General features: G+C 42.0%; 4 protein-coding genes and 5 pseudogenes across 14 annotated transcripts; 4 read left to right on the forward strand and 5 right to left on the reverse strand.

Annotated features, from left to right (window-relative positions):
• Nucleotides 1–13783: 13783 nt before the first annotated feature.
• Nucleotides 13784–15017, forward strand: LOC308418713 (glyceraldehyde-3-phosphate dehydrogenase-like). Its single transcript, XM_080914185.1, has one exon. The coding sequence runs from the start codon at nt 13847–13849 to the stop codon at nt 14852–14854; it is 1008 nt and encodes a 335-aa protein (XP_080770311.1). The 5' UTR covers nt 13784–13846; the 3' UTR covers nt 14855–15017.
• Nucleotides 15018–55972: 40955 nt separating this feature from the next.
• AMN1 (antagonist of mitotic exit network 1 homolog) lies at nt 55973–84306 on the forward strand. Its single transcript, XM_080913802.1, has 7 exons — nt 55973–56074; nt 60753–60885; nt 62727–62871; nt 73856–74073; nt 74872–74928; nt 76683–76794; nt 83862–84306. The coding sequence occupies exons 1-7, from the start codon at nt 56037–56039 to the stop codon at nt 83933–83935; spliced, it is 777 nt and encodes a 258-aa protein (XP_080769928.1). The 5' UTR covers nt 55973–56036; the 3' UTR covers nt 83936–84306.
• A 4145-nt stretch (nt 84307–88451) lies between these two features.
• LOC308418338 (bleomycin hydrolase-like) lies at nt 88452–89772 on the forward strand (annotated as a pseudogene). Its single transcript has one exon. The product of its transcript is annotated as a bleomycin hydrolase-like (transcript).
• A 1464-nt stretch (nt 89773–91236) lies between these two features.
• LOC308418285 (cyclin-dependent kinases regulatory subunit 1-like) lies at nt 91237–91463 on the forward strand (annotated as a pseudogene). The gene has a single exon. The product of its transcript is annotated as a cyclin-dependent kinases regulatory subunit 1-like (transcript).
• A 3457-nt stretch (nt 91464–94920) lies between these two features.
• On the reverse strand, nt 94921–103402 carry ETFBKMT (electron transfer flavoprotein subunit beta lysine methyltransferase). 6 transcript variants are annotated; one of them, XM_080914857.1, is made up of 5 exons: nt 103292–103402; nt 100737–101143; nt 98220–98350; nt 95917–96006; nt 95637–95839 (listed from the first exon to the last, which is right to left on the reverse strand). In XM_080914857.1, exons 2-5 carry the CDS (start codon nt 101027–101029, stop codon nt 95769–95771), a joined length of 585 nt encoding a protein of 194 aa, XP_080770983.1. In that variant the 5' UTR covers nt 101030–101143; nt 103292–103402; the 3' UTR covers nt 95637–95768. The 6 variants fall into 6 exon arrangements, with proteins under 6 accessions (XP_080770985.1, XP_080770984.1, XP_080770981.1 ...); XM_080914859.1 differs by having other exon boundaries at nt 94921–96006; nt 101046–101143; XM_080914858.1 differs by having other exon boundaries at nt 94921–96006; nt 100998–101143.
• Nucleotides 94941–95376, reverse strand: LOC308419218 (ribosomal protein uL24-like; annotated as a pseudogene). Its single transcript has one exon. The product of its transcript is annotated as a ribosomal protein uL24-like (transcript).
• Nucleotides 103403–111872: 8470 nt separating the features above from the next.
• On the reverse strand, nt 111873–112166 carry LOC308418283 (death-associated protein 1-like; annotated as a pseudogene). Its single transcript has one exon. The product of its transcript is annotated as a death-associated protein 1-like (transcript).
• A 12128-nt stretch (nt 112167–124294) lies between these two features.
• LOC308418339 (iron-sulfur cluster assembly 1 homolog, mitochondrial-like) lies at nt 124295–124676 on the reverse strand (annotated as a pseudogene). The gene has a single exon. The product of its transcript is annotated as an iron-sulfur cluster assembly 1 homolog, mitochondrial-like (transcript).
• Nucleotides 124677–128155: 3479 nt separating this feature from the next.
• On the reverse strand, nt 128156–128995 carry LOC308418811 (uncharacterized protein; the record flags this gene model as incomplete). The annotated part of the gene is made up of 1 exon (XM_080914344.1): nt 128156–128995. The coding sequence occupies one exon, from the start codon at nt 128993–128995 to the stop codon at nt 128156–128158; it is 840 nt and encodes a 279-aa protein (XP_080770470.1).
• Nucleotides 128996–144179: the final 15184 nt, after the last annotated feature.

Here is a 144179-nt window from a genome sequence, read left to right on the forward strand (position 1 = left end):
TTGCTGCCCCAGGTACCTGTGTATCTGAAATAAGCCTCTTGCTGTTTGCATCCGAACTGCGTGGTCTCGCTGCTCCTTGGGAGGGGTCTTCTCAGGCAGAAGATACCCTCTGGGGGTCTTTCATTGGGGGCTCATCCGGGATTTGGAGACCCCCTACCCAAGGACCACCGACCCACTATCGGGAGGTAAGCTGGCCAGCCCTTGTTTGTGTCTGATCGTTTGTCTAACTGTCTGCCGCACAGCGAACTCTGTATTTTCGGTACTTGGCCAAGTAGTCTGTATCTGGCGGACTTGAGAAGGAGCTGATGAGCTCGTACTTCTCCTCCGCAGCCCTGGAAGACGTTCCATGGACGTCAGGAGCCCGATTCTTTGGGACTCATTTGTCTTGGTCCACTACCAGAGTCGGACTTTTTGGGCCCCCCCCCGCCCGAAGGGTACGTAGAAATTCTGGGAGACAAGGGATCTGGACCCTCATCTGTATCGTCTCCGTCTGATTCTTTACTTTCGGTTTGGCACCGAAGCCGCGCGGCATGCTCTGTGTTGATTTGTCTTTGTCTTTTATTCGTTTGTTCTGTGTTTGCCGTTGCCTTGTTTAAAGCCATGGGAGCCTTTTGTCTCTCCCAAACCTGCTCCTTCCCCGTCTGCCCCAATTCTACCCTCTCCCCTCCAACCGGTTCCCGCCCCTGCCTTACCTCCCTTACCCTCCCAGTCCTCCCTTTATCCCGCTGTAACCCAAGGTCCCCAAACAGAAACAAAAGAGAAGCCGACGGTGCTGCCACCTGGAGATAATTTCTTGATAGACCTCCTGACAGAGGAACCCCCGCCCTATCCAGACGTGGAGGCACCCGGGGAGGCTGACCCAGCACCTGTGGCACCTCCGCCGGCGGCCTCGGCCGAACCGGCTCTGTCCCCAGTGGCTGGACGCCTCCGCGGAAGACGGGAGCCAGCCCCAGACCCTACGTCTCAGGCTTTCCCCTTACGTACGGAGCCAAACGGTCGCCTGCAATACTGGCCCTTCTCGGCTTCTGATCTGTACAACTGGAAAAACAACAACCCCCCTTTCTCTAAAGACCCCTCTATGCTAACCCCTTTGATTGAGTCTATTCTAGTTACCCATCAGCCCACCTGGGACAATTGCCAGCAGCTGCTGCAGGCACTCCTAACCTCTGATGAGAGTCTACCTAGAAGCCTGGAAAAACGTTCCTAGAAAAGATGGGCGCCCCACTCATCTACCCAATAAAATTGATGCTGCCTTTCCCCTCACCAGACCAGACTGGGACTTCACCACGGTTAGAGGGCTGTGAAGGCCGTTGTCTTACAGGAAAGACCGGGATCGCACCCCGGAAGAGTTCATGAGAAGGAGGAGGCTTACACGCAGAGCAGAGGCTGCACGGAGAGGGAATGAGTGCAGGGAGAGTGCAGGGAGCGGTAAGACCCGCCTGGGGCCTCAACAGAGCCCAAAAAGGTTGGTGGCTGTAGCAAAAATGGCGCAGTGAGACGGTGGGGAGTCTCTGCCTGCAGTTGCTAAGCTGAAGTGACCATGTACGTGGTGAGGGTATAGCTGGGCCTGCAGGCAGGGGAGGAGGCCAGCACGGCCCATGCCTCCAGAGCAGCTCAGTGCTGCGGCTCACAGAGGGGGCGTCACCACTGGCCCCCAGCACCCCAAGAGGCCACTCCCACCATGGCAGCCTGAGTAGTGCTGGATGAGTTCAGGGCGCCCACCGAGAAGGTGGCGCTGCTGGAGCAGAGCCTCGGGTACATTGAGGAGCTGGAGCTGAAGGCAAAAGAGCGACTGCCCGTTATGCCAGAAAACTTTGACCCTGGGAACACCAGAGACTCCTCGGAATGCAGGCTGGGGTGCACGGAGGTGGCAATGGTAGTGGGGGAGGGCTACGTGGCTGGCAGGCTTGGGGCTGGTCCAATTGAGTCCGCTTGGAGGCAGGAGGAAGAGAGTGACTGACAGTCTATTGCTGGGGCTCTCTGGTGGCAGGTCTTAAAGGGGCCGCAATTTGGCTTAGATAAGAAAAACTGGGAGAAAAAAAAATACGTGTCTGGTCATGGAGATAGAAAAAGACACTGAATGTACAAAAAAAATAGACAAATAAGAGGGGCAGAGAAAGTGATTAGACAGCAGCAGTCAGGTAGGGAGAGGGACTAAAAAAAGTGACATAAGCAAAAGAGAGAGAGAGAGACAGAGACAGAAAAAGAAAAAAAAAGCAAGAAGCAGAGGAAAGAAAAGATAGAGAGATCATAGACAAGAGAGAAATTTGACTGAGATTCTGGGCACAGTGGTGAAAATTAAGTCTGGCACTAAGAGGGAGCCTCTTGACAGAGATCATTATGCATACTGTGCTAAAAAAAAAAAAAAAAAAAAAAAAAGGCCACTGAGACAAAAATTGTCCCAACAAGAAAAAAAGGGGACACCAGCAACAGGAGCCCTGGACATGTGGCTCCAAAGTTTTAAATATTTATGGACTACCCGAAGATCTGTGGATCTCGGAGTGGGCCGGGTATCCCACTTATTCATAGTAATGCCAGACTGTCCCTGCCCCCTGTTGAGGAGAGACCTCCTGACTAAGATGGGGCACAAATTCACTTCCATTCTGATAGACCACAGGTTAGAGGGCCAGAAGGGGAGCCTGTGCAGGTTCTAACCATCCGGTTGGAGGACAAGTACCAACTCTAAACAGCCTGCCTCAGATCAGACGGACTGGTGGCTGCAGGCATATCCACAGGCCTGGTCAGAGACTGCAGGAATGAGAGAGGCTGAGAACCAGCCCCTGCCCATATGGAGCTAAAAGTCCAGGCCAGCAGTGCGTCAGTACCCCATGTCAAAGGAGGCACGAGACGAGATCAAGACACTCATCATTCGGTTACTCCAACAACTTCGTAAGTGTCCATCAGCCTAAAGTGTGCCTCTCCTACTGGTGCGGAAACATGGAACTAATGACTGCTAGACAGTTCAAGATCTCTGAGAGGTAAACAAATTGGTGGCAGAACTCCACCTCACGATACTTAACCCTATAACCTGTTGAGCTCATTGCCCCATCCAGAACCTGGTGTACAATACTGGACTTAAAAAAAAATGCATCAATGGACTCATCTAGAGGTAGACAAACAAAAGACTGTCTTGAGGTCAAATTCTTTTGTGCCAGACTTAAATAAATGTGTGCCATGCCAGAAAACAAATGTATGTAGAAGGCCGGGGGGGGGGGGGGGGAGATAGAACTGAGGTTTACTAGAAAGTAGATTTTACAGAAACTGAGCCAGAAAGATATAGATATAAATATCTATTAGTCTTTATAGATACCTTTTCTGGGCGGGTAAAAGCCTCCCCACAAAGAAAAACAGCAGCGGTCATAGCTAAGAAGATTCCAGCAAAAATCTTCCTTAGGTTTGGCACCCCTAAGATAATTAGATCAGATGATGGGCCATCTGTGTTGCCCAGGTAAGTTAGATATTAGCTTATTTATTGGAGACCAATTAAAAATTACATTGTGCTTACCCTAAAATAGACCAAAATTGGCCTTAGAGACCGGCAAGAGTAATTAGACAGCCCTCTTTATCCCCCACTGTCTTCAATCATAAAAAGGTTCAAGAAAAAACTGGTTTCTTTAACTCTAGCCCTACTTCTTAGAGAGATAACCATGGGAGACATTGCTGCCAGGGTAGGCACAGGAACCACTGCCCTAATCAATCTAAATCACACAGGGCAACTATAGGCACCCATGCATAATGATATTAAAGCTCTAAAAAAAAAAAAAAATCAGTGACAGCACTAGAACAGAGTCTTACTTCCTTGTCAGAAGTAGTCTTGCAGAATAAAAGAGGACTAGAGATATTTTGTTCCTCCAAGAGGGAGGTTCGTATGCCACTCTAAAGAAAAATGTTGTTTCTATGCAGACAAGACAGGATTGGTCTGAGATAGCATGGCCAAACTCAGGGAACGACTAGCCCAGAGGCAAAAACTATTTGAGAGCAATCAGGGGTGGTTCAAAAGTTGGTTTTCTAATTCCCCCTGGTTGACCACCCTGCTCTCCTCCCTGATGGGACTCACAGAGATCTTACTCATGATTCTGACATTTGGGCCCTGCATCATCAACAGACTCCTGCAATTTGTCAGGAAAAGAATTTCTGTTGTCCAGGCACTGGCCCTGGTTGAGCAGCATTACCAAAGATTACAACAGCAGGATACAGAGGTACCCTGATGCAAAATAAGTGAAAGATTTCCCTTAATGCAGAAGAGAAAATGGGGGAATGAAAGACCCCTCGTCCGCCTTAGCTGCAGTAACGCCATTTTGTGCAAGGCTTAAATTAGACAGGGATGGAAAAATACTAAACTAAGAGTCAGCCAAGAAATAGCACAGTCCTTGCCAAACAGGATATCTGTGGTTGACCACCTGGACCGGGGTAAAGACACAATAGTTTGCCATACATGCTGAGGCAAGGACAAAAACAACACCCTGTCCCAAAGGAGGGGCCAAGGCCGCCCTTTCCGAAAACTTGGGGCTTGTCCCCAGTTCACCCTGGCCACATTTAAACTAACCAATTAGAACCCTGTTGCTATGCTTCTGCTTCTGTACCTTGCTTCTGCCCCCCAATCCCTATAAAAAGGGGACTGCCCCTTTGTCCGGCGTGCAAGTCTTCCGAGAGACTTTGCTGCCCCAGGTACCTGTGTATCTGAAATAAGCCTCTTGCTGTTTGCATCCGAACTGCGTGGTCTCGCTGCTCCTTGGGAGGGGTCTCCTCAGGCGGAAGATACCCTCCGGGGGTCTTTCAATAGCAGATCCACAGGTACTATTTTAGAGCACTTATTCTAAACAACTAGAAGACATGGTTCCCAAGTGGCCATCCTCATCACTGTGGCTGAAATAAACCCCTTATTTTTGGTCAGTAGGCTTCAAATTGCCTTTTAAGTTGAGTTGCCATTTAAATCCTTACCCTTTTGTTTGGGTTCAATAGCAACAGCCATAAGGAGCCAACATCTCTGCAATATCAATATTCAACCTCGTGGTTGATGATGCCATTCAAATGCAAATAATACTAGACTGGCTTTTTTAAAAACAATATTTCCCTCCCTTTCACAAACTTTACACATTGCAAAGACATGCTAGACCCCACTCACACTCCTTGACACAAAGATCCAGTTGAGATTTGTGCCCTCTTTCCTACTGAGAGGTCCCATAAATTCTACCTAGAGCACGAAGACAGTCTGGTCCATATGCTTATTGATAGGTTGTATTAACAAACTATCTTTTGCTATTTAAGCTCACCGAGAAGCTGGGTCTGGAGATGGGATTTAGCTGACCAAGCCTGCTCAGTCAGTCAACAGAGTCTCGAAGAAGGGAGTGAGGATGAAAGAAAGAAAAGATAATTAGACAATACTATAGTAAGATTCCAGCAAGGGCTGAAGCTGGTTTAATTTTTTTCCTGTCTGCTTTTATATTATTCTAGGTACATTCAAGGAATATGGTCAGTTATAAGGCATAAACAGAGTAATCAAGAAACAAAGAAGGCATAAATAAAGGTGCCATGATATTCAGAGACTTATCAAGCCTACTTTCTTGTCCCATGTCAAATTCTTGCCAATATCCTTGAAGTGGCAACAAGAACTCTCCACATTTAGTTATCTTACTTTAAATTCAAGTATAATTGTCTTGAAATGTCTCCAGAATCCCTGTCCTGGGTCAGGCTGGCCTCCTGATTCTGGCAGGAAAAAACAAAACAGAAAAAACCAAAACAAAACAAAACAAAAAACCAAGCAGCTCAGTAAGTAAAAGCAAAGTGCCCTTACAAACAGTTAATAAGCAAACTATTCCAGCAGAGGTTACTATTATTTGTAGAGAGGTATCTATCATAAAAACTACCGCAAAAGGATACAAAAAGTAAAAGCTAGTTCTCTTCCCCTCCCACACACACACCCTCCAACTCTATGACAGAGAAAGCAGACAGTGACTGTTAAGCTGCTGGACACCTTCGCCCATTCTGCAACTGAACTGGTAATATTCCTTAGGGAAATTTGGGGAGCTATTCATTATCTGAAGACAAACGGAGTTTTGAGTTATTTTTGTGGGTTGCTGTTTTTAAAAGTACCTTTGTCTCACTGATAAGTGGATACTAGCCCCAGAAAGCTCTGAATACCCTAATACCCAAGAAACAATTCACAGACATTATGAAGCCCAAAAAGAAGGAAGGCCAAAATGGGGATGCCTCAGTCCTTCTTAGAAAAAAAGAACAAAACTCTCATGGGAGGAAATGCAACGTCAAATAGAGGAACAGGGATTGAAGAAAAGATCACTCAGAAGCTGCCTCACCTGGGGATCCATCACATATGCAGGCACCAAATCCAAGCACTATAGCTGATCCCAAATAGTACTTACTGGCAGAAACCAGACAGAGATGCTCCCTCAGGGACTATGCTAGAGTCATATAGATACAGCTGAACATGCTTGCGGCTAACTATCAGTCTGAACTCAGGGATCCCAATGAGGTTGGTAAAGAAAGGACCTAAGGGGCTGAAAGGGGTTGCAACTGAAAGGAAATTAAATTCAAGGTCTAAAAACTCATGTAAGTTGGGGCAAAAAGGATAGTTTATAAGCTTACGGCCTAGGACTGAGAACGTTGTAAAACAAGTCCAGGCATGCCCAGCTAAGCCCATTGTTAAAACATTCCTGAGGCTAGGTTAACTGACCATAAACGATACAATAGGAATGCAGAAGCTTGTCCAGGCTGTCTTTTACAACTGAGTCACCGGTCAAATGAGCCCCTCCTGAGTCTCTTTAAAAGTTATATGTTAACCACACATCTTTCTGACTTAGATAAGCATCTGCTCCACCAGTCTCCTGACTTCCTGACTGCACATACTGTTCTGCTAACGCATAGTCACCCTGTGGGTGTTGGGTGAATTTTCTACTCGAGCTAATTCTTCCCAGCCCCCAACCCTCTACCTATAAAACCCCTAGCTTTCGAGTCTCAGGGTCGATACCTCTGTCTCCTGTGTGACATACGTATCAGCCCAGAGCTCCACCATTAAACTACCTCATGCTTTTGCAACAAGAAGGTCTCTCGAATTTCATTGGGTGACCCCGTGTCCCGAGACTCGAGTGAGGGTACCCTAAAGGGGGTCCTACACAACCTCATGGGAAGATAACAACACTATCAACCAACCAAACCCTCCAAAACTCCCATGGAGTAAAACACCAACCTTTGTGCACACTTTGAGAGACCTATTGATCCAGTTGCTTATGTAGCTGAAGATAGCAGTGTCTGATATCAATGTGAAAAGAGGCTTGTGTTCCAGAGAGGGGGCATTTTCCCAATGTAAGGGAATGACAAGGCAATGGGGTGAAGAGGGGGATCAGAAGGAAGTGCACCTTTGTGAAGGCAACTGGAGGGAGAGGGGGGATGGGAGTGGGGTAAAGAGATAAGATCTCAAATGTAAATACAGAGTATCTAATTTGAAAAGAGGGGAGGAAAGTACCTTTGTCTCTTACTCCTTCTCTTATCTCTTCTATAACTCTGAGAGAAACTTCAAGCTATAGCACTAGTTAGCTACCTACAGATTTTGGTTTCCTTGAGATGAAACCAAGAAATTCTTTCCTCTGTTTATTTTGTTACTTTGGGTTTACCTTCCTAACTTATAGGCAGAATCTCCTTCTATACTACTCACTATACTCCTAGTGGCTAATGATCCTAAATCCTTTTATGAACAATGAACATAAGTGTTTAAATTTTACATCTAATTTTAAAATCAACACATGTATAGTCATACAAATCTGCTCAAAATGTCATCTCCTTGATCCTTATTCCAATTCTAGTTCTACGGCATGGTCCCTATTGCTTGAGGCTGTAAATTAACTTTAAAAGATGATTACTCCTATGTCAGGACAACTTTCTCCTATTGTACAATTGTTCTCCTTTTGAATAATAATAACTTATATGTATGCTATTAAATATGCTTTATAAATAAATACATGTATATATAAATACAAACATCTTAAAGACTTTTTTTGATAGTACAGCCTCTTTAAAAATGAACAAATGACACCTGAAAGGAGACAGCATAGCCTTCTCAGGTTATCTCAAGTTTATAGTAATTCCATCAGAAAGGGTAAGTCACAAGGTAAAAGAACATGAATTTAAAAGCAGTAGTCTTTATCTCCAAATGGCTGGAAAGTTGGGTGCTGATATGGAGGAGAGGCACTCACATTGGTTATCTTTTTGGATTGTTTACTACTGTGCAGTCTTGTATCGTCATCAATGACATTCATTTTGTATCTACTACTTTTTAAGAAATCTCTTTTAACCACTTCAGGTGCTGACCTTCACAATGTGGGTGTTCATGTAAGTAAACTCTATGATGAACAAAATCACTTAATGATGCATTTGTAGAAACATTCTCTTTATTAAGCACAATTGCTGCCTGTGCCATAGACTGCTATCTTCCCGACCCTATCTGCCCTTGGGAGATGGAAGTGAAGTGGCTAAAAATCAACAACACAGACTCTGGGAGCAGGTGAGAAATGCTGCAATGAGCACCTTTAATACCCTCCACCTGTGTCCCATTGGTCCCAAGAAAGCATCTTTACTAACCAGCAGTTCCCAATTGGTTGGCATTGTCTGCATCAACAATCCTTGGATGCTCAGGCAATCTTCAGTATGTCCTCCTGCAGGAGATGCCTTTGTGGCTGCATGACCCCCTGGCATTTAAGTAGAGGAGTTCCACCATTCTTCCAACATTTCCACTTTTGTTTTTAGATTTTGACAGCCTAGTGGGAGCAGGGTGCCATTGCCTTGACGTTGTTAATCATACCTCAGAGGCACTGTACTGTGCCTATCTTAAGTAGTCCTGTCTTCCAGGATCTTACCACATCATTGATTACCGGCCCTCAAAAAGATATCACTAAGGAGGCATGTCACAAAAGGGGGAGATGAGGAACAGCCTACATAGTGGTCTCAAGATCTCTGCCATCCAAGATTTAATCACTTCCTTAAGTAGGGGGCAAATTGGGATTTTCAAGAGCCATCAGCACCTGGAGGGTCACCTTATTTATGGAGTGCTACCTGGTGATATGCTTTGTGATTTATGTGGTCTAGTTAGTCATGTTGTATAACTTCATCAAAAAAGGCACGATTGTCTTTAGTAAGGACAACACTCATGTCTTCAAGAATATCTCTTCCCCAACAGTAGCAGGAACATCAGCCACAACAGGTGTAAAAGATCCCTGATTGGCATCCAAATCCTGCCAATGGACAACAGGTCAGGGTAGTCATTTTTGTGGCTTGTTGGCCTCCAAATCCTGTAATGGATGAACCAGACCAGAATCTCCAATGGGGAACCTCAATGATTCATTTTTTTGTAGTTATAGTGACATCTGCCCCTATGTCAACCAATCCTTTAATGAGTATACCATCTAAATGTATAGTCACCATCGGAAAGTGAGGAAACACAGGCGAGGTCCAGAAGATTCTTGGTCAAGCAGGTGTCCCTCTTACTGGTGGGACAGAGGGGTGTCCCTTTTGGAGTTTAAACTGTCTTCTTGCTTTGAAAACCTTTGTTACAATAAGGACATCTGATCTTGGGCCTAGCTGAGAAACAGCCCCATCTGAGGTGCTTAGGCTTGCAGCAGTCCCAACAGGTACAATGAGGTGGCCCTTCAGGGGGAGGGTGTGTCCTCTGTACACATTCCATGAGGAAGTGTCAATGGGGGCCGTCTGAACTACAATGGGACCAGGTAACAACCCATTTATGAATAACTGCCCTCAAGGCCTGCACCCCTGGAGACCTCTCTGTTTACTTTTGAAATCTCTTGGAGATTTAGATTAATTGCTTTTAAAAAGGAAGTCTCAAAACAGCCTGGTGTAAATTCTGTTGTGTGGTTACTAAAGCTCACCCTTATGAAGAGCACTTTAATGAAAAGGAGAAAGTTGAGAAAGGAAAGATACAAAATAAATGGTTTGAGTATTAAAGGGACACAAAGAAGTGAAATGGAGCTAAATCCTACTTTCAAGAATTTTAAACTGAATTAGGAAAGTAAGGACCTTGGAGAAAGACCCCACCCAGCTAAATTAGCTCCAGGCAATTTAGTACAAACCTTTAATCCCAGGAGGCAAAAGCAAGCAGATCTCTGAGGTTGAGGCCAGACTAGAATAGAGCAAGTTCTAGGTGAAGAAAGCTTAAATCCAGATGTAGTGGTATACACCTTTAATCCCAGCAGACTGGCATACAGATCTCTAAATTCAAGGTCAACCTATCGAGAAAGATCTAGGAGAGCCAAGTTTAGGTAGTAAAGGAGTTAGAAAAGAGGAATCTGGTGATAATGTACTAGAACAAGGGGGCATGTTCTTTTAGATCCTCAGAGTGAGGACCCCCACGCTCCGTCCTAGGAAAGGTGACACACCAAATCACTCACGAAAATCGGTCTTGATGCAAACTGCAAGAGGATTTTTATTCCAAGCGTACAGCCATACACCTTGCAGGAGTAGAGGACTGAGGACCCCAAGTGCAGGATTGGGACAGCTTTTATAGGGTTCACAAGGCCCGAAGATCACAAACCAATCATGGCAAAGCTCTCGAATCCCAAACCAATCAATTTAAATTATCTAAGCCCGCGCTCCATGAACCAATCAGTTCCCTAGTGTATATTTGCATGGTCTCCTGGGTGGGGGTGACAATGGCACTCAGGATAAGTCACTAGGGTGGGGGGTTTCTGCTTGCAGAAGTCAAATAACTGGTTAAGTCAGCTTATCTCCTGTTAACTTACTAGGCCCAGCTTGCATATCCAAGGGCCTGTCCTATGCCCTTTCACCCAGTTTTATACAGAAAACAGTCTCCAGAACAGCAAGGTATGACCTTATATCTACTTACTGGCAGAGAGCAGGGTCTGGAATTTGAGTTATTTAGGGGTTCTTAGGCATGGGGGTTAAGGCTCCTTTAGCTTGGGGTCCTTGGAGAGGTTAGGCTATATTTTTTATTCTTTCAGTTCCAGCTCCTGCAAGCAGCAGAACTTGGCAGCTTCGGTCATGTGGTTCTGGCCTTATATTTTAGAGGAGGAGACTACTGGGACAATTGATGCTGATTAGCTAAAGCTAAGAAATTAGTGATGATTAAGAAGAGACCAGCATCAATGAGGTGAAATTTTCTGGGAAGTGTTTTCTGAGAAGACAAAAACTGTGTTCCAGAGATAGCCAAGGTTGTACTCCATGCGGCAGCTGTACTTGGTAATGTGTAAGAATCACCCAGGTGGTACTAGTTTTGAAGGCATGAAGACGACATGAAGAACAGCTGAAGCTTGGGACTGTGAGAGGCCATGGAAGGCCATTGGTGAAAGTGCAGCCTCAGTTGTAGTTGATAATCCAGGATTGAAGGGGTCCTGCAAATGATTTAAGGCTTGACACCATGAAAGGAGCCTATGAGAGGCTATTGGTGAAGCCTAGTTGCAACAGAAGACCCCAGTATATTAGAGAAGCCAGTACCATGGGATGATCACCAAGAACAACAGCAAAGGTGTAGTAGATTAACCTGAGCTTGAAGTGCTATGGAGGGCAGAGCTGGACAAGTGAAGCCAGCCCTTGGAGAAGCCCAAAAGATCATGTGTGGATCCCAGACATTGAAACGAGAAGCTGTAACATTGAAATTGCCTCAGAGACCCAAAGATGTTAAAGATGCCAGAGCAGCAGGGTATATACCAAGGAAAGCTGCTAACAGGGAGTGGAACCAGCCCCGGAGAAACAAGTTTGTTGTCATCAACAAAGATGAAAAGGGAGTTGAAAATCCGAAGACTGCTTTGACATCAGGCACAGAGATGGCAGAATTTGGAGTTTGCCCATTGGTTGCCTGACTTAATTCAAGGATTATAGTTAAGTGATTGGATGGATATCAGAAGAGACTTTGAACTTTAGACTTTTAACATTGTTGTTACTGCTACAGACTATGGGGACTTTGGAAGTTACACTAAATGTACTTTTTATTATGCTATGTATAGGTATGGCCCCAATAGACTTATGTGTTTGAACAAGCCTATGGGGACCAAGAAGTGGAATGTGATGGTTTGCATATGCTTGGCCCAGGGAGTGGCACTAGTAAAAGGTGTGGCCTTGTTGGAGGAAGTGTGTCACTCTGGGGATGGGCTTGGAGACACTCCTCCAAGCTGCCTGGGGATGTTCAGTCTGTTCCTGGCTTCCTTTGGATGAAGATTTATAACTCTCAGTTCCTCCTGCACCATTCCTGCCTGGATGCTGCCATGGTTCTGCCTTGATACTGGACTAAACCTCTGAACCTGTAAGCTAGCCTCAATTAAATGTTTTTATTTATAAGACTTGCCTTGGTCATGGTGTCTGTTCATAGCAATAAAGCCCTAACTAAGACAGAAGGGAACCCATAATAACGAGAGCAAAGAAAACAAATGACAAACAGATATAATAAGTATGACAAAGCAGGTGACAAAAGTCATGTCCTAAGCTTACTCAAAGGCCCTATGACTACACAGTGTCATAATATAGAAAAGGCATTGGGGAGCCGATCTCTGGTACCACCACCTGGGAAACCAGCCCCTATATCAAGTACTGGGATGAATCCAAACAAAAAGTGAAACTGAGCAGACAAGACAGAAAAGAAGTTCACACTCTCACCTTCCCACAGAGACCAAAAGTGAAAGTAGAAAGGTCACTGAGATAAAAGACAAAAAAGACAAAAATGAAGTCCAAGTGATTTGATGTGGCCTTATAAGGTTGAGTGGGAGAAATATTGTCTACTTCTACTTTCAGTAACATATTTGAAAGATGTTACATATGAAAAGTCTTTGGTGAGCCCAAAGTGTGCTTTAGATATTTCCAATACCAGCAGTCTAGGTAAGGGTGAGGTGCTATGATTGAAGGATCTCAAATTTCAGACTAGTGTGAAATACATATCAAAACCCTGTCTCAAGCACACCAAGTGCTGCAGATACAGCTCAATGATACAGTGCTTATATACTATATTCAAGGACATGAATTTGATTCTCTAGCACTCGATAAGAGGACGAAGAAAAAGAGAAGTATGATCTGAGTTTTGGGATCCAGTTGTGTTCCATTTCCTTCTTCCTTCTCAGGGTGTCCAGACTCTACTTCACACCAAGCTGAAAGGATAAAGCAGAGTCCAGAATGGATGGAGTTCTGCAGGATTCTGGCCCTGCTGTAAGAGAGTACCAGGAGAAAGAGGGTGGTAGGGAGAAGGCCTTCCCAGAGGATCTTCGTGTTTCAAGGATCTTAATGTTACAGCTGTAGACAAAGGACTTCTCTGACAATCTTCAATGAAATAGCTCTCTGTCCTATCCTTATGGCTGCTGCACGGCTGCCACCCACTCCCCTTCCCCCCGAAAAGTGAAAAAAAGAAGTGGTTGAGGGAAAATAAAAAGAAAATAAAAAGAGTAAAGAGAAGAGAACACATTAGTGTTGTAACCCACCATTGGAGCCTGGCCTTATTTTCCCTTCCCGAGCTTGTTTTGCTAAGAACTCCTTCCTTGTATCCATTGTGGTTTTTAACCAGGCCCAGAACATTCCTTCCGAGCTATCTTTACCCTGACAACATCCAGTTTTGTATACTCTTAACTGCACCTGTTCTCCCTAGACTTCCTTGTTCACCCCTTATAAAAACAGTCCCGATTAAAGCCTGGGTGGCATTCACCCATTACTGAATGACCCATGTGTATGTTTCTTCTTTAATCCCCCAAGCCTCTGTCTGAGGCTCGGTGACAGTGGCAGAGCAGGAACCATCACATTAGAAAAGTGAGAGAAGGCTCTCTGCTCCTCCCTGTTCTACAGACAGCCGCATCTTCTCGTGCAGTGCCAGCCCCGTCCCTTAGACAAGATGGTGAAGGTCGGTGTGAACGGATTTGGCCGCATTGGGCGCCTGGTTACCAGGGCTGCCTTCTGCTCAGGATCTAGCAAGGTGGAGATTGTCACCATCAACGACCCCTTCATTGACCTCGACTACATGGTCTACATGTTCCAGTATGACTCTACCCATGGCAAATTCAATGGCACAGTCAAGGCTGAGAATGGGAAGCTTGTCATCAATGGGAAGCCCATCACCATCTTCCAGGAGCGGGATCCCGCTAACATCAAATGGGCTGATGCTGGTGCTGAGTATGTTGTGGAATCTACTGGTGTCTTCACCACCATGGAGAAGGCCGGGGCCCACTTGAAGGGTGGGGCCAAAAGGGTCATCATCTCTGCCCCTTCGGCCGATGCCCCCATGTTTGTGATGGGTGTGAACCATGAGAAATATGACAACTCCCTCAAGATTGTCAGCAATGCATCCTGCACCACCAACTGCTTAGCCCCCCTGGCTAAGGTCATCCATGACAACTTTGGCATCGTGGAAGGGCTCATGACCACAGTTCATGCCATCACTGCCACTCAGAAGACTGTGGATGGCCCCTCTGGAAAGCTGTGGCGTGATGGCCATGGGGCAGCCCAGAACATTATCCCTGCATCCACCGGTGCTGCCAAAGCTGTGGGCAAGGTCATCCCAGAGCTGAATGGGAAACTCACTGGCATGGCTTTCCGTGTTCCTACCCCTAATGTATCTGTTGTGGATCTGACATGCCGCCTGGAGAAGCCTGCCAAGTATGATGACATCAAGAAGGTGGTGAAGCAGGCAGCTGAGGGCCCACTAAAGGGCATTCTGGGCTACACTGAGGACCAGGTTGTCTCCTGTGACTTCAACAGCAACTCCCACTCTTCCACTTTTGATGCTGGAGCTGGCATTGCTCTCAATGACAACTTTGTGAAGCTCATTTCTTGGTATGACAATGAATACGGCTACAGCAACAGGGTGGTGGACCTCATGGCCTACATGGCCTCTAAGGAGTAAGAAACCCTGGACCACCCACCCCCCAGCAAGGACACTGAGAGCAAGAGAGAGGCCCTCAGTTGCTGAGGAGTCCCATCCCAACTCAGCCCCCAACACTGAGCATCTCCCTCACAATTTCCATCCCAGACCCCCATAATAATAGGGGCCTAGGGAGCCCTCCCTACTCTCTTGAATACCATCAATAAAGTTCCTCTGCACCCACAAAAAAAAAAGTGAGAGAAGAAGAATAAATAAGATGAAGAATAGGGTAGAGAGAAGAGGCAACAGAAAACTAAATAAAGAGAAATTAAGGAGAAAGAGGGGAATTCATAGAGGAAGAAAATGAGAAGTGAAGAAAGATGAGGAAATATGTGTAATGGATCAAAAAACTGAGAGACAATAGAAGTGAAGAGAAAGCAAAAGGAACAGGAAGCTAGAGAGCTCAAGAAAGACAAGAGACAACGAAAAGAATTCACAGAGGATCCTGGTCACAGTAGTGAGAAACATTGAATTAAAAACCAAATCTGGCACTAGAAAGGAGCCCCTCAACAAGAATCAGTATGTATACTGCAAAGAAAAAAGACACTGGGCAAGAGATTGTCCATAGAAAATGAAAATGGGGAGCTTGTGACCCTGAAAAAGAACCCCTGAGTCCTAAGATATTGGCTATGCAGGAAGACAGCAATTAAGGGAGACAGGGCTTGCCCCCCCTTCCCAAACCCAGGATAACCCTTAAAGTGGAGGGGAAACCCACCCAGTTCCTTGTGGGTACTGGAGCTCAACATTTGGTGCTCTTACAGTCTAATGGACCAATTTTCAATAAAAAAAAAATCCTGGGTCTAGGGCTGGAGTGATGACTCAGCAGTTAAGAGCACCGACTGCTCTTTCAGAGGTCCTGAGTTCAATTACCAGCAACCACATGGTGGCTCAAAACCAGCTGTACTAGGATCTGATGCCCTCTTCTGGTGTATCTGAAGACAGCCACGTGTACTCATAAAATTAAATGAATCTTTTATAAAATAAAATCCTGGGTCTAGGGGCCAGCAGGCAATAAACAATATTCATGGACTACACGAAGAACAGTAGATCTCAGTGTGGGCCAGGTATACCACTTGTTCACTGTCATTCCTGAATGCCCCTATCCTCTATTAGGAAGAGACCTCCTCAAGATACAGTCCCAAATTCACTTCCTCCTTGAAGGCCACAAGTAAAAAATTGGCAAGGAGAGCCCATCCAGGTATTGACCATCAAAATTAGAAGATGAATATCAATTGTTTAAAAATAAAGATTAAAGGGTTCAAGATATGGACTGGTGGCTATAGGCATATCCACAAACCTGGGTGGAAATTACAGGAATGAGAGAGGCTAGAAACTAGCCCCCCCCCCATTCATATAGAACTGCAAAGCCCAGGCTAGCATGATAGTGGTGCATCAGTACCCATGTCAAAGGAGACACGAGACAGGATCAAGTCACACATCATCTGGCCACTCCAACTCGGCGTTCTGTTTAAGTGCCAATCAGCCTGAAACACTTCTCTCCTACTGGTGTGGAAACCTGGAATCAATGACTGCCAGCCAGTTTAAGATCTCTGAGAGGTAAACAGATAGGTGGCTGATCTCCAACTTATGATACTTAACCCCTATAACCTGTTGAACTCAATGCCCCAATCTAGAACTTGGTATACAGTACTGGACTTAAAACAAATATATCAAGACTCATCAAGAGGTGGACAAATTTGTGAGGATCATCTTGTGGTCAAATTCTTTTGTGCCAGAATTAAGGTGTCTAGTGGGACAAGTAGTAGATGATTGTGTGCCATGCCAGAAGGTGACTGCATGTAGAACGTAGGTAGAAAAAGAAAAAAGGCCAAGGGAGAGGAAGACCTGAGGTTTACTGGGAAGTAGACTTTACAGAGATTAAGCCAGGAAGATATAGATATAAAATTTATTAGTCTTCATAGATACCTTTTCTGGGTGGGTGAAAGCCTTCCTAACAAAGAGAGAAACAGCGGCCGTGGTAGCTAAGAAGATTCTAGAAGAGCTTTTCCCTAGGTTTGGCACCTCTAAGATAATTAGATCAGACAATGGGCCAGCTTTGGTTGCCCAGGTAAGTCAGATATTAGCTTGTTTCTTGGTGACCAATTGGAAACTTCACTGTGCTTACCATCCACAAAGTTCAGGATAGGTAAAAAAAAATTGGCCTTGGAGACTGGGTTTTGCTCCTCCCCCTTGCCCTGTTTAGAGCTAAAAACGCCCTATCCCACTTCAGCCTGACTCCTTTGAAGTTTTGTATGGGACTCCAGCACCCCTGACTGTTAAAGTAGATACTCTAGAACCTACCTGTAATAATAATAATAATGATTTATATGTTAGGCTAAAAGGTCTACAGGTGAGAAGTATAGTCACAGCTGGCAGCTGCCTATTAGACGGGGACTCACTCCTAAGACATCCCATCAGTTCCAGGTTAGAGACTCAATCTACATATGGCGATACCATGCCCAGACACTAGAGCCCTGCTGGAAAGGACACTACCTAGTCCTGCTGACAAACCTGAGCTGTCTGACATCTTCAGTTGAAAAAAATCGAAAAAACCAACAACACCCTAAACACTATGATCTGACTACTAGTTTGTGACTGACTGAGGACATATCAAGAACTGTGAGCAACCCCATAACCCTGCTAGACTTACATGGGCAGGTCCTATCACCTACAGGTATGGGCCATGTCTAAAAAAATCACCCCCTTACACCTGGTGGCCCACTTTAACCCCTGATTTGTGTAAATTAGCTGCTGGGTTAGACACGTGGGATATTCCCACTCAGAAACTGGGAAAAAAAACTATGCATAGGCACTGTCCTCCCAGAGAAAAAGTTTCTTTGTAACTCTACTCATGACTATGGTAGACCAGATGGGTATTTGATTCCCCCTGAGGATAGCTGGTAGACTTGCTCTTCAAGATTGACCCCTTGTGTACATCTTAAGGTCCTGAATCCAAGGTGTTTTGTGTCTTAGTTCAGCTAATGCCTCAGCTCCTATATCACGAGGCCTTCAAGGTCTTTAAGATACTAAAGAAGGGACTGGGTCTAAGCTGGAAAAAAATCAATTAAAGCCTTAACCCTGAGTGTGTTTCTGGGAGCCATCCAGGGAGAGTTAAAAATAAAAATTGCCTCCCTGGCAACCACTACTCCAGTTTGCGTGCAGCATAGACCTTGATATCCAGAAGATAAAAGATTCTGTCTCCCATCTTCAAGAGTTGCTCACCTCCCTGGCAGAGGTAGTCCTATAGAGCAGGAGAGAGCTAGACCTCCTCTTGTTTTTACAGCAAGGGGGATCACTTCAGTTTCACTCTGATAAGACCTTTGATCTTCTGTTGTTGCTTTTGACCTTCAGGCCTTGGATCTTAAATCGATTGCTAGCTTTTATCAGAGAACACATAAGTACAGTCCATGTTATGATACTCAGACAAGAATATCAAAAATCACACTAGTATAACCTATAGTTTCAAGATTAAAATAAAATCTCCAAAGAAATGGGAGAAATGTATGGCTCTTGGCCAGGTCACCTAGGGACAAGTTGCAGTTGCCCCCCTCCCTGGGACTCTCCAAAACACCCAAGAATGTTATGAGGCTCTTAGCCAGGTTAAGTTGCCCCAGCTCTGAGATTTTTTTCAAAACACCAAGTTCTGAAAAACAAAACAGGGACAAAATTTACTGGCTGACAGCCACAAGGTCTCATAGTAAAGGCTCAAATATGCATTATCATCAGCCTAAATCCCCTTACCCATTGAATCCAAGGGTCACTGTAACCCACCAATGAGATGCCACCACCCCATGCTATTGCTGAAATCTGCCCTCAGAACTATATAAAAATTGTGTACTTTAAAACCTCGGGCCGTCTCTGTCCCACTTGCATAACAACACCAGTATACTGGCCTTATCAATTAAACCTCTTGCCTATTGCATCGTTCTCATTCTCTGTGTCTCTGTGGGAGTGGATACCCTGATCATTGGGCCATGGGGGTCCAACAAATACACTTTAGTTGGGGTGAACCAGGTATAGATGGACCTTGGAGAGTGGAAAGAAGTTTTCAGGGTAAATAAAAATTGTTGTCTAAAATAAAGTTCTATGAATGCCTCATTTTCATGGAGAGGCATTCCAGAAATCTCAGGCACTTCCTGGACAAGTTCTTATCAGAAGAAAGGAAGCTGAACCTGTAATCTTGTCTAAAATCTTAAAGTTCTGTGAATGCCTCATTTTCATGGAGAGGCATTCCAGAAATCTCAGGCACTTCCTGGACAAGTTCTTATCAGAAGAAAGGAAGCTGAACCTGTAATCTCACCAAGGCTACATGACATTTTGCAGATAGAGGGTATAGGGGTTTTGGGCTCCCTAGACAAGGTCAGAGAAGGAGAAATCCTGCTGGTAAAGGGAATCCCCCAGTTTGGTTTGAGTTCAGAAGGCTATCTGAACAATGGTCAAAACATTAATTAGCAAGGCTAAAAAAGGAGGATATGAAAAGGGAAAAATTGATTTTGTGTGCATGTGTTAGCTTGGAAAACCATTTTATTATTTAATCTTCTGACCTATATAATGATTCTAAAACTAATTGTCTTGGATGTGGTGTCAAACACCTCTAATTTCAGCCGAAGAGAAGCAGAAATTATGTTATTCTCAGTTACACAATGAGTGGAAATGAGGACTTGACCACCTCAAGGTATGGTTAAGGGAAAGATTTTTGTTGAAGATATTAGAGAGTACGGCCACAGGCATCTGGAAGAGTCCAGAGCAGGAGAAAAAAATAGTAGACTGAACAGGGCCATTAGAGAAAAGGGGACTATCAAGAGAGGAAGAAAAGAGGGAGAAGGACCAAGAGCGGTTGGCTAAAATGGCAGATTTTTCTAGGAAAGAGAACCTTGAAGAAAAACAAAGCCTCTGTGTAATTTTAATTTTTTTCAAAACCTATTTTTACAGGTTTATTTATTTCTTATGTATACAGCATTCTGGCTACATGTATGTCTGCAGGCCAGAAAATTATTATAGATGTTATTAGATATTTCACTATAGGTGGTTATGAGTCACACAGGGTTGCTGGGAATTGAACTCAGAACCTCTGAAAGAACAGCCAGTGCTCTTAACCTCTCAGCCATCTCTCCAGCCCTTTAAAACCTATTTTTAATGATGGCTCTTAAACAATTTAACCTCCCTTGTAGCCCACCACCAGAGGTAGTGGAAAAGAAAGGATGGATGAAGATGACTTGTTTAGAAAGGTTCTTTGGAGCAACTCTTATCTGTTTTGTCTGGAAACTGGTAGTTCAGTTCTTAGCAGTAGCAACTTGATCTACTAACAATCACTTCATGAATACACCAACAGTCCAGTTCAGTAGAGTCAGGATAGCAAACAGGAATCAGCAGTGGTGGCACAACCTAGCAGAGACAGCAGGCCTCAGCCTCTGTACGAGTCAGCAGGAGGGACCTGGGGAATTCCAGAAGTTCTTGGCTGTACCTCTCTCAGAGAAGTAAAGATCAGCAAGATTCAGGACCTACAAGTTTCACACAATACCAGCAAGTCTAGCTGTCATTGTCCCCTCGAGTCCTTTTATACTCTCTCCAAGCAATACAAGTCTTCCACCAGTCTTGCTTCATCATGTGTCTTGTCTTGGCTGACATCTGCCAATCAGCCTGAGTTCTCACACCATTAGAAATTTTTTGTTGCATTTCTCTCTATGGAGTCCTAACAAATGCAGCTGAACTAAAGAATGTAAGGTAGACCGATACACACATGTCGTTAGCAAAGAATCTTTCATCACATGTCCTTTCATGTGCTTGTGTGGCACCCTAAGGGACAAAGAGCATCTGGTGAGTCATGCTTGAAATTACTGTGAGAAAGGAAGAAGCAGAGCCAAATGCAGACATGCCTGAAGACTTCACAATGCTAGGAATTTTCTTCCATAAAGAATAGTCAGCAGCCCCCGAATGGGTGTTGCTAGATAACTACGTAATGGCTGAGGTAACTGTTTTCCAGGGGACTCCAATTGTGTGAAAGGTCAATACTGACAGCCAATGGGAAGTAGCCAACTCATGCTGTTACCTAAGCCTACCTCACAAACAATGTATAAAAGGTGTGTGTTTGGGAACTCAGGGCCATCACTGTCCTGATTACAGGATGTCCCCAGTATACTGGAATCAATTAAACCTCTTGCCTATTGCATCACTCTCCGTCTCTGTGTCTCTGTGGGTGAGAACATCTTGGACGTAGAATCCATTGCGCACAACACTTGGTTTAGCAGAACATCCTTTCTTCTGTGTTTGCTTCAATGAAACTTTCCTGTCTGCCTTAATGTTTCACACCTTTGTCTGTTTTAATGAAATGTCCCTTCACACGTTTTCCCCAGCAAAACACCATCCAAATAACTTCCCAAAGAACCGTTCAGTTTTCACTTCACCTCTGGGTTGGAGAGGTTTAGGGTACTGGGCAGAGTGATAAATTCTGAAGAGCCAGGATACTGGCAGCATAGATAATGAAACCAGTACTTGTGACTCTGAGAGAGCTTAAGGTCATCATGCTCTTTGTATGCTTATAGGCACTACAGTTCTCCAGAATTGACATATAGGAAGTTCAAAGCCAGTCTGAGATACATAATACATTATTTTTAAAACACAAGTAAAATAAAATAATATATAGATAATTTGGGCCAAGCTTGACAGTTTCCATCTATAGTATGACTGTTTGAGAAATCAGTATAATTTATTGGAAATATGTCAGGAAAGGGCTGGACAATGATCCAAGTGAAATCTTAAGTGAATGGTGTTAACATTCTAATAATTTATTAAAATTTTTTCTTTCTTTTTTATTTTATTTATTTGTTTGTTTGTTTTTGTCTTTGGAGACAAGGTTTCTTTGCTTAGCCCTTGCTGTCCTAGAATGCACTCTCTAGATCAGGCTGGCCTCAAACTCATAGAGATCTGCCTGCCTCTGTCTCCTGAGTGCTGGGATTACAGTTGTGTACTACAACTACTGGGTATTTAAATTGTGTTTCTAATGAGAGGTCTATGCTAGACTGACTCCATGACAGGCGGTTTCCTGAATCTGGATAAATCAATTCCAGGAAAACTACCTCTCAAGGGCGGGCAATCAGGAGCTACCAGAAGCTGCCCTGACAATTGGTCTGAGCCAAGTCTGAGCCAAGAATAGTTAATCAGCAATGGTTTAAGAAAGTCCCCAAAATTTACCAGAACCTTGACTAATACCCAGAGACACCCATACCCTGGAAATAGAGCTAACCAATCATAATAAAAGTCACCTATTTCTCCCTGGAATCCCTCTAACAGGCTTTAAAATTGAACTTGTAAGCTCACTCAACATCTCTAGTTTGGTAGACAGAGATTCCTGCATGCTAGTAATTTCTGAAGAATTTTTGCCTTTGTATACTATCTGAGTCTGAGGTATCCTTCTTCGGTAAATAACAGACTCTTAAACTTAAAAGATTTATTAAAGCCAGGCAGTGGAGACCAGAAGAGGGCAACAGATTTTCTGGAACTAGAGGTATAGGCAGTTGTAAACTTCCCAACATATTTGCTGGGACTTGGGAACTAAACTCAGGAAATTTATAAGAGCAATTTAAATGTTCTTAAGAACTCTTGGATGCTCCACCCTCTGTATTCATTTATTTGTTATTTTATTTATTTTTATGTGTATGGGTATTTTGCCTGCATGTATTGTAAAATACAAAGTTAAAAAAATGTAAAGGGAAATGTAAAAATAAAGTTTTTAAGGGCTCTGAGACTTTTCCAAAACACCCATTCTTGGGAAAGTGAACAAGGACAGAATTTACTGGCTGTGAAAAACCACCGGAGTGGGGAGACCCACATTCAAGTCTCGGAATAACACGATCCCCCAAGAACTCACAAGAGACCATCCTTGCTGTAATCACACGAGGTTTATTTGGAGCCAGCGCGCTGGGGCCGAGACTCATATCCCATGCAGGGCTAGAGGAGTTTGATCCAGAGTAGCTGGGAGAAGGGGTATTTAAAGGACGAAACCACAAGCCAAAGGGGGTAGGAAGAGCGTCATTGGAAAGTACCAAAAATACCAGTGGAAAGTCCCAAGGAAAATCACAAGGGGAAACTCCTTGTTTCTCAAGATTGTTTACAAGAGTTTTATTTAAATTCTTTATGGTCAACCAGTTCCTGGAATAGAATTGCTGAACTGGCTATAACTTTTATGGTCAGCCAGTTCTTGGAACAAAGTCACTCTAACCTTATGGTCAGCCAGTTCCTGGAACAAAATCACTGAACTGGCTAACCTATATTCTGGGCTCTACTTTGTTGCTAGGGGGTGGGGTCTGGATTTATCCTGGTCCTTCAGCTGACAGCCACAAGGTCTCATAGAAAAGTCCAAATATACATTACCAGCAACCTAAAACTCTCAAAGTTTTTGAAAATGTATAAACAAGGTTCTAAAAATGTAAAAACAAAGTTTTAGTGGACAGGTCAAGCTATGCTGACCAAGCTGAGTTAAGACAAAACAAAAATGACTGCTTTAGGAATAGCTTCCTTACCCCTCCCTGTACTGAATTCCAAAGAGAACTACAAATTGTCAACAACCTTACTGCCAAAAATTTCTCCCCCTTTTCCTCCCTGTTTCATCTCCTCTTTCTGAAAATTATACTGCTGACCAATGGTAAAATAGTAGTTCACCCACCTCACAGAAAAAGTATAAAAGATGTATGCTTTTTGAGTTCGGGTTTACTCTCCCTGTGAGGCTGAGCAACCCCACTTGTGTCAGATCAATAAACCTCTTGCCATTGCAGCAATCTGTCGTCAAGTTGTGTTCTCTGGGGGCAGTGCTACTAGGCTGAGACCTTGGAACAGTTTGCCTGTATACCACATGCAGGCTTGATGCCCACAGAAGAGAAAAAGAGGACATCCAATCTGGGACTGAAGTTACAGACATTGTGAATCATTGCCTGTGTGCTGGGAATTGAATATGGGTTCTCTTTTAACCACCAAGCCTTCTCTCTAGCTGCCAGTATTTATTTTGGAGGCAAAGCATCACATATGGCCTTGAACTCTTCAAGTTGCTGAAAAGGATCTTGAATTACTGACTGTGGGTGCTGCATTGCACCCACATTGTAAAGCATGCACCATTATTCCTTTACTGTTGTTGCTTTTAGACAGTCCTACTTTGAATTCTTGGCAGGTCTAGAATTTGAGATCCCCTTGCTCTTATTTCTGAATGTTGGGATTCAGAAATATAGCCAGCCTGCACCGCCATTCCATTTTCTTGTGTGTGTGCTAGATCTTAAACCCAGGACCTTGTGTGCATTTAGCAAGTATTGTAACAACTGAGGTACATCTCCAGCCTAGTGCATGAGTTTTGTAAAGTTTTGGAGGGGAAGGAGTTAGTCAACAGATACTTTTAGGATGGGAGTTATTAAGGAGGGACAGGAAGGAGAAAGTTATCAAGTTATTTTCAGAGACACAGGAAGGAAGGATGAGGTTGGGAAAGAAAAGAGTCAGAATTTGCCAAATTGGGGCTCTAACTTCCTTAGTAGGCAACACATCCTTTTGGGGTGTTGTTGTTGTTGGTTTTTTTTGTTTTTGTTTTTTTTTTTTTGTTGTTGTTGTTGTTTTTTGTCTTTTAAGCTTGTGATTTTATCTTTCTGGAACACAAGGGTATGATTAGAACTGTTGCTAAAAGACATCCTGTTTTACAAATTAATGTTTTCCATTTTTCAGTGCTGAGGGAGATAAAAGAAGACATTGTGTTTATAACAGAAGAAACTGTGTTTATAAAAGAAGAAATTGTGTTCTTAAAAGAATGGGAAATTGAATAAAAAGATAAACATCCAAAACAAACAAACAAAAAGAAAAATATAAACAACCAGAAATGTTCATTTTTGCTGTTTTTGTTTTGTTTTCAGATGGATATATCTATGTATCCCTGGCTGGCCTCAAACATATACCACTGCTGCATTTCTACTCCTCCATAATCCTGCTGTCTCTAAGAACAGAGTGCCTGAAGCTCAGAAGGTCTTCTTTATGTATACCAGTTAAAATTGGTTAGTTATAAAATGTCTTCCAGAGTGATGCTACATACTCTAACTATATTCTATAATGAATCATTTGTGCATGCTAAATGATGCGTCAGTGCCATTACAGTTGACAGTAGCCATAATGGCAACTAGAAAGAAATGAAAAGAAGGGGTACTTGAATCCCCATAAAATACCTAAAATACCTTCTTATTCTCCTAGTCTCCACAAAAAAAAAAAAAAAAAAAAAAAAAAAAAAAAAAAAAATTAAAAAAAACAAGAAGAAGAAAATCCATGCATAGTCTCCATATACCAGCCACTTGGTTTCATTTCTTTTATTAGTTGTCTATAATCTTTGGGGCTCCAGGGGGTTAAGAAGCTGATTCATGAGACCGGTTGGTTCCCTCTTCTATTATTAGCTAAAAATAAACTCCTATACTGCACAATTAGTACTCCATTTTGTTACTTTTTCTACCAATCAGAGAAAGTAAAGCACCTAGTTTGAGGTTAGAGCATAACATAAAGTTCTTAAGAGTAGAGATTATGAATTATTCAAACTTTGAACTCTAAAGGCGCCTTTCTACACAGTAAATATTTGATGAACTTTGGATAAATGAGTAATGAGTGAGACATCCTCTTGAATTGACAACTACCTTCTGGGTTATTTGGGTCTAGGACCTCAGCTCTGTTTGAAAATCTAGGTATCAAGCTTTGCAGAGTAGAATCATACAGGATAAACTGTCCAAGTATCCTATAGTCCAGAATGCAATCTATTGAGGAATTATTATAAATCTGTATTTTTATTAATTACCCTTCTGTCCCTATGATAAAAAAATAAAACAATATGACCAAGTATCTTAGTCAGGGTTTCTATTCCTGAACAAAATGTCATGACCAAGAAGCAAGCTGAGGAGGAAAGGGTTTATTCAGCTTACACCTCCACACTGCTGTTCATCACCAAAGGAAGTCAGGACTGGAATTCAAGCAGATCAGGAAACAGGAGCTGATGCAGAGGACATGGAGTGAAGTTACTTTCTGGCTTGTTTCCCCTGGCTTGCTCAGCTTGCTTTCTTATAGAACCCAGGTCTATGAGGCCAGGGATGGTACCACCCACAATGAACTGGGCCCTCCCCCCTTGATCATTAGTTGAGAAAATGCCTTATAGTTGGATCTCATGAAGGCATTTTCTCAACTGAGGCTCCTTTCACTGTGATAACTCCAGCTTGTGTCAGCTTGACACAAAACCAACCAGTACACCAAGGTATGGCATTAAGAGCAAGAGGTGGAGTACTCACATCTTTTCTTTCTTTCTTTCTTTCTTTCTTTCTTTCTTTCTTTCTTTCTTTCTCCCTTTCTCTCTCTCTCTCTCTCTCTCTCTCTCTCTCTCTCTCTCTCTCTCTCTCTCTCTCTCTTTTTCTTTTCTTCTTATTTCTATTAGAGTCATGGTTTCACTATATTACCTAGCTAACCTAGAACTGACTATGTAGACCCCCAAGATTAGTCTACTCCCTCCCCGGATTCTAAAATGGGTCATGCAGCCGCCTCGAGCTCGGCGCAGCGAGCAGTCCAAAATGAAAATAAAATGGCCCGAAGTGAAGGTAGATGAGCCCGTAATTTCTCAGCCCTGTCAAGTCGTCCTTTTGCCACCCAAAGACTAGTTAAAAGACTACCGCAAGATTTACCCCTCTCTTGTAGAAGCTAAAAAGAGACACCATTACTGTGATCCAGAGCCACCTCTCGATCCTTCCTCCGAGGCTGAGTTAGAGGAAGAAGCGCCTCATTACCAGTCAGAGAGGTAAGGACTAGGACCTGGGAGACAAGTTTTCCTGTCTCAACAAACTAGTATGCGAGAACCTAGCGCTCCCCCCTATTGGCAGGTCCCACCTCTGGCGCCCGTTGCCCCCCTTGTGTGGGCCACTGGCTTCTCCCCATCCTTAGCCACTGAAATGTCCCAAAACTTTCAGCTAATCAGAGCCGCACTTAAGACCCATCTGGAGGGCTTAAAGAGAGACAAATGAACCAAGAGCTTCGTCAACTAACTCATGAGATTCAGGCTCTTGATTCTGATGCCCATTGGCTGACTCTCAGAGATAAAACCCCCAAAAGTAAAACTATTAGGTCTGTCCCACAAAAATTCACCTTCCCCATCATGACCCAAGCAAAAACTAGACGGGTGACGGATGAACAGACAGAGGGAGAAGTAGAAGAAGTAACCACAGAACCTAATACCACAGGGACAGATCACCCCAGCCACACCACTGAGGGCGAGGGAGAAGAGGGAGACCACGACTATGATGAGGCAGCTAGTGAGTCGGGAGGAGAAGGAGCAGATGGCGATGCTGAGGCCCTTAATCCTCTCTTTAAAGACTTAAAATTAAACAAATAAAATAACTTCACTCATCTGTTTAAAATTATGGCATTAATGCACCCTTCACATTAACAGTACTAGAAGGGTTGGCCGGATCAGGGTATCTAATTCCAGGAGAAAGGAAAAGAGTGATACAATCAGTCCTCTCCAAAGGACAGTTCCTTACCTGGAAGGCTGAGTTTTTTGACAGGGCAGAACGGGCAGCTGGCCACAATCGAAAGGACTCACGAGGTGAAACGGCCTCATGGACATCAGATAAAATCTGTGGCAGAGGAGTTTATGAGCCTGAAAATAAACAACTAAAATTACCCCCAGGCTTACTGTCTCAGACAGAACAGGCTGCCTTAGCCGCTTGGTGGGCAGTTCCTGCTGCTGGGGCCCTAACAACCCCCTTGACTAAAATTCTGCAAGGACCCCAAGAACCATACTCTCAGTTTATAGGCCATCTGCTAGATGCAGCCGAAAAAATTATGGGGTCAGAAGAAACTGAGAGCCCAATTCTAAGACAATTGGCCATAGAAAACGCCAACTCGGCGTGTAAAGCAGCCCTCAGAGGAAAGACCAGAGATTTAGATATATCAGGCATGATCTGGCTGTGTAATGATGTTGACCCCATAGACCATAAAATTACCAAAATGATTGGAGCTGTTTTTCAGCACAACTCCAGCTCGCCCAGGCAGCCTCAACAAGGCCAAAGAGGGGTCTGTTGTAATTGTGGCTTAGTGGGACATTATGCCAGGGAATGCCCAGAGCCAAAAAAGACACCACCACAGAGTGCTGAAAAGGTTACTCCTGGCGTTTGTCCCAGATGCAAAAGAGGACGACACTGGGCCCGTGACTGTCACTCTAAAACAGATGCGGGGGGGGGGGGGTCCTATACCTGAGGTCCCGGGAAACGGGTTGGGGGAGGCCCTACCGGGGCCCCTATCAGTTCAGTTCACAAACCCAAAAATACAATCCCTTCCTTCAGCAACCCAGTTGTCCCAAGCCACAGCAGGGAGCGCAGGATTGGACCTATGTTCCTCCACCTCCAGGACTATAATGCCTGAAGAAGATTCCGTTGTTGTACAGAGTTAGTGGCCCCCCATCCCCTGGTATGTTTTTCCTAATTATTGGCAGAGCCTCCAGCTCCCCGCAAGGTCTGGTTGTTATTCCCTCCATAGTAGATTCAGACTATACAGGTGAGATACAGGCCTTAGTTGTTTCCTCACGAGGCCCAATAACTCTGTGGGCTGGGCAGAGGTTTGCCCAAGCCCAACCATTGCCTATAGTTGGAAATTTTTCAGACATGTCACAACAAAGAGGACAGGGCTCATCATCCCCTGGCTCCTCAGATATTTACTGGATTCGAAAATTAACTGATGAGAGACCAATGATGACTCTTTTACTTGATGGAAAAAAATTCCAAGGGCTAATAGACACCGGAGCAGACGCCACAGTTCTCTCCCTTAATCATTGTCCCGCATCCTGGCCATTAGAGCCATCTGTTACTCACTTAAAGGGAATTGGGCAGACCCAAAACACTGAAGAGTGCTAAATTGCTAACATGGAAAGATGAGGAAGGCAACTCAGGAACGATTCGCCCATTTGTGATCCCAGGGCTCCCTGTAAACCTTTGGGGAAGGGATATCTTGGCCCGGATGCAAGTAATGATTCGCAGCCCTAATGAAGCCATTACTCAACAAATGTTAAAAATGGGGTTTCTCCCAGGGAAAAGACTGGGAAAAAACGAGCAAGGACAGACAGAACCCATAAAAGTAGTTCCAAAGATAGACAGAAGAGGTTTAGGCACAGACCTTTTTTTCATAGAGACCACTGCTCCTCCTGCACTCCAGGCTGACAAAATTTCTTGGAAATCAGATACCCCTGTCTGGATCGACCAGTGGTCATTGCCCCAAGAAAAGGTGGAAGCAGCTCTACAGTTGGTGCAGGAACAGCTGTCGCTAGCACATTTAGAGCGTTCCACCTCCCCTTGGAATACTCTTATATTTGTGATCAAAAAGAAAAACGGTTCCTGGAGATTGCTACAAGATCTCAGGGCCGTCAATAAGATCAATGATTCCCATGGGGGCATTACAACCAGGATTGCCCTCCCCCATAGCTATCCCCAAAGATTCTTGTAAGATAGTAATTGATATAAAAGATTGTTTCTTTTCAATCCCCTTACATCCCGAAGACTGCCCTAAATTTGCTTTCTCTATCCCTGTGGTTAATCATGTGGGCCCCAATCCTCGCTTTCAATGGCGAGTGCTACCGCAAGGAATGGCAAATAGTCCAACACTATGCCAAAAATATGTAGCCCAGACAGTTGATCCAATTCAATTATGTTTCCCTTTCGCTTATATTATTCACTATATGGATGATTTGATGATTTCCTCCCCTTCTGCCGCTGAGACCATGCATATCGCCCAGGAGATAGTTGAGGCACTTCATGAGAGAGGCTTTACAATATCTCCAGAAAAAGTCCAGACAATATACCCCTTTCTGTTCCTTGGGTTTGAACTAACTCACTCCTATAATCACAATCAAAAAATAAAAATAGATGTGTCCCGGTGTGAGACGCTAAATGATTGTCAAAAACTTTTGGGAGACATCAATTGGCTTCGACCCTATCTCAAGTTGACAACGGGCGATTTAAAGCCTCTTTTTGATACCCTTAAGGGTGACCCCGATCCCATGTCACCCAGAGCCCTCTCCCCAGAAGCAAAACAAGCATTGACAAAAGGAGGCCATAGACCATCAGTTTATTGGGTACTCCAATCCCACCCAAATATTAAAATTAATAATTTTTAAAACCTGTTTCTCTCCCACTGGCTTACTCTGGCAGGACTCTCGACCCCTAGTGTGGACCCATCTACCTGCTTCACCCTCTAAGGTTTTGCCAACCCTCCCCTCCTTAGTCTGTCAAATTATTCTATTAGGATTAAGATTGGCTGGAAGACACTTTGGAAGAGACCTGGATGAAGTTATTCTACCCTATTCCTCAGAGCAGGTTCAATGGCTCCAAAACAAAAGCGATGAATGGGCGGTCCTATTGTCCCTCTATCAAGGTTCTTTCTCTAATCATTTTCCCAGCAATAGGCTTATACAGTTTCTACAGACTACGTCTTTCATTTCCCCCCCCCCAAAAAAAACAAAAGTCAACCCATCCCTGGGGGCTGTTACCATCTTCACAGATGGCTCTAAAAATGGCCTGGCTGCTTATGTAGTTGACGGTCAGGCCTTCCACTTAAAAACAAAGTTCACTTTCGCTCAGCTGGTAGAGTTGCAAGCAGTAACTACAGTTTTTTCAAATTTCCCCCAGCCCTTCAATTTTTATTCTGATAGCCACTATGTGGTCCACTCATTACAGGTACTGGAGACGGTACCTGCCATCCAGCCATGGACACCGACCTTTTATCTTTTCTCCCAACTTCAATTACTTATCAAAAAATGTTCTTCCCCCTTTTTCATTGGACATATTCGAGCACATACTGATTTGCCTGGCCCCTTAACGCTGGGAAATCAGTTGGCTGATGAGGCCACCAAATTAACAGCTATGGCCCTCAAAGATCCCATCCAAGAAGCCCAGGCAGCTCACGCCCTCCATCATCTTAATGCACAATCACTCCGCCTGAGATACAAAATTACCAGAGAGCAGGCGAGACAGATTGTCAAAAGCTGCAAGAATTGTGTGACCCTCCTCCCTGAACCTTATCTTGGTGTTAACCCTAGGGGTCTTGTTTCACTAGAACTCTGGCAGATGGACGTCACACACATCCCTTCTTTCGGGCATTTAAAGTTTGTCCATGTATCCATAGATACCTTTAGTGGATTTATTTTTGCCTCCACACACCTTGGAGAAGCCACTAAAGATGTTATTGCTCATCTATTTCAAGCTTTTTCTGTTATGGGGTCCCCAAAGATTATTAAAACAGATAATGGGCCTGCATATGTTAGTCGAAGATTTAAAACCTTTTGTAGCCAGCTTAATATTCGACATGTTACTCGCATTCCCTACAATCCCCAGGGACAGGAAATTGTTGAAAGGGCTCATAATACCCTAAAAAATACTGTCTTCAAGCTTAATGCTCAAGAAACACTTTACTCATTCAAAGGTAATTCCAAACTCTTGCTCTCCCATGCTCTTTTTGTCATTAATTTTCTGACCCTTGATACTGATGGCAAGTCAGCAGTGGACTTCCTCTGGCATCCTCAGACTCACAATTCCTATGATGCTACAACCCTTTGGAAGGACCCCTTGACAGGGCATTGGAATGGCCCAGACCCTGTCATCATTTGGGGAAGAGGATCTACTTGCATTTATAATACTAAAGAAGGAGGAGCTAGATGGCTCCCCAAAAGGCTCATAAAGCCGTTTAATGCCACCAGGGATAAAAAGCCCTGAGGGTTGCCTTATATGTGCTTCCTTACAGAAAAACCACCATGGCAACACAAACAGCACATGTGGTAAGCCTGCTGATTCTTCTGATAGCCCTCAATACGAGCGGCGCAGGATTTCAAGAGAGACCAATTAGCAAAGAAGAATTCCTTCAAACATTGTACAGTAAACCCTGTGATTGTAAAGGAGGCTATAGTAGAATTAATACAGAACCTGTGGCATCGGTAGACTGTGGAGATTCGGTCGCCAGGTTCATAGCCAGTCAGGGGGCTATATTCAAAAATGGTTCTGTCAACAAAAGCCTAAACCCATACCCCTGCCTGAAGCCCCTAATGGCCAATGTCCATCAGATTGTCATTATGTAGAAGAAATGCACTCTATGTGCTATACAGAGTTCAGGATTTGCTCTCATGATGGCACACCTTATTTTTATGCTGTAGCCTTATTCCAGGTAGAATGGGGAAACAAATGGATAGGAGGAGACTGGTCAAGTAATACAGCAGGTGGTTGGACCAGAGGCATATGATTACAAATATTATAGAGCGTCATGCAGAGCTACCCCCAAATCGGTGGCCTGCTGGCCCCAGGTTGCACCTGTATTAGCCTCAGATGGAGGGGGGCCAACTGACCAAGTGCAGGAAGTGCTTGTAGAACAAGCCATTGAGGCCCAAACGGGAATACTTATTCCGGGGGCCAAATTTCATTATCACCCCCTTTTGTTAACCAAAGCTCAAGGTATAAGCCTGGATCCTCAAACTACTGATGTCCTAGAGGCCACCTTTAGGGCCTTAAATACTTCAAACCCTGATTTACCCCAAGATTGCTGGCTATATTTGGTCTTGGGGGCTTCCTGGCCTTTGACCACCCCTCTTTTGCTTGATAGTCCTGTTATACCCTCTTCTAATAATTGTACATTTACAAAGCCCTTTAAAGCCCTTCCTGTCAATTTTCAAAACTCCACATGCTTACAAAACCCTTCACGTAATGACTCTGGTGAGGTACCAGTTGGGGCAGCTGCATTTACCACCTGCAGCCAAACGTACAACACCACAGAATTCAGCTGCCTGGGAAAGGGTAGAGTCTTCCTTTGTGGAGAAAATATGGCCTACTCATATTTCCCTCAAAATTGGATGGGCCGATGCGCCCCTGCTTGGAGTCTCCCTGACATAGAGATACTTTCAGGAGATTGTCCAATACCTATCCCCAGCTTGGATACCTGGTCCCCATGGCATAAAAGAGCCGTACAGTTTATTCCCCTTCTGGTGAGACTGGGAATAACTTCAGCACTAGCCACTGGATCTGCCGGGGTGGGAGTCTCCTTACATACTTACAACAAGTTGTCACAACAATTAATTAATGATGTCTCAATGGTTTATCAATCGCTTCAGGACCTACAAGACCAAGTAGATAGTTTAGCAGAAGTAGTTCTACAGAATCGGTGAGGACTTGATCTCCTCACCGCAGATAAAGTCCGCATCTGCCTGACATTACAGGAGAGAGATTGCTTTTATGCTAATAAGTCAGGCATAGTGAAGGACAGAATCCACAAACATCAGGAAGAGTTAGAACGTAGACACAAAGAATTGTTTAGCAATCCCATGTGGAACCTGTGGAATGGAGCCTTGCCATATCTCCTCCCTTTCTTGGGGCCTGTGGTCGGCTTCCTTCTAATAATTTCCTTTGGACCTTGGATTTTTCAAAGACTAACTCGATTGATGCAGCCCTTTCCAAACCCACAGTCACAGTCCATTACCATCGCCTCACCATGGCAGATGCATAAGAATTTCCAGGCAGTGGCCCATTAGAAAATGGTGTTGTCCTGGAGGGCGGGCTCCAAAGGCTCAATTTCAGGTGATTGGCGATTTAATTCAGCCTCCATTCACCCCCCAATTGCCTGGCCACAACCATAGCTGCCGTTATACCCGATGACGGGCACCTTCCCCATCTGACCCAGCCAACCTAAGCCATGGGGCTCGGAGGGTGACCGAGTTAGCCGACGACAGGTAAGAGCTGTGGTCATGGGATGACCTCAAGCCAGGATTAATGGCCCTCCGCTCCAGAGAAACGGTTATTTGTCAGAAGTTTGGTCTCCCCTGAGAGAAGGACCCCGACTCCTTAAATAAAAAGAAAGGGGTAGACGTGGGGACCCATGGCTAAGAAAATAGCCAAACTACATCCATCTTGACACAGCAGCCTGTGAGCAGCTGCACCCCTGCCTGTGGGAACCTGACCTTTTGCCCGAGCCTTCTGGGAAGCACCACAATGGGCCCTGACAAGAATAATTGCCAGGTGACAAAGCAGGATGTTCCAGGAAAAGCAGGAGACCATTGGTGCTAGACTGCAGCACCACCCTCTTCCCTGTTCTGAAGATTTTGTAAAATTCCACTGCATCCTGCCTTCCCCCTGCTTAAGCCTATATAAGCTGTAAGCATTCTATCCTTAATGAAGCCTTGACACCATCCAGACTGACTCTGTGTCATTCTTTACGTGCTTGGCTTCCTTTCTCTCTCAGCCCCATGACTTTCAGGACGAAGGCCTCTTTGGGACCCTGAATAACCTGACCTGCTGGATGGATCAAACTATAACTTTGCTCCTGTAATCTGTGGTCCTATAAAGTATAAAAACTGCTTGGAATAGCCATTTGGGGTCACCTTCTAGTCACTCACAATGAGGGGTTGATTGAGGGAGCACCCTGATGCACCTAAAAGTAGATCTCTTTTGTTTGCCTTGAACTCCATTCTCTTGTTTCACTTGGGGGGGGGGTCTCTCAGTAATTAAGATTCACTTACAGATTAATAGCAAACTGGTAAAAAAGGTGTTTCAGTCTCAGCACTAGCTGGAGTCATGTTACAAAGTTGTCTGATTGTCTTTTTCTTTTCAATCCTCACTCCCTAACTTTTGACCCTGTTGACTGACTGAACTGGCTTGGTCATGCTGGGAAATTAAGAGTTGATGTAAAAAACAAAAGTTTTTGGGGGCTCTGAGACTTTTCCAAAATATCCCATTCTTAGAATGTGAGTTCCTAAAGACACAGAAATGGTTAAAATCAGACTCAGAGACTTTCCAGTCATCCCAAGGCTATGAGATCCTGCCTGTGCCTGACAAATAAAAACAATGGCCCAGAGTAATTCTCAGTTTAAAAAAAAAAATATATACTGACTGATAGCCACCTGGCCCTCTAGAAAGCCCTAGATAGGGTCCATATGCATGTCATAGTTAGCTCATGCTCTTTTTGAAAAACAAAACAAGGACAAAACCCCACAAAGTTTTGAAATATATAAACAAGGTTCTGAAAAATGTAAAAACAAAGTTTTAATGGACAGGTCAGACTATGCTAACTAAGCTGAATTAAGACAAAACAAAATGACTGCTTTAGGAACAGCTCCCTTACCCCTCCCTGTACTGAATTCCAAGGAAAATTCAAATTGTCAACAACCTTACTGACAAAGTTTCTCCCCCCTTTCTTCCCCCCTTTATCTTCTCTTTCTGAAAATTATACTGCTATAAAGTATAGGGTAAAATAGTAGTTCACCCCCTCACAAAAAAGTATAGAAGATGTGTGCTTTTTGAGTTTGGGGTTGACTCTCACTGTGAGGATAAGCAACCCCATGTACATGGAATAAAAACCTCTTGTTATTACAGTGGTGTATCGTCTAATTGTGTTCTGTGGATCGAGCTCCTGAGCTAATACTCCTCGGTGTCCTACAACAGAGTAAAGCAGTCATCACCCCTACTATTAAAGAACTCTCAGAGGCTATGCACTGGTGGTGCATACCTTTGATCCCAGCATTGAAGGAAATTGAGGCAAATGAAGGAATATCTCTGAGTTAGAGGTTAGCCTGGTCTACAAGACAGCCATACTACTGTATGGTTCTTGGCCAGGTCACCTAGGAACAAGTTGCAGTTGCCCCCCTCCCTGGGACTTTCCAAAACATCCAAGAATGTTGTGAGTCTCTTAGTCAGGTTAAGTTGCCCCTGCTCTTACACTTTTTCAAAACACCCAGATTTGAGAAAGTAAACAAGAACAAAATTTACTGGCTGTCAGCCACAAGGTCTCATAGAAAAGTCCAAATATACATCATCATCATCAACCTATACCCCCTTATCTAACGAATCCAAGAGTCACTGTAAACCACCAATGAGATGCTACTGAAGGACCCTAGGGGCTTTCACCAGACTCAAACCTACCACCTCAGGTCAAGGCTAGGCAAGTTCTCCACACACCATTCTTGGGAGAAGCAGGGACATTCTTGAAAAACCACAGAATGTGCTGACTGATAGCCATCTGACCCTCTAAAGAGTCCCAGTTAGTGTCCTGACACATATACTCACTAACCAATAGGTTCTGGTTTTGCAGTCACTTGCATCTCAGGTAGAAACAGAGGCTCAGGTCTCTGGTAGAGGTGGGGAGTGTGAGTATTGGTAGACGTGCCAGGGGCTTACCAACTGTGTTGCCTTGGGAGACGTCCCAAGAGGTCTTAAGAAACCCGGGGATGCCTGGAAGATTCCTGTCTGGGTGCCAGTGAGGGTACAGTAGTTCTCCTGGATTGGAGAAGTTGTATGCCCTCAATGCCATCTGTATTTCTGGAGTGGTTTTGTCTGTCTAGGTGGAGACGGGCATCTGTTAGTCTTTGTCTGTGTGTCTTAGGTTTCTGTTTTGTGTTACTTGTGACTGACAGTGAGACAGACTGACAGCAGAACACACAATTTGTCAGTTAAGATTAAAAAAGGTCTATGGCAGACTTTTTGCTCCTCGGAGTGGCTGACGTTTGGCTTCCAGAGAACACCTTTGACTTACATTATTGTCTGGCAAGATTTAGTTCAGAATCCCTACCTTGGGTCCAGCCCTGGGTGCACAAACGGAAGCCAGGCTCCCGAGCCCTGGCTCTCTGAGTCAGAGCACAAATCAAAACCTGAAGCTCTGAAGCCTGAGAGTTCGCCTGAGAACTAGCCTTTGGCTCCTCCTAAAATCTATCCCGAGATTGAGGAGCCTTCGAAATGGCCAAGCCCTCCACCACACCAGGGGAGGATTAACCGCTGGGCCCAGAAGACAAAGAGTGCAGAGTCCAAGGGAACCTGACTCGACTGTGGCACTGCCACTACATGCCATTGGGCCCCCAGTAGACCCACCCTACCTTCAGCCTCTTCAGCCCCTTCAGTATTGGCCATTTTTCTCTTCATAATTGGAAAACTAATCACCCTTATTTTCAGAAAACCCCGCCAGCCTGATGGTGGAGTCTTTGATGTTTTCCCACCAACCCACCTGAAATGATTGTCAGTAGCCTTTGCAGGTCCTCTTCACTACCGAAAGAAAAGAGAGGACCCTATAGGAGGCCCGAAAAAACGTCCTCAGAGCAAATGGGGCACCAACCAACCTTCCGAATGAAATAGATGCTGGGTTCCCCCTTAACCGACCTGATTGGGCTTCAATATGGCAGCAGGTAAGGAGCAGCTGACAGACCATTGCCGGGCAGGTCTCAGAGGGGCCGCTAGGCGCCCCACTAATTTGGCTAAGGTAAGAGAGGTTCTTCAGGGACCTGTTGAACAACCGTCTAAGTGTTTCTTGAACGTTTAATGGAGGCTTACAGGCATTACACTCCCTTTGACCCAACCTCTGAGGGTCAGCAGGCAGTGGTGCCTATGGACTTTATAGGACAGTAAGCATCAGATATAAAGAAAAAGTTACAAAGGCTAGAGGGGTTGCAAAACTATACCTTGCAGGATTTGGTGAAGGAATCAGAGAAAGTGTTTCATAAGAAGGAGACTGAGAAAGAGAAGTGAGAGAGAAGCATAAGGCAGAGGAAAGAGAGGACAAGAAAGGAATTTGTAGGATTTTGGCCACAGTAGTGAAGGGCCAGGGAGTTAGGAAATAAGTCTGGCACTAGGAGGGAGCCTCTCGACAAGGATCAGTGTGCTTACTGTAAAGAAAAAGGCCACTGGGACAATTGCCCCAACAAGAAGAAAAGGACCCTAGCAACCCAGCAACAGGACCCCCGGACCCGTGGCCCCAAAGTTTTGACCATAAAAGTCTCAGGTTCAAGGGGCTACCAGCACCAGAGAATATTTATGGACTACCCAAAGATCTGTGGATCTCAGAGTGGGCCGGGTATCCCACTTATTCATAGTAATGCCAGACTGTCCCTGCCCCCTGTTGGGGAGAGACCTCCTGACAAAGATGAGGCACAGATTCACTTCTACTCTAATGGACCACAGGTTAGAAGGCCAGAGGGTAGCCTGTGCAGGTGCCAACCATCCAGTTGGAGGACGAGTACCAACTCTATAAACAGCCTGCCTCGGATCAGATGAACTGGTAGCTGCAGGCATATCCACAGGCATGGGCGGAGACTGCAGAAATGAGGGGGGTTAAGAACCAGCCCCTGACCATATGGAGCTGAAAGTCCAGGCTAGCAGTGCCTCAGTACCCCATGTCAAAGGAGGCACGAGACAGGATCAAGACATACATCATCCGGTTACTCCAATTTGGGGTTCTGTGTAAGTGTCGATCAGCCTGAAGCATGCTTCTCCCACTGGTGTGGAAACATGGAACCAATGACTATCAGACAGTTCAAGATCTCTGAGAGGTAAACAAATGGGTGGCCGAACTCCACCTCACGGTACTTAACCCCTATAACATGTTGAGCTCATTGCCTCCATCCAGAACCTGGTATACAGTACTGGACTTGAAGAAAATGCATCAATGGACTCATATAGAGGTAGACAAACTTGTAAAGACTATCTTGAGGTCAAATTCTTTTGTGCTAGATTTGTGTAGGTAACTGTGTGCCATGCCAGAAAGCAAATGTATGTAGGAGGCCAGGAAGAGAGAAGATAGACCTGAGGGTTACTGAGAAGTGGATTTTACAGAAATTAAGCCAGGAAGATATAGATATAAGTATCTGTTAGTCTTTAAAGATACCTTTTCTGGGCAGGTGAAAGCTTCCCCACAAAGAGAGAAACAGCGGCAGTGGTCATAGCTGAAAAGATTCCAGAAGAAATCTTCCCTAGGTTTGGCACCCCTAAGGTAATTGGATCAGACAATGGACCATCTTGTGTTGCCCAGGTAAGTCAGATATTAGCTTGTTTATTGGAGAACAATTGGAAATTACATTGTGCTTACAACCTCAGAGCTCAGGTCAGGTAGAAAGGATAAATAGAACCCTAAAAGAGACTCTAACAAAATTGGCCTTAGAGACCTGTGGGAAAGAATGGACAGCCCTAGTTCCCTTTGCCCTATTCTGAGTACAGAACACCCCTGGATGATTTAAACTCACCCTTAACGAAATTCTGTGGAGGGGGGGGCCACAGCTCACTGAGTCAGGAGAAGTGCATGATCCTGATGCTGTTCTTTCTAAATCCTTGTTTGCCCACCTAAAAGCCCTAGAGGTAGTGAGACATGAAACCTGAAAACAGCTGAAGGAGGCCTATGAAACTGGGAGTTCAGAAGTACCCCACCAGTTCGAGGTTGGAGATGCTGTCCTGGCCCGACGTTATCAAGTGGGAAACATAGAACCTTGCTGGAAGGGGCCGTATCTGGTGCTCTTGAAAACTCCCACAGCAGTTAAAGTTAAAGATATTTCAGCTTGGATCCACACATCCCATGTCAAGAAAGCACTCACTGGAGCCATCCCAAGATGAATGGAAATTGGAAAAGACTGCTGACCCTCTTAAGCTGTGCCTGTGTTGTAGGCGTAACTCAGGTGAAGGGTAAAAATCCCCATGCCCCTCAAAAACTGACTTGGCAAGTCTCTACACAGACTGGAGAGGTGATTTTGTCCACCTCCAAAGTGGCCCCACCATACACATAGTGGCCTAACCTTACTCCTGACTTATGTCAGTTGGTAGCTGGGCTGGACTCCTGGGACATTCCTGACACAGATCCTCAGAATATGCCCCTAGAAGTCCCTAAAAGATTTTCACCCAGAGGCAAGTTTGGGTGTGGGAATCCAGAGACAAGGTGCCACTTGGGGAGACTAGGATTTTACATTTGCCCCTGAGATGGCCAAGACTGGAGCACCGCTCGATGTTACGGAGGCTTAGAAAGTTTACTGAATCCTTTTGGCTTTGCCTCTCCTCAGGACCCCCTTATTATGAAGGCATTGCGGTGTCTGAGACCTTTAATAACACCACCAACCATGACACCTGTGTGTGGAACAGTAAGAACAAGTTAACCCCTACAGAGGTCTCAGGAAAAGGGACCTGTATAGGGAACCCACCAGCTGCCCATAGACATCTTTGTAATGAGACCCTTAAGAACCCACAGACATCTACTAATAGATTCTTGGTACCCATGCTTGATAAATGGTGGGCATATGGTTTGGAATTAACTCCTTGTATATTCACTTCTGGCTTTGATGATACCAAAGACTATTGTATACTCATCCAGCTGGTCCCTCAGGTTTATTATCACCCTGCTGTAACTCTTCAAAATGAATTTGATAAGCACCTGAGATGTTCCCATAGGGAACCCATTTCGTTGATGTTAGCAGTCATATTGGGACCTGGAGTAGCTGCAGGTGTGGGAACAGGCACAGCAGCACTAATACAGACTCCTCGATATTTTCACTCATTGAGATGCGCAATAGATAAAGATTTGTGAGCCCTAGAACAATCCATATCTAAGCTTGAAGAATCACTGACCTCCCTCTCAAAGGTGGTCTTGCAAAACAGAAAGGGACAAGACTTGTTGTTCCTTAGAGATGGAGGGCTATGTGCTGCCTTAAGAGAAGAATGTTGCTTTTAAATAGATCATTCAGGAGTCTATAAGTAAGCTGAGAGAAAGACTAGACAAAAGAAAAAGAAACAGAGAAGAACAACAAGGATGGTTTGAGAGATGGTTTAACAGATTCCCATGGCTGACCACTTTAATCTCCTCATTAGTGGAGCCTCTATTAATTTTGCTTTAGCTTCTTACATTTGAACCATGCATCTTTAATGTTAGTAGCTTTTGTTAGAGAAAGAGTAATGCTGTGCAGATTTTGATGTTGCACCAGCAATATTGCGCTTTACAAAGTCAAGAAAATCAATATTATGAAGATACTGAGATCTAGTTCTATGATTAGAACTAGGCACTAGAAAAAGTGGGGAATGAAAGACCAGAATAAAGCCTGACCCCCTAACAGGTAAAGTAGAAGACCCCTAGTAGGTAGAATAGAGCTAAAAATGCAGGCTAGCCAGTTCTGCAATACTATCCTTCTATTCTAGGAACTGGCTGAACTTAAAGAATTTATGGCCTTAAGGTCAGGGTGACTCTTTCAGAAACTGACTGACCATAAAAACATAAAGGTTAAATAACACATCATAAACAATCTTGAGAAACCAGGTGTTTCCCTTGCAATTCTTCATTGGTATTTTTGGTATTCTCCAATAATGTACTCCCCCCCCATTCCTGTGTGGGATATGAGTCTACAGTGCACTGGTCCATTAAAAAACCTCATGTAATTGCAACAAGGATGGTCTCTCATGAGTTCTTGGGGGTCGTGTTATCCCGAGACTAGACTGAGGGTCTCTCCTCTGTGGGGGTCTTTCAAGCCAATGAATTTAAATTATAACTTTGCTGATGTGACCTGCACCCCTAAAAAGTATAAAAACTGCTTGTAACAGCCTTTTGAGGTTGCCTCTCCTCTGAACGTAGGCCACCCCAGTGCACTGGACGAATAAACCTCTTGCTTTTGCATTGATCCCTGATCTCTCATCTCATTCATGGGAGTCTCAAAGAGATAAGACTCAGTTTGGGTCTTACACTACCACCCCATGGTATTGCTGAAATCTGCCCTCAAAAGTGTATAAAACTTGTGTACTTTGAAACCTTGGGGTCATGTCTGTTCTGCTTGCAGAGTGACCCCAGTATACTGGACTTACCAATTACTTATCAATTAAACCTCTTGCCTATTGCATCAGTCTATTTGTGTCTCTGTGGGAGTGGACACCCTGATCATTGGGTCATGTGGGTCCAACACTACATAAAAAACAAAAGCGGGGCTGGAGAGATGACTCCGGTTAAGGGCACTGATGGCTCTTCAAGAGGTCCTGAGTTCAATTCCCCAGCCGACACATGGTGGCTCACAACCATCTGTAATGGGAACTGATGCCCTTTTCTGGTGTGTACAGTGTGCTTACTTAAAACAAATAAACAAATCTTAAAAAACAAAAACAACAGCAACAAAAAAGAAAACCAACCAAATAGAAAAAGAACTCTCAGAGAGGAACATAGGCCTGTTGCACATAATAGGAAAAGGATAGCTAATTAGCTGTGTAAAAGAAAAACCCCTGGTACCAGAATTTCCTCTAACCTCTTGAAATTTCTACCTCACATAAGATAATCCTTGAGTAATTAATGCCAATGTCATCAGACACTACCTTAGAAAATTCTCTATCTTTATAAGCCTTTGTTTGTCTGCTTTTTGAGACAGGTTCTCTTGCAGTAGTTTCAGCTGGCCTGGAAGTCACTTTGTAGACTAGAATGGCCTTGAAATTAAAGGTATGTGTCACCACACCCAGTTGTCCCAAAACTCTTTATAATGTTTGTGCCTCAGTCTCCTGAGAGCAGGAATTATAGGAGTGACCCACCATGTCTATTTTAATTTATGTTGTTTTCATTGCATGATATGGTACCCCTTAAGACAGTACTCCGCCTGTGGGTTTCTACCCCTTTGGGGCTCAAAGGACCCTTTCACTGGGGTCTCCTAAGAACATTGGGAAACAGATATTTGCATTACAGTTAGAATCATAACAATATCAAAATTATAGTTATGAAGTAGCAACAAAAATAACCTTATGGTTAGGGGTCGCTACAACATGAGAAACTCTATTAAAAGGTGGCAGTTTTAGAGAGGTTGAGAATCAATGCCTTGAAGATAAAGAGGTTAACAGAATAACAGAAACCAGACCATGGATAATTGTCTATATTATGTAGCTTGATGTTTCTCCAACCTTTGGCATAGAATCTTAGACATTTGTGATGGCTTGTATTCAATTCAGGGTACAGCACAATGATATGATGGCAAGAGCAAAAGCCGTAGTAGTATTGTTTCTATTATAGTTTATTGTCATAGTTGTTCTATTTTATTAATTATTTTGTCATCTTATTATACCTAATTTATGAGCAAAACTTTATCTTAGTATATATACATAGGGACACAAAGCAGATAGAGTACATATTCCTTTCACAGTTTCTAGTACTTATTGAAAAACTTGGGATGTAGCATAATTTAATTACAAAAATTCTGCATGTGTTTAAACTGAGATTCTCATGCTTTTGCAGGAAGAGCTTTTACTCTCTGAGCATCTTCCTGGTCTAGGAGGTTACTCCATGTCAAATTGTGGTTCCTCCTTGATTAATGTTGTTTTCTATTGTTATTAACCATTCATATAAATTCAGGGTGTATTCTGTAATTTGAGTATGACTTAGTTGTATTTCCCTGAGAGTTTATGTGCTAAAAGCTTTGTTCTCAATCAATGTAGTATTATGGAAGTATCAAAACCTTTGATATGTGAAGCCTAATTTGGAGTATTGGGATACTAGAAGTGCTTTTCTTCTAGTACTTGGGAAATGGAAGCAAGAAGAGCATGTATAAGTTCAAGGTTATACTTACCTACATAGTGAGTTTCTGGACAACTTGGGTTACATGAAACCCTGTCTCAACAAGGTAGTAAGTGGAATGGAGAGATGGCTCAGTGATTAAGAGCCCTGATCCAATTCCCAGCATCTGCATAATGGTTCACAACTATCTGTAGTTTCAATCCTAGGAAATCCAGTACCCTCTTCTGTCTTCTGTGGGCACTAAATACAACTAGTGCAGAGACATACATTCAAGAAAAACACCCAGAAACATAAACTTTAATTAATTAAAAGACAAGGCAAAAAGTAAGCAAACAGTGATCCTAGCTAGGGGTTGAGATCCTAACACTTTTAATCCCAACACTTGGGGGACCAAGGCCGGAGGATTATGTGTTCCAGATCATCCTGAACTAAATAAGGAAAACCTTGTCTCAGAGAGAAAACTTCAATGAAAACAAATATCCTAGATCTTCAATCTGGCTTCTTCCTACCATGTGACCCATCCTTATTCTGCCTATCTACCATGATGCTATACCATGTTCTAGCCCAGTTGAGAGAGGCTCACCAAAGGACAGCTTGGTAAGACTGCCCAGTTGTGAATATCAGGCTTTAAAATTGAACTAGCAGGTGAAGGCTCTTGCTGTCATCCTAAATTCAGTCCCTGGGTCCCACATGGTAGAAGGGAAAACCAATTTTTACTGTCTTCTGTACTTCATATGTACCCCAGAGTTTTTATGTATACATACATATCCCATTCATAAAGTATACAAATAAATGTAAAACAAACAAGCATAATAAAACAAAATAAATCTAAACATTTTTTATTCCCCAGTTTTTAATATTTTGTTAAAGGAAAAAATGTAACTAAGAAAAATATTGAATCATTTTCTCCTTGGATTTTTTTTTTTTTTTTGACAGTTATTCTTTCAAAGTAACTCCTCATTTTAGTGTGGATTCATTTAGCTATTTTTCTGAGTTGTAATGTTAGTATTTGTTTGTTTGTTGTTGTTGTTGTTGTTGTTTTGAGATAGTGTCTCATGTATTCCAAACTTCAAACTCATTATATAGCTGAGGATGAAATTGAATTCAAGGTGATCTTATTGTTGGTGCCAAGATTACAGGCCTGTGTTTCCATGAACTATTTGGTTTTATGACATTTTAAATTTCCTTGTGTTCTTTATTGGATCATCCATTAGATACTGTGGGGTACCCAGGAGAGAAGAGTAGTGAGCCATGGATCTAAGACAATAGACTATTTGGGAGCTCAGTGTAGTGCTGAGCCATTCTCAGGGTTTTGTTGTTGTTGTTGTTGTTGTTGTTGTTTTGGTTTGGTTTGGTTTGGTTTGGTTTTGGGTTTTTTTGTTTGTTTGTTTGTTTGTCTTGTTTTGTTTTGTTTTTCAAGCACAAAGAAGATCCTGTGCTGACATACTTCAGTTAACAAGAACAGTTAGTTAACAGACTCAGAACTATAGAAATCACAAAGCAAGTTTAGAATATTCAAAGACTTTACTAGAACTATGGACTTTGTTTTTATTTTGGGAGCTGGTGCTGTCTATGTGCTGAATTTTATGTTCTGAATGGTATTTCCATTACTGAATCGGTTCTGCTTAGGTCTGGAGGTCTGTTACATATGATGTCCTTAATTGGAAACACACACACAGACACACACACACACACACACACACACACACACACACACACACACACACACACACACTGCTAGGATATATACCAAGACCAGCTATCCATAATCTTCGTAACCAAAATGTAAGGCTTGTGATTTCCTTGAAACACTCATCCAAATCATGACACTTAAGCTGCTTCTCCTTGGCACTACTTGGTGGCAGACACCATGCAAGCTGCAGTGGGCAAGTGAGCTCCCTGGAGACTGCCCACCATCCTGCTCAGCTGTGATGGGTAAGCTCTGGTGCAGCACAACCCCAGAGACTTCATCTCTTGGCATGGTGTGAATGGACACTGGAAGACCCTCACTGCCTATATAGCCTGGTGTGATTATTCCCTGGGTGACAGGCCATTTTTTTAAGCAAGCTTTTGGAAGATCAATATGAAGACAAAAATTCTTGAGATAATGCTGCCTAGATGAATTGATGATTTTATTGAATTTCTAATTTAATTTTAAAAAGGTTAGTTTGAGTTAAGTAATTTGGAGAAGGTAGGATAGTTTATAAAAAATATAAAGTTAGGAAATTAGGACAGTTGATAGAAAGTTTTAGGTTTGAATTAAGAGCAAAGTGTGCCCTTTCCTGATAGAATGGAAAAAGCTGCTTGAGTTAGAGAAAGGAGTAGAGAGCATTCAAGCATTACAAGCATTGTAGAGGTGAGAAGAATAGGCTTGGGACAAGCTAATGATCAAAGTAAGGCATGCTAAGTTGGGCCTGAGTTTTTGGATCTTGTGATCTATGGATGAAGTAACAGACTTTTTTGTGTACCAGGAAATAATAAGGATATAATAAAGAGCAAATAATTCTATTATAAATATAAGAACAGAAAATAAATGATTAGTCAGTTTAAGTGAGCAAAACTTCAAAAATAATATGTAAGAAAGATGATTTGCTCCTTAGTTAGTATAGGTTGTTGTCAACCAAACATAGGGAAAAGCTTGTTCCTATAGACGTGGCTTGTTTAAACTTCATTAATCAATGACTAAAAATTACTGCTTTGAGGTTACTATGAGCTTTTGAAAAGGAAGATGAGAATTGTTTAGTTAGATATAAGTTTCCTATAAGAGATACAAATCAATATCCTGTTATAATTTTCTTTTATGTAATGATTTTGATCTGTTTTGAAAAATGTTTTTTATGGTGCTTATCTCTGGAAAATGTGTAACTTGTGGCTACGAGGTAATTTTCTTTCTAATAGAAAAAAAAGAACTTGGTCTCTAGATATATAAAAGGAGATTAAAAGAAGAAATAAATTGCTGGAGCTTGTCCATGCTTCAACCATTCTGTGTGTGTGTTTGTGTGTGTGCGTGTGCGTGTGCGTGTGCGTGTGCGTGAATGTTTGATTCCCCATCTCCTTTCCTTAATCTCTATAGTCCTTATAGGTATCTGGATCCACCTGAGTTAGCTGCTCTCAATACTGACTCCTCATAGGCTGCCTGCCTCAGTTTACTCTGTGGTGCCAAAACTGGTCTTTACCCACATGCTAATATAAAGTCACCAGCTACATCATAAACAGTACACATGCCCTTAAAACAATGTTAATAGTTAACAGCCAGTCATAAAAAAAGGCCAGGTTCTCATTCTTTAATATAATCTTTGCTGAAATGCTACGAAAGACGTTCTCAAACTCAAGATCCACTTGTCCTGAGTGTTATAGATTTTTCCTGTGTAACCTTCAGGTTATGGGAAAGTGTCACCATACCCAGCTCCAGTTTTACTTGCTTTTTATTTTGTGGTACTAGAAATTGAACCCAAGGACTTGTAAATGATAGACAAGTTCTCTACCACTGAGTTACTCCTGCCCTGATTTCATTTTTTAAACATTTATTTATTTTCACGCGTAAGGTGAGTGTTTTGCCTGCATGTATACCTATAAACAGCATGAATACCTGGTACTAAGGAAAATAAAAAGAGCTTCAGATCCTCTAGGACTGGAGAACCAACAGCTGTGAGTGACCATATGTATATACACCACTAGCATATCTGATGAATGTCGAGGCTGAAAGAGGGCGTTGGATTCCCTAGAACTGGAGATATGGTTCATTGTGAGCTACCATGTAAGTTTTGAAAATTGACCCCTGGTCCTTTGTAAGTGCAACAAATATGTTTTAAAGAACACCACCATTTCTCCAGTCCCAAGACGTGGAGATCTTGAGGCACAGTGGTTATGAATCCCAGGACACTAAGGCAAGAAGATCTCTGAGTTTAAGGTCATTTGGGACAAAGCCAGTCCCAGATCTAGGCGTGGTGATACAAACCTTTAATCTGGGCCACACCTTCTGCTGGAGACCTACATTGGAAGAAGGAAGACTCTTCTTTTACTGCTTGCCTTCTGGGACTGAGCAACTGATAGATCCTCAGATTTCTATTCACAGCTGCTGCTGGCCATTGTTGGGGAGTTGAACTACAGACTGTAAGTCATCAACAAATTTCCTTATATAGAGACTACCCATAAGTTCTGTGACTCAAGAAAACCCTGACTAATACACTTGGTCTTTTGTCTTCATTGGCACTTTTCATTATGGGATACAGAATCATCCAAAAATAATGAGTAGACTAGGGAAGTCTTTCCCCCCCTATTTTTGAATTAATTTTTTTCTAATTTTTATTTTTGTATATCTTGTTTTGCCTGAATGTAAGTCTGTGCCCAAGAAGGTCAGAAGAGAGTATCAAATCCCCTGGAACTGGAATTATAGATTGTTGTGAGGCACTATGTGGTAACTAGAAACCAAATCTGGAATCTCTGAATATACAGCTAGTGCTCTTAACCACTCAGCCATTACCTCAGCCTCTTCTTCAGATTCCTGAGATTAGGGTCTCACACTATAGCCCAAGCTGTTCCAGAACTTTCTTTGTAGCCTCAACTCATGGCAATACTTCTGCCTTAGCCACCTAAGCACTGATATTACAGGCCAAGACATTATGTGTGGATGTTTCTCCTTCTGTTTGTGTGGGTGCACACACATAAAAAAATGGATATGATCATTCTGTATAATTATAATTTTTATATTCTACATGTCCACATGCATAATGTTTTATACTATGAATTAACAGAATACTTTAAGAAAAGTAAGTTTGCTTATCTTATATAACCTACCTAAAACAATAAAGTATAATAAGGTTTTTTTCTTTGCTTCTTTCTTTCTTTTTTTTTTTTTTTTTTTTTTTTTTGTTTTTTAGACTTAAATGTTTTGAGATGACCTAGCAGCTGACTCAGACAAATATAGACACCCACAGCCAAACAGAGCTTGGCGATTCTTATGGAAGAATGGGAGGAAGGATAACAGGCCCCGAAGGGAAAGGAACTCCACAGGGAGACTAACAGAGTCTACAAACCTGGACTCTTGGGGCATTCAGAGTTTAAAACACCAATCAAAATACATACATGGGTTGGACCTAGGTCTCTCTGCTCATATGTAGCACATGTGTAGCTTGGTCTTCATGTGGGTCCTGAACAAGTAGAATAAACCCTAAATCCCAAAAGCTGTTGCATGTACATAGAATATGTTCTAGCTGGGCTGCCTTGTCTGGCCTCAGTGGGAGAAACAGTGCCTAGCCTCACAGAGACTTGATGTGTCACTGTTAAGTGATATCCAATGCCTGCCCCCCACAGCTCAGAGGACAAGGGGAGAGGGGATGAGTGAGGGATTGTGGGAAGGGGTGACCAGGAAAGGGGCAGTAAGGAGAATGCAAAGTGAATGGAAGTATTTTTAAAAAACTTAATTAAGAAATAGTTTTGGGATGAGTGTGGTGATGTACACCTTTAATCCCAACACCCAGGAGGCAGGCAGATTGATCTCTGAGTTTGAGGCTAGCCTGGTCTATAGAGCAAGATCCAGAACAACTAGGGCTACACAGAGAAATCCTGTCTAGAATAAACAAAAAAAGAAACAAAGAAAGAGAGAGAGAGAGAGAGAGAGAGAGAGAGAGAGAAAGAAAGAAAGAAAGAAAGAAAGAAAGAAAGAAAGAAAGAAAGAAAGAAAAAGAAAAAAATTAGCTAAGTATGGTGGTTCACATCTTTAATCTTTAATCACTTGGGAGGCAGAAGCAGGCAGATCTCCGAGAGTTCAAGGCTAACCTGCTCTGGTTCACAAGCTATATGCACACACTGAGACTCTGTTTAAATTAAACAGAATTTAAACATTTTCATCAGCATATATACTTATTATATCCAATATCAGATTTCACTGATGTTTTTATGCATAGATATAATACATTTTTATAATTTTCACTACCCCTACTTGAACCAATCCCGCCCGTGCAAGGTGGAACAGTCCTCTGTGGAGGAAGTGAGGATGGGTATAGAAAAGAATCAGAGACAAAGATTAGAAATAAAATGTTGCAGTATTTACTAGATAGCACTGAACATATTTCTCATAGCCTTATATACTTTACAGTATTGTGGGAAACAGTCCCAAGCCAGCAGAGACAGTGGTTGGGCAGGATCTTTGTCCCACATTTGCCTTCACACCATCTGAGTACTAAGATTAAAGTCATGTGTAAAGCTCCAGAAGGTTAGGAGCTCCAGCCAGGAGACCCCAATTGAGACAACAATACTCAGATTAATGCAAAAACAAAATCAAGAGGTTTATTTTTCTGACTTGTTCGGATCGATCTTCAGCAATTTCTCAAGCAAGAGACCGAAGGCAACCCTGATTCAACCTTACACATTTTATACATTTTTTTTTAAAGAGGGCATATTACAGTAACACCAACTAGGCACTCAGTGATGGGTTAGGCTGCCTTTTTTTTTTTTTTTTTTTTTTTTTTGGTGGATTGGCTGGGCCAATACCAGGTCATCCTGGAGGAGTATCTTTGTTCCTCAGAGGGACCAGGTGGTCTCAGCCAGTACATTTTATGGTTTTTCTGAGAAGTGTTTGGACAGAGTCATTTCTGGGAGGTCGTCCTGAGGCCAGAAACATAAAACTCCCCCTTGGAGCCTAACACCCTTTCTTGGAACCATCTCAGAGTTGGGACAAAGTTGTTTAATCTCATCATTCATTGCACCCCACACTGCTATAAAGTTTTCTTCATATTGTTCCACTAGTATAAAATGGAGGAAGAAGGGTCAAATGTAGAGAAAAAAGACTGTAGCAATATGGGCCAAGCAAAGAAAAGAAAAGAAATCAACATCTGTTTAAAGGACCATAGTCCTTACCACAGGCCACTCACTATACTCTAGAAGATTCCTTATAACTTTACATCCCAAAAAAATCATGAATAACATGGACTTCCTAAACCCTTCTACTAATGGGAAATCCTCTAGAGACAAACCACAAGAAACAGCACATCCTGTTTTTTATGCTGAAAGACAGGCAACTTGTTTATATCCAATCTAAATTGTTAATTGCCATCTAAACTATAAATGGGTTGTCCAATTTGATGAACCACTTCTGAGAGATTTTCTCGAAGTGTTAGTGAAAGCATTGCCTTGAAGCTAGGTGGTAGCAACACATACTTTTAATCCCAGTACTGGGGAGGCAGAGGCAAGTGGACCTCTGTGAGTTTGAGGGAGGACAACCTGGTATATAAAGTGAGTTCTAGGATAGACAGACAAGATTACACAGAGAAACCCTGTCTCCATTTTTTTAATCAGAAAAAATAATCAAACAAAATGTTTCCTTGTGTTCACATTCATCTGTGAATTTTATTTTGACAAAAGTCGAATCTTGAATAGCTGGTACAGATTGATCACTGGAGTATTAAGCTGGTTTCACAGATGGGTGACATGTGTAGCTTTAGGTCTTGCTGTCCTTTGTTTTAATGTTCTGTAACCACTATGAAATTCAATTCTCAGCTTGTTTGTTTGTTTGGGGTTTTTTTAAATATAGTCCTCAATGTTCTGAAACTTTCGATATTTCAGAACAATCTCCAGAAAACCACAGATCTGGAGATTCTACCAGATCTTTCCATTTGGGAAAGTGTTCAACTATTATCCCTAAAATAGCATTATACCCTAGACTCATTTAAGAGTTCATGAAATCATGTAAAGATTTGCTATGCTTGGCAGTAAAATGTTTCAAAAATAATTGTTCCACTACTTTTATGAAGAGACATGGGAAACCTGCCCCATCTCTGCCCATCAAATACTGCACTCTCCGGTCTCTGAGCAGAGCCAGGGCAGTTAGCACTCTCTTCCAACTTTTTTCCAGCATAGATGCCTCCAGTCTTTGGAGAGGGCAGACAAAAGGGAGCCCAGCCTGGTTGCAATCCCTCTTTCTTGACCGCACCCCCACCCTACCCATGACCTCCCCAGCAGATGCCAGCCTTAGAAACAGAGGAAAGACAGCTTACTCCAGTGTCAGCATCACCAAGACTTGTCCCCTCAACCCCTGATAATGAATAAATCTCAGAGGGAAATTCTCTACCTTGACACTCCCTGCCCCCATGTAGAAACAATGGCCCCGTGGCCCACCCAGCCTCAGCCTAAGGGACTTCCTTGAGTAAACACTTCTTAGGAGAATCATAGAATGTGCTGATTGATAGCCATCTGACACACTGGAAAGTCCCAGTTAGGGTCCTGAAGCATATGTTCACTAACCAATAGGTATAAAAGGTCAATATGCTTAGCCAATGAATTTAAATTGTAACTTTGCTGATGTAACCTGCACCCCTAAAAAGTATAAAAACTGCTTGTAACAGCCTTTTGAGGTTGCCTCTCCTCTGGCTGTAGGCCACCCCAGTGCACTGGACTAATAAACCTCTTGCTTTTGCATCGATCCCTGACCTTTTGTCTCATTCATGGGACCCTCAAATAAGTAAGACTCAATTTGGGTCTGACAATAACAACCTGCCCTTAAAGGAAGCAGGAGCCAATAAGTGATAAAAGTCCACTCTTGGACTATGGAAAAGAGCCAATTAAGTGTTCCCAGACAGCTGTGACCAGTTTGTAAAATACACTGGCTTCTGATAAATAATTAGTGCTCCTCAGGTCAAGAAGATCTCTTTACAGTTCGGTCCTGCTATCTGAACAAACATCAGGTTTGAAGGACAACACTCCCTCACACCCTCCCCAGTCGCATAATGTCAAAGCTCTAGAATGACAATTTATGCGTAGTCCTATATAAATATCTCAAGCCCCCGGACACAAGCATTGAATCCCTAACCTTTGGAGTAGGAAAAGCTTTTGATTAAGTCAAACTCTTTGTTTTTGGCTTTTGCGTTGGACTTGGAATTTCTGGAAGTCTCCTGGGGTTCCCTTGAACTGGGAATAACAATTACCTACTACTACACTTGGAAATATAGCTATGTTCTTGAGCAACTGTTCTCTTCTCAGTATGACACTGAATAGAAGAAGCACTTTCCCAAATAAAAAGGTCTGCCAGAGTCCGGGCTCTTTCCACTCTGTTTCGGTACACAAACAGAATCAGCAAAACCAAATTCCAGTTTCAACAAATTTATGGAAGCTTCTTTCCCAGAAATCGCCATCAAACTTGCTCTACAAGTAAATAGTTTTAAATTGAGTTTCTTCCCCATGTGCCATGGTTCCCTTAAGTATGATACCCCAGATTCAAATAGTATGCAAAAGCAAAGAGCATTTATTTTGCAGAATGCAAGCATGAAGAAGTCTAACATTTACTAGGATGAAGGACATAAAACTTGAGCTTCACAGGCTCAATTTAAAGCTGATTTGGGGAATTTCAGGGAGGAGTAGGTGACCTTTATCCTGATTGGTTTGCTCTTTTTCTTGGGGCATGGGTGTTTCTGGGATTGGCTAGGGCTCCAGGGACTTTTCTGGAGACTAGTAAGTGTTGCTGACTCATCCTGACTGGTTTTGCCTCCAGCCAGATGATGAAGCAACTGATAATTGGCTGCATTCAGGGCTGTGGCTTTTCCAGTAACTGACTTGCCTAGACTTTGTCCGGACTTTCCAGGTTCTGAGAAACAGAACTAGGTCTAGTCTCTCTAACTGCCAGTTTGGAGCCTGTCATGGAGTCAGTCTGACTTAGACTTCTCACTAGTAAAGAACCTATTTTTGTGGCTGAAGGTATACCATGTGTACTTTTTAGTTGGTAGCTTAGTCTCTGGGAGCTCCCAGAGGTCCAGGTCGGTTGACACTAGTGTTCCATTGAACTTGCTCCTCTGGGGACTAATTCTAATTGTGCTTTTAACTTGTCCAATGGAAGTATGAAACACTGAACCCTCAGCACCCAACCCAGTCCTGTGCCCTCACTATTTAATTAAGTTGTGTTGGTGTTGTTGGGATTCTGTAAACCCCACCCCTCAGTTACCTAGCAACAGCCAGGTATACCCCACCCCTCAATTACCCAGCAGTGGCCAGGTATGCTCCGCCCCAGTGACCTGACACTATAAAAGGAGCTGCTTGACCCCTCCTCTCTCTCTCTTGGCCTCTCCTGCCCTTGTGCTCTTGCAGCCTTGCTCTCCCATTTCCCTTCCCCCCTCTGTCCCACGTGCTCATGGCCGGCCTCTACTCCTCTACTTCTCTCTCTCTGCCTCTACCACCCTCTTAACTCTCCCATGACCTGAATAAACTCTATTCCGTACTATACTGTTGTGTGGCTGGTCCCTCAGGGAAGGGATTCCCAACATGGACCCCTCAGAGGCATCTCCCTTGCCCTCAGGCCTCGCCGCACCTCCATGGGCCATATGCCCCCCACTCTCTTCATCCTTCCCCTAACATTGGTGCCGTGACTCGGATCGTTATCCTTTCACAACATTGGTGCCCTGTGACTTTTCCTTTCATTGGTGCCCCGTCATCTTTTCCTTACAGGTGTGTGATCGTGCCCTAAATTCAAACCTCACTATCACAACAATAAAGTGTATCGAATAGCATTCTGAAGAGGTGGCTGTAATTAACATTTAAGGCATTACAAAGGAAGCTAAGACTTAGAACCAATAAATTACTCTGTAAAAAAGGAATGAAAAAAATAGCATTTAAAAGCCACCAGTTTTCTACAGCAGAGCCATAAAGAGAGAATTCTACCTGGGGGAGTCAGGCCCCTTCATGATTCTTTTTGAAGACCTGGTCTCCTCCACAATGACATTCTTACTAGCTTTATGGGTTGGTATGGAGTGCTCTTGATGAGGACCTCTTTGGTTACAGGGACTCCATCTTGCATATAGTCTCCATTTTGTACTAAACTAAATTCTAAGAAATAACTTAATTTCCAGAAACTGCTTCTGGCAACAGCTGCCCCATATGAACTTAGACCACTGAGTTAGATTTATCAATCTATCTTTGTTGGGTAGAATGCATACAGGACTGAAACCCAGAAGCTGTTCAAGAAGTTCTGATTGGCTGGTCATGATCCAGGCCAAGGTATCAGGAAAGCCATCAGAGGTACTTGATGGATACCTACTTCTTAAGGTGCCAGGTGTGAAACCAGTTGGAAACATACAATGTATGCATGTCCTCAATTGGTTGCCTCTTTTCTTGCTCCTAGCCCACCTAATTTGTTTGTGGGGGGGGGGGGGTTGTCTTGTCTTGTTTTTTTTTGTTGTTGTTGTTTGTTTGTTTTTTGTTTTTTGTTTTTTTCTGCTTTCAAAGATTGCTCTGTCCTGCCCTGCCCTCCCAAACTGATAACTGTTTGGATTCTGAACCCTGGTATATTAGCTTTATGAATAAAGAAACTTTTGTTGGCTGGAACTTGGTTTTCATAGTGGATTATTCCCAGATTCTCAGACCTTAACATTCTGATCTGAAAAACAGGCCAAAGAATTTCAATTTAGCAGGATTGTAGTGAATATGTTTTGTTGGGATCCAGGAATAGCCACACACTGACCACTGGAAAACTAATCTCAAATATGATGAAATCTTATTGAATGCTTAATTCAGGTTGATCAGTCAGGGTCATAGAAAGGACTCAGGAGCCAGACTGTGATGCTTTAGGGAAGGCTTTTTTATAGGAAAACCTGAAAGACCCCCACAGAGAGGAGACCCTCACGACCCCCCAAGAATTCAAGAGAGACCGTCCTTGCTGCAATCACACAAGGTTTATTGAAATTCAGCGCTGGGGTCGAAACTTGTATCCCACGCAGGGGTCGAGGAGTTCAACCCCGAGTGGCTGGGAGAACAGCTTTTTAAGGAAAAAAAAAAAACACAACCTGGGGGCCAAGGGGACTACATCATTGGAGAATACCAAAAATACCAGTGAAGTAAGGGCAATGCCTAGTTTCTCAAGATTGTTTATAAGGTGAAAATTACCAGTGAAGAATCGTGAGGGGAACATCCGGTTTCTCAAGATTGTTTATGATGTATTATTTAACTTTTATGTTTTTATGGTCTGTCAGTTTCTGAAACAGTCACCCTGACTTTAAGGGCCATAAATTCTTTTATGGTCAGCCAGTTCCTGGAATAGAAGGATAGTATTGCAGAACTGGCTAGCCTAAATTTTTGGCTCTACTTTACCTGCTTAGGGGTCTTCTACTTTACCTGTTAGGGGCTTTATCCTGGTCTTTCCAACCAAGTACAGAAGACAAGGGAGAAGCAATAATCCTTTTTGGCTAACTAGACAAAGTATTGTCAGCTGACCTTTAAGCTTATTGGTACAAGTAAGGTGGTTGTTAGGGGTTTATTAAGAGCATGAATTACAACTATAAAGTTATGGGGAATGTTATGTCACCTATGAATAATTAATTCTAGAAAGTGCAATATGAGAACCTGAACTTAATTTCACCTTATGAGCAAAATGGAGATTAAATACAAATGGCTACAATCATGTTAATAGGAGGAGGCCTTAGCATGTATCATTCCTGAAATCACGCGAGATTGCACAGTTCAGCTCTCGCTTCAGTCATACTCAATGGAGTTGACTACTGTAAACCGTGTGTTTGAAGTTGGTAGTGTCTGTATCTGACCAGAGACTTGATTTGCACCATGGGATTCCGCATTGTTCCAGCAAAGCAATGACCCGCCTGCAGCCTTTGCCTGGACAGCGGCTTCAAGGCAATGCTGGGGCAGGAGCAGTAACTGGCAATGGCCGGCGGGAAGAACTACAAGTCCCAGGGAGCTTTGCCTCCCGCATTAGGTGCCTCTATACGTTGGGTGCACAGCCCTCAGAAGCTCCGCCCTGAGAGAGCGCTAGGCTTCCCCTTCCGCTCCTAATGTGGTCCCGCCTCAGGCCCAACTCCCTATGTCGTTATTTGGATTTACCAGTCCTGCGCGACCGGAAGTTGGTTGTGTAGGGCCGCAACTGCGGTCCAGGCTTAAGAGAGCTTCCGCGATGCCTTCGTCGCGAGTAGTCAGTCAACTTCTGGAACTGTGAGTCCTCCCCGGCACGCCCTCCTTCGTGTCCGCCCCAGCTTCCTTCCCTCACCTACTAGGTCCGGCTGAATCCTAGTCCTTGGCCCAGCTTTGCGCCTGGTCACTGAAGACCATGGTGCACCGTGGGGCTGGCAGCTCCACCCGATGGATGGGCTCAAGTGGGCGCTGAGTATCAAGGCAGAACAAAAGAAACCAGGAGCGGGGCTGGAGAAACAAACCTCCGCTAATACCGGCACGACTCGCTAGCTTTGGGACCATGAACAGTAACAATCTCACCTGAAGCAGGAGAGCTTTCTAAAATTCGGGTAACAGCAGGGCATGGCAGTTCACGCCTGTAGTCCCAGCCATCTGGAAACTGGAACAGGATGATTGCCACAATTCGAGGCAAACGGGGTAATATTGTAAGACACACACACAAGCAAATAAATAAAATCTTAAAAATTCGTGTATTGGTACCTATCTCAGGGAGTATTTGTAAGGATCAGCTTAACATATGTAAAACCCTTTAGACAGACCCTGAGCATGATAGCAAACACCATGAGAGGAGAAAGATATCAAAAGTTCAAGGCCCACTTCAGCTATATGATAAGTTAGAGTCAGGTTTCAGTGTTGTTTGTTATTTCTATTTTTAAAAAGAAAGAAAAACTCTAAGAAAAAGGCAGTAATGGTTTAAGATTGGAAGATACAAAGACCGACAGCTTTGGTTCCGTTGATGAATCTAACAGTGCCTTAGCAAATGTTATTTCTTGCCTAAGTTCCAGTTTTTTTTTTCTTCTGTATTTTCCCTTGAGACAATCTCATGTAGTTCATGCTGGCCTAGAACACACTGTGTATCCAGTGATAACCTCTGATCCTTCTGATTCCATTGCCTGAATGTTGAGATTACAGGCATACACTTCTGTTCCCAGTTTACCTAAGCTTCCTGAGTGCTAAGCAGAAAGGCAACTACATCACGTCCCCAACCCTCAGATTCACAAAGTCCGGCCGACCTTGAACTCACACTCACAGTCTCTCTCTCTCTCTCTCTCTCTCTCTCTCTCTCTCTCTCTCTCTCTCACTTTCTCTAAGATTTATTTACTATGTATACAGTGTTCTGCTTGCAGGTCAGAAGAGGGCAACCACATCTCATTAAGGATGGTTGTGAGCCACCATGTGGTTGCTGGGAATTGAACAGTGGTCTTAACCTCTGAGCCATCTTTCCAGCCCAACCTCGAACTCTTAAGCCTTCTGCCCCAGCCTTCCAAATGCTGAGATTACAGACTTGAGTTATCAGCACCAGTTTGTGTTTTGACTTTGGCTTTTTGAGGACAGGGTCTCATGTAGCATAGCAGGCCACAGATTCACTGTGTGGCAGAGGATGACCCTGAACTTTACGATCCTTCTTGCCTGTACCCACCAAGTACTGGGACTGAAAGTATGCCACACTTGTCTGTGTGGGTAGAACTTAAAACTTTCTAGAAAGCAATCTGACAATATTGTTACCATACCGCAGAATAATATGGATGCTTTTCTAAAGTGAGGTAACTAAATGAGATGTCCATTATGAAACTTACAGCCATTACAAAGAATGAGAATACTGAAATGCTTTGAAAAATTTTAAGAGATTGTTGAATGAAAAAGACAGTAGGTACTGAGAAGTAACTATACTGGGATGCTGTTTAAGGAGAACTGAGACCACCCTTCCCCAACCCCCTATTATGTTTGTGTGGAGTTGTGTATGCAAGCAGAGGGGAAGAAAGAATATGTCCTAGTAAGACATAAGACACTAACAGAGTTTGCATAAGGGAAGAAAGAGAAAGATTGAAATAAGGGAAAAAGAAAAAAGATTGTACTAAAAATGATCACAAATTTACGATTATTGTCATCCGTGAATGAAAAGTGTGTGTGTGTGTGTGTATTTGTATTTGTAAACAAAATTTGTGGTTTCTTGACACAAAAATGAGTTTCTCAGATGGCCAGAATTTGAGGCCACAGACATGGTTACATTGCTTTAAAAGAGGTTAAAGAACTACCTATTCTGGCATATTGGCTGGTTTTGTGTCATCTTGACACAGCTCGAATTATCACAGAGAAAGGAACCTCGGATGAGGAAATGCCTCCATGAGATCCAGCTGTAAGGCATTTTCTCAATTAGTGATTAAGGGAGAGGGCCCAGAGCTGGAGAGATGGCTCAGAGGTTAAGAGCACTGACTGCTATTCCATAGTTCTGAGTTCAATTCCCAGCAATCACATGGTGGCTCACAAACATCTGTAATGACATCTGATGCCCTGTTCTGGTGTGTCTGAAGACAGCTAAAGTGTACTTACATATAACAAATAAATATTTTTTTTTTAAAAAGAGAGAGGTGTCATCCCTGTGCTAGTGGTCCTGGGTTCTATAAGAAAGCAAGCTGAGTAAGCCAGAGGAAGCAGTCTAGTAAAGTGGCACCCTTCTATGGCCTCTGCATCAGCTGTTGCCTCCAGGTTCCTGTGAGTTCCAGTCCTGACTTTCTTTGGTCATGGTGTTTCATTGCAGCAATAGAAACCCTGACTAAGGCTTGTTGACTTTTGTCTATTCTTGTGGTGCTAAAGATCAAGCCCAGAGCCTTACAGTTGCTAGTACCACTAAACTACATTCACAGCCACTACTTTGTTAAATGGCATCTTTGTGTCTAGGAACCAAACAAACACAGATTAGCAAGAAAAACAAAACAAAGAGTGTTCGGTTTTTGTTTTGTTTTGTTTCAGAGAAATGGCCAAAGTGGAAGGCTTTAACAATAATGAGTGAAGGAATGGCAGGACAGAGAGGTGAGGGCTGGACAGTGGGAGCTATAAGAAGGGGTATGAAATTTGTATGGCCCAAGTCAACAACACTGCCCAAGCCCTAGGATTAAGGTTATTTCTGAACATTACTCAGGGTTAGAATAATAAGGCATGCTGTTCAGGGGGATTTCCATAGTTTGCTAGTGTAGGAAAGAATAGGTCAGAGAGCCCTTACTGCAAGCTGCATTTATCAAGTCTATTTTTCCTCAAATAATCAGTGTGCCAGGATGAAATGCTGATTAGATTGTCCTCAGTAGCTTTAGTGTCTTAGTGGTTGTCTCTGGTAATTGCATATGTAGGTGACTGATTATATGCTCCATAAATCTTTGTGGTTATAGTTTTGTTTTGTTTTTTTGTAGTCATTGCCCACATAACTTAAAATATATATATTTTATGTGTATAGGTGGAGTATACCATATGCATGCATGTATGTGCACATATATACCTGGGGTCCATGGTGGTCATAGAAGGGTATAAGATCCCTTGGAAGTAGAATTATAGATGGTTGTAAGCTGCCATGTGGATGCTGGGAATCAAACTCAAATTCTCTGGAAAAGCGCCAGTGCTCTTAACCAGTGAGCTATCTTCCCAGTCCTGATTTAGTTTTTGTTTTTGAGACAGTCTCATGTAGCTCATGTTAGTTTCCAACTCACTGAGAATAGCTGTGAACTCATCATCTCCTACCACTGCCCAGGTGCTTGGATTATAGGCATATACTACTGATAACCTTCTTAAAATATATTTTAATAAAGTCAAGTATGTTAGGATAACAAGACTGTTATCCTAGATAAACAGCAGGAGGACTAGGAATTCCAGGTCATTCTGGGCTACAGTATAGTGAGTTGGAGGTGAGCCCAGGCTACCTGAGACTCTGTTTCAAAGAAAAATTTTTAAATGTGTATTGGTAATGGGTTTACTGAGGGAAGTGATAAGGAAAATCATATCATATATAGCTTTACAGAGTCAGTGATTGTGAGTCTCATCAAGCTAACTATAAATGTTAATAAAAATAATGTTTTATGAAAAGACATTATTGATAAGTGTTAGCTACTAGTGAGATATAAAAAATAAAGTTTTTAGGGGCTCTGAGACTTTTCCAAAACACCCATTTTTGAGAAAGTAGGCAAAGACAGAATTTACTGGAATGTGAGACCCTAAAAACACAGAAATGGCTGAAGTCAGACTCAGAGATTTTCCAGTTATCCCAAGGCTATGAGATCCCACCTGTACCTAACAAATAAAAACAATGGCCCAGAGTAATTCTTAGAAAAATCACAGAATATACTGACTGATAGCTACCTGGCCTTCTAGAAAGCTCTAGATAGGGCCCTGATGCATGTCATAATTAGCTCATGCTCTAATCACCCAATTCTGAGAAACAAAACAAGGACAGAACCCCTCAGAGTTTTGAAATATATAAACAAGGTTCTGAAAATGTAAAAACAAAGTTTTAGTGGACAGGTCAAGCTATACTGACCAAGGTGAGTTAAGACAAAACAAAAATGACTGCTTTAGGAACAGTTCCCCTACCCTCCCTGTACTGAATTCCAAGGAGAATGCAAATTGTCAATAACCTTACTGCCAAAGTTTCTCCCCTTTCTCTCCTCTTTCTGAAAATTATACTGCTGAACAATGGTAAAATAGTAGTTCACCCCCCTCACAAAAAAGTATAAAAGATGTATACAGGGTATGTATGTCAGGGTTGACTCTCCCTGCGAGGATGTGCAACCCCATATGTAGAGAAGTAAACCTTGTTACTGCAATGATCTATCATCTGTGTTCTGTAGGTCAAGCTCCTAAGCTAAGACTCCTCGAGGTCTTACTACACTAGTGCAGACACAGAGTAATTTACTTTATTGTCTTTGTATTCCAGATGTCTTCGGTGCCTAATAATCAATATTTCCAGATACATATCAGATATTAAATATTTGCCTCCCAACATTAAAGATAGACTGATTAAAATAATGAGCATGCGGGGCCGGATAACAGATTTCAATATAAATGAGGTAAGAATGTATAACTATAAAAGTTTATTTTACTGTTTAGATTTAGTTTCAGATTTTTTTAACAGAAAAAGATATATACTGCAAATTATTAATCATTTTAAAACAAGTCTTTGGCTTGAAAAGCCAGTGCTCACCCTTGGATGTGTACTGTCCTCAACTACCCTTCCTTGCTTTTCTTCTCCTTCCCTCCCTTCCCTCTCTGCACTTAAATATATATTAAAACCTCTTTATTGTTGTTGCTGCTTTTGAGACATGGTCTCACTGCCCTGGATGGCCGTGGACTCACAGAAATCTGCTTAGAAATTGGTCTGTTATTTATTGGCCTCAAGGAAACACTGAACAGTAGCTCCCCAAAACAATGAATATGTACTAACTGCCCCCAACAATTAGACAGCTGGACATGGAAGATTTTGTGTGTAATTCCAATACTCTGGAGTCAGAAGGAAGAGATTTGCCATGGGTTTTCAGCCAGCCTGGGCTACATAGTGAGTTCTAGGCTACTGTAGGTTATAAGGTTAGACTTGGTCTCAAAAAAAAAGGTTGGGGTGGAAAAGTGTCTCAGCAATTAAAAGTTTGAGGCCAGTCTGGTCTACATAGAGCCAGGCCAGCCAGGACTAGTACCCTATAACTAAAGAGCTTGCCTGTAATATCTAATAGACAGATGTTGGAGACACAAAGATTTATTCAGTGGCTAAAGAGTGAGGAAGTGGAATTTTGCTCACAAATCAGCTTCTCCCCTGCAGGAGTCTAAGTGTTACAGTTAAAGGACAGGAATAGGAGAGGGCAGAGTGGCTAATAAATATAATTTAGGGGAATAAGCAAAGATTTTTCCAAGAATTCAGGTACCACCTCCTTTTATCCCTTTTATATTCTGGAATTTCTGGTCATGGTGTGGTAGGCATCTTTAGTCCTAAGTGGATGTAAGGAAGGACTAGAGAACTCTCGGTCAAGTTTAACCCTCCAATATTATTTTGGACAAAACATTTCTCAGATGCTCAGCATGTCAGCATATATAACCATGTAAGATTTATCCCAAAAATGAAGGCAACAAAGGAGACGGACATACTATGGAGACAAATTTCAAGTATTGCATTCCATTCCACTTATCCATCAGACATTTGTAAGATAGCAGTACCAGCCAAGTCCCTGCAGTGTCATCTAGGTGACACAATCCACAGGCAGGAGTATTATCTTTCTCATATTGCTGTTATGTGACCTCCAAAATTGGTGATGTTTCATTCAAGACTAAGAGCTGGTAATGCTAGAAAAATTGTTTAGGTTTTTCAGTAACAGCAAAGAAGATACATATCCTAAAGGGATTGATTTCTCCTGTATAGACTGCCTAAGATGAGGTCATTTGATTGAGTGTTTCAGAGGATCAGGGTTTTTTTCCTTTGGGAATAAATACCTGCTGAACAGAAGTACATATAGATCCAGTTGAGTGAATCAGAAGGTGCCAATACTGTGGCTGTCTAGACAGGGGGTCATTTCTCTGCTCCAGCTATTTTAGCACTGAAGACTTTAGGCACTGAATGTTGCATTTCCAGCTGGAAGCTAATGTGTTTGTTGTGTGTGGGTTTTTGTTTGTTTGTTTGTTTTTCCTTGTTTGTTGTGAGTGGTTTTTTGTTGGGTTTTCCTGCTTTATCTTCTCCATGGGGAATAATCCTACATTCATGACTATATTTTTCAACAACCACTTACCTACAGTAATCACCAGATCACTAACTATGGATGGAATAAACATTTACAAAAAACTTAATTTGGGAGCCAGAGAGACTGCTTAGAGTTCCAAATGCTTTTTTTTTTTTTTAATTTTCCCTCAAATCATATATTTGTTACAGGTGTTACATCCTGAAGTCCAAAGGCTAGATCTGAGGAGCTGTGATGTCTCAGATGTGGCTCTCCAGCACCTGTGTAAGTGCAGAAAACTGAAGGCACTAAATCTAAAATCCTGCAGAGAACATAGAAATAACATAACTTCAGAAGGTATGTTTATAATCACTGAGTACATGGGCAGGCCAGTACTTAGCACCTGATATAATTTTGGAGCAAAGAAGAAAAAAAATATTTTAGAGGAGAATATGAGAGCAGCAGCAAGGTGGGGAGAGGGGAGAGTTTAGAGGAGAGTATGAGCAAGGTACATGTGTCTAAAAATGAGAAAGAGATAGGGAATATGGGCCAGGCGTGATGGCATGTAACTGTAGTTCCAGTACTCAGAGAGGCAGAAGCAAGAAGAACATTGCAAATTTGAGGCCAACCTAGTGTGCATAGTGAGTTTCAGGCCAGCCTGGGCCTACAGAGCAAGAGAATATGAAGAGTTAAAAACAAAACAAACAAAAAAATCAGAGTAAGAAAAGTAATCCAAGTTAGAATTCTTGTAGATAACCATTTATGAAACATGCTGTCACTGCCGTGTATTTGAAATGATAGTGCTGTATTTTAAACATTTTGCCTGTTACTGTATGGGATATGGCCAATTGGTAATTGGTTTAGATTAAGGTTTTTGTTGTTAGTCTGGTATGATAACAAAAACCTATAATCTCTGTATTTGGGAGGAAGAAGCAGGCAGATCAAGAGTTTAAGATAAGCCTGAGCTACTAGTTTGAGGTCAGCCTGGAATACAAAGAGATCACCACAAAAAGAAAACAAAAGTACTGTTGTGGTTTTTACAATTGGTTTTAGATGTTGGCCAGCTTGGTATTCCTGTGTAAACCAGTTTATCCTAGAATTCTTAGTAATCATCTGTGTCAACCTCCAGTGTGGTTAAAGTACTTTGCTGTTTGTTTGTTTGTTTAAGCAAGAGATTACTGTGTAGGCCTGGCTGGGTTCAAACTCACAGAGATACTTTTTTTGCCTTCTGCGTTCTGAGTGCTGGGAATAAAGGTTTATACCACCACTTTTCCCATGGGATATTGTAACAGAAACAGTCCTCAGATTACAATGGGTGTGGTGACTCCAATTGTAAACCCAGCACTTGAAAGATGAAGGCCTCAGGATGAAGAGGTCAAGGTCATCCTCAGCTCATACAGGATTTTATAGGATCTTATAGCCCAAGTGATATACATGATTCCCTATCTCAAAACAAGAAAAAGCAAATTAGATAACCTAGGCAATCTCTGTAAGACTGTCAATACCAAACCCAAAAATATTAAGGAAGGTGTGGCTAGAAAGATGGCTTAGCAATTAAGAGCATTTGCTACTCTTGTAGAAAAACCAAGTTCTGTTCCAACACCCACCTGGCTCCAGTTCCAGAGAATCCAATATCCTCTTCTGGCCTTTTTGGGCACTACATATGTATGTTGTACAGGTATACATGCAGGATAAACATCTATACACATAAAATAAAAATTTTAAATGGCTGCGTGCTAGCTCCAGCATTAATTTCAGTGATCCACGGACGTGCGGGATTGGCTACTAACATGAAGCCGGCACACCCTCTCACATGCTTGGTGGATATGACCATCAAGGCTGCAGCAACACTTTTCTCTCTTAGTCCTTAGACACCTTCCTTACCTTTCAAATACAATCCTTCAAGCAGGAAAAAAAATCACATTACAATTACTCGTTAATCATGAGTTTTAGTTACACATTATGATTGCAAGTTTCGTATGTTTTTAAAACAGGTTATTCTAAATTCCACACCTAATTATTCAGCTTCCCATGTGGTCTCTTCCCACAATACATCTATCTCCAAAAGCAATAGTTTTTCCAATTACAAATTAACTGAATTTGAGCAAGCCAACATTTTTGTTTATGCTTTTTTTTTTTAATGTGTTTAGGAGTACACTAATGCTCTCTTCAGACACACCAGAAGAGAGCATCGGATGCCATTACAGATGGTTGTGAGCCACCATGTGGTTGCTGGGAGTTGAACTTAGGACCTCTGAAAGAGCAGTCAGTGCTCTTAACCGCTGAACCATCTCTTCATCCCAAGCCAAATATTTTTAACTATTAGTTTCTCTTGTACTGATAGATAGCAGTTTTCAGTTACCAGAAAAGAGATAGATATCATGCTATTTCAACTTAACACAATTCTTATTTTCTAACATAGTTAACCATGTACCTATTCTTGTATTAATATTATTATTATCTTCTTGTTCTTTGCCTTCTTCTCCTCCTCCTCTTCCTCCTCCTTCTTCTTCTTTTATTTTCATAGGAAAATAAATGTATAGTTAACTAGAGAACTTTAGATCAGAGTCGGTTTTATTGTTGTGTTTGTTTGTTTGTTTGTTTGTTTTTTTGGGTTTTTGAGGCAACAGGAAAAGAAGAACCTAAGAATCTAATCAGTCTGTATGCTGCACAGCACAAAGGCCTGAAGGAGCACACTAAACTCATCAGCAAATTTATACTTATAAAACCAGGAAAATCAAATTTTACAATGGACATGGAAGCTCAGTTTTAACAGTGAGCACTGAAACTCAGTTACCTTTGATCATTAGCCTGTTCCCTGTAAGTGAAACTCTTGAGCCCTTAGCAACCTGTCTTGCTTTGTTCTTGTTCTCTAACCATAGCAGATCTTTCATTAGGTAACTAAGAATGTGCTTTTTATTTTTTCTTATACCCTAGGTTTTCTGCTACAAAGCATCTGGTAAAGCACTCTAACCTGATTTAATTAATTGTAAATAAAAAGCACCTTGACCTGATATTTTAAACTATACAGATTTTTTAATATTTTTCAGAAATCTTCAGCCAAATCATTAATCTGAGTGGCATTTGCTTTTTGAGAAATCACCACTATTGTTATGCATTGTGATTGCATTGCAGAGAAGGAAATTAGAAACCCCATCAAGGATATTCATACAAGACAATCAATCAATCAATCAATCAATAAATAAATAAATAAATAAATAAATAAATATCAAAAACAAAATCCAGGGTAACCAAGGCAACAACAAGGTTCATAAGAGCTAGCAGCTGCAGGGGTCTTGGGAAAGGAGGACCCTCAGGGTTTTGCCTCTCTGAAGTTTACTCATGGCAGCTCTACTGACTGGTGACTTGTTTCCTCAGGCTCCAATACTGACTACAGCTCCTGTGTGGCTGCTATCAGTGCAGTACATGCTTTATATTGAAACTATTTTCTCAGAGTAATTACATGAAATAGTGGATTTTTATATTTGATTAAGTTTTTTTTCTAGTATAGATTATTTTTCAATTTAGGATTTAAAATTCAGTATAATAAAGAAATACTTAGCTGGATATGGCAGCACACACTTGTAATCCCAACACTCAGATATCTGAAGCAGGAGGGCCTGAAGTTCCAGGCTGGTTTGGGCTGTGCAATGAGACTATCCTGAAGAAGAGGAAGGCAGGAAAAGGGGAAGGAAGAACTTAATTGCATAAGTAGGTTTTTGGATGATTGTTTGCCTAGTTGGCTTTATTTTCCAACATTTGGTTTTTTATTTGGAATTTTCATAATACTGTAAGCAAGTTTTGCATGTTTACATGAAGAATTACTCATTTAAAAAAGAACTCTAAAAAAGCATAGCATTTTGATAGCAAATGAGTATGTTTCTCTATACCAAGCAATTATTTTACTCTCCATATACTAGTTGAATTGTTTTTTCACTTTTAATTTATTTTATTTAGTTTTTGGCTATGTATGTTCCTGTGGAGGTCAGAGGACAGCTTGGGAAAGTTGGTCCTCCTAGGGATTTGGCAATAAGAACTTTTGCATACTGAGCCATCTTGTCAGCCTCAGTTGGATTTCTTATCATTTAATTCATTTCTGTCACTATCTACTTGGAGGTAGCATCACATCCCATAGTTAAGTCTACCTTGCAAGACTGTCTTCAGTTCATCAGCCAAACCCAGGTCCTGACCTACAGTAGGTACTTCTGATTAGCCAGCTATACAGAATTTCTGTGTCTTTGAGTTTCTCTTGCTAAGAATGGTCACCATGATTATGGTGGCAACTCTTAAGAAGAAAAACATTTAATGAGGGCTAGCTTACAATTCAAATATTTAGCCTGTTGTCATTATGGTGGCATGTAGGCAGGCATAATGCTAGAGGACTTGAGAATTCTACATCTTGATCTACAGGCAGCAGGAGATTGTGAGCTACTAAGCCTGGTTTGAGCTTCTGAGACCTCAAAGCCCATCCCCTAGTTACATACTTCCTCCAACAAAGCCATACCTATTCAAAAACCACACATCCTAATATTGCCACTCCCTATAGACCTATAGGAACCATTTTATTCACATCACCATATCCCACAACTTGTTCCTTGTGTCACAGCAAAGGATCCTCCATGTAATCTCAGCTGAAGCCATCATTGTTTTAATTGCTTCCATGTCCCTTTACTATCCCTGCCATAAAAAGTCCCATGGGAAAGTTCTGGAAACTTGGGGTCAAAATGCCCCAGCTAACTGCATGCTTTGGCTTCTGTTAAACTGCTTGCTTGCTTGCTTGCTTGCTTGCTTTACTTCCCTTGCAACTGCCAACCAGGATATAGTTTTTCTGATTTTTGTTTTTCCTTTTAAAGCTCCCTGTAATACATTCAAGGCTGCTTAATGAAAACTGTTTCTCTCCAGCTAAATAAAGACTTTCAAATGTGGACTTTGGTAGTGCTGAATGGTTGTTTGGGTTTTAACCCTGGAATACCCTGTAGGAATTGATAACTTGTCACAGTAGCTCATAGAACTCAGGAATATACTTTGCTTTGTTCTAATCCATGTGAGAAAGTTACAGACTGTCACTAGTATAAGGCCAAGTAATCATCCTTTATTTAAGCCGGAGTAGGCTTTTGTCATGAAGAGTTCTCAGCAAAAAGTTTAAGGATACAGTATTTATGAAGACAAAAATCACAATAATATTGTTATTAGGTGTAGGTTAGGAAACCCTTCTAACATTTGTTTTGGCAGAACACAGTAGTTATTTTGGTTGTGCATCTGGGTTATGGCCAGGGTCATAGAAATGTGCTGCCAAGGTAGGTATAGCTATTCAAAGTGATGGATTTGCAATGGAAAAAGTATCTTAACAGACATAAAATGGAGTCAAGGTATGATCAGAATAAGATGGTATTACCTCAGTTACTTCAGCATATGTTTAATAGTTGATTACAGATGGTATTTTTAAAAGATACTGATGGTCAGCCACACAAAAAACATAGGGGAGAGCTCTAGAAGGGTTCCCAGGATAGGAGCTTTTGCCCCAATAGAATTGTCATGCTAGGACAATAACCCAGCTCTGGCAGCTCCAGAAATATAGAATTTGCCACCCACCCCAAATTACCAATTAAGGAAATGAATAATGATGAAAACCAGAGAAAAGAGATTAAATCAGTGTGCATTGGAAAGATGAGCAGGTGAAGAGGTCTAATAATCTGAAATTCATCATTGAGGTACTGACACAAGCTTTAGGCTTAAGTAAAGAAAGAATTAGGCAGGATAGCAAGATGTATTCCTAATTAAGCAGTTCTAGTCAAGGTGTGGTTCCATTTATCACTGATCACTGACCAATTATGCTCTGGTACCAAAAGGTAGTTGAATAGTTAACTCTGCTATATATAACTTAAGGGAACCAATTTGGTTCCTACAGCATGGTTACTTCTGCTATAGGGTGAAACCTTGCCTTCGTGGGTAATTCTCCTATTTTCATATAGTTTGCCCTCTGAGGTTAGGCTTTTTCTTAAAGGTGCCTGCAGGTTTAGGGGAATTACTTGTCACTGTACTTTCAGCCAGCGTTTCAAGTGGGTCAGAGCCAAATGTTTACAGATTCTTGGCTTCTTATCCACAGAATTGGGAGGAGAAAAAGGATTCACACAGATTTGCAAAAGAAGTAAGATAATTTTATTTAGGACGAAGTTAAAGTACAGACTGTAGAGGGATATACTCTCAAGATTGACTATCAACCAAAGAATATTTGAGGATCCTATGCTACAGCCTTGGGTTTCTTTTTATAGAGTTGTAAAGGAAAGTCCCTAGAGTCACACCTTACACCAAATCTTCTGTGACTTAACTGATTAGAACTTCAGGGATTGTGCAAAGATTGGAATGTTATATGTCCAAAAACATATGTTGTATGTCTCTCTTAATAAAAGGAGGGTATTTATTGCTTCCTCTGTGTGTGATCTAAAGATAAATCCTTGTTTTCACCAATCAAAAGACTGCCCACAGATAGCTTCTGAGACCTATAGGGCTAATTTCTTTTCTGTAACATGCCTACATAATGTGCCCACCAATGTATTTGAAAAGTATCCAGAGAGAAGCAGACAGATTTCTTAAGTTTGAGACCAGCCTGGACTACAAACAAGTTCCAGGACAGCCAGGACTACACAGAAAAACGCTGTCTCAAAACACACATGCATACAAAAAAAGAAAAAGAAAAAAACACCAGTCTTTTTAAAATATTAAACTTTGGAGTTACTTGTTAAATAGCCAAAGATAATTAGCTGACCACTTGGGATTGTTGATGATATAGTGTTGTGTGACACTATTCCTGGAGAGACAAAAACATCTATTCCAGATAGGAAACCAATGACAAACCAAAGTAATGATACCACAAAAGTTCAACGTGGTGACCCAATGAGTTTTATTAGGGTTACTTACAGGAACAAAAATAATACAGGCGCAGCTGCATTGCCAAAGCCCAACTCAGCATATGTGACAGTTCCCAAAACTGGGCATTTATAACACACTGCACAGCCTACAGTTTAGCTTAACAAGTTGGAAAGTGTCCTTTCCAAGTAGCTCAGTTGCCCTGAGGTTGCCAGGACTCTTCCAGGCAACTCACTGGTCTCTGCTTCTTCCAAGATTTTCTATGAACATCCTGTGTCTTAATGAGTTTCCCTCCAATATGCCAACAGATCCTGCCTTTTGACTCCAGGGAAAGGCACATCCTGACTACAGGAAGTTAAGTAGGCCAAGAGGGCAGCCAGAGTATGCTAAATATTAGGGGTAATGGAGTTGTTCCCATAGCAACATGGACTAGTCAGAGGGCTCCCCTGAACCAAATCCTTCTGACTTCACCAGCTGCTTTGGTGTCCTTGCATGTTTTGCTTCTGGGTAGAGATCACCATGCATTCTGGACTGGCTTCTTGGGGCTTCCTTGTCAGTATTGTGGTCTCCCCCTCCCAGTCCATCTCTTCATCTTAGGCTTATTTCTCTACCAGCTTTGTATCTATTTGAAGAGACAAAAAGCAACAGGACAGATTCCATATTGTCCTCTAAACTATTTTAAGATGATGTCCTTAGAGTGATATGGCCCCTACCCTTGGGCTCTGGTAAAGAGACCACCAAGTTTCCCCAGCAGTCGAAAATAGACATAACAGTTGTGGTTAAGTTAAGAAAACATAAATGATTCCCAGGACAAGATGCCCCTTTTAGATGTGTGGTCTCTCCCCGTGGTCTGAACTAACCAGCATTCCTTTATCCATTTACCCAATCATGTAGTGCCAAGGCTTGAAAGCCTTATCTTATATAATTTTTTTCCTATATAAACCTTAAGCCCCTAGACCTAAGCATCACTTCCCTAACCCTTTTACACAGGGAGGGTTATGACCCAACTCCAAACCTGTGTACTTACATCAGAGCTGTGGTCCCTGGTGGTCTCTTAGGGGCCTCTTAGGGACATAACACTGAGTTTGGCAGAGCAGGCCAATGTCATTACCAGCCATAGAGTGTGGAATGGGCTGCCCCTTCCTCCACAGTGGTAAGCAATGCTAACTTCTCTCTTTTTTGACTAAAGACACAACCCAGAGGACAGGAAACCCTTACAAGGCAAGACTGTAGGAATGGACCTTGGGAAACTGGTGGCAAGAGAAGACACCATCGCATGTTAGCGATATTCTACCACTTGAGCCCACTGCAGAGTGATCGTTCCTAAGTGCTGGCTCTCCTTGCCACCCAGCCCCAAGTACCACATAGATGTCTTGGCTACAAGACTCCATGCCAGAATGCAGGAACCAGATGGGCTCCATACTGACACAGCCCAAGAACCTCAGATTTTAAGACTGAAGGAATCAGGGGCAATTGGACAAGAGAATACCAAGCATGATTCTGACAGAAATGTGTTGGAAATCATCTGCAAGTGTGGCCTATGCTGTGCCAACAAGACCAGTGAACATAGTTGTCCTGACTGCCTAAGCCACATGCCTACAAAGAGCTTTTCTAGTAGTGTCTACTTCCACAAAGAACCATTTGTCCAGATGTTTGGACACAATATTGAGCAGTCCCAGAAGCTTGTTTGGCTTCCTGCCTAGGCATGTGAATACTAAAAATATGGCCTGGGCCAGGAATATGTGTCATCCTTTGTAAAAGGCTAGTCATTTAAACCAGAGGCTACTGAGAACCATGTGGAGAAAAAGAAGTGGTTTGAGTAAGAATGGCCTCCATAGGCTCATATGTGTGAGTATTTGGTTCCTAATTGGTAAATTGTTTGGGAAGGATTAGGAGGGTAGCCCTATTGGAGGAAGTGTGCCACTGGGGCTAGACTTTGAGGTTTCAAAAGCCTCCAGTCTTATTCTCTTTGCACATGTTTGTGGATCAGAATGCAAGCTCTCAGCTACTATTCCTGTACCATGCTTGCTGCCTTGCTCACTACCATGATGGTCATGTATTCACCCTCTGAAACTGTAAGCCAGCCCCAGTTAAATGCTTTCTTTTATTTTTTTCTAAATGTATATTCTGATTTATGATTTTCTTAGTTCTGGTAATATAACAATATCATGAAACTGTTAACTTGGAATATGAAATTGGGGAAACCTTGAGCCAGTGTTCCAGAGCCATGCTCATTCATATTAAGCTCTAGAGTATAGTATCTCTTACCAATTTGAGGTAAGAGGCCTGACCTGATTACTAAGGAGCATAGTTTAGGTGGTTCTGTATTTTGATTGATAGATTAAGTCATATATTTATTTTGCCTATTGTACATGTTCCTTCCCATAGTTGCCTTCTGTACCCAATTTTGCATAGGCACAAAATGGTAAATAAGGGATTCTCCCTGAAAGTTTACAAAAAGACACAACTTTGCCTTATGGTGATATACCCAAAACCAGTTCATCCTGAATTCTGTTCTTCATACCTGGAAACTTAGAAATACGCTGTTACTGGGGTCTTGGAGAGGAGCTATACTTTTTTTTTTTAGAGATGGGAGTCTAAGTAGCTTGAAGAAGGTGGAATGTTGATGGAGTTCTGAGGTTGCTAGATGTATGTGTGCATAATATATGTAGGTGAAGGAACCAGGCTGTCAAGTACATTATTTTTTTTAATGATTATTTATTTTATGTTCACTGTAGCAGTCCTCAGACACACCAGAAGAGGGCATAAGATCTCATTGCAGATGGTTATAAGCCACCATGTGGTTGCTGGGAATTGAACTCAGGACCTTTGAAAGGGCAGTTAGTGCTCTTAACTACTGAGCCATCTCTCTAGCCTTATCAAGTACATTATTATAAGAGGAGGATGTATATATATTCGGATCCAAATAGAGTCCCAGGGCTAAACTCTTATTTTCTATGTTGCCTCGAAAGTAAAAGCTATACACATAAAACAAGGGCAGTTATGTTCTGTCTTTAGCTGTCTTGTCAGATCAAGTGAATAGGCAATCCTTTTTAATAGGAACTGTTTCTGGGTGCCTGTTTCAGCTTCACTAGAAAAATAAGTGTATCTTCATAGATGTTTTTACAGGGCTGTTCCTTTGGATTTGTTTTCTGCTGCTTTTCCCTTTTGCCTTTCTATTCCTCATTCTTTAGAGCTATAAAACCCAAAATATCTATCCTTTATAACATTCTTCCTTAGTTTTTAGCTAATAGTATGAAACTTATTGTGAAGAATGTTTTAAGACAAGAAGCCAACCATGGTGACTCACATTTGTAATTCTAGCACTCCAGAAGTTGAGGAGGGGTGATAGTTGTGAGTTCAAGGCCAGCCTGGACTACATAGTGAGTCCTCAGAAGAATGAAGAGGTGATAAGGGATGAATGAATATAAATAAAAGAAATAGCTTACAGAAAGTCCAAGTCCATTGTGATGTTCTGGCCATCAAAAAGAAAGGAATCAAGGGATGTGCATAATGGCAAACACTCCTGTTTGTGCATGGCCTACCAAGAAAAGCTTATGATTCATGATGCTCCCTTGAGAATTCTACTCTCCCTGTACAGTAAAACTTCTTTGTGATTTCTGACTTTGTCTCTGAGTTCTTTGCCAATGACAGGAACTTGGAAATAGCCAGCAGAGGCTTCACCTGGTTGTTTCACCTCTAAGATCTCCCTTCCTAGCCCTCACAACTAACAAAACTGCTACCTTCATAAATCTACTTTTCTTGCCTTTACACCTTGTCCTGGATATACTTGGCCTGTTGTGGGAAACTGATTAATATACAATTGGTGATTGTTAGAATGAAAAACAGTCCATAGCTCCCTAGTAAAGCATTTGCCTATTTTATATGATACAAAATAATAACCTCACTTGAAGAAAATTTTTTAAAAAAGTTTATTCTGAACCAAATATGGATAGCCTAGGATATAGATTCAAATTTCCCAGGGCAGGGGAGAAGTATTACAAACTAAAAGGAACTGTAATGACTTTTTAAAATATAAAACCAAAGTAACTATAAAGCATTGCATCCTGTGACTACATTGTTGGAGACAAATCGTAGCTAGTTAAAGGTAAAGCAAGGAAACTCTGAGAATTAGACTTACTATCTTACTGCATTTTTTAATGCAATAATTAGTACAGTCAAGTCTGGGCCTATTCTTTCAAGGTAGGTGTGTCTAACATGTATCCACAGAGGTTACCTAACAGAATATCACTTCAAGGACAAAAGGGGATGCTTTCTAAAGGACTGAATTAGCCTCTGGTATCTGTTCCTATAAGCTTCCACTAAGCCTCCCTATGATTTATCTCAAAAGGAAGTCCTTGTTCCTCTGATGCCTGAAAAATCCTTTCCTGATAATTCTTTGGGTATTTTTAATTTACATTAATATACATTTATAACCATATAATTCACTGATAGTAATTGTGTTTCCTCTCAGGAATAAAAGCTGTGGCTTCCTCCTGCTCAGACCTTCATGAAATTTCTTTGAAAGGATGTTGCGGTGTCACTGATGAAGGAGTCCTTGCTCTTGCACTCAATTGTCAGCTGCTAAAGATCATCGATTTGGGTGGCTGCTTAAGTATTACTGATGTGTCCTTACATGCATTGGGGGAAAACTGCCCATTTTTGCAGTGTGTTGACTTTTCAACTACTCAGGTAAAGAAATGAGATATAAACTTGACACAACTTATGTGTTGTCTCAATTATTATCCATGACTAGTCAGAATATCATAATTAGTTAGTTATTCTGCTGTTGTTGAAATTGTTGACCATTTCATGATCTTGATGACATGAGAATGATTTTTCAAGAATGCTTCTTAAAAATTGCCTTCACGAATAAATATTTGCTCAGTTGTTATCAAATTAATTCTATGCTTTGAGATCATTTAAAGCTTTTTACTGTGTTTTCAGCTTGTTTAAATATAACTTATCTTTAAGAAAAACAATCAATTTTACTGTACTTTGAACTCTTCATGTAATTAATTTTTAAAAGCTAAGCTGAACACATAGCTTTGATCTTAAACTATATTCTTTATTTTTAATTCATATCCAACCAGTCCCGACCCTGACCAAGAATAATGTATATGTCTTCCTGTATATGTAACCTTTCCATGACCCTGACTCAGAATAATGTATTTGTGTATAAGGTATAATGTGATTTGTGGGTTTTGCTTGCTGTTCTGTGTCAATGGATCAGATAAAGTATTTCTTCACTTGTAAAACTTCTGTAAAAGATTAATACAACATTCATTCCGTTCCTACATTATTCTGCTTTTTAATAAATATAAAGTATGGTCCTTTGTTAGGGGCATTGAGCTCACTCGGTTAGTGGGGAAAATACATGACTAAAATATATGTTTGCTGAGTGGGAGGTAGTTATTCTTCATGATTAATGCACTTTAAACAATTCTTTTATCTCCATCACAGGATGTATTTCTTTTCCCTTTTGTTTAGGTATCTGACAATGGTGTGGTTGCACTTGTTAATGGACCATGTGCCAAACAATTAGAGGTAATTTTGAAACATTTATGAATATATTCAATTCTATCCTCAGGAAAAAAGTATTATTGGTAGGCACAGTGCCAGAAAACATCTTTGTACACTTGGTTCTCTCCTTCCAACTTTACATGAACCTTAAAGAATTTAGGTCTTCAGGTTTGCACAGCAGGTGTCTGTACCTGCCGCAATATCCTTTTCCTCTGGCCTTTTTATCTTTTGGGGATGTTTGTTTAATTTTGGTTTTGTTTTATATCTTGAGCTTAAACAGGACTTGAACTTGCAGCATTCCTGCCTCGATCTCCTCATTATTAGAATTACAAATACACCACCATACCCAGCTTTTTATCCTGTCTTCATTTTTTTTTTTTAAATATATGTGTGTTTGTTCCAGGTGTAGTGGTTCCTGTACTTTAACCCCTGCACAGGACTCTGTGAGTCCAAGGCCAGCCAAGTTTATATAGTAAGTTCTAGTTTTCACCAGAGTGATATGGTGAACCCCTGTCTAAAACCAGAAAATGTATTTTTATTCCATGTGAATGGATATTTTGCCTGCTGTATCTGTGCACCACATGCATGCCTGATGCATGAGGAGTCCAAAAGAGGGCACCAGATTGCCCAGAGCTGGAGTTGGACAGTTGTGAGCCAGTACATGGTTGTTGTCACACACCCAAGTCCTCTGGAAGAGCAGCCAGCTGTTACTGGGCTGTCTCTCCAGCCCCTCTCTTTCTTTAAAGTTTATGTATTATTTGTATACATGCATATCATAGCACATGTGTGGAAGTCAGAACACATTTACAGAGTTAGTTCTGCCTTTCCACCTTTACATGGGAATTAAAGTCAGGCCCTCAGGCTTCATGGCAAGAACTTTTATCTACTGACCCATTCTCCCAGCCTCTATTTTTACCTGTCCTGGTTTTCATGATTTTGTTTTGTTGGCTGGTAGTTTTTTTGGTTTTCTTTTTATAAAATATTTATTTCTCAGTTCTGTAGATTGAGAAGTCCAACATCTATGTCTAAGCATCTGCTAAGAAATAAGGTCTCAAGGTGCCCAGGCTGGCCTTGAACTTTCTTTTTAATGGAGGTTTGCATTTACCTTATTTCAAAACCAAAACATGTTCCCTCACTGAGCTCTTTCTCTCTCACTCTTGTCCCTTATTCCCACACCTACCTTCTGCCATGAAATGGTATAGCAGATTTTTCAAATAAGTAGATATTTGGTTTTGAAATAATCCTTATGAGAAAGTTACAAATACATGTTTATTAGGCCAACTAAGTACTGTAAAAAGTCCTTTATTGGCTGACAACCAAGTTTAGGCTAGTGCCTCAGAGACTCTGGGTCTTGAAACTCAGGGATACATACTTTTTAAAGACAAAAACCACAATGACATTAATGTTAGATGAGGGTCACAATGATTCTATATTTGCTTTGGCAAAACATGACAATTATTTGAGTCATAACATAACAATTTGTTTTTATTTATATCATTATCATTTACTTTAATTTACATAAACATCAGTTATTTTGGTTAATACATTTGAACCATGGTCAAGAGTCCTGGAAAATCCCAAAAATGTTGTCAAAGCAGACATAGCTGTTGGTAGGGCTGGGTCTAAGAATTATCTAAGCAGATACAAAGTGGAGTCAGGACAAGATGGTACCTTAGTCACATTAGTTCTTTTTTGTATAAAATTACTTTCTGAACTTTTTTGTGCTGTTATTATAGATCTAATTTTTTATTTTTTTTTTCATTTTGTTTTCTACATAGGAGATTAATATGGGATACTGTATAAATCTAACCGATAAGGCTGTAGAAGCTGCCCTGACTGCCTGTCCTCAGATATGTATTCTTCTTTTCCATGGCTGCCCCCTGATAACAGGTCAGTCTAACAGGTTGCTTGTATTTAAATCTTGACTTCATCTTTTTTCAACTGCAGAACCTTAAGAAAATTAATTACTCCTTCAGTTCTGTTATTCATCGTTCTTGTTGGTAAAATGACACAGTGTTACAGCTCCTCCATAGGCTCACTCATGGGATTATTTGATGTGTTTTAGATCTCAAAGCACATAATAGTCACAGTAATGCTGGTGGTAAGGCTTAGTATTTCCTTCATAAGGATGATGTCAACACATCATGATCATAGTGTTAATATGATGTTTTATACAGATAATAAAAAGTGTCAAGTTTGGCAGGGTGTGGTGGTACACACCTTAATCTCAGCTCTCAGGAGTCAGAGGCAGGCAGATCTTTAAATTCAAGGCTAGCCTTGTCTGCTAAGTGAGTTCTATCCAAGACATCCAGGGCTATACAGAGAAACACTGTCTTGGAAAACAAACAAACAAAACAACAACCAAAAATGTCAAGTTATTGTATTATATCAATTAAATATGCTAAATGACCAGTTGACTGCCATTTGATCAAAATATAGAAAGTGAGACTAAGAATCATTTAACCTATGCATCATGACTCATCCTTGTAATCCCAACACCCATAAGGCTAAAGTAGAGTGATGGCTTCTTGTTCAAGGTTAGCTACAGCTACATGGTAAGGTGACCTGGGCTACAAACACCATTTCAAATACCACCACCACAAAAAAAAAAAAAAAAAAAGAAAGAAAGAAAGAAAGAAAGAAAGAAAAATATCCATTGAGAGCTGAGGACATAGCTCAGCATGTGAAGCTCTTGCTGAATAAGAGTTAGGATACCCAGATTGTTATGCCCAAATGACGAAGTCCCCAAAGACCACTAGAGACCACCAGAAATCTAACTCTTAGGCAAAAGCCAAGGATCTTTATTTAAGCTCGGGCTCAGATTCTCCAACCTCTCCAACACAGTGGATGGGTACGGACAACCCTAAGCTGGTAAAGCCTTCACCTTTTTATCATAGTTACAGTAGGGGTACGGGACCTTCCAACTTTACAGTTACATGATTGGTTGACTAAAGTGGAAATTTAAGGGTTCTTTGAAAAGTGAGTTCTGGTGGATGGTGATTTGTTGGGGCAAACACATGAAGGGATGCTTTCCTGAAGTTGACACAAGTGAAAGACTAAGGCAGACTCATGAAGGTACAAATCACTGAAGCAGACACAACAGAGAAGATGTTCTGCTAAGGCAAACACATGAAAAGACATGTGATGAAAGATTCTTTGCTAACAACACACATGCATTAATCTGCCCTATATTGTGTAGATGAGCTCTATTTGTTGGGACTCCACAGACTCAGGCTGATTGAATGCATATGCTGAGGCAAGACCTATGCTGAGCTATTCCTGAAGCTATTTTGGAAATAATTCTCTAGAAACACTTCAGGAAGTAGGGGGCTGGAATCGCAGGTCAGATCAGCATCCCAGAGGATGAATCTCACCAGAGGTACATTCTGTAATATATGAATCATACAACCAAAATTTTACCACTATAAAGATATTCATATGGATTGTGCAATGTGCACAGATAAGTATGAATTTTGCTCCTTATTTGAGCAAGCAGAAGACAGCTATCCTTTTATGAGTTAATTTGATCAATAACCAATTAAATCTTTATTCATGCCATGTGAAGGATGGTACAATGAATCTTAAGAATTTTAAAACCAACAAGATTTGTTGTCTAATTTTAGCTGGAATTTTGACTAGAGACATTTTTATGTCTAAGCCAATTATAGGGCTGCTTCTGTGTCAAGGAATCAGCAGATCAAGTTACCTATCCTGTTTGATTTTCTCAATTTTTTTTCTATAGCCAAGATCTTCAGGGAGTCTTCTCCTGTCATATCTGATTCATATCACTCTAGAAGAGGTCCAAAACCTCTTATCCTTTCCTGTTAACACAAATACAGAGAGCCTCTAGCATGTCCTTTGTCCAGTAACCCAAAATTATTAAAGGTATAAACTAATTTGATTTAGTAGCTTGACCTCTCTTCTGGAGGATTTTTTTTTCTTATAACTTTATTTAAAAAACAGAGATACATGGTACAGATTTTTAAAGGCATTTTGGCATAAAACTATGAATATATTTTTGTCAGCACTTGATTTTTTTAAAGGTTTGATAGTATGCATTGAAATCTTACTAGTTGTAATAAGCATAAAGTACATGTAAAACAAAACGTAACATGGAAATAGTCAAAATTTTCTTGGTGTGTATAGGTGAGGATTTTTAATATCATAAATATTGCCAATCTTATACTCATCTTCATTTTGGTAATTAAAACAAATTGAAGCAATCTAAACAATTATTTTTATCTGTTGAAACAGTGTTTTTTCACTACCTCCTGCCCTGTGAGCTATATGAGATGAAGGCCAAAGTTTCTACTGTCTGTCTGAGATAAGGTCCTTCTCCTTATCTCCTGCTTCTGACCTACAATTTGATCAAAAGCCTCTATTTATTTATCTATGTATTTAATGTCAATTAAATTCCCTCTACTTACTGTATATGCCCATTCCCAGGCTCTAAATTTATCATAAGAGGTTAAGCAATCCCAGAAATCCCTTGTAGACCATGTTTGTAGATCCCAAGTATTGCCCTGGCAAGACTTTTTCAACCTTCATTTAATGTATTTTTTAAGCTTTATTTATTTATTATATATAAATACATTGTAGCTATCTTCAGACACCCAGAAGAGGGCATCAGATCCCATTACAGATGGTCATGAGCCACCATGTGGTTGCTGGGATTTGAACTCAGGACCTCTGGATGAGCAGTCAGTGCTCTTAACCACTGAGCCATCTCTCCAGTCTTCTTTAAATTTTTTTTCATTTATTTTGTTCTCTCTATCTCTGGACCTTTGATTCCTACATATAATATCAAAAATAAATATTCTTTATTCCATGTATACCTAAAAGCACTTAATTATCATTATACTCCTTTCTATCCTTAAAAATAATTAATCAAATTTCATTAATTTCTATTATTTATCTGGTTATGAGAGGCATGCAGCTTGAATTGTCTGCCTCTGCCATTTGAGTAGCCTGTCTCTTTGTACAGCATGGGCTCCCAGTGCCTCTGAGCCCAAACTCTTTGTACTAGTTCCAAAATCTACAGAAAGAAATCTCCACATGGCTCTGGCAAAATCTGTAACCTGCTAAGAAGCCAATTCTTCAGAACTCCTAATCTAAGTCATGGCACATGTTTTCATTTGAGAATCTCTAAATAATTTTTAATAGTGGATACAAGCCTACCACCTTACATGCCATCTGTAGTGGTAATTTTTAAACCTCTCTAAGCTTCTGGCAGGTGGTTGTGTGCTTTATGCAGGCTGCCCTAGATGCTCTGGACCTTAGATGGAAAAGCACATACACACTGCCTTTATATTTTTATATGCCTTGGCTAGCTCAATGGCTAGCCCATTCTTGCTACCCTAGACTGGATCAGGGAAGTGGGCCCTGGGGCTCCTTTGCTGTTTCTTACGTGACTGGATGCCTTATCTTCTGTTCCCTGAAATCCGATCTCTGCTTCCCAGTCATGGGGATTCTCTTTCCCGTCCTTTGGGTTTTTTTTGTTTGTTTGTTTGTTTGTTTTGTTTTTGTTTTTTTCTTTCTCAAAATCCTGCCTCTGTCCCCATGCCCAGCCCTTGGCTGATGGCTTTTTATTGACTAGTCAAAAAACCAAATATTGGCAAGGACCCACAGTGGACATGCGAATGCCTATGTAAGCACAAATCAAATTTCTAACAGAAAATGATAATGGATTTAAGAGCAGTTAATAAGTAATTCAACCAATGGGTCCTTTATAGCCTGGATGAACTTACCATCTTTGTTACCAAAATCATGGCCTATAATAATTGACTTGAAAGATTGTTTTTTTTTTCTCAATACTGTTGCATGAGAAAGACAGGGAAATGTTTGCTTTCTCAGTGCCTACTTTATTCCTGGAACAAGTTGGGGTTTTTCCAGTAACTGAGTTCAATCTAAAAGCAAGTTAAACATGAAATAAAGTCTAAAAGTAAAATGGGGTTTGTAATGTTAAGCAGGGCTCTTTAGAGATCCCACCTGTAATCCTAGCTTATCCATCCACAGGAGGTAGAGACAGGAAATCCCTGGAACAAATCTGTTAGCCAAATGAGCTAAAATAACAAGCCTTAGAATCAGATACATAAGAGCAATTAAGGAGACACCCATGTCTACCTTAAGCTTCTAGATACATCTGCCTACACACACATACACACACACCACACCACACCCATATATACAGAAACAAAAAAATCAGTCTAGCCATTGAGTAATGCATGCATTTAACTTATATACTGAATAAGCAAAGGTACTTATAAAGTAACTCTTACTTCCCTTGAATAGTACTATCATTGTTATGATTATCATTGAGTCTAGGCTAGTCCAGAACTCTAGGCCTAGAATAAAGAAGTAGAGTGTGTTCCTGTAATCCTCTCAGTTTAAGGATTTGCTCCTTGGGGCTGGAGAATTGGCTCAGTGGTTAAGAACACTGTTCTTCCAAAGGTCCTGAGTTCAGTTCCCAGCAACCACATGGTGGCTCACAACCATCTGTTATGGAATCTGATGCCCTCTTCTGGTGTGTCTGAAGACAGTGACATTGTACTCACATACATAAAATGAATAAATAAATCTTAAAAAAAAAAAAGGATTTGCTCCTTGGATATCCTGTTTCCAGTAGAGCTATGCTTTCTATGCAACTCTAAGGCCTTCTACTTTTGGATCAAGATGTGAGTTGTCAGCTTTTACTTCACCATCATGGAACTTTCTAAAACAATAAGCCCAATTAAACACTTTCTTGGTCATAGTCATGGTGTTTTGTCACACCAATAGAAAAGTAACTAAGACAGAAGTTAGTGCCAGGAGTGGGGTATTGCTTAGTTTTGGAGGAATGTGGAAGATCTGGTACTTAAGACTAGAAAAGCAGCTGAAGGCTGGAAGCAGAACATGATGAGCCAGCCTAATAGGATCTTGGAAGACAGCAGTGCTGAGAGCTATATGGGTTATGGAGTATAGTTCAAGAGATTTAAGAGGGAAACAATATTAACAAAAGGGCTAGAAGCAGTTCTTGTGGGATTTTGGCAAAGATCGTGGCCATCTTCTACCCTTGTCCTAAGAATTTGTCTGAGGCTAAGTTGGCAAATGATGAACTAATATATTTGGCAGAGGAGGTTTCAATACAGCCTAATATTGATTTTGTTACATGGTTATTAGTAATCACTCCTATGCCAGTCCACAGTGAAAAAGAGCAAGTGGTAACCAATATATATGTTTGAAGAGAAAAAGAACACCAGGAAATTTAATGTTGGAGCCACACATGTATAAGAGAGAAATGGAAATCAAGGCAAGGCCTTATCTACATTTTGATAAAAATGAGGATGGCCTCAGGGTAGGAGCCTACTCTGCTAAGCTTCCAACTTGTGAAAAGAAAAGGCAAAAAGAATTTTCTGCTGCTAAAAAGCAAAAACAAATGAAAGCTACTACAAATGTGATTCAAAGTAGTCAGACTTGGCAGTGCCATCCACTTGGTTCTGGCTTTAGAGCTATAAAGGGTACACAAGTAAAGGTATTGTGGAATCTTCTATATTTAAGGAGAACAGCTAAGCCCAGGTGTGTGTGTGGCGGGGTTGTCGCTGTATATAGTCCCCATAGAGAAACCATTTTGTGAAGCTGTGAAAGTGAAGCTTTAGAATGACTCTGAACTTTGAACTTTTAAACAAAGTTGAGACTGAAAGACTGTGGAGACTTCTCAAGTTGGACTAAATGCATTTTGCATTATGATGTAACCATGAGCCTATAGGGGGCAGGGAGTGAAATGTGGGTGTTGGTAATTGAACTTAGGTCCTCTTAACCCTTGAGTTAGATTGCCAGCCCTGGTAAATGTAGTTTAAAAATTCAAAGTTTAGTATACAACTGAATGACTAATAATTAATGGTAACCCATGGTGTCTATAATTCTAGTTCCAGGGAATCTGATGCTCTCTTCTGGCTTCTATGGGCACCAGGTACACAAGTGGTACACTAACCATATATTCAGGCAAAGCACTTAAAATTTAAAATAAATTTTTAAAAATATCCTTGATAAATTATATTAATTTGTATATAGAGAGGTGTCATCTAGTATATATGTAGAGGAGGTCAAACTATTAATTCTACCACATGGCTCCCAGGGATGCAGCTCAGTTTGTCAGGCCTGACAGCAAGTACATTTACCTGTTGAGCCATCTCAACAGCCCCACTGTATACTGATTGATGTTGGTCACAGGTGCTACAATGGAGAGAGAAGCAAACCAAGGTGCTAAGCCTTCATTTTCTGAAGGAGCAGAGGGGTTCAACCTTCTTAGAAAGTTCACTCCACTTATTTTATTCAATCATTACACAGGGTTATTTGGGGCTGGGAAAGTTTCCATCTACCAGAGTTATCTTGCACTTGCTCTCCAAGGGATCAGATAGCACACATAAATCTCAGTCCTTTTTGACCATGGCTAGCCACAATAAAAAGTAAGAATTCCAGGTTCACCAGGAGTATCTTGGAACCAAGTTTGTACAAGCTCTCATGTAACACCAAGTGCAGACTTTCTGGAAAGACATTTTTCCAAGGTTCAGTCTCAAAACAATTTCAAAGCCACTGCTGATTAACCCAAACAAAGCAAAGGCTTTGCTATACATTTCACTCAAAGCCATACATAAGAGCTTTGGCTTACTTACCTCTACCACTATACTTTATATTTCATATTGTTTTTAATCCTTCCAATAGCTCTCTAATAGTTATCACCACACCTCATTTGGGTTTTTTTTTCCCCCTTTGTACTATGACAGTATCTCATATAGCCTAGGCTAGCCTCCTACTTGCTATGAGTTGGGTCTCTTTTAAATTCCTGATTCTCATATCTATACCTCCTAAGTACTAGTACTGCAGGTGTACTCTCAGCTTTACGTCTATTTATATATGAAAAAACATTAAATATATTTGATTATTGTAAATTAATATAGTGTCATTGTTCTCTTTTATAGATCATTCACGAGAAGTCTTGGAGCAATTAATAGGATCAAGAAAACTAAAGCAAGTGACTTGGTCTGTTTATTGATCTTTATTGAGGCTGATTTCAGGACCTTGCCCAGGATATACGCTATAAATACTTGTTTTTGTTTTGTTTTGTTTTACTTAATTTAACACCAAATATTATCTTATTGTCTTAGTTAAGCTGTGACTCTCAGAGAATCTGTGGAATCTTAATATAAATCTTTGTGTTTTAAAGTTAACAAGATTCAGCATTTTAACACTTCTATTATCCCATATTTCTTTGAGCCAGTTTTTTTAATGGTGATTCTGACGTGAACTCTATTTGATGGAGAGGGGGTTGGGTTTGTCTCTTTAATAATAAGTTTCAAATGTCTTATTGTAGGCTTAGATTTTGCAAAACCTGCTTAATAAGGGTTCTTAAATGTTTCAGCCTCCTCTCTAGCCCACCATAAGAGGAAGTGTAAAGAAAGGTTAATAAAAACTGTTTAAAAATAGTTTTTTGTGGCGATTACAATCTTTGTTGTCAGCAGCCCTGTCCTCTAGCAAAACACCAACAGGAATCAGCAGCTGTAATCCAGTCCACTGGGCAGTCACCACTCAGAAATCGGTAATGCAAGCAGAACCATCATCAGTGAAGACTAGCGAGGACAAGTAAGGCAGAGCAAGGCCAGAGCCTCATCTGCAAAGACTAGCAAGGCAGAGCAAGGTGCAGTGCCAGAGCCTCTTCCCACTGTCTCTAGGGATATATTTATATTCTTTCTGAACATCACATGTCTGCTTCAGCAAAACATCCTTTCACTTGTGTCTGCTTCAACATTTTTTCATGTGTCTGCTTTAGCAAAACATATAACTTAGTTTCCAAAGAAACCAGAATTTCCACTTCAACTTTTTTTACCTTTATATTCCTATCTCTAGTGTAGGTATTTGAGCTATTCTAAGCGATAAGGGTAGAGTTCTAAATAAAAATGCATTTAAGAAAACATTCAGCCAAAAGCAAAGTAGAACATGAGGGCCTATTACCTCTTCATAGAAACTGATATATTTATTTCACTTAAGTCAACTGTAATAATTTATCAGTTAAAATAATACATTCAGGGGCTGGAGAGATGGCTCGGTGGTTAAGAGTACTGACTGCCCTTCCAGAGGTCCTGAGTTCAATTTCCAGCAACCACATGGTGACTCACAACCCTCTGTAATAAGATCTGATGTCTTCTGGTGTCTGACAACAGCTATAGTGTATTTATATTTTTAAAAATAAATAAAGACATTCAGCTGCAAAAGTGGCTCAGTAACAGAGCATAAAGTTGGATTTACACACACACACACAGGCAGCTTCTGCTTAAATACTCAGTTCACTGACTCTTACTCCCCTCAGTCCTATGGCTTGAACTGTGGCTCATACATAGTAGGCAGACATGCTACCACTGAGCTGTGTCCCAAGACAATTTCATTGAGTTCTATGGCTGTTCTTTCCAAATATGCATTTCTTCCTTGGCAAAATAGGTTAAAAATGTAAAAATTCTCTCACTGTCTCTCTGTCTCTGTCTCTCTCTCTCTTTCTCTGTGTGTGTGTGTGTGTGTGTTTACTGGATATTGAATCTAGGGTAGGATTCCATTCATGCTAGGTAGGTGCTATACCATTAGACTGTATTCAGGCCCAGAGTATGTAAAAAGTAAATATAAAATACCAGGCTAGAGGAGATGGCTCAGTGGTTAAGAGAACTGACTGCTCTTTCAGAGGTTCTGAGTTCAACTCCTGAAACCACATGGTGGCTAACAAGTATTTTTAATAGATTCTGATGCCCTTTGATGTGTCTTGAAGACAGCAACAGTGTACTCACATAAATAATTTAAATATGAAATTCTATTGTAGAGCTGGGTGTGGTAGTAGCACATCTTTAATTCCAGCACTCAGGAGGCAGAGGTAGACATATCTCTAAGTTTGAGAACAGCTTGGCCTACATAGCATTATCTAGGCCAGCCAGATCTTCACAGTGAGCCCATTATAGAGATAGATTGTTTACTGAAGTTCTATTGATTTCACATTGTGAAGTAAACACCAAGTTCATTCCTAACAGTGCTCCTCCCCAATTCCCCTTTTGGAAGTTAGAGCCAAGCAGTTCCTACAGAGATAGATCAAAGGCTACTTTACTTAATACCCCCTGTCTTACTATGAGGTGCTAAAGCCAGAGACTGCAGCTTCTGGCCTCAGAGCAACTTAGACAGGCAGGTCAGCTACAGAAGCAAAGTGACTTAGACTTAAGATAAGTAAACGTTTCCTTATTACATTGTTGGGGTTAATGTAATCTAAAACCTCATTGGTGGATGCCAGGACTGCATTCCTGTATCATGAATGATTAACCACAGGATGGGTTGTCCAACGCAAATAGCCTATCCTGAGATCAGCTATCTCCCATTCATGTGCCTATCTTTAGGCTCTTCCTTAAGTGGGAAATTTTATTGTCTTGTTTCTGGACTTTTTGGGTCTGCTGCGGGAGCAGATGGCTTATGACCTAGTTTCTGACTGGAGACAAAATGGACTGAATAGACCCCTTCTCCCTTTATGTTTTTGGAAGGATTCTCCCTTTATGTTTAGGGTAGGATTCCATTCATGCTAGGTAGGTGCTATACCATTAGACTGTATTCAGGCCCAGAGTATGTAAAAAGTAAATATAAAATACCAGGCTAGAGGAGATGGCTCAGTGGTTAAGAGACCTTTATGTTTTTGGAAGCTTTCTATTTCCCGGTTTCAACACTATCTGATAGGTTATTTCAACACCCATCAGTGATATGAGCCAATTTAGGCTAGATTGTATTATATTAAAGGCAGGTTTATTTGAAAACTGCTCTCAGATGGAGGAGTTCACTGGCCCCAAGGACCAAGGCTAGGAAAGTTGCCATGGGAAAGGGGGTGGGGAAAAGCTAAGGGAAGAGAGAGAAAATGGTCCATGTGCAGAGAGACCAAAATATCTGGATTATGTAAGGAAGAGCTTCTGGGGGAAGGGCAGCCCAGCCCCTGATTCAGAAAATTCAGGGTTGAAGGCTGGGTATGCCAGGTAGGGACTCAGGGATACTGGGAGAACCTGGAGGCCAGGTCTACTTTAATATGTAAAATATGCACCTCAGTTCCTTGTCCTGGGGTATAAAACCAAATGGCTGAGCTATTCCCAGGGAATACCCATTGAGGTTGGGGTTGGAATAAAGCAACAGATAGGAGTTTGGAGGAGATTTGTGTGACCCGCTGGAGAAGGGAGTAAGGCTGCTGCAAATAGTGTTACCAAGCTGGGTATAAGACTAGGGGATTGGTGTTGGAGCAGCTGAGAGCTGTGAATTCTGTAGCCTACCAGCATCCCTAACCTGAGTAACCTGCAAGTTTCCAGGGAGCACCAGCTTGAGTTGGTGGCTGGGATAAAGCAATGAGAAGCTGGAGGAAAGTTGGGGGGATTGAGATCTGGATGATGGGGGCAGGGAGAAGGGAAAGCTGCAGCAAATGGTGTGCTACAAAGCTGGAAATGGGGCTGGGGGTTGGTTTTAGAGGAGCCAAGGGAGAGGTAAGGATCAGAAGTTATTCTACCTGCTTCTCTAGCTGTGTGCATACATTTCTAAAGCCCCTGTTGATACTCATGAAAATTTTATGTAGCAGGAGTTGGCTCACTGGGTAATTACAAACCCTCTGACATCCAAAGGTCACAAGAACAGAGCTTCCAAGATCACAGTGCATTTCGATCAGTTGATAGTGTGCCTAGTTTGTACAAATTCAGTCCCTAGTACTTCATAAATCAAGTTCCAGCACTTCAGGTAGAGTCTGGAAGGCCATCCTCAGACACATAGTTGAACATAAAACAACAAAAACCTTCTAAGACGATATTCTACATTCCTAGCCCCCAAATTCCTATATAATTATCATAGTTTTTGATGTTGCTAGAAAGTATGCTTGTTGTTAGAAAGTGTTGTTAAAAGATGACATCCCGGGTTTCAGCACCAATGTTAGGAAAAGGATGAAGAGAATGGGGGGAATATGGCCCATAGAGGTGTATTGGGGCCTAGGGGTAAGGGAGATGCTCTGGGGGGCCCATGCTGGGAATCCCTTCCCCCTGAGGGACCAGCCACATGACAGTATATGACAGAATAGAGTTTATTCAGGTCATGGAGGAGTTAAGAGGGTAGTAGAGGCAGAGAGAGAGGAGAGGAATAAGGGAATTGAGGCCAGACATGAGCATGTGAGAGAGAAGGGGGAAGGGAAGGGGAAAAGGAGGGGTAAGGGCAGGAGAGCAAGAGAGTAAGAGGAGGGGACAAGCAGCCCCTTCAGGCCACTGGGAGGGAGCATACCTGGCTGTTGGTAGGTAACTGAGGGGTGGGATTTACAGAATCCCAACAGAAAGTAATTCAGGTGTCTAAGACAATTCCAAAGCAATGTATAAGACTATAAAATGCCTTGGAAAGACTAAATTTGGTATTTATAACATGCAAAGTGGCAGTGTTCAACTTTAAATTTGATAATAGGAAGCTGTAGTGTAACCCCAGAGCTCATCTGAGGAACCCTGAAAACTAACGTATCCCCATGAGGCAGTTTGAGCACCATGAATAATGCAGGACTAAATTCAGAGAAGGTAGCTGCTTTGATCCACATACTAAATTCTGACCCTCGGTTCATACTTGCCCAGAATGTCAGGACTACCCACGATCTGCTGGACATTTGTCTGAAGTGGGCCACGGTCCAGGGTGTTCAGCATGTGTTCCAGCACATTGTTCCTCAGGAAGGCAAGCCAGTCACCAACCAGAAGAGCTCTGGACGATGCTGGATCTTTTCTTGTTTGAATGTTATGCGACTTCCATTCATGAAAAAATTTAACGTTGAAGAATTTGAGTTTAGTCAGTCTTACCTGTTTTTTGGGGACAAGGTTGAATGCTGTTATTTCTTCCTAAATGCTTTTGTAGACACAGCCCAGAAAAAAGAGCCTGAAGATGGGAGACTGGTACAGTATTTGCTCATGAACCCAACAAATGATGGTGGACAATGGGACATGCTTGTCAATATTGTGGAAAAATACGGTGTTGTCCCTAAGAAATGCTTCCCTGAATTGCATACAACAGAGGCCACCAAAAGATGAGAGAATTCTATATACGGCTTTGGAACCTGGTACACAGTGGAGCAACCAAAGGGGAGATCTCATCTATACAAGATGCTGTGATGGAGGAGATACTCAGAGTGGTGTGCATCTGTTTGGGTAACCCACCAGAAACCTTCACTTGGGAGTATTGAGACAAAGATAAAAACTACCACAAGGTTGGCTCCATAACACCCTTGCAGTTTTACAAGGAACATGTGAAGCCACTCTTCAATATGGAAGATAAAATTTGTTTTGTGAATGACCCACAGCCCCAGCACAAGTACAATAAGTTGTACACGGTAGACTACTTAAGCAATATGGTTGGAAGGAGAAAAATGCTGTATAACAACCAACCCATTGACTTCTTGAAAAGAAGATTGAGAGGCTGTGTGGTTTGGCTGTGATGTTGGAAAACACTGCAATGGCAAGCTGGGCCTCAGTGACATGAATGTCTGTGACCATGAGTTAGTGTTCGGTGTCTCCTTGAAGAACATGAATAAAGCTGAGAGGTTGGCTTTGGTGAGTCACATATGACCCATGCCATGACCTTCACTGCTATCTCAGAGAAGGATGACCAGGAAGAGGCATCTGTGAAATGGAGAGTAGAGAGTTCATGGGGTGAAGACCATGGCCACTAAGGTTACCTGTGCATGACCGACAATGGTTCTCTGAGTATGTCTACGAGGTGGTGGTGGACAAGAATCATGTCCCAGAAGAAGTGTTGGCTGTGTTAGAGCAGGAGCCCATTGTCCTACTAGCATGGGACCCCATGGGGGCTTTGGCTGGATGAATGAGTGGGCTGCCTCCAGCTCTTTCCTCCTCCAGTGGGATGGGATGTAGCTGCCAAGGACAGATCCAGAGACTGAAACTAAAGTTACATGGGTGCTGCTTCCACAGGAGACAGACTCTTGGGTTTCCAGTCTTCTCCAGGAACCTCTTTGAACAAAATGCTTTATGCTGAAACAAGATATTTATAAAGAAAAAAATAAAGGAGAAGGATTGGGGCATCCTATCTGCTCTCCTCATCTCTGATGGCTCAAGATCTCTTGGCAGTTAATTGGATGTAATTGTTCTATTGCCATGGTCTTTGCATTTGTAGTAAGACAGAGTAAGATGAGCGAGCAGCTGAGGTGTATGGAGAACAAACAGCCCTGGGCTCCTTGATCCTAGAGTAGATTAGGGGAGGGTTAGCTAGGATTTGAACTCTCAACGCTGCATGCTGCCTCACAGGTCACTGTCCTTCCTGCCTGGCAGTCACTGACTTCAACTTCCGAATGGTTGTTTCACGTGACTCTAATAGCTTGAGAAGGGAAGGTTGATCGGGTCTGACATGATTCCTTCCTTTTCTGAACTTGGGACAGGTTAAACAGGGTTAGAGAAAACCTTGCCAGGGGCTCAGTTGTAATCACTAGGGGCATCCCATTGAATGCTTTATTGTCTGTCTCTGCATGGGAGTTGGGTGGGAAGAAAAAGTGATGTTCATTCTTTCTGATAACTCGATGGTGCTGAGAAGCTTTTGAACAAAATACTTTGCTAAATGAAAAAAAAAAAATCATAACCCAGTGAACAAACCATTTGGTTCTGTCAGAAGTGAAGAAGTTGAAGTGGGAAATTCTCTGCCCTTGACACTCCTGCCCTCCAGCACAGTGGGAAATTCTTTACCCCCCCCCCACACACACACACACATTTCCGCCCTCCACATTCCATAGATTTCCCTTATCCCCTCTCGTGCGTGAGTGACTAGTAGAGAAGAAGGAACCCACCCTGCCTTGGCCTAAGGGACTCTTTGAGTAAATAATTCTGAGAATCCTAGAATGTGTTGACTGGTAGCCATCTGACCCTCTGGAAAGTCCCAGTTAGGGTCCTGACGCATATGCTCACTAACCAATAGATTTAAAGGTCAATATGCTTAGCCAATGAATTTGAATTATAACCTTGTTGCTGTAACCTATATCCCTAAAAAGTATAAAAACTACTTGTAACAACTTTTCGGGAGTTTGACCCATCTCATTCTTCAGAAAACTGAGCACTACACTCCGTTTATGACTTGAGGAGACGCCAATGCAAGCCAGTCGAGGGAGGGTGTCAAACTGGAGCTGTCCCGCCTTCAGCCTAAGAGACTAATAGGAAGTTCGGGAGGTGAGTTTGAAAGTAAGGCCAAAGAGGATGGGAGCACGTACTGCTGGGGGTTGTCTGGAGGCCAGCAGTGTGGGGCTGAGTGCTCTCTGGCAAAGCAGTCATGTCTTAAAAACAAATCTACTATTTGGACAAATACAATGATGGAATTCAAGTGCTGGCATGTCATGTTGCCCAAGCACATAGCCAAGCTGGTCCCTAAAACTCATTTGATGTCTGAATCTGAATAGAGAAATCTCGGCGTTCAGCAGAGTCAGGGATGGGTCCACTTTATGATCAATCCATGAACCAGAACCTCACATCTTAATATTCCAGTGGCCACTGCCCAGGAAGCCAAAGAAATGAAGCCAGCAAACCACCTCTCAGCCTCGAGCTTTACACAGCTGTCCTTATTCCCTACCATCTTTCTGATAGCATGACCAAGTTGCTTTCTTATTTTTTTCACTTTCATAACAGATTTTTTCTGGAGAATAGCAGAATTTGTGTGTGTGTGTTTTTTTTTTTTTTTTTTTTCTCAAGACTCCGCTAAAGCAAGATGTGAAGAAAAGAAGAGGTTATGGGAACCCCTCTAATTCCAGATATGATGATGGAAAAGGACCACCAGGAAACCCTCCACAAAGAATGGGTCGGACCAGTCACCTTCATGGCTCCAGCCCTCCTCCAGTGGCTGGTGGATGAGGAAGGTAAATATCTGCTCTGAGAAGCAGACAAGTAGACATACACATATGTAGAAGGAAGCCATCATGAAGTGAAGAGCAGCTCATGCAGGAGAAGATGGTGTACGTCCAAACAAGGACTGCTCTGTGTCCTCACAGATGAATGAGGTCATGCTGGGAACTCCCTCTGCAGGATCTGGCCTGACTGACATGCAGTTCTATAAATGTACATGTTTGTCTCCTTATCTTTTTTGTATATACTAAAGTATTAATATGGATTTAAGAAGTAAATATTTTTAGGTTGCAAAATTTGATTCTTCATCTTTATGTAATTATTGACCTGGAAGAAATAAAGGCCATGTATTTAGTCCTGAAAAAGCAAACAAACAAACAAACCAAAGAAACCTTTCAGGGTCACCTCTCTTCGGGGAGTAGGACGACCTGGACCAATAAACCTCTTGCTTTTACATCAGTTGCTGCCTCTGTTTCTCTTTGAGAGGGGGTCTCCCAGATACAAAGGCTCTTTTAGTATTTCAGAAGGAACAGAGAGAACTTTGTTGGGTTTGTTTTTTTTTTAAGCCCATAAAAGTATCTTTTATTTTTATTCGCCTGATAAAATTATCTTGGAGGCTTACTGCCGAATAAATTCACCTTTCTAGTTCTTTCTGAACTCTAGCTGGATGAGATCAACTCAGCTGTTCTGGCACAAACTCCTTTTTTTTAAAGATTTATTTTATGTATGCGAGTACACTGAAGCTGTCTTCAGACACACCAGAAGAGGGTGTCAGTCAGATTCCATTACAGATGGTTGTGAGCTGGGAATTGAACTCTTGACCTCTGGAAGAGCAGTCAGTGCTCTTAACTGCTGAGCCATCTCTCCAGCCCCCCAATCTGACTTACTCAATTTGGTTTGTTTCAGCTTCTCACTGAATTGCTCTGCTTAGTCAAACTAACTGGCATTTTGTTCTAATCTTCTGGCTCTTTCTTTGTTCTATCTTCCTTCAACATGTCCCTGTAAAACTGCTTCCTCTCTCCCTCTGTGCTGCTGTCTTGCGCGTTGGGCATATTCTACTCTGGCTCATTCTGTCAAATCTTTAAATCACTTTCTCTGTCCCTCAACTAGGTAACACTTTCAAACATGACTGCTTCCATCTATAAACTAACCTTACTTTTCATTGTTTGGGACTAAAGATATGTACTAAAGGTGTGACTGCATTTCAGCCAGGTCATACTGAGATCCTGGGAGTATCTGTATTCCAGCTGGATCATGTAAACCTAGAAGACCTCTGGATATGATCCCTTGCCAGAGCAGCCATGTTGCTGGACTAAAATTCCTCTACATAACCAGTTATAGCTTTAATCTGCAATATCTCCTCATTCCCAAGACATGTTGAAAGCCTAGTCCATCCCCAGTGAAGTAATGTTCATAAGTGTTGGGATTCAGACATGGGACAAATGACTGAGATACGTATTTTACATAGGAAAGTGGACCTGACCTCCAGGTTCTCCCAGCATACCTCAGTTCCTATTACAGGGTGCAGTTAGCATACCCGGCCCTCTGCCATGAACTTTCCAGCTGATGTACTGGGCTTCCTCACCTATAGACGATCTTCCCTATGTAATCCAGTCATTTTTGTCTCCCTCTCTCTCCTTCCCTCTGCATTTTCTCTCTCACTGCTTATACACTTTTTCTCTTATTTTTTCCCCATCCTGTTTCCTGCCTTTTGAGAAGGCAGGGCTCAAGAGAGCAGCCCTGAGCCTTTATTTTTCTTTTTTTTTTTTAATGATTTTTTAAAAGATTTATTTTATGTGAGTACACTATAGCTGTCTTCAGGCATACCACAATAGGGTATTGGATCCCCATTACAGATGGTTATGAGCCATCATGTGATTGCTGGAAATTGAACTCAAGACCTCTAGAAGAACAGTCTCTCCAGCACGAGCCAATTTTTTAATACCTTTTTTAAAGGGCAAAACTGCAGGGTAGGAGATTTTGCAAGCATGCATGGTCATAGAAGCAAGACCAGGTAGTTAAGAAAGTCTTCCTGGAACATCTGTTACAAAACAAAACTTTCTACGGTCACACAGGTAGGTGCAACCTGATTCTGAGGAACAGAAATTTCGTTTTTACAGTAACTAGAGTATCAAAATGGCTCCTGGTTACAAAATGGAGTTGGGGCATTTTCTCAGTAATGGGAACTCCAGGAGGTGGGTGTGGTTGAGATTAAAAGGGCTAGCACAAAACCTGTCATTGGATGAGAAGGAGGGAGGCAGAAACAGTTTTTGAGAAAGAGGAACAAGGAAAGAGTGGAAGAAAGGCAAGATGGAAAAAGAGGAGGATGACCCTCTGTGTGTGTCTGCATAGATACAGGTTATGTGTATTTTAAAGGGATGGGTTTGTATGGGGTTTGTGCTGTCCGGATGGGCAAATTATATCTTATCAATTGGATCAGAGATATTGTCTGGCATGTTCTTTCATGTGGTGACTTAATTGAGTTCAAGAGAAGCGTTGTGGCAGGGTGCCATGCTGGGTTGGACCTCAGAGTGTTCAGGTCAGAGAGAGCCAAGGGCAGGGGTGCTCGGAGCAGTATGCTCGGGAACCAGACACCGTCCTTTTTAATATTCACTGCAACAGGTGGAACTTTATTGGGAGAAAAAGTCAGTCTGGGTGTGTCTTTGAGAGGGTATACCTTGTCCCTGGTCACCATAATGTGAGAAGCCACTTCTACTATATACTGTAGTTGCCATGATATCCCACCTCACCTCAGCACAGAGCAATGGAGCCAGCAGACCATTGATTGGAGCCTCTGAGACTGAACCAGAGCAAATGTAAGCTGATTTTCTCAGTTATTTTGTTAGAGTATCATAAAGATAACACTCCAATTCCTTATCTTTCCAGAGATATTTTATTAATACTGGAGCAAATTGTGTATATTACATCTACACATATAGATACACCTTCTACATAATCAACTGTAATATGATAGAGTTTTGTTATAAAAGCCTGACACCCTGGTATGTGAAATGGGAACATAACTAACTTTTGCAAACCATACAGAGTTATCCAAGGTGTTATAGCAAAGAAAAGAAGAAATTTATTATCTATCAAATTTTTTTTTTTTTTTTACTTAAGCGGTCTTTAATGAAAGTCATGCAAGAGATGCCTCTACTCCTGTATCTTCTCAATCATTTCTTCCTTATATTTGCTCTTCTCCTTTCCTACTTGTCGGGACTTGGCTTTCCTCTCCAGCATCTTCTTTCAATCCTTGTCCAGCTTTATCCTGGTGATGACCACCTTGCTGGGGTGGACGCCCACATGGAAAGTTGTGCCAATAGCCTTCTCTCACTGGACTCGTTCAATGTAGATGATGTATTTTTTTCCTGTACACTTGGACCACTTTGCCAATCTGCTGGCCTTTGTAGTGTCCTCAAACAACCTGAACATCATCCTTTCGAATGGGCATAGACCGAACATTATACTTCTGTCTCAGTTCTTTGGAAAGAGGGAAAGACATGATCTTCCTCCGAATGCGAGGTGGAGCACTGAAATGCCGTTTGTGGTTCTTGCTTCGGTCAGAAGTTACGTAGGGATTAAACTTCATCTTGGCAGCTTGTGATTAAGCGATGGCCACAAAAGGAAAGAGCCTATCTATCAATTTTTGAAATGGGGTATTACTATATAATTCTGGCTGTCCTTGAACTCACTATAGATGAAGCTGGCCTCAAAATCACAGAGATAAGCCAACCTCAGCCTTCCAAGTGGTATTTCAAGGGCCAAGTCATAACACACTACTGAATTGCAGTCTTTAAACTGTTGAGTACCTCCTACAAAGGAAACTTTTAGAACTTAGCACAAACAGAACTATATTCTTAAAAGCACTTTGACAAATCAGGGATGAAATCCCATACAGCACTTGTGGTCAGTCCATTGTTATCTTGCTGGGTTGGCTCTGGAAGTGTGTATTCTACTAGTTGGTACAGTTGATGCTGAATGCTATGTCCACTGAACTGGGGCCTCCCAGGGTCGCCAATCAGGACTCGAGTTCCGTAGGTCCAAAAGTAGTTCTGCAGCCACAGATGAAGAGTGTCTGCAAGGTCTTCATCATAAAACATATCTCCAAGAACAATGAGATCAAACTTACCTTGTTGGGTATTCAAAATGTTTTTGGTTAAAATAGGGAAAGGATTCAGTCCATTTAATTTGCAATTTAGTGTAATCGCCATTCCTGCAACTTTACAAAACATATGATAAATTGGTCTGCATAATTCATAAAAATTCATAAAAAGCATAAATCAGTATGCATTTTAATTCCTTATTATTTAAACACTTCTTAAAATCTAACAGTAGAGGCCATTGAGAAGGTCTGCAGGTTAAGATGCTTGCTACTAGGGGCTGGAGAGATAGCTTAGAGGTTAAGAGCACTGACTGCTCTTCCAGAGGTCCTGAGTTCAATTCCCAGCTACCACATGGTGGTTCACAACCATCTGTAATGGGATCTGATGCCCTCTTCTGGTGTGTCTGAGGACAACTACAATGTATTCATATACATAAAATAAATAGATCTTTAAAAAAAAAAAAAAAAAAGATGCTGCTAAACCTAATGAGTTCAACACCTGACAGCCAGGAATGGTGGCACACAACTTAAATCCCAGCACTCAAATGTGACAGACAGATCTGATTTTAAGGCCAGCCTGGTTGGTCTATACAGGGAGTTTCAGGACAGCCAGGACTACATAGAAAGAGCCTGTCTCGACAAACCAAACAAACAAACAAACAAAAAGTTCAATAAGTAAAACACACATGGCAGAAAGAGGGAACCAAATCCCACAAGTTGTCCCTGCTCTCCCCATTTGATGTGCATTGTAGCACACTCACAAATGAATAAAACCGTTTGTTAAAAGGGTTTTTTTTTCTTGTTTTTGTTGTTTTCATTTTCATTTCATTTGTGTTTTGTCTGGATTCATATCTGTCTGAGTGCCTGGAACTGTAGCTACAGAGAATTATGAGCTGCCATGTGGATGCTGAGAATTGAACCTCGGTTCTATGGACGAGCAACGGTTAAGAACACCACTAAACCATCTCTCCAGCTCCTGTTGCTATTTTTTAGGCTAAGGAGTTTAAAATTTAGACCAGTATAAATTATATACCGGCTAGACAGGAAGATGAACACCTTTCCCTCCAAGGCTTGGTAACATACAGCAGGAAGATCCCTGCAAGTATGAGCCAACGTGAGGTACAAAGGAGGTACCAAGCAAGCTGAGTCTTCAACTTAAGACCCCTTCTCAAACAAACAAAAAATAAAACAAAATGGCTGGGAATGGTGGTACATAACCCCAAAAGTAGAAATAGAAAGATCATAAATTCAAGGTCATTCTTAGCTACAGAGCTAACTGAAGCCATACTGAACTATATGAAACCGACTCAAAAAGAGAGAGGAAGGGAGGAAAAGAAAGAAAGAAAAGAGAGAGCAGGTTATCCTGACCCCATACCTACCCCCACCCCCAGAATTATATCCTACTTGACATGATGGTTGTAAAATGTTTAACCTCCTTCCTTGCTGGGAAATGATCTCTTGTTAAAAGTAAAAACTTTCCTAGCTTGCACCAATGTGATTTAATTGTTGTCTTTTGTTTGTATAAATTCTGAAGTGCTTAATTATAGGGTCCCAGAGTTTTTGTGACAACAGCCTGCTCTCAGTTCTCTAACTTAAAGAGCTCTTACTTGGTTATCTATTCATGGTGGTCTATCACTTTCTCATGTGGGCTATAGCTAATAAAGGGATGTTTTTAAAAGGCTATATATTAAAAACAAAAGAGCACTGGTAGGATATTTTTTGTATGTTTATTTAAATAGACAGAAAAACAAATGTTGAGCTCCATCAAGTTATATCTGCAACCCCTTAATAAGACCCCTGGAGGGCTCTACTCTAAATAAGGGTAGGTTCAGAAAAAAAAAAAAAATCATATGAAATAAAAGCTTAACCACAACTTGTGCCTTTTCTTTATTGTTTTGGTTTAGTTTGTTGGTTTGATTGTTTGAAACAGGGTGTCATTTTGTAGTCCTAGCTGGCCTGGAACTGCTTCTACCTCCTGAGTGCTAAAATTTAAGGTGTGGGCTGCCACACCCAACACATCTTGAGTCTTAATGAAGTTAAAATGTCCACTAAAGACACAAACCTATCTTTACTTGGATTTTGTGTCAAATAAACATTACTTACATACTTGAGGGAATTCTCAACCCTGAGCTAACAACATGTGCCTCTACAGGTATCCCTGTGGAATGTCTGGCAAACAAATCTAATCCTCCTGGGGAAATGCACCACCAGTTCAGGCCCCACTGAATGTACCTCACAGTATCAGATTTCAAAACAACACAATAAACTATCATGATGAAAAGGGGGCAGGGAGAATGAGCTTTAAATGTTTTAAAATATGCAGTCCTTACTGGGGTCTATGTCGTTGGCCAAGATCTTTGATGCTCCACTCATTTTAGCAGCAATGGCTGTAGCTCCACATCCACTCCCAAGATCTAAGACAGACTTTCCTCTAACAACATCAGGGTTATCCAAAAGATACCTAAATTAGAAAGAAAGGAGAAAATACCTGAGGTATGGAAAAGGCGAATTAAGAAGCATTAAAACAAAAACAGGCAAGATGGTTTAGCAGATAGAGGTGCTTGCTTTGAAGTGGCCTGAGTTCAACACAGTGTAGAGAGAACCAATTTGTGCAAGCAGTCCCCTGACCTTCACATGCACACCACAGTATACCTGTGCTACTACACACAATGCAATTAAATACAATTTTTTTTTTCTGATGGCAGAGAACCTACCTACCCTGCAGCAGTAACAATACTATTCTTAAGAAACAGAAGACCTTTTGTCTGACAGTTCTACATCCTTAAGGCATAATCAGATGAAATCAAGATCAATGTTAAAGCCAAGAGTAAATGGACATGCTAAAAGTGTTTGCCTTTGTTTCAGCTACTGTTTCTAAGTATAGTTGCAACTATATGAAAAAACAAGATGGACAGGAGGAAACTTAAAAATGCTAAACTGAGGGGGCTGGCAAGATGGCTCAGTGGTTAAGAGCACTGACCACTCTTCCAGAGGTCCCGAGTTCAAATCCCAGCAACCACATGGTGGCTCATAACCATCTGTAATGGAATCCAATGCCCTCTTCTGGTGTGTCTGACGACAACTGCAGTGTATTCATATACATAAATAAATCTTTTTTAAAAAAATGTTAACTGAATCAAATGCAAGGTCTACCTAAAATGAGCTGCCAAAGAGAAAATCCCAAATGAGCACTCATACCTTCTGTGTGCTAAAGAGCCAATGCTAGAAGCAGGTAGCATTTATAGTACTAAAGCAGTATCTTTGGAGGGATGGGGCTTCAGGCTACATCAAGTAACCCTGTACTGATTGATATGCACATGAATCTAAGCACAAAGTAAGACATGAATCTTTTATGACCATGTAGGTCCTTTAATAGCTCACACTATAGTTTCTTGAGGGGTGGAAGCTTTATTTGTGGATATGCCTTAAGTTTGTGTAAGGCCGTAAAACTATGAAACAAAGCACCGAAGCGACGACCAAACTGCTATAAAAGCAAGACTTTGGGTTGAGGTATGTGTTACAAAAGTTAGTATGAAGGCTGGAGAGTTAGCTCAGTGGTTAAGAATTTGGTACTCTTGCAGAGAATTCAGGTTCAAGTTCCAGGGGACCTGATGGACCTTCTTGGGCACCAGGCATACATGAGATGCACAGAATCAGGCAAAACACTTCTACACAAAATAGGTGAGTCTAAAGCTGGGCAGATCTCTGTGAGTTCCAGGACAGCCAGGGCTAGATAGTGAGGCCCTGAGGGTAGGGGGAATGTGACTCATTGCTGTAACCAAATACCTGACAAGACATTTAAGGTAAGAGTTTATTTTTGAAAGATCACAGTTGGAAGACACAATCTTTGTAGGAAGGTATGGCAGTAGGGACCTGTGGCTTCAGAAGTATGAGACTGATGCCCTTATCAGGATAAACTATGAAGAAAAGGAAGGAATTCTAGGATTCAGCTAGCTTTCTTCCTTCTGTTTGTATTCAGAGTACAACTGAATCCTACTGGAAGTGTCACCCACATTCAAGGTGAGCTTTCCCTCTTCAGTTAAACCTCTTTGGAAATATCCTTTCCAAATAATTTTTTTTTTTTTACTTGACACTAGCTAAAAGCAAGTGGGAAACGGTACCCTCAGTTGAAAAAATTATTCTACCAGAGTGGCCTGTGAGCAAGCCTAAGGGACTTTTTTGTTGTTGTTTTGTTTAACAATTGATGTGGGAGGGCCCAGCCTATTGGGAACAATGCCTGGACAGGTAATTTTGTATAGTGTTAAGAAAGCAGACTGAGCAAGCTTTAAGCAAGCCAGTAAACAGGGCTCCTCCATGGACTATGCTTTAGTTCCTGCCTTCAGGTTCCTGCCCAGAGTTTCTGCCCTGACTTTCCTGATGATGGATTCCTGTGACCTAGAAGTGTACAATGAAATAAACACTTCCTCCCCCAAGTTGCTTTTGGTTTTTTTATTATTATTATTACAGCAATAGAAAACATAAGAAAAGCACATCATCATAGACATGCCACAAGGTGTGTCTTGTGGGTAACTCCAGATACATTGGAAATGACAACAAAGTGACCCATGGCAAGTGTGAAGAGAACTATTTTGTTACTAAGGTATCCACATCTATGACCTACATCATAGGTAGGACACCTTTTTAGAGATGACTTGTCTTCCCACAGGACAAATCCTTTTCTACTTTACCAGAAGGATGGGAATTCAAACGATATACAAGTTGGGGCTTTCATGGGCCTCAATGACTTTCTGGTTCTGCTGCTATCATATGGGGCCAGAGAGAGTGAAATGGAGGCGGGGTTGGGTACTTAGAGGAAGAAGGATTTTCAATATGTCAGTGAAACACACCTAGACAGAGCCTGGCCTCCTGGCCAGTAGATAGCCCAGTAGGGATCACCGTAGGGCCACAGGTCAGCCCTTTCCCACCAAAACTTGCACCTGGGGGTTAAAAGCCGTAACTGGATTTCAGGGGTGAGGCTGCCACTGCTGGTTACTTCAGTGTTCTCCTCCAGGTAGGCTTTCATCTTAGGGTCCAAACAGCTCCCCACTGCCCTCCAGGAAAAGACAGGAAACCCACAGTTCACAGCCTGCAGGAAACTCCATTGGCACCTGGGAGCTTTCCAACACAGGCTGAAAGCCATTAGTACATCTCCAAACCTCCAGTCTGTCTGTGTTGCTATTAACAAGGACTGCTTGCCAAGCAGATAGAAGGAGGGTCCATCTTCCACTTGATTGACACTGGAATTTCTGGATCTCTACAACAAAGAAACAATACGGAAAATTCTTAGTCTGGCCAACATGTCCATGTACTTCCACATAGCAAGAAAATAAGCTAGCCACATGATAAGAAAATATGCACTAACAACCCACAAGTGCAAATTCATGTTGGAAGACAGCTTTGGTTTACCAGTTTGGGCAAAAAAAAAAAATCTAGTTTTTTTTTTTTTTTTTTAAACTGTGAAATCCTCAGTAATTCATAATGACAAATACACCGCCATTTTATAACAGTGTTCACAAAAATGAAATAAGGTGTATCTTTTTGTTTGTTTTGGTTTTAAGACAGTCTTGCACATTAAAGAAATGGTTCAGCAGTTAAAGAGCATCTGATGCACTTGCAGAGGATTCAGGTTCAGTTCCTAGCACCCACATGGCAGCTCACAATCATAATTTCAGTTCCAGGAGATTCAGTGCCCTCTTCTGGCTTTTATCAGGCACCAGACACCACACACACACACACACACACACACACACACACACCACGACACACACAGTACATTTATATACATGCAGGCAAAGCATAACCATCAAATAAAATATAGATTTGTGCTATATTGTACAATAGCCCAGAATACACTAGAATTCACTATGTAGACCAAAAAGACATCATATGTAGTGAACCTCCTCCCTCCAGGTTTATTGTTGCTTGGGTCAGACCCAGATTTACAGCAGAATATGAGATTACTGTGTATCTGAATACCATGTCTTCCCAACACTGACAGTTTGGTTTTGAAGAAGTAAACTAACCCAAGTAGGTACTCAAATTACATTATAGGAAAAACCTCAGGCTGGGCACAATGGTGAACACCTTGCCCTTAATCTCAGCACTTGGGAGGCAGAGGCAGGCAGATCTCCATGGAAGAAAGAAGCAGTGATAAGAGGGGCAGAATTCAAGCCAGCCCTGTCCCTGGACTGGGTAATGCCTGACTGAGCTGTCATTACTGTCTAAGGACTCTTGATTGTCTCAGTTTTCTCTGCTAGTTAGAGTTAGAAACAGGACAACTTCCAAGCTCAACGGGTGGCAGTGGAGAAATCTTAAAACCCGGAAACAGAAGCAAACCGAATCAGATGTTGAAGAAAAGCTTTTATTGTGGCACAGAAACACACACATGCAGCAAACACTGAGAAAAAGACTCTCCTCCACAAAGCAGAAGGGAGCTGAGAATCCAGTCTCTTCTTGAGGATGGGGGTAGGGAGCAGTGTTTTAAAGTCTCTGAAGGGTTTTTCTCCCATAATTTATTACTGGTCACTTTAAAGAAAGAGACAGTGGCTGAAAAACTGTCCTGTTCTGGCCTTGAACTTGTTGAGCCATCAGCATGGAAAGGAGAAAATGCTCACAAGGCTTTTTAAATGCCAGGCGTTTGTCTCAGGTCAGGAGAGTGAGGAAAAGCCAGCCATCTCGAAAGTTTTCCACCTTTATTACCGATTCTTGGTACCTCTTCCTTTCTGCCTGCCTGCTTGCCTGCCAGGGAATCTGTCTGACTCTTAGTCCCTCAGTAGGGCTGCCTCCCTGTACTACTATCTTACAAAAAGACAGACAGACTGAATAAACGAATGAACCAACCAACCAACCACCTAGAAAGAAGTCTCGGGGGCTGGAGAGATGGCTCAGCTGTTAAGAGTACAGACTGCTCTTCCAGAGGTCCTGAGTTCAATTCCCAGCAACCACATGGTGGCTCACAGCCATCTGTAATGGGATCTGATGCCCTCTTCTGGTGTGTCTGAGGACAGCGACAGTGTACTCACATACATAAAATAAATGGATCTTTAATACAAAACAAAACAAAACAAAAGTCTCGAGCATTAAGAGAGACGCTTTTCTTCTAGTTCCAGTGTCGTAGCTTCTGGGTACACATTCTTGCTTCCACTGGCACATGTGCACACACAGATTATGTACGTAAACAAGCAAACAATGCGGGGCACAGTAGCCCATTTCTATAATCTCATCACTTGGGAGGCTAAGTAGTCTGGGCTACATTGCAGGCCAGAGACAACAACGTGAGACTTTGTCCCAAGCAAACAAACGAAAGGGTTATATTCCAAGCAATACTGTGGCCACGTTACTTTCCTCCAAAACAAAGGATAGGAGTCTACTTAAAAGGGTAGTGCGGTCCTTGTGACCTTACCTGACTTTGTTCAATCAAAACGTGGAGCTTGCCCTTCAAGCGCAAGGGGAAAAGAAAAATAACACGGTAGGTCTTCCTTGGAATCCGCGGCTGGAAATACACAGGGCAGGGGGAAACTTGGAACCAAAGAAACGCGGAACGCGCGCGGACCCGGACCGGAGGGCTGCGCACCGCACCGGCTCCGCCCTTCTTCCGATCTGTGTTTTGTTTTGTTTTGTTTTAGACCGCCCTCTGTTCCCAAGGCAACTGGGAACGCCGAAGCCCTCTGAAACCCTGAGACTCCTCAGGTCATTCTCTATAGACCTGAAGCACAATTGCGCAGCTTATGTGAGCCATGTCTGTTAATTCTGATTTCTAAAACCTCTGGCCGGACTTATGCTGCTAGCACTGTATGCCAAGCATACAGAGTATGAATCTGGAGTGGCGAGTAAAGTTTTATGACATTCAGTTGCGGTGTGTCATAATCATAAAGTCACACTGAAGGCTATTTTCAGCCTTTAAGTTTTGGATCTCTTATATCCACCTTTCTAATGACTAAATTTTCCACTGGCCCCTTAACTCAAGGCTTAAAAATTAACCCATCTAACCTTCATTACCGAAAATCTATGATGTACAAGAAAGAAAAAATATCCCAAACTAAGAAAATGGCAAACCACGTTGCTGTATCTAAATTTACAAATTAAAAAATATCTTCCAGATGCCTGGTGAAAATCTGAATTGGGGCCTGGGGATGTAGCTCAGTTGTTATGAATGTTTATATAGTCTGAAACCCTGAGATCCATATTTAATCCTAGCACTTAGGAGTGGATAGAAGAGGTTCAAGGTCATACTCAGCAAGTGAGAAGAAGTCAGCCTAAGATAGACCCATTCAAAGAAAGAAAAGAAAAGAAAAGAAAAGAAAAGAAAAGAAAAGGAAAAAGGGAAGGAAGGGAGGGAAGGGGAGAGGGAAGGTGGGAAACAAAAGCTAGACTCTAAGTGGTTCAGTGGCTCACAACCCTCTGTAATGGAACCCAACACCTTCTCCTGGTATGTCATAAGAAAATGACAGTGTACTCACAAAAAAACAAATAAATCTTTAATACAAACAAACAACCCATGTCACTTCAATTCCTTGAGAACTCAACCATCCACGTAAGTCCTGGTATTTCCTTAGCCTCCCCTTCTTTAACCTCCCCTGATTATATCTGTCATTTGGCACAGCCATTGTATTTTTCCCTCACCAATGCTCAGGAAGGCAGACCTCTCCTACCTTTTGACACAATTTAGATGTGCTATAAATTCTATTACATGAAAGTAAGAGCAGACTTATGATAGGTTAACCAACATAACCAAACTAATTAATTTCCTATTGCTAAGACAAAATACTGTAACCTAAAACAACTTATAGAAGTTGTGAGTGTTGTTGTTGTTGTTGTTGTTGTTGTGTTTTTCTGGCTTACAGTTCCTGAAGGAGAATACAGAATGGCAGGGGAGGCATGGACCAGAGCAGGAAGCTGAATGATCACATCTTCAACAGGAAAGAGAAATCAGAGAGAGCTAGCTTTAAGTAAGACTAGGATATAAATTTCTCATTCAAACCACAATTACCTTACCAATGTTTCCCTTAAAGATGGTTTTATAGGGGCTGGAGAGATGGTTCAGTGGTTAAGAGCACTGACTGCTCTTCCAGAGTGCCTGAGCTCATTCCCAGCAACCACATGGTGGCTCACAACCATCTGTAATGGGATCTGATGTCCTCTTCTGGTGTGTCTGAAGACAACTGCAGGGTACTCATGTAAGTAAAAATAAATAAATCTTTTTTTAAAGATGGTTTTGCATAGCCCAGGCTGGCCTTGAACTTGCTATGTAGTCAAGGATCATCTTATGCTTCTGATATTCTTGCCCCTACTTCTAGAATATTGGTATTACATATGTGTATCACTACACCCAGTTTTATAGAGTGCTGGGAAATGAGTTTTTATGCATGCTAGGCAACCATTCTACTAATGAGCTACAGTCCTAGTCCTAGTTTTTAGATTCTTATAAAAATGAAAATTATCTATTATGAACTTTTTTAAAATATTATTTTTATTGTACATGCATGTTGCTTATACATCTGTACACAGCATACATGTGTATTCTTGGAGGCCAAAAGAGCACAATGTTGATAAGTAGCTATGTGGGTACTGGGAATTGAACCCACGTCCTCTAAAATAACATCCCATGCTCTTAACCACTAAGTCCTCTGTCCAGTCCCAAAGCTCTTTTTTTTTCTTGCCATTTCTTTTATTCATCATGATTATCACACATATATGCTATTTAATGAAACAAAAGTCTGCTGCTTATTGATAAGTAGTATATCACCTTTGTGTGTTTATCTTGTTTTCATTTTCTGTAATTTTGGAGATACTGTTATGGTGTCTACTTGGATCCAATGCAGATGACAAAAAAAATTTAATGTAATCAAGCAACTACTGATTGATTAGGGCTACAGAACAGACTCCATCCTGAACTATGGCCCTGAGTCAGAATGTTTTCTTTAAAGGTCTGAAATCACAAATATCTGTTGCAAGTTACAGATACATTTTTCCACTGATCAGGATTTAGGGATAGAAACTTTCCTTATATGGTTGATCTATGTCAACAAATAGAAAATGTAAGTTTAACAGTCCAACCAATCGAATCCATTTGTTCTTCTGTGGTTGGGAACAGTTGTTATGTTTAGGGGAACAAAAGTTGAATAATAGAAGCTGTTCAGCTATTGGGAAAATTCCAGTTCCCTTAAGGCCTGGGAACTTGAACTTAGTTTCACTTATGATTAAAATGGACTCTGAAAACAAAATGGCAATACTTAAGACAAGTTTCTTTTGCTTATTCCCAAGTTACTGTTGGCATGACCTACCCCCACACATATTGTATCGAGGGACCATGAAGGTATCCAAGCCAGCTCAGTCAGTCAACAGGGTCTCAAGGGAGTGAGGATTGAAAAGAAAAAGACAATTAGACAACATTATAACATGACCCCAGCCAGTGCTGAGGCTGAAGCAGGTTTATTTTTTCCCAGTCAAATTTTTTTATATACCATTCTAGGTACATCCAAAGAATAATGTCAGTTCTTAGATCAAAGACAAAGTAATCAAACAAGGCAATAAACAAAAAGATCAAACAAGCAATAAACAAAAACGACCAAACAAGGCAATAAACTAACCCTAACCCAGGTCACTTTTTCTAGGAGCTTATCAGGATGACCAAGATAAAAGGAGTGCCATGCTTTGCTAGGTTGAGTTTACCTTGAGCTTTGTCTTAGCCCAAATGTGAATATTCTTATATGAGCCTACTTCAGTGACATATGCTTGCCAAATTTCTACAAGGGCACCTAGAGCTCTCCACACCCTGTGTTCTCAATTGTTAATTTCTGTGCCAGCAGCACCAGGCTTGTACAATATGCAACTGTTTGTCACTTCCTCATCTGCCCCCACCCCCCCAAAAGTAAGCTTGTTGAAGGACATTTTATCTCACTGCAAACCCCAAGACTGTTATTTACTGAAGGAAAAAAAAAAAAATGTTTCTAGTTGTGTAGCTCTGCTTTGGCACACACCTTTAAAGCCTCTGGCTAGAATACAGGCACCCCTTAGTAAACAACTTTAATCCCAAAGAAAGTAAAGTTAGTTGGTTGAAAAAAGCACTTGTTGTAAGACCCTTGGGAGTCTTAGCTCAGGAGCACGACCCACAGAACACAATTAGACAATAGACCACTGCAATAACAAGAGGTTTTTATTCCATGTACATGTTGTTGCTCATGCTCGCAGGGAGAGTCAACCCTGGACTCAAAAAACACACATCTTTTATACTTTTTTGTGATGGGGGTGAACTATTATTCTACCTTTAATTAGCAGTATAATTTTCAGAAAGAGGACAGGAAGGGGGAGGAAAGGGGGGAGAAACTTTGGCAGTAATGTTGTTGACAATTTGCATTCTCCTTGGAATTCAGTACAGGGAGGGGTAGGGGATCTGTTCCTAAAGCAGTCATTTTGTTTTGTCTTAACTCAGCTTAGTCGGCATAGCCTGACCTGTCTATTAAAACTTTGTTTTTACATTTTCAGAAACTTGTTTATATATTTCAAAACTTTGAGGGGTTTTGTCCTTGTTTTGTTTTTCAGAATTGGGTGATTAGAGCATGAGTTAATTATGACATGCATCAGGACCCTATCTAGGGCTTTCTAGAAGACCAGGTAGCTATCAGTCAGTATATTCTGTGTTTTTTTTCTGAGAATTATTCTGGGCCATTGTTTTTATTTGTCAGGCACAGGCGGGATCTCATAGTCTTGGGATGACTGGAAAGTCTCTGAGTCTGATTTTAAGCATTTCTGTGTCTTTAGGGTCTCACATTCTAAGAATGGGGTGTTTTGGAAAAGTTTCAGAGTCCCTATAAACTTTGTTTTTTACATCACACCCATGTTTGAAAACAATGTCTAATGGAGTGGCAGACAAAGTGATGAATCAGAGCAAGGTTTAACCAACACTCATGAGAAGAGAGAGGAAAGGAACCTACTTAACAGAACAGTGCAGAGGGAGAAAAGAGGGGGCAGTTTTACCAGGACACTTGTACAGAGACAGGTGAAGTGACCCGTCCGACAGGTCAGGTTATTCAGGGTCCCGAAGAGGCCTTCATCCTGAAAGTCATGGGGGTGAGAGAGAAAGGAAGCCAAGCACGTAAAGAATGACACAGAGTCAGTCTGGATGGTGTCAAGGTTTCATTGAGGATAGAATGCTTACAGCTTATATAGGCTTAAGCAGGGGGAAGGCAGAATGCAGTGGAATTTTACAAAATCTTCAGAACAGGGAAGAGGGTGGTGCTGCAGTCTAGCACCAACGGTCTCCTGCTTTTTCTGGAACATCCTGTTTTGTCACCTGGCAATTATTCTTGTCAGGGCCCATTGTGGTGCTTCCCAGAAGGCTCGGGCGAAAGGTCAGGTTCCCACAGGCAGGGGTGCAGCTGCTCACAGGCTGCTGTGTCAAGATGGCTGTAGTTTGGCTATTTTCTTAGCCATGGCTCCCCACAGTGAAGAATGAACCAAAGAGTGAGAAGGGCCCACAAGTTTAGAACAGTTTGCCAAAGTTAGTATGAGGCCAAGCAGAACAGTTCTGGAGAAGCTAAAAGAGAGAGAGAGAACCCAGATTGAATCAGACCAATGGAGAGGAGTTCTGAATCAGAACAGCTGAGTTGACCAGCCAGCCAGACACTAGAAAGAACTAGGAAAAGGTGAGTTTATTCAGCAGCAAGTCTCAGATTATGTTGGTTTGAATATGCTTGGCTCAGGGAGCAGCACTATTAGGAGGCAGTGTTGTTGGAGGAAGTGTGTCACTGGGGCCTGGGCTTTGAGACCTTCCTTCTAGCTGCCTGAAAAATAGTCCTTTGGCTTCAAATCAAAAGTGACAACTCTCAGCTCTCCCTTCAGCACATGACTGCCTGCCTGCTGCCATGCTTCATGCCATAATGATAATTGACTGAACTATAATCCAGCCCCAATTAAATGTGCTTTATAAGAGTTGTCTTAGTCATGGTATCTCTTTATAGCCATGGAAATCTTAAGACAGAGACTGAAAACATTCTAGGCCTAGATAAGATTTCAGGATAGAAGCTTCCAGGACTAGGCCTAGGTTAGCAGACAGTCAATAAGCCTCAGAGATGACAGTTACACTAGGAGAATAAAAATTACACAAGTCCCACTTACAATTACACAAGCTGTTGTGGGGGAGATCATATAACCCGTAGTCTGATCAAAACAGAAGACTACAGAGGAACATAGTCCAGCTGCTGATTGGTTTATAATGAGTAGCTGTCAGTCTATCAAATGTGGCATTTGAGGAATGAAGAGCTGGCAGCTGGAGCTGGGACAGAAGGGGAGAGGCAGAGCAGAAGCAGGGCAGGGAGCTAGAGCAGAGCAGAGAACCACATGGAAGTGATGCCGGGAAGTTGGGCTGAGTCTTGTGGACTAGCTGGGGGACTGCCCCAGCAAACAGGGCAACTTCCTTATACTGTACAGATGTCTTTATGTCTTTATTATGAAACCCCAAGTAGGACCCCCAAAAGCCCCACAATAAGTTTCTTTTTGCTTCATTCCAACAATATAGCTTAGGGCTTCATGCATGTTTAGCATGTGTGCTGGTGAGCTGCTGTTGGAGTACACTGTGTGAAATTTTCTCTGTCCTTCCTCACCTAACTAGGCCATTCTTTGATTGGTTTAATTTAAAAGTCGGATGGCCAATTAGCTGGACAGGACATGGAAGGTGTGAATTCTGAGAACTTTCACCAGGAGACATGGGAGGAGATAGAAATGACTATAGGCCTGGAAAGTAGAGCTAGCCACATGGCTGGATGTGGTCAGGTTAACTTAGATAAGCTAGTTGAGAGTTTGCCCAGTTAAAACCTAAGACTTTGAAATATTAAAAGTTATATATGTGGTTATTTGGGGAAATCTGGATAATTGCTGCCATATTAATTTCCAGCATTAATTAATTGATTAATGTATACAGAAAATAAGTTTAATTTACAAGCTGCAGTCTCAGCTATCACCATTTTTATAATTAGAATTTCTTGGCACTGGTAAAATGGCTCAGTAGCTAAAGGTGCTTGTTGACAAGCCTGAGGGCTCGACTTGAGTTCAATTCCCAAAACTCACATAATGAAAGCAAAAAGCTTACTTCTTCAAGTTATCCATTAACCTTTATAACACTGTTACTCTGTCCCTTCCCCTACCACTGAAACTGAAAGACCCCCAGAGCAGGGAGACCCTCACTCAAGTCTTGGGATAACACGACCCCCCCAAGAACTAATGAGAGACTGTCCTTGCTGTAATTACAGGAGGTTTATTAACAGAAATCAGTGCACTGGGGTCAAGACTCATATCCTATGCAGGGGTAGAGGAGTTCAACCCCTGAGTAGCTGGGAGAAGGGGTATTTAAAGGAAAAAAAGCCACAACCCAAAGGGGGTAGGAAGGGCATCATTAGAAAATGTCAAAAATACCAGCGAAGAATCACAAGGGAAATTCCTGGTTTCTCAAGATTACTGAACCAGCTATAACTTCTATGGTCAATTAGTTCCTGAAACAAAGTCAGTGAACTGGCTATTCTACATTTTTGGCTCTTACCTGTTAGGGGGTCAGGACTTATCCTGGTCTGTCAAAATAAAATTACAGAGACTATGTAAGGAGAGAGAGAGAGAGAGAGAGAGAGAGAGAGAGAGAGAGAGAGAGAGAGAGAGAGAGAGAGAAATGTACTGGATATTTAAGAGCACTGACTGCTCTTCCAGAGGTTCTGAGTTCAGTTCCTAGCAAGCCACATGGTGGCTCATAACCATCTGTAATGGAATCTGATGATGCCCTCTTCTGGTGTGTCTGAAAACAACTACAGTGTACTTGTATAAGTCAAATAAATAAATAATACTTTAAAAAAAGAATTATATGAGATGATGGAAATGTTTTTGGGGAAAAAAAGGTTGGTTTGTTTGTTTGTTTTGAGGCAGAAATGCAGGGGCTTTATTATAATCAACATATTCTCAACATGAAAGATTAAGCAATTCATTCAGGCAAACATGTCACCTTCAGTGACCCAGAGTCCAGACACATACCAGAGCTAGCTCAGAGTACACGGAACACAGGGCAGCCCCTCAGGTTGCTGAACTAAAGGGGATTGTGGGTGCTTCAGGATATATGCAGGTATGCACAGGGGACCTGGTGTTGCTGGCTCTAAGGTCCCTTCTTAAATTTGGTTCCATAGGACGGAGCAAGGATGTGGGCTGCAGCCAAGCCTGGATCTTCAAAGCTACCCTTGGTTCACACCATTTTAGTAATTACAAAGGAAGAGACTGACAACAGTCTCCGGGACTGTGTTCTGTTCCCTGCTAAGTCTACCACCGGAGTACTAAACTGCTCATAAAACTCGAGGAGCCCATCTCTCCTTTAGCCACATGGTGCAGCCCTGATTAAATAGTCCCAGAAAGGCTGGTGGCATACTTGGTGCTCACAGAGCAACCGTGAACTAAAGCTGGATCTACTGTAGGCCACTGGGACAGCCCGGAGCACCTTCCCAGAACAGCACCCCAAAAGGCTCTACATCTAGCTAAAGGAGTTCTTTGACTTTTCTGAAAAGCGGGGATCTGCAGCCATGGACTGAGAGCAGGAAGTGAGCCTGGCTGTTCCAGAGCACACCATAGTGCTTTCATCCAATCTCTCCAAAGTGGCCTCTTCCTCTTAGGGACCACGGGTAAAAATTTAAAGCGACTGCTATAGTGTGAAAAACTTCCTTTTACTCAGGACTCACCACAGTGTTAACGGCACTTCTGGGGGTTCAATGACCCTTTAGTGACACCCGACTAGGACTCTTAGAAACAAAGTTTGGTGTTTGAGCCTCTTCTAGTTTTGAACATGGGGATCTAACACAACCGAGGCCCACTTTGCTTTGTCTTAGATTTCTAAATTTAGTAAACTCTGTGGAAAGTGTGGGAGTTGTTTTTGTCAGGGAAGCATCCTGGAGGCAGCGTGGGTGCCGCTGCTTCTGCTGCTGCTGTGCTGGGGTCTGGGTGTCGGCTCTGAGCGCCAGTCACTTGCGAGGCTGTTGGACATGCTGCGTTTTTGGTGAAGCATGTTTGTCCATGGAGGCATGTGGCTTCTGTACAGCAGCTGGGAGGGGGAATGGTCTTTGTCACCCCGGCCAATAACACTAGAGAGGAACACTGTTGATTTAGGCGGGCTAGTGCTTTCCCAGTTTTGGTCGTCTTTGTCTTTCTCTTCCTTCCCATCTCTTGTGTGTGGGCGTTTCTGCACAATCCGCATCCCACCGGCTTTCACAGGGGGAAGGTTTAGTCTTTAGCTTTCCTTCTGGAGGATAGGACATGGCACTGCTGGTTTTCTGAGGGGCAATAGCAGCCGCGGGTGGGTGGCAGTGCTCCTGAGGCCTCGGGAGGAAAGGCGTGAGGCACGCGCCGCTAGGGAAAGCACACTGCCCTAAAATGTATTTATTTCTTTGCCTTTGATATGCAAAATATCGCTGACATTCTAAATAGAATAAGATCTTATTTATTCTGAACTAGATGTAGAGGACCATGGGATGCTCCTTGTGACACATTCCACCATGAACATTCACAGTCACAGAGCAGGACAATCCTAAAGCAAAGTATTTTCCACATACGTTGGTGTTGGTATCGGGCAGACAGGGCTTTAGCAGAGTGGAAAGTCTGTTCTGTAGGTGTCAGTTGTGTAGCCCTGGCTGTCTCAGAACTTGCTCTGTAGACCAAGCCGGACTTAAATTCACAGAGATCCACCTGCCTCTGCCTTCCAAGTGCTGGGATTAAAGGCCCTGAGTTTGGCTAGCATCCAAGTTGAACGGCTCACTCCTGCCTACAAGACATTTGGTCTTATCTTGTGTTCCATGAGCCAGCAGGAATATTTGTGCAATGGTATATCCCAAGAAATGAAGACAAGGCATTTTATAACAAGGGCTGAGGAGCTTGCCAATTTATAACAGGTTGAATATGCCTGAAGTAAGAATGCTGGGAAGTTGACTGTAACTCAAGAAAGGTCTTCAGGGATAAGGAGAAAGTTTATCTTCACCTCTCATATTCAGTGCTTGTCAATCAGGCTTCAGGGCCAACAGAACTGTGCCTTTTTAATCCCTGTTTTTCCCACCTAAGATCTCTGCTCTAGGAGAGAGCATAGCTTAATTCATTTTAAAAGGACAGACTCATGGGCTCACAGTAGAAGTCACTGCACATCTCTGCCTGTTAGACCACCAAGGTACTCTAGAAATAGGAACTTTGGAGATGAATGGTTCAATAAACTGATTATGAAGGTAACTGGCCTGAGTAACTCCAGCTTGTCCTTCTAGTTCTCTCTTGCTAACCCTTTCCTCCAGAGTCACCTAGACTCCATGAACAGGACTGATTGATAAACATCTTTATAAGCTGGGACTCAAACTATCCCCAAGCAACATGAGCCTGCAGGGTCTGCTATATCCAAGCGGGGACAATTATCCATGATTGTGAGGCTTTACCCTACAGCAGAAGTAATCATCTCAGGAGAGCCAGATTGTTCCCTCAAGAGATAACTTCCCCAAGGCCAAACCTGAGATAGTGATCAGCCAGAACACACCTTCATCATCAATGCTTAATTGCGCATGCTTCCTGCCCCCTGACTCAATTATTTCTCTACCAAATGGTGCCTCCTACTGGTATCTAACTTGGGGGTATATGGAGTTACATCTTGTTCCTCAAGTCAGGTCCAGTTACCTGTCCTCAATAAGTCAATTTAAAAGGGCAAATTAAAAGTGAAAAACAGTGTGGCTACATTAAGAAGAGAGACAAAGAGATCTAGCAAGCCCCTTCAGAGTCCTGAAGTAAGATCAAAGTTTAAGAGGGTCCGCAACATGTACGTCTAAACAGCCCCAGCCAAAGAGGGCTACCATTTGAACATCATTATCTGGGTTTTAGTCCCATCCTGGAAAGTGCTCTGGGAAGTTGCTAGAACTGTGTGAAATCTCTTTCCAAGGGATAAGTTCCCTCTCTGGATGGGAACTTTCCTTCTCCCAGCATGCAAACACTTAGAAATTCTCATGTCTTTTGGGTCTATTGTTACAATAGTCTGATAATGGAGAGAGACACTCACTGTACTCACTGTTACTGGGATTCTGTAAACCCCACCCCTCAGTTACCTAGCAACAGCCAGGTATACCTCACCCCTCAATTACTCAGAAGTGGCCAGGTATGCTCCCAGTGACCTGACACTATAAAAGGAGCTGCTTGACCCCTCCTCTCTCTCTTGCTCTTGTGCTCTTGCAGCCTTGCTCTCCCACCCCTACCCCTCCTCTTCCCTTCCCTTCCCTTCCCCCCTCTCCCTCCAGGTGCTCATGTGCTCGTGGCCGGCCTCTACTCCTCTACTCTCTCTCTCTCTCTCTCTCTCTCTCTCTCTCTCTCTCTCTCTCTCTCTCTCTCTGCCTCTCTTAACTCTCCCATGACCCGAATAAACTCTATTCTGTACTATACCATTGTGTGGCTGGTCCCTCAGGGGGAAGAGATTCCCAACATGGGCCCCTCAGAGGCATCCCTCTTACCCCCAGGCCTTGCCACACCTCCATGGGCCATATGCCCCCTACTCTCTTCATCCTTCCCCTAACATTGGTGCCGTGACTCGGGATGTCATCTTTTCACAACATTGGTGCCCCGAGACTTTTCCTTTCAGTGACTTTTCCTTTCATTGGTGCCCCATCATCTTTTCCTTACAACTGTCTCTCTAAAATATCTTCTTTCAGGCAAGTAAATGGCTACTGAATAAAAAACAGAAAAATACAAAGGAAGGATCAGTAGCTTGATTCAGAACTCATTTATTCCACATCCAGCACCATTAATGGCTAGTAAATAAATAGTAAATAACTAAGTAAATGCATATATACATACATATACATACATAAAAGGGAAGGACATGACTGCCCCAGGTATTGTGGAGGAGAAAGTTTGTTGTAGATAAAGGGGAGAGCAGAGCCAGAGGTAGAAACATCTGGGAGAGTCCAAAGTGAACATTATTGTAAATATTAAAAAGTGACATAACCTTTTATCCTGCGATTTGACAGCTCTCGAGGGGCGATCTGGCACTGCAGGAATCTCTACCTTCCAGCTCAAGGCTGCCTCCAAGAACTCAGGCGTGATTCACTCCACCTGCCCCTGCTTCTGTCCCAGGTGGCATACAACCTCCCTAGTGTGTCACATTTACACACTGTACTCCACTGACCGGTACAAACATGACTCACATCTATTAACTTATCAAACAGGTTTATATGTTAAATTTTCAATCCACAAACCCTCTACACAATAAGCTTACAACCAGCAGTCAAAGATACAAACTGCCCATCCAGAAAAGATAAATTAGACCCATAGAAACCCTTAGAAATAATCATAACAACCTCTTCAAGCTATAGATGTGCCAAGAGAAACACACATGTCAGCTTCCACGTTGCCCTTGGAATCCCCACCTCTGCCTCCTCTTCTATTCCTCTAGCCTCTTTCCCCGCCTACCTCTGCACTGTCCGATCATGTAATGCCTTAACATAAACCTACAGAATATGACCAGACTGAGCTAAGCCAAGTGAGGAGAGAAGGGATGGGGGAGAGCCAGGAGAGTAAAGGAAAGGGCAGCTGGGGGAAGGGCAGCTCAGTTCCTGGTCAGTGTGTGAAAGACCCCCGCTTAGCAACAGTAAATGCCATGTCTGTAAGGCTGTGCACACACGGGGCAGGCTAGGTCAGGGTCCCAGGTGGCCAAGCAAGATACCGGTGGGTGGCCAGCTTACAATAGACAAAGAAAGGAAGACACTCAGATAAGCCCAGCTTTCAGATAAGCCACAGCCCGACTGGTACCAGGAGTTGTGTCCTTGGAGCCATATTTCTGCCACAGTTCTCACACTTAGATAAGCCCAAAGCAACTATTCTCAGAAGCTGCAACCCCAGCTGGTACCAGGAGCCGTGTCCTTAGAGCCATATTTTTGGGCTCACTCCCTGGCCACATTTAAACTAGCCAATTAAAAACCTGTTACTATGCTTCTGCTTCTGTACCTCGCTTCTGCCCCCCAAACCCTATAAAAAAGAAACTGTCCCTTGGTCCGGCGCGCCAGTCTTCTGAATAGGCTGTCACCCACAGATGTCTGTGACCAATAAAACCTCTTGCGACTTGCATCCAGTGGTCTCGGCTGATTCTTGGGTCCTGGGGTCTCCTCAGATAAAGTCCTCTTGACAAGTGTACCAGCCATACCCTGTAACAGGCAGGACTGAGGTATGCTGGGAAAACCTATTACATGTCTGTTTTGATATGTAAAATAGGCATCTCAGCCATTTGTCCCAGATTTGAGACCTAATGATTATCCGTTACTAAAGTGGCAGATTAATTAATCATCACAACAAGAAGTTGCTCACAGCACTCAGAGATAAAAGAAAAAAAAACTTTATTGAGCTCAAGGAGGCTTGGCTGGAACAGAAATCTTCCATAGCCTATGCTGGTTTGTCTGCCTGTGGGTTCTCACCTCCAAGTTACAGTCTGAGCAACTAAACACACCAGAAAAGACCGAATACTTAGACTCAATTCAGATTTACATGAAATGAATTTATTCTTACTGCTAGCAGAAGGACAACAGCCTTATTGCTGAGCAGCATGCCATGCAGAAGGTGGGTTAAGGGTGGACATCAGAAAGGTGGGTGTAGCAACAGCCCATGAATTCACAGCTGGGCAGGAAAATTGTTTTACTGCCCTCAGTTATTTCTTACTTTCCCACTATAGAGTAATAAAAAGCCCATTTCATCCCTTTCCCACAGCAATTAAGCAGGTTTTATAGAAACGTAGGCAGTGGTTAATATCTCAGATCCCTTATCCTATCTCCCCTGCAGGTCACTAGGACCTCCCAGGCATTCCAGAGAAAAAGGTCAGTGGCCCTTAAGGGATGGCTGTCTGGCTCCATATTAAGTTCCTTTAGTCATTCCGGGGACCTGTGTAAATTATTACTGAGATCTGGGCACTCTAATGACTGGGAAAGAGAGACTGGGCAGGCAGAAACACAGTGCCATCAGGTTAGGGTTGGCTCTCATGTCTCCCAAGATATTTTACAGAGACAAAACCTGAAAATTTTGGTCCCTTGGACAAATAAATGGGTAATCGTCATAGCTATCTTGAGAGAGTCCAGGCCAGAACTAAACTTTGGAGCAGCTGTTAACCTGGGTCATCCTGCCTCTCTGGGAGAATTATGCTTTTCTTGATAAGAGGCTGTTAGCTAGGTCATCTCTGAACTGCCAAGCAGAAACATGCTCCTTTTGAAATGGAAATAGGCCTAACGAATAAGCAGTGAAGATCAGCAAAGCTTAACAGAAACATCCTTGGAAACTCTGCTGTTTATTGGGGCAGCAAGGGAACACAATCTTTCTGAGAGATGACACTTAAGTAAATTTAGAGGGACCGAGAGAGTTTCATACATATAATGTTGCCGCTGTTTTTGTGGTTTTACTGGATGCAGGGTGAGTTAGCTTTGCAGAAAGGTCAGGCTGGGGTTAGGCAATTCTTCACCAGAGGTTATTACTGAACAATGCTTCTGTAGCTAAATGCTATGTTGTGTTACTTAATATTCTTTCAGCAAACTTATTTGCTGCAGGAGAAACTTGAAGTAATAAAATTGATGTCGTAAAGGATTTATTAATAAACTTTCTTAGGAAATATTAAGTTAACAAAGCAGAATTTAGCTGAAGGAACTTTGCCTCCAAGTTTGTTAAAAACTATAAGAAAGAAAACTGCAAAGCATAATTGAAGTTTAGGGTTGCTGAGAAAACATTCCTGCTAATGTTTGTTCGCCAAGATTGACCTCCACTTATGCTCTATTCCTGAAGAGTAAAAGGTTGTCAAAGGACACTGATTCCTTGCCCTAGGGATTTCCTCTGCCGCTCCCAGGAAATCCCACCCAGGAAATCCCACTTTCTTGAGATTTGAGTTCCCAAAATACCACAGAAGGTCCAGATGACCTCTGTGGAATGTTCCAACGCCCTAGGTGTGCCTGGGGGTGTACTGATAAAAAATGTATGATTCTTCCCTTATGAATTTCCTCATTCCCCCTGTCCTCCCCCTCCTTTGTGATTTTTGCCTTTATAAGCCTGTTACAAGTTCAGGCCGGGGTCGAACTCCTCTACCCCTGCGTGGTGTATGAGTCTCGACCCCAGCATGCTGGCCTGAGATCTCACTCTTTCACTTTCAATAAACTTCCTCATGTGATTGCAGCAAGTCTGGTCTTGGTGCCTCGCTGGGTGCGCGCCTCTCCTGAGATTTGAGTGAGGGTCTCCCTTCGGAGGTCTTTCATTCCCATTTAAAAAAAAAAAAAAAAGACATCCCTAATTTACAACTGGCCATTAGGCTCATTCCTATATCAAAGAATGTGCCTATAATGGGGCTGGGGTGGGGCTGGGGCAGGGGTCACAGGCATCATTAAGTCCTAGTCTGTGCTCTGACTAGGAAAAGCATAATTCTGTGAGGTAGGCAAGATGAACCTGGGTAACAGCTATTTGAAAAGAATAAAACTGAGGCACTTAAATAGTTTTGGCAGTATCTTTGCTGTGCAAATATCTCTTCTGCTCAAGTAGCCAGACTTGTAATCTAAGGTATACGTTTAAATTGTCCAAAGTGTAACATAGGGCTGGTCCTGGAAAGAGATTTAAGGATGACAGCATATGTAGAATGTATAAACCGATAACAGCTTCTATTTAAGACTGGTCTCTTGTTGTGCATTAGTTAGAATCAGTCATGTGCTATTATTAAAGTCTTTTCCTTATTAATCTCTAGGTGTGTGGAATAATTTCTCACGGAGAAGGCGCATTAATTCTATAACATAAACTATGACACTAGCTTATTGTTTTAATTTTTTCTCCATTCCCAATGTAGCCATATTGAAAACTCTCTGCTTTCCACCATAAATTGTTTTCTTCACTTGCTATATCTGGATGAGATGCGGAGCCTTCCTGCTGAGATTGTGAGAACTGGGGCTTTTGCCCTGTCCCCACCTTGGTAATATTACTTATAAATCAACCATGTGGTAAATGCTATAATTGCACAAGGAATATCTCTGTAACTGTATTTCTAATAAGTAACTCAGTTTGGTTTTACAAATCAGAGTTCAGATGTAAGCAATGGACAAATTAAGCTGTATCCAAGGAACTGTGATTGCATGTGCAATCCAAGAATAAACCCCACCCTGACTCCTGTGGGAAGTTTTGATTTCCTAGAGATTCATTCTTCCAACTTCTCTCTCCAACAAATTGCCTTAATGACAAATCTCTAACACCAGCTTTGAGGGCATCTGTGAATTTTCTGTAGTTGATTCCGGGTCTGTTTTGCATTAGAATTGCAGAGGCTCAAACCTGAAAACTATTGCTGCAGAAAAAACTAAGCTCAGCCCGGTCTTTAGCTAACTGGTGTTGTGGTACCACCTAGTGGTGATTTAATTTAATGATCACTAATTCCTACCTAACTGAAAACAAAACCTGAACATAATAAAACAGAAACAACAAAACTGTTTTGTGTAAAGAACAAAGATCCTCGACGATGATATTACTACATGTTTACATGGTTCTTTAGCTGTAGATATAGCAAAAAATACTTTATACTGATAAATAGATAAGCCCAAAAGTTTAAGAACAATTTGGTATCCAAAACACTTGTTCTCTCCCCCCCCACCCCCTCACCCATAAGCACCATTTCACCTGAATTATTGCAATTGTCCCCTAACCTTTCAATTTCCACCCTTCCCACTTTGGTCTACCATCCTCATAAAAAAACACAATGACACCCCCTAAAAGAAAAGTAGACCCTAGCAATGGAAAGGTTGAAGCTCCAGAATGGAGACATGAAGGTTAGTCCTGGCAACATAGCAAAAATCCCATCTCAAAATAAAAAATTTTAATTTATCTCAAGATAAAAGTCTTGATTGTTAGGTCACAAAACAGGCCCCCCAAATGGCAGTGCTGCTGACAATGTCCTAAGATGGCAACTTGAATCTGACCCAGACTGGATTCTTATTGTTGGACCTGTGTGGCCCAACAACCTGGGTGTCTACTCCCACCGAAACACAGATAGACTGAGATGATCAATGCAATAGGCAAGAGGTTTAATTGATAAGTAATTGATAAATCCAGTATACTAGGGTTGCTCTGCAAGCGGGACAGACAACCCCGAAGTTTCAAAGTTTACATTTTTTTATACAGTTCTGAGAACAGATTTCAGCAATAGCATAGGGTGGTGATGTCACACTGGTGGGCTACAGTGACCTTTGGATTTATTGGCTAAGCATATAGTATTTTGGCAATTTGAGCATGAGCTAACCATGACAAATGTCAAGCCTTATCAGGGACTTTGACTATCTTCTTGTTTTGTTTCTTGGAACTTGGATTTGACCATGAGCTAATTATGACATGCATCAGGACCCTGTCTAGGGCTTCTTAGAGGGCCAGGTGGCTATCAGTCAGTATATTCTGTGGTTTTTCTGAGAATTACTCTGAGCCATTGTTTTTATTTGTCAGGCACAGGCGGGATCTTACAGCCTTGGGATGACTGGAAAGTCCCTGAGTCTGATTTCAGCCATTTCTGCGTGTTTAGGGTTGTGTCTTTAGGGTCCCACATTATCAAATAAATAGAAGCCTACATTCAACATTCCTCAGAATAATGATACTCCATACTCAAATATTATGTAAAAAGCAAAGTGTTTTATTTTGCAGAACTATAGCATGCTGGGGTCTCCCATTCCAAGTTGGAAACCCCAACATGAGCTCAAAGGCCTGACTTAAAAAGCACATTAGGGGAATTCCAGGGAGGGGTAGGTGACCTCTACCTTGGCTTTATTTCTAGGGATGTTCCAGAACCATTCCTGGGGAAGTATAGAAACTGTTGTGAGGAACTGTGGAAGCTGCTGCTCACACATTGTTCTTGCCTCAGGCCAGGTATCAGGACAGCTTCTGAGGCCTGGACTTGCCTGAACTTGCCCAGTTCTTGAAAACAGAGATTTAGGCCTAGTCTCTCAAACTGCCAACTTGAAAACTGTCATGGAGTCAACCTAGTCTTCTCAGGTGCCTTCCACCTATTTTCACACTATAGTTGGTTTGTTTCACTACAGAATGACAAAACTTATTGTCTTAGCAAACCTGCAGATTCATTTCTTCTTTCTGAGTGTGTACAGATGACCCTACTGTTCTGCTCTCAGGGACTTAGCATCTGCCCACATCATCATCTGTTCCTGCCAGGTACCCCAGGCATGTGCTCCAGTCACCCCGGATCTTTCTCTGTCTCTGTCTCGCTCTGCTTGTCTGCCTGCCTCTATCCCTCCCTCATTTCCCTTCCCCCAACAAACCTCTTATAGTAGATCTGATGTTTAGTGTCATTTCTCAAGGGTACACCTTGGCATGGCTAGGCAAAGGTACCCCACCCCTAGCTCTCATTCTTATCCTGTCACTGAGACTAGAAGGTGGCTAGAAATTCCTGGTGTGGGGCTTGAATGGATAACTGCTTGTTGGAGAAGCTTGGCAACCTAATTTTGGTTCCCAAAACCAATGCAAAACCAGGAAGAACCGAATCCACAGTATTGTTTTCTTAACATGCTAGTAAATAAAACTAGTTAACATTGAGATGTTACAAGGATAAAACATGTATTTTTATGGCCAGGCCAAACTACAGTCTCCTCAGAGTAGAAGGAAGCCACACAGACTAAAGGCAGGGAGCCTCTTTTTTTTTTTTTTTTTTTTTTTTTTTTTAACAAGCAAGTCACTACAAAAGTGGGAATTTGCATGGAAAAAGTACAAGTTGTGGGGTTTGTTGGGATTCTGTAAACCACACCCCACAGTTACCTGGCAACAACCAGGTATGTTCCATCCCACAGTTACCTGGCATTATAAAAGTTGCTGCTTACTCCCTCCTCTCTTTCTTGCTTCTCTCTTGCTCTCCCTCCATTCCCTACCCCCCACCCCTTTCTTTTTCTCCTCTCTTGACCTCAATTTCTGTCTATTAAACCTCTCCACGTGGAACTGTGTTGGTTTGGTGTGGTTTGTCCGGACGCAAGCTGAGAAATCTATCCCAACAGGCTTATGATCAGATGGTTCCCCTAACATACCAGGAAACAAATGGAAACAATTTATGGTATGTGAATCACAAGATTACAGAGAAAGAATGTTTAAAAAAAAAAATCAAAAAACAAAAATAAACTCAAGTTGATCTTTAGCTGAGTATGTTTTAGGGCCTTTTAGGGGTTCCACTTTGGGTTAAATGGAAATAGTTGTGCAGTATAAGCCTGTTAGCCATCTAGACTCAACCCAAGTCCTCTACCTTCTTATCTCCACAAAGTTGGCTCTCCCTGCTCTGCCCCTCCCCCATTTCCAGCCTCCAGCTCTTCATCAAAAACCACTCCTCCTTTCTGATACAAAAAGTCTTATTAGTATTATGAGAGAGGTTTCACAGTTTACCCGCTCTGAGCCAATCAGCAGTAGGATTATCCCCACCTTCTCCCATCCCCACCCCACCCCCATCTATCCCTTAGTGTTGCCTTTTGGCCAGATTAAGGGTTAAATCACTTTCTCAAGGGAAGATTGCTTTTTAACATGATAATCTCAGAGAATTATTGATCAATCTATTTACACCTTTTGGGGCTGGTAAGGATGAGACAAACATTTACATATAAAAGTAGGTCTTATGGGCTATAGAAATGACAATACCACATACCCAGCCAGCACCTGGCACAGCCAGCCCAGCAATTAACAATTGAAAATACAAAGAGCTACCTTCGTAGCCAATTGTTAAAATAAGTGTGAGAGTAGGTTTCCGCTAAAATCTCCTCCTTTTAGTCCAAGAAATGGCTTTATCTCTAACATCAGGAACCAATATACGATACGAAATAAGCCAGTGTTCTTAACAACTGAGCCATCACTCCAGGCCCCCAAATTTGTTTTTAAACTGCATATAGATAGGCAAGTCTTGGGTGACTGCATGATTTAGAGTCTTTTTCTTCCCGTTTTTAAACCAAGATTCATTTATATCAATGTTTTTGTGTAAAGACTTCTCTAAGCCAGGCTTGGTAGTGCAGGTCTGTGATCCTAGCAGAATCCATGAAAGTTCCAGGACAGTCAAGGCTGGCTACAAGGATAACAATAAAACACACGAAAAAAGATGCCCTCCAAATTTGATATAGCATGGACTTTCTTGATATAGTAGAATATATTCTAGTGCATTAGACTCATGAAGAAATGTAATATTTATGTGTAATTTAAATAATGATAATTAGTAGGGGGTATTGTGTTCCATGCTCTCCTCACCAAAGCCCTGCAGAGCAGGGACCCCATCTCATTTATAGACCAGGATATGGCCCATGGAAGCCAAGTAAGTAAAAGTTCATGGAGGTCTTAAACGTGGAATTCCTGTTCCCTCCGCAGTATGGTCTCCTCTGTAGTCCAGACAGCGTGGCTTGAACCCACACTGTAGTAGGCCAGGCTCTTATTGAGCTGACCCTTTGTGTCAGTCTCCCAACTATTTGCCACTGTGCCCAGCCCTACATTTTCTTGTTTGAGCTAGGATCTCACTACATAGTCCTAGTTGGCCTAGAACTTGCTGTGTGGCCTATACTAATAGAAATCAGCTTGTTTCTTCCTCCAAAGTAGCAGGGTTAAAGGCATGTGCCACCACTCCCAGTCCAGCTCTGTTGACTTAACAGACCTCTGAAGAACATGCTTTAGTAAATGGGAAAATATCAGAGCCATGAATGTGACTTAATGAAAAAAGTTAAGAGATGTCACTTGCCTGGTGGAACCTTATTAGCCTAAAGAGTGGAGAGGGAAAAGAGCTAAGAAGCCTGTAAACACCTGGTCAAAGTATTTTATTTATTCTGGTCCCACTGAGGAGGTCAGCAGCTCTACAGATCTGTCACTACAAATATGGGACCATACTGTACATGTTGCCAGTTCCCCTTGGAGACAGGATTCCCCAGGGAAATCAAACCAATAGGGAGGGAGAGGTAAAGGGAGGGAGGAAGACAGGCTAGGTATATGACAAAAGAGTCCCGGATTAGTCAGGGCTATATAGTAAGAAACATTATCTCAAAATGAAAAGTAAATGGGCTGAAGAAATATCTCAGTGGTTAAGAGCCTGGGCTGCTTTTCCAGAGGACCTTGGTTCAATCCGCAGAACTCACATGGCTGCTACCATCTAAAATTCCAATTCCAGGGCATCTGCTGCCCTCTTCTGGCTTCTGTATGCAATGCACACAGGTGGTACAGACATATGCAGCCAAAACACTCATATCCCTAAAATAAAGTTAAATAAAATATTTTGGGTTTTGTTTTATTTTATTTCCAAATGTGTCACTTTATTTTTACCCATGAGACAGCCACACACACTAACTTCTGAGCATGAACATCACATGATTTCTTCAGTAAGCTCAGAGGCCGACCCAGGTCTCAGGGAGCTTGCAGCCCTGAGGTTTCAAACGTTAAAGCTTTTGCCACAGCCACAGGTCCCTTGTTGGGGTTGTTGAACACAAACCCACTGGACAGTTTGTCTTCTACATGGTCCATCTCTGTTCCTAACAGGGTTAGCTGAGCTTCTCAGTGAACACTCTGACTCCGCCTCGAATAACTTCTTCATCAGCATCTCCTTTTGTCTTTGTATATACTCCATGCTGTGAGAGGCCATTACAGGCCCTTCTTTGCATGCCAACTTTCAGACCCACATACTCAGGTTGGTCTTTAAGCAGTTGTTTTATCTTGTTCACAGCAGAGGGGATCAGAGTTAGCGCTGCTCGCATGGGTTGCAGTTTCCTCTTGCTCACGGCCCTCACGGCGGCGCGCGGACCAACGACGTCAACATGTCAACATCGCAACCTCGGGCTAGAGTGTGGGGCCTCAGCTTCTCTCCATGGACATGGCGGGCACTTTGACGCCAATATTTTGTTTTTCAAGGCAAGGTTTCTCTGTGTAGCCCTGGCTGTCTTGGAACTGGCTTTGTAGACCAGGCTGTTCTGGAATTCACATTGATTCACCTACCACCTGAGTGCTGGGATTAAATCTGTGCATCACCATTCACAGCAAATAAACTCTTTTCAGAAAGGAGGGAAAGCTGGACAGTGGAGGCACACACCACTAATCCCAGCAATGGGGAAGCAGAGGCAGGTAGATTTCAGTTAAAGGTTTACAGAGTGAGTTCCAGGACAGCCAGGGTTACACAGAAAAACCCAGTCTCAAAAACACAAAACAAACAGGCTGGAGAGATAGATGACTCAGAGGTTAAGATCACTGACTGCTCTTCCAGAGGTCCTGAGTTCAATTCCGAACAACCACATGGTGGCTCACAGCCATCTGTAATGGGATCTGATGCCCTCTTCTGGTGTATCTGGAAACAGCTACAGTGTACTCACATTTAATTAATTAATTAAAAGGAAAAACAAACAAAATCCCCAAACAAACAGAAGCAGAGAAAAGGAGGTAGGGTTAGCTCCACAGTAAGAGTACATACTGCTTCTGCAAGGACTAGAGCTCTGCTCTCAGCACCTATGTTGGGTGTCTTTTTTTTTTATAGTACAAAATAAAGTTTATTTAGATCATGGGGGAATTAAGAGGGTAGTAGAGGCAGGGAGGGGCAGAGGGGAATAGAGGAGTAAAGAAGTAGAGGAAGGAGTAGAGGCCGGCCATAAGTATGTGGAGGGAGAGGCAGGAAAGTAAGGGGAAGAGGAGAGGTAAGGGGGGAGGAGAGCAAGAGTGCAAGAGAATAAGAAAAGCTGTTGGGTGTCTTACAATCTACTCAAACTCCTGACACAAGCACATACCCTCTACATATACACACACACACACACACACACACACACACACACACACACACATCTAAAAATAAATATAAGAAAGTTGTCCCCTTTCTCAGAAGCCAACATGACTTAAAAAGAAGAAGTCAGAGATTCTTGAGGTATAATAGGGAAAATTAGTGTTTGGTCAGCCAGATGTCACTGACATTGCATTGATCACTAACTCCCTCCACCTCCCTCCCTCTGTCTCCCTTTTTTTTCCTCCTCAGCTCTAACTCTAGTTCTCTCCTTTCGTGACAAGACCTCAAGTCTTTAAATGCAATACCACCTTTCTGCCTGCTAAGATGACAGATCACACGTATGTGCCACTGTGCCCAACTTATGCAGTGCTAGAGATTAAACCCAAGACCTGTAAGCATCAGACAAGGACTCTATCAACTAAGCTACGTCCCTAGCACCTACTACCTTCCTCCTCCCAACATTCCCTCTTTCTCTTCCTTGCTTTTTTTTGAAACAAGTCCTCTCTCCCTCTGTCTGTCTGTCTTACTCTTCTATTGATGTAAGAAGATACCATGACCAAGGCAAGTTATAAAGAGAAACATTTAATTGGGAGCTTGTTTACAGTTTTAGAGAATTAATTAGTCCATAGTCATCATGGTGGGAAGCAACAGGCATGTCATTAAGGCAAAACCTAAGAGCTTTATGTCCTGGCCCACAGGCAGCAGGCAGAAAGACACACATCAGGCCTGGCATGGGCTTTTGACACACCTCCTTCAACAAGGCCACACCTCCTAATCTTCCTTAACTTCAAATGGTTCCACTAACTGAGGACAAAGCATTCAAACATAGGGGCCTATGATGACTATTCTCATTCAAAATACCATAGTCTCAAAATTCATAGCAGTCCTGCCTCAGTCCCCTACATGTTAGAATTATAGGTCTATGGCACTACTTAACCTTAAAGTTTCTTTTCCATTCTAAAGAAAGCAGAGAAATGCATTCCATTCTTCTCTTCTGCTTCCTCTTCTGAATGAGTTCTTATACCGATCAAAGTAGGAATGGGATATAAAGGACAATGCATACATTTTCAGGTGACTCCAAGTATGAGCATCTTCACTTTTTTTTTTAAGGTTTATTTATTCTCATATAAGTGAGTACACTGTAGCTGTCTTCAGACACACCAAAAGAGAGCATCGGATCTTATTACAGATGGTTGTGAGCCACCATGTGGTTGCTAGGAATTGAACTCAGGACCTCTGGAAGAACAGTCAGTGCTCTTAACCACTGAGCCATCTCTCTAGCTTGGCATCTTCACTATTTTGCAATCTAACCCTAAGCTTATTCAACAATCCTCTCATGCTACACAAGTACAAACACAACTTTGTCTAAAATGCTACAAAGTTATAAAACTCAAAACAAATTTTAAAAGTACTGACTGTACAATAAAAGCAAAAAGAGGCAACGCGCACATTGCCAAGGTTAACCTGCAACATCACTATGAATGGCAGGTGACAATGGGGGTTTCACGAGGACCCTGGAGAACTGGCTCACAAATTTTAAAGTAACTGAGACACAGAACAGAAAAGACAACCATTTATGGAGGAATCCTTCAAAAGTTTTAACCCTAGAAGTTGAAGGGTACTCAGCAGGGGGCGTGGTCAGGCCTAACCAAACAGCAGATTGGTCCTTTCCACAGGCGTGGCACAGCGACAGCGAGGGCTTGACCAGGTTGTCTGACTGGTCCTAGGTCACCTGTGGAAAATGGCTGCCATGTTCCAGTTGGCTCAGCTACCAAACAGACATCAAGAAACTGAAGGGGTAAACTTTCTAGCCAAAAAACTACAGGGTACCTCTCTGGGCACCATCCTGAATCAACAGTATCTCTACAAGCCAGAACCGTCCTGCAGAGGATCTCTCAACTGCTGTCTCCAAAGCCTACCCTGGGGTACGGGAACCTTCCTCACAGATCCTCATTTGGCTAGAGAAAAGGACAAAACTGAGTCTGGGGAACATAAGTTATGAAGAGTAAAAAGTTGTCAAAGGACACTGATTCCTTGCCCTAGGGCCCTCGCCTCTGCAGGTAATTGCTCCCGGAAGTTTCTTGAGATTTGAGTTCCCAAAATAACCACAGAAGGTCCGGATGACCTCTGTGGAATGTTTCAACACCCTAGGTGTGCCCCGGGTGTACGGCTAAAAAATGTATGATTCTTCCCTTTTGAATTTCCTCATTGTCCCCTTTTGAATTTCCTCATTCTCCCCCTGTCCTCCCCCTCTTTTGTGGTTTTTGCCTTTATAAGCCCGTTACAAGTTCAGGCCAGGGTCGAGCTCCTCTACCCCTGCGTGGTGTATGAGTCTCGACCCCAGCATGCCGGCCTGAGATCTTACTCTGTTTCACTTTCAATAAACTTCCTCGTGCGATTGCAGCAAGTCTGGTCTCGGTGCCTCGCTGGGTGCGCGCCTCTCCTGAGATTTGAGTGAGGGTCTCCCTTCGGGGGTCTTTCAGTTACAGAGGTACGAATCGATGTTTAACCGGAGGAGTTGGAGCTGGATCAGCTCCTACGGTGGCAGTGGCCAGGAGATCGAGACCTCCCATGCACACGGGACCTTCGTCTTGGGGATCTAGACCTTCTCCTCATTCGTAGGGGTGACCTACACCACATGGGAGGTGGTGGAAGCATTCTCCTGGGCGGGTTGAATTGCCGAGGTGGTGGCCGAGGCCAGGGTGCCAACACAGCAGTCGTGATCTCTTGGCCATCAATTTGTCCTCCATCCATGTGTTTCAGTGCCTTTTCTGCTTCATCTGGATTCTCAGATTCCACATATGCACAGCCTTTGGAGAGATGAGGATGCATCCTTTCTACAGGCATGTCAATCATTTTAATTTTCCCGTAAGTAGAAAGTATTTCCATAATATGATCCTTTGTCACATTCCGAGTGAGCCTCCCAATGTGAACTTTGGTGGGTTTAGGTGAAGGGCTCTGCCTTTTCCTCTCTTTTTCATCTCTTTTAGGTGGTTTGGATTTGGAGCGGGAACACCGGCTGTTGTCATGCCTGCGCCGAGAAGGGCTTGGGGACCCGGAAGAGCTACTAGAACTGGAACTTCGGGATGTGCTGGAGCTTCCTGAGCTGCTGGAGCTTCCTGAGCTGCTGGATGCAGAAGACGAGCTAGAGCCACTGCTTGAGCCTGTGCTGGTGCTGGAGCCCCAGCTGGAGGTTGAGCTGGACCTAGATCTGGTGCTGCTGCTTCCGCTTGAAGCACTGTGTTTCTTCCGAGTCTTATCTTTGCCACGACCCTTCTCACTTGACTCTTTAGTGGCCCCTTTATCTTTAGATCGATCCTTGGAATTCTCATCAGAGCGGTCCTTGTGCTTGGTAGGAGAAGGAGCCATCTTCTCAAGGCCGCCACTTTCTCCCGCTCTTCTCAGACCCTGCATCTTCACTCTTAACTGGTACAAATTATAGCCTCTGACCTCTACCCGTGAACATGGCTGGGTTACCTTTCCATTTTTTCCACAGGCATCACTGTGGCATAGAATAGCTTGAGCTTGCTGACAAGAAAGCTCTCCTTTCACCCTCACAACACTCCATGTTCTGTAGACTGAATGATTAGAGGCCATTAGATGCTGACAGTTACTGAACTGCTATCTTTACTTATCTCTACTGGTTGCACACCTATCATGACTCTTAATTAAAATTCCTAACAGAATCCAAGAATCTAAGCCCAGCAATGGAGACCCTGAGTCTGTTGGCCTCACTGAATCGGTTTCATTCCAATCCCCCATGACTTGGCCCCGAGAAAGCTCCACTCCAGCCATCCGGAGCTCCCTATTCACAATGAACCTATGAATTCTTGCCTTGGACTTTGTGCTGGAGCTTTCTCTTTCTCACTGCTGAGTTTAAATCGAATAATGGGAACATGGCATGGTGTTATCCAACACGTCCTTAATTTCCTGGACCCATGCAACCATCCATGCTGAAGTCTCTATAGTCACTAAAACTTCAGGCATGTCCTATCATTAGCTTACTTAATCTCAAACTCAGGTTGTCAGGCTTGGCAGCAAGTGCCTTTAACCTCTGATTCCAGCCAATAGTTTGTTTATCTTGAAACTTGGCACTTGAAAAACACAGGGTGGCCTTGGAATGGATTATAATGAATTCATCCAGGTAAGATGACATATCTGGGGTCCTCTATGTAGTGTTTACAACCTTCCTAATGCTGTGATCCTGCATTCAGTTCCTCATGTTGTGGTGACTGTTAGGAAAAGATGACGATCCGAGTCACGGCACCAATGTTAGGGGAAGGATGAAGAGAGTGGGGGGCATATGGCCCATGGAGGTGCGGCGAGGCCTGAGGGCAAGGGAGATGCCTCTGGGGGGTCCATGTTGGGAATCCCTTCCCTGAGGGACCAGCCACACAACAGTATAGTACAGAATAGAGTTTATTCAGGTCATGGGAGGGTTAAGAGGGTGGTAGAGGCAGAGAGAGAGAGAGAGAGAGAGAGAGAGAGAGAGAGAGAGAGAGAAGTAGAGGAGTAGAGGCCGGCCATGAGCACGTGGGACAGAGGGGGGAAGGGAAAGGGGAGAGCAAGGCTGCAAGAGCACAAGAGCAAGAGAGGCCAAGAGAGGGAGGAGGGGGCAAGCAGCTCCTTTTATAGTGTCAGGTCACTGGGGCGGAGCATACCTGGCCACTGCTGGGTAATTGAGAGGTGGGGTATACCTGGCTGTTACTAGGTAACTGAGAGGTGGGGTTTACAGAATCCCAACAGTGACCCCAACCATAAATTTACTTTCATGGCTACTTCATAAGTGTAATTTTGCAACTGCTATAAATCATAATATGAATATTTTTGGAGGCAGGCAGAGGTCTGTCAAAGGGTTTGTGGCCCATAGCTTGAAAACCACTGCTTTAGGGTTTTTGTTGTTTTATCTTGATGTGGTTTTGTATAGTCCTATTTTATTCAATATCTTGTTTAACTTTTTTTTTGTCCTCCAGCCATTATTAGAAATGGTTTTCCAGATCTCATTACATGGTTGTGAGCCATCATGTGGTTGCTGGGATTTGAACTCAGGACCTCTAGAAGAGCAGTCAGTGCTCTTAACCACTGAGCCAACTCTCCAGCTCCAATGGTGGTAATTTTCAAACATACAAAAGCCAGCCCCACAAATAAATCTTAGAAAAGAAGAGAGAGAGAGAGAGAGAGAGAGAGAAAGAGAAAGAGCGAGAGAGAGAGAGAGAGAGATGGTTTTGCATCTGTGCATGAAATAGAGAAGAGGCTGGAGAGATGGCTCAGTGGCTAAGAGTACTGACTGCTTCTTTTGGGAGGACCCTGGTTCAATTTCTAGCACCTGTATGGCAGCTCACAACTGTCTGTAACTCCAAGATCTGATACCCTCACACATACATACATACAGGAAAAACACCAATGCGTATAAATAAAAATAAATTATTTTTAAAAAGGGGGTGATGGAGAGATAGCTCAGGGGTTAAAAGCACTGGCTGATCTTCCAGAGTTCAATTCCCACAATCACATGATGGTTCACAGCATTCTGATGCCCTCTTCTGGCATGCAAGTGTACAACATGCAGATATAGTTCTCGTACATAAATAAATCTGAGAGAGAGAGAGAAACAGAAGAATGAGGACACACTTTATTTAAATAAGGCTGGGGGATGCAAGTCCTATTTATAGCGTATAAATATATAAATAAGTATATAGTATAACACTTGCTTAGCTATACCCAATCCCCAGCGTATCTGTGGCAGTCTGAATGCTCCCCCTAGGCTCAGATGTTTGAAGAGTTGATTTTTAGTTGGAAATGCTCTTCGCATAGATTGAGGAAGTGTGGCCTTGCTGGAGGAAGTGTGCCACTCAGTGTGGGCTTCATTCCCAGGTGGCTCTCTCTGCCTGGTGCTTGCCATTCCAGATTTGAGCCCCCAGCTTCCTGATCCTGCCAACCATGTCTTCATTCTGCTGTCATGGACTCTAACCGTTGGGAACCATAAACTGAAAATAAACTCTTCTGTTAAGATGTTTTGGTCATAGTGTTTTATCTGTGACAGAAAAGTGATTAATACAATAGCAAAATAAGTTTTTAATGTATATACATGTAAGGGAAACAACCATCAAGATTGGAATTAATGAAGATTTATGGCATAAGGATTAGTGGGACATGGTGGCACAGCATAATTCCAGCTATTAGGAAGACTGAAGTACAAGGACTTCCTGGAGTTCATGTCCAACCTACATTACAGAGTAAATGCCAGGCCTGCTGGGACTACAGAGTGAGCCAGAGTCTTACTCTGCCACCTAAGTATGTATGTATGTGTATATGTATGTATGTATGTATGTGTGTATGTATGTATATATATGTGTGTGTACACATGTTTGTATGCATGTGTATATGTATGCACGTATGTGTGTATGTATGTATATATGTGTGTATGTATGCACACATGTTTGTATGCATGTGTGTATATGTATGCATGTATGTATGTGTGTGTGTACATATGTATATGTATGTATATACATACATATGTATGTGTATGTCTGTCCGAGGCCAGCTCGGACAATCAACAGGTTCTCCAGAGTCAGAAGGAGTGAAAGAAAAAAGATGCAGTTAAGTTAGTTAAAGGTTACAAAGTGACTTCGGCCAGCTTTGAGGTTGAAACCTCCAGGCCTTGTTTATTTTTCTTGTTTTAAACCACTTTAATTACATGTAGAAAGATTATATCAGTTCTAAGACAGGGAACAAGCAAGTTAACAATCAAAGATCCTGTAAACATCTTCTGGAGGACAGGTGTGAAGATCAGGGATAAAAAGGAGATCTCAAAAGACAAAGAGACTAGCAGAGTTTACATCCACTGAATCTGCCCTGTCTGGAGCTTCATTCCTAAGGGTACTGCCTTGAGCTTCAAATGCAAATGTACTTCCCTGGGTTTCAGTCCTAAGAGTTTTCCCCTGAACTTCAGATGCAAATGTGCTTAATTCTAGCCCTTACAGGGCTCAGCACAGAAGCCAGCTTCAAGGTGTCCTGGAAAATTAACATTACTCCACCACCAACTGACCAGAGGTGCCAAAAATGCTCTCCACATCTCCCCCTTATTAATTATATAAACAAGACTGCATCTGTCTTAGGTCGTCTGACAGAAACACTTCCATTACCCATTTTTTAATCGTATGATTTCTTATTAATATTCCCTACTAATATTCTGAATTAACATGGAATATAATATTAATGCAATTCTGACTTGGGTTGGTAAGGTACTGTTCAGAAGTTGCCCGTCCTTGACTCACGGGCTGTTAATAATTCCGAGTGGGGGTCTGTTCTCAGCATCAAGCCACGCACCCTGGCAGCCATCAGGTTGATAGGGCTAAAGGCAAGCCTTATCACAACAGGCAGGAGTAAAAGTATTCCCAGGACTAGAAAAGCTAGCACAATCAAGCCATATATGCCAACATCTGCAGCATCGAAGCTCAGCGGGGCAGCATTCTTTAGATTAATAATCTCAGTGTGTAAGGCTAAAACATCTAGAGAGGTGTTAGAACTATGCCAAATACCCTGCAATAGTCTCTGAATCTTCTCCCAATTATAATGACCATCATCGTAAAGCTTAGAAGTAACACAAATTCATTGGTACTTAGGATGGCACTCAAGGTGGCTTCTTACTTTTAAACTTTGAACTTCCCAATAATTTGAACAGTATTATAAAGAGCATCAATAGGTTGTTCTAAATGCCTGTCTAAATCCTCTTGAATATTCAGGACATTAGTAACATTCTTGGCTAAATGATTAACAAAAGTGGTAGTCTTAACTTCTTGAGACAAAGCAACTGCAGAAGCAGTGGTACTGGCAATTAGTGTGATTAAGGTGGTTATACCACCAATAATCAAGCCCACCACCCTTTTGCTTCTACTTAAAGCTTGACTCACTTCCTCCAGAATTTGCAGACCTTTTTTAGAGTACCAGGGCCCTGTAATGCTCACAGGCAATAGAACAAGAGCTGGTTGATAAACGACAATTACAGACATGCTGGGTTCCAATACACTGACACAATTGGAAAGAGTACAGCACAACTCACACTGAACATCACAGAAGAGACAAACGTAATTTTAACATGACCAATCAATAAGAGATTAGGGGGCTTAACACAAGCACTAACTCTATATCAAGATCTAGATGCTGTCCCAGTTTTGTCTATACCCAACGTAACTTCATAAAGAACTACAGACAACTTCCAGATATGGCGTTGGAAATGGCCTGATTCTGATTGTCAAAGGTCTACAGACATCTCTTTTTGCCCAATGTCCAATTGATTCCCTGACCAAATAATGATTTGCATTTTACTGGAAACATTAAACCACATTGGAAGTTGATTATAACATTTCTTCCATCTAATAACCTTGTTAAATACTAGTTCCCCATTCTCTGTGGGTTCTGATCCACAAGGTCTTATCTCATGAAGATCAGGGGCAAACCCCTTATAATGCTTAGGCATGCCCATCTCTATGCTTTGGGTTACAGTTTCTGAAATCTTTTTCTTCCAAATTTGAGGAACCACTGAAATACAGCCATCACTTGTGCTATGCTTCACAAAGCAAACAGGAGTCCCATCACGTCACCCAATGCATTAAAAGTTATGGTCATATTATAAATTGATTCCCTAGTCCAGAGGATCCTAGAAGTCGAGTATTATTACTGGTCACAAGGATCTCTGGTCTGGACCGCACTGCTGAATGTATGGGGGGGGGGGGGCGGTTAGGAACATAGGCCCAGTAGTCTTCACAGCTTGCAGGAGTCACTTTCATGGTCATAAGAAAGAGGATCAGCACGAGGGCGGGGTTGTTTTGTCTGCACCAGCCTTTCTAGCGGCTATAGCACTCCATTTTCTTCCTGTGAAAAAACACAAACGGGACGGGACCTCATGACCTCGTCCCCATTTGAGTACAGGGTCGGGTTCATGCCATCTGCCTATTAAAGGATCCTTCCATTTTATGGAAGCATAAGTGGTGGAAGTGTGAGGATGCCAAAAGCGCTCAGCAGCAGGATGGCCATGACCATCCAAATTTAAGAAATTTAAAATAAAAGAGTATGATTTAAATAATTTTGTGGTGTATGGGGATATAATTTTCCCACTTTTATTTTAAGAAGGTAATGCTTCAGAGTTCCATGAGCTTGTTCCACAATACCTTGTTCTTGAGATTATAAGGGATGCCAGTAATATGGGTAATTTTAAATTGTTGCCAAAAGGTTTCAAATGCTCAACTGCAATAGCCAGATCCATTGTCTGTTTTAATCTGTTTAGGAACACCAAGTATAGAAAAATAGCATAGGCAATGACTAATTACATGCTTAGTTGCTTCTGCTGTTAAAGCAGTTGCAACTAGAAAGCCTAAAAAGGTGTCAACAGTCACATGTACATATCTTAATTTTCCAAAATCAGATATATGAGTGACATCCATCTGCCATAATTGATTAGGTATTAGTCCTCGAGGATTGACCCCAATATGTGGTACAGGTAGAAACTGAGGACACTCAGAACAAGTCTTTACAATTTGGTGAGCACATTCTCTAGAAATACCAAATTGTTGTCTCAAGCTGTTACTATTTTGGTGATGGAAAGAATGAGATTGCTTAGCTAACTGTTCCTGTGTAAAACGTACGATCTGCCTGGTATGCAAATCAGTTGTGGCATTGCCCTCACTAAGGGGTCCGGACAACTGGGTCTGAGCTCTCAAATGTCCAATAAAATATGGGGCAGTATGCTCTCTCAATTTAGTTGTATTTGTATAAACAGCTTCAAAATTAGGGAATTAGCAGTGTCTAGAAAAGGAACAGTCTCAAGCAATTGTAAACCATTAGCTATGTACTGGCTATCAGTATACAGGTTAAAAGCTTTAGGTTTATAGGAAAAACAAAAGCATGCATAGAGGCAAATTGCAACAACTTGTCCTTAGGATAGTGATTATCAATTTTACCTGAGAAGTTTGCACATGCAATAGGCCAAATGTCAGTATTCTGAAATAGCCAATCTAATTGTTGTTTGGAATAAGGAATGTTTCATCAGGTTCTTTCCCAAAATATTTTCGTGATTCTATCCTACAGTTCTGTAGCAGTATAGCGACAGCTTCATAGTAGGGGGTTAAGACTTTCTTCGGAGATGAGGAAAGATAAATCCACATCAAGGGTCTTTTCTGCCAAAGGATAGCTGTGGGTACATGAGTCATAGCAAGGATGCAGACAGCCAACAGCAGATACAGAATATAGATTATAGTCAGTTGTTGGTTGATAGCTTCCTTTACCTTCTGCAAAGCTATGCGTCCCTGGTCAGTTACTCTAGGGGAATTAGGATTTGCATCCCCTTTGAGGATATCAAACAAGGGCTTAAGCTCTTCTGTGGTAAGTTTAAGGTGAGGTCTCAGCCAGTTAACATCTCCCAACAACCTTTGAAAGTCAGTCAGAGTAAGTAAGTTGTCTTTTCTTATCTGAATTTTCTGTGCCACAATCTGCTTAGGATACAACTGGTGGCATATTGAATAGGGTATTGCTTTTGAATTTTTCAGGGGCAATAATTAACCCCCAAAATTTTAAAGCCTGTTGCATAAGAGCAAAGACTTGTAGTAAAACTCCTTCAGAGAGATCAGCCAACAAGATATCATCCATAAAATGAACTGTGTAAACAAAAGGATTTAATGTCCTAACCTCTTGTATTGAGGTGGCAACAAATTTTTGGCACAATGTGGAGCTATTAGCCATTCCTTGAGGCAAAACCTTCCAATGATATTGCTTCATTGGTTCCTTAAAATTACAGACAGGCACACTAAGTGCATATCTTTTGCGGTCATTAGGATGCAAAGGAATAGTATAAAAGCAATCCTTCAAAATTATGATAATCTTGTATGTATCCTTCGGAATGGCTGCTGGAGTGGGTAGGCCAGGTTGTAAGGCCCCATAAGTTTCATAGTCTCATTAACCTTCCGCAAATCTTGCAATAACCTCCACTTGCCCGATTTCTTCTTAATTACAAATATAGGAGAATTCCAAGGAGAATTAGAAGGCTCAATATGGCCAGCTTGCAATTGCTCCTGCACTAGCTGTTGAGTGGCCAACATTTTCTCTGAAGTAACATACCACTGATAAACCCATACAGGGACATTGCTTTTTCAAGTAATCTTATCTGTATGTGTGCAGGCTTGTCAATGGTAGGCAAATAACCACAATCAAACATTTGTTGTGTAACTTTATTATTTGGGCTATATAGAAGGACTTTCATGTATGTATTTATGTATATGTGTGTGTGTGTATATATGTACATATGTATGTATATGTATATGTGTGTATATATGTATATATGTATGTATGTATGTGTGTATATGTATGTGTGTGTGTGTGTGTGTGTGTGTGTGTGTGTGTGTGTGTGTGATGAATTAGATGAGAGTATACATGAACCTAGGTTACATAAGGCCCTAGGATATGTCCCTAACACTGAAAAAAAATAAATAACAGGCATAGGATAGTCTCCAGAAGGAACTATGACATATCCTAGGCAGTTCCAGACTCTCTACTTCTAGTCTTTGCCACTATCAAATCTGCACAACGAACCTTGGAACCTAGCAAGTGATAGGCTTGAATGTGAACATTTTTGCTAGTCTCAACAGTATTGTTTGAAGACCTGTATAATGCTGTTTCTCCAAGTAAGTTAACATTTCATTTTCCTTTATTTTAATTGAAAAAATGAGAAGGTTTAGGTTTGTGGTTCAGTGGTGGTCCACCTATTTAGCAAGCTCCAGGTCCTGATTTCAAGCCCAGCACTGGAAATTAAGTAACTAAACAGAGCTTGTGAAAGATGAGAAACAAATTTACAAGTAAAAGCAGCATGTAAACCAATCCTGGTGTTGCCTTTATTTTGCCTATTCAGTTTCTGAAGCAGAAGACAAGTTCAAGGCCAGCCTGGGCTACAGAGTAAGTTCAAGGCCAGTCAGTACAACTGGGTGTGACTCGGTTCAAAATCATCAGTAAAAGAGCCAGAGAGGTGGCTCAACAAGTCACAGTGCCTGTTGTACAAACCTAATGGCTGGAGTTCTATCTCCAGAACTTATGGCAGGAAGAGAAACCAAGTCCTGAAAGTTGTTCCTCTGTTCTCTACATGTGTGCCCCGGGACACACATACACACTTATCATGAACAATAACAATAAACAAAATAAAATCTATTTTTTTAATAAAAAAGGGACAAGGCTATAGCTCATTGGCAAAACATTTATCTCACATGCTTGAGATCTGAGTTCAGTCCAAAGCACTGCCCACAAAAGGACACCTTTTTGTATACAGAATACAAAAGGTTCACAGCACTGTCCTCCACACAAAAGGATACATTCTGTATACAGAATACAAAAGGTCCTTGAAGCAATACATCTAGATCTTGGCTGGATGTTCTCTAAAAAACAGTTAGGTGGGTGGGTGTGGTGTCAGAAGCAGAGGGTCACTGCAAGTTCCAGGCCAGTCAGAGAAACTAGTAATACTAGTTTTGTTTTGTTTTAATAAAAGAAAAAAGAGAGAAGTCTTGGTTGATTACTGGGAGGCCACTGCTGATATCTGCCTGCCAAGTGACATGTATACAGGGAGAACCACATTAAGCAGCTGACAACCACCTATAACTTCCACTTCAGGGGATTTGACATGTTCTTCTGGCTTCTAAGGGCATCTGTACTCATGTGCCCTTTCTTACACACAGATACACACATGATTTAAAAACCTTTACAATAAATAACAGCTGGTTGGCATGGTACACGCCTTTGATCCTAGCACTCCGGAGGTAAAGGTAGGCTAATCTCTTATGAACTCAAGGCCAGCCTGGTATACATGTACACTTCCCCAAGAAGGGCTGCCTAGTCATATGACTCCAACTGAATCTTCCCATTTTAATTAGTAAAATAAAAGAAAGCCAGTGACGGGGGTGGGGGGACACTGAGGGAGGTAGAGAGGGCTGAGAGGTCTGAGGAGGTCAGAGGATGGAGGGGGGGAAGGTTGTGGCAACAAGGAGCTTCCCAAAGTCCAGCTAGACCCAGGTGGGATTGATTGGTTTTAAAAAGCTATGAGCATTAAGTATTTTACAGGTCTAATATCTCATATAGAAAGGCAGTTTGTATCTTTGTCTATTTGATGCAGTCTTGTTGTGTAGAAGGTTTGTGGATTGAGAGCTGAATATATAAACCCAAGTGAAAAGCAATTGGGCTGTAGAGTTGTATTTATGTGGGATTTTGGGGCACAGAAACACTTGGGACAGAGGTGGAGAACAGGTGGTAGAAAACTGCCAGGGAAGGGGGTTTCTAGGACAAGTTGGGCCATGGTGGCAGCTCAGACTGGACGCCAGAGGTGCACGTGGCTCCAAACTAAAATCGGGCCTGAGGAATGAGACCTCAGGGCCGATAAAGAAATAAACCTTTATATATATTTTTAATATTTACTGCAACAGACAGACACAACACACACATACACACACACACACACACACACACACACACACAGAGAGAGAGAGAGAGAGAGAGAGAGAGAGAGAGAGAGAGAGAAAACTGTAAAGGATCACACTTTGGGTTTTATGTCAGCCTAAAACACAAAGTATAAGCAGAGTCACAAGAGAGAAGAGAAAGAAGGAAGAGGAGGAAAAGAAGACAGCCTGCTACTTAATGTATTTATATGTTCTATGCGAATTACTATGTAATCTTTGGACTATTAGAGATTCAGAATATAATCTGATTTTTGCTACTTCCCTAACATAACTTTTCAAGTTCTTTCAAATGTAGTCTTGGGATTAATTGACTAATTTCATTTTTTTCAAGAGCCTATAGATTTATTCCTGTCAATGACACTCCGGAAGCTATTATCTGCTGGAGTAGATGATACACCCGTTTGAAATCTGGAATACAAAATCTAGAAACCTGACCTTAGGGGTGTTTTGCATTCTTCATTCGTTCCTTCCTCCCTCCCTCCCTCCCTTTCTTTCTCATCATATATTTGGCATATATAGTACTGAGATTCAGGGCATTAAAAAAAAAAACCACATGTACTTATTTTGTGTGTGTACAACTTAGAATCAAACTCAGGTTTTACAAAGCAACCACTACCCCCAGTGAGTTATCTCACCTGGGCCACTTTCTTAGATTGTGTAAAATTTTGCTTGCAAGGAGAAATAAAATGTTTTTAATCTCCTTGTGAAATAATCAAAAACATTTTAACCTATATAAGCATTTTAATCTATATAAAATTTCCTGGCAGTGGTAGATATAGCTTAGTGGTAGAATGTTTGCCTAGCATGCACATGTACACAGACCCTGGGTTTGATTCCTAACAGCACACACACATGCTAACATCCTTGCACACAGATTTACTAGAATCAGATCAGTCTATCCTACATAGTAAGTTTTAGCTCAAGCAAAGCTACATAGTGAGAACCTGTCTAAAGAAACAAGTGGGGAAGGAAGCTGAGCTTCTTGGAATATTCCTTAATTTTAAAGAATGTTTTAAAAGATTTATTTATTTACTGTATGTATGTGAGTATACTGTAGCTGTCTTCAGACAGAAAAGGGCATCAGATCTCACCACAAATGGTTGTGAGCCACCATGTGGTTGCCAGGAATTGAACTCAGGACCTCTGGAAGAGCAGTCAGTGCTCTTAACCGCTGAGCCATCAGATATTAGTACTTTATTGTTATTTTTGTTGAGAGGGGATTTCACTGTGTAGCCCACACTCTGAGTTGAGTGTTCATCAATCTTTCCTCCTCAGCTTCTTAGATATCCTGTCAGTCTTTATGATTCAGATTAAGAAATCAGAGTTTCCCCAAATTCTCAGCCATTCAAGAACCCATAAACTTATTTTGAAATACTTCAAAAATCCTTCCTATTCTTTATTTATTATTATTAGTACCTGGAGTAAATTTATTATGAAGTTAAGACTTGTAATCTCAGTGGAAGCTGAGGCCAGAAGATAATGAATACAAGGCTAGCTGGGGTATTCATATAATAATATCCAGTTAAAAGAGAAGGAGGTTTGGTGGTAAGCACATTTTCCTACTGGGCTTCCAACTTGCTATGTAGCCAAGAGTGATCTCGAACTTCTAATCCTCTTGTCTCAGCCTCCTGGTATTGGTATTACAGGCCATCACCACATTGGCCCTAAGATGCTGGGACTCTAAAATGCCTACCTAGTCTGGCAGGAAACATTAATAAAGCCGTTGCAATGCTCACAGTAGCCAGGAGAGGGGGGTGTTTATTCATTTCTGTAATTCACACACTGTTTTTGTGACTCCGGGCAGGACTTTTAGAAAGTGTTTATTTTCACCACAGACCAGTGGCAGAGTGACCTCCCCCTCTGCATCTACAACAGTTCCATGAGATAGGCTGTGTTCAGCAGGTGAACATGTGCCCCTCCTGTTGTCACCAACCTAGATCCCAGCAAAACGGTAGTGTTTTAATGGGCTTCTTGCCCATAGCCACACCACTATCAAGTGAATACCTAACAAAGTGCCACAGTACAAAATGAAGGGTCTTGATGTGGAATAGGTATGAGTCAGGACGATTAACTTTGTAGTTTGGCTACTGTCACAAAAAACTTTGATGCCAAGAGGAGAGGCTCGGTCAGTCTTCACTGTGGTTATCTGCACTGGCAGGATCTATGCAGAGGTAGTGAAGATGTTTTCCAACATCGAACCAATCGTGACCTCAGATTGATCCAGATTTGCATCTAACTTTACAACTCATGGGTTGTCTGAGAATGTTTCAGACTCTTCCAGGCTTCTGTTTCCTCACCTGTAAAACAGCCAAAAGATAGTACTTACCTTTTTATAGAAGTTAGAGGAATTAAATCAGTGGTATATAAGACAATGCAAACAGTCTTTCCATTGTCTTGACTATCTGCTTTTTAACATAATTTGTGAGAATCTTTTTCTTTTTTTCTCAGCAAGCCAGAGGTCTCATTAGAAGTCTACCCACAGGTCTGAAGTATATTAATAACTTGTTCACTAGATAAAGCTCAAGGGAGGAGCTGAGAGATTGTCTTGTACTTCTGGGTCTTTAAACTTAAAAATCCAGACTTATTAAAGAGAGACTTTGATCTAAAGGTAACATTTAGAGAGGGTCAGGGAGCCCCTGCAGAAGAAGAGGGGTGCTGTTTCAACAAGAGAATATAGAAAGAGTGTATGCTGATCTGTGAATGACCCCGAGGCCAGCTGTCCTCTAGGGGACACTTGTTGACTCAGACTGAGTGTGGGTCAAGGTTCAGGGGCCTGGGAAGAAAAAGGGTTGACCAAAGTTTGGCTAACAAGCACTTTGCTCCTGCTGATCAGTGGAACAAACAACTCAGGTTATCATTTATCATTTACCAAGCAAAGAATTGTGAAGCCTTGTGTCTGTCCTTGTCCTAAGCAAACAAAGAGGATCACCTGAAAGAGGTACTAAAGTCCTACAGGAAGGGTGGGTCTTTGAAGTAAGCTGTTTTCCAGAGTAACAGGGATTAAGTAAAATTGAACATTGACAGTACCAAATTTTATATTTCCTGTTTCTCTTCTTGTATTTCTGATAAAGGATGTAATGCTTATGTTCAATGGACCTAGAGACTCCTGGATCTTTACACAGAGGGACAAGACTGTGAAGGGTCAGTTTGTGTTTCCTTGGCAAACCTGTCTTGTTTGGAACAAACTTGCTTGGCAGCATGGTTCTTAGTTTTCCTTTTCGATGCCAAATTAGGTCAGTTGTGAATAAAACTTGTGTTGTGTTGGTGGTGGTGGGTTTTTACTTGTTTTCTTTTTATTTTGTTCATTTTTTTTTAAGACAGGGTCTTATCTATGTCCTGCTGTCCTCAAACTTAATATACCAAGGATGGCCTTGAATTTATAATCCTGCCTCCATTCTCTCCAGAGCTAACTACAGCAGTCCACTACCACACTTGGTTTACACAGTGCTGGAAATAAACCAAAGGTTTTGTGTTTGTTAGGAAAGCACTCAACCAGCTGGGCTATAACACCTGCCCAGCCCCAAACAACTTACAAGGAGCAACAGCAGCACAAATGCTGACACCTCAGTTTAGTTGAAATAAACTTGAGTCCTCTGGAAGAGCAGCTAGTCCTCTGACCACTGAGTCATCCTCCAACCTTCAAAATTAATTTTTTAAAAGGCCAATGAACCTAAACAAGGTCCTTGATTTTATTTTATATTTTGTATAATGTTGGGAATTGAATCCCAGGATCCTTGATTTATTAGGCAGGTGCCATGAGGTGTCATGTTTAGTATTCTATTGCTGTGAAGAAATACCATGACCACAAAAACTCTTACCAAAACAAAACAAAACAAAACAAAACAAAACAAACAACAACAACAAAAAAACATTTAATTAGGGCTGGCTTACAGTTTCAGAGGTTTATCTTCGTAACGGAGGCAAGCAGACATGGTTCTGGAGAAGTAGCTGAGAGTTCTACATCCAGATCTGTAGGCAGCAGGAAAAGGTATGTGGTGGGGGTGGGGGAGGAGGCTGGCTTGGCCTTTGGAAGCCTTAAAGCCCACCCCCAGTGATATATCTCTTCCAACAAAGCCACACCTCCTAATTTCTTCCAAATAGTGCCACACCCTGATCACCGTGCCACCAAATAAATTATCCTATGGGAGCCATTCTCATTTAAACCACCACAGCAAGAGATCTGTCACTGAGATATAGCATTGGTCTCTGGCCACTGAGTTCAAATAAGCTAAAGTGGAGGGTTAGACATAAAATAGATCAGCCAAAGATGTGTCCATACATCACAACAGGCACTGGAGGGCTAGTCAGTCTATTTTGTGTGTGTCTGGAAATTTCTATTACAAAAAGCAATAAAGTGTTCCATGTTTTGTCAGGGTCTAGGGTATGGTGCTCAAAACAGACACACAAGATAAAAGATTGCAATCTGTTTCTTGTTTCAGTTTCTTTGGAGTAGCTTTACTTGGAAAAAAATTCAAATTGTACATTTAAAGATGAATATAAAAAGTCATATGTATGGAACCTTAACCTCATTTATCTAGAATTGTAAAGCTCCCAACCATAGCAAGGAGAGTAAATAATTCCCCCTAATTTGGTCTCTACACAAGTGCTGTCACTTTAATTGCTACTCTGTAGCAACTGCCAGCTCATAGCCAATGATTAGGTTGTAAGACATTACAAGACTGTCTTAGTCAGGGTTTCTGTTCCTGATCCACAAACATCATGACCAAGAAGTAAGTTGGGGAGGAAAGGTTTATTCAGCTTACATTTCCACATTGCTGTTCATCACCAAAGGAAATCAGGACTGGAACTCAAGCAGGTCAGGAAGCAGGAGCTGATGCAGAGGCCATGGAGGGATGTTGCTTACTGGCTTGCTTCCCCTGGCTTGCTCAGCCTGCTTTCTTATAGAACCCAGGTCTACCAGCCCAGGGATGGCACTACCCACAACGGGCTGGGCCCTCACCCCTTGATCACTAGTTGAGAAAATACCTTACAGCTGGATCTCATGGAGGCATTTCATCAACTGAGGCTCCTTTCTCTGTGATAACTCCAGCTGTGTCAAGTTAACACAA

The sequence above is a fragment of the Micromys minutus genome, assembly GCF_963924665.1.
Source record: "Micromys minutus genome assembly, chromosome: 3".
Lineage (NCBI taxonomy): Eukaryota > Metazoa > Chordata > Mammalia > Rodentia > Muridae > Micromys > Micromys minutus.

What these genes read in the sequence shown, in the direction of transcription:
- LOC308418713 (XM_080914185.1), top strand. Translation starts at nt 13,847, where the DNA reads ATGGTGAAGGTCGGTGTGAACGGATTTGGCCGCATTGGGCGCCTGGTT.
- ETFBKMT (XM_080914854.1), bottom strand. Translation starts at nt 101,029, where the DNA reads ATGGCTTTCAGCCTGTGTTGGAAAGCTCCCAGGTGCCAATGGAGTTTC. An exon ending in GGAGGCCAGGCTCTGTCTAG is followed by an intron (nt 98,351 to 100,736) that starts GTGTGTTTCACT and finishes TTTCTAATTTAG; the next exon opens with GTATCTTTTGGATAACCCTG. An exon ending in GGCCAACGACATAGACCCCA is followed by an intron (nt 96,007 to 98,219) that starts GTAAGGACTGCA and finishes TGTTTTGTAAAG; the next exon opens with TTGCAGGAATGGCGATTACA.
- AMN1 (XM_080913802.1), top strand. Translation starts at nt 56,037, where the DNA reads ATGCCTTCGTCGCGAGTAGTCAGTCAACTTCTGGAACT. An exon ending in CAGATTTCAATATAAATGAG is followed by an intron (nt 60,886 to 62,726) that starts GTAAGAATGTAT and finishes TATTTGTTACAG; the next exon opens with GTGTTACATCCTGAAGTCCA. An exon ending in TTGACTTTTCAACTACTCAG is followed by an intron (nt 74,074 to 74,871) that starts GTAAAGAAATGA and finishes CCTTTTGTTTAG; the next exon opens with GTATCTGACAATGGTGTGGT.